General features: G+C 56.0%; 5 protein-coding genes and 1 long non-coding RNA gene across 30 annotated transcripts in view; 5 read left to right on the plus strand and 1 right to left on the minus strand.

The window, feature by feature from the left end:
- The first annotated feature begins 9,566 nt into the window (after window positions 1–9,566).
- Window positions 9,567–27,260, plus strand: MYCBPAP (MYCBP associated protein). 5 transcript variants are annotated; one of them, XM_057536831.1, is made up of 19 exons: window positions 9,567–9,629; window positions 15,031–15,158; window positions 15,746–15,905; window positions 16,047–16,150; window positions 16,940–17,126; window positions 17,374–17,489; window positions 17,683–17,833; window positions 18,725–18,840; window positions 18,925–19,040; window positions 19,512–19,623; window positions 20,192–20,381; window positions 20,841–21,028; window positions 21,831–21,977; window positions 22,474–22,890; window positions 23,305–23,426; window positions 24,185–24,300; window positions 24,796–24,920; window positions 25,101–25,271; window positions 27,130–27,260. In XM_057536831.1, the coding sequence occupies exons 1-19, from the start codon at window positions 9,587–9,589 to the stop codon at window positions 27,229–27,231; spliced, it is 2,811 nt and encodes a 936-aa protein (XP_057392814.1). In that variant the 5' UTR covers window positions 9,567–9,586; the 3' UTR covers window positions 27,232–27,260. The 5 variants fall into 5 exon arrangements, with proteins under 5 accessions (XP_057392814.1, XP_028020813.1, XP_057392817.1 ...); XM_028165012.2 differs by lacking the exon at window positions 9,567–9,629 and adding an exon at window positions 9,752–9,858; XM_057536834.1 differs by lacking the exon at window positions 9,567–9,629 and adding an exon at window positions 9,752–9,858 and having other exon boundaries at window positions 24,185–24,299; window positions 24,771–24,920.
- Window positions 27,172–29,284, minus strand: LOC103000526 (uncharacterized). 2 transcript variants are annotated; one of them, XR_009006426.1, is made up of 3 exons: window positions 29,224–29,284; window positions 28,477–28,568; window positions 27,172–27,260 (listed from the first exon to the last, which is right to left on the minus strand). It is a non-coding gene; the product is annotated as an uncharacterized LOC103000526 (long non-coding RNA). The 2 variants fall into 2 exon arrangements; XR_450493.2 differs by having other exon boundaries at window positions 27,181–27,263.
- Window positions 29,285–30,648: 1,364 nt separating this feature from the next.
- EPN3 (epsin 3) lies at window positions 30,649–39,628 on the plus strand. 2 transcript variants are annotated; one of them, XM_028165014.2, is made up of 10 exons: window positions 30,649–30,724; window positions 32,235–32,914; window positions 33,888–34,006; window positions 34,713–34,793; window positions 35,005–35,130; window positions 36,098–36,185; window positions 36,656–36,925; window positions 37,101–37,217; window positions 37,348–37,578; window positions 37,786–39,628. In XM_028165014.2, exons 2-10 carry the CDS (start codon window positions 32,377–32,379, stop codon window positions 38,112–38,114), a joined length of 1,899 nt encoding a protein of 632 aa, XP_028020815.2. In that variant the 5' UTR covers window positions 30,649–30,724; window positions 32,235–32,376; the 3' UTR covers window positions 38,115–39,628. The 2 variants fall into 2 exon arrangements, with proteins under 2 accessions (XP_028020815.2, XP_028020816.2); XM_028165015.2 differs by lacking the exon at window positions 34,713–34,793 and having other exon boundaries at window positions 36,056–36,185.
- Window positions 39,629–42,362: 2,734 nt separating this feature from the next.
- On the plus strand, window positions 42,363–53,096 carry SPATA20 (spermatogenesis associated 20). Of its 3 annotated transcripts, none has more exons than XM_057536844.1 (17): window positions 42,365–42,478; window positions 43,186–43,304; window positions 43,437–43,616; window positions 43,729–43,793; window positions 43,977–44,131; window positions 44,210–44,353; window positions 44,454–44,655; window positions 45,032–45,162; window positions 45,254–45,358; window positions 45,582–45,656; window positions 45,758–45,967; window positions 46,049–46,241; window positions 46,574–46,742; window positions 47,024–47,235; window positions 49,042–49,241; window positions 50,075–50,155; window positions 50,326–53,096. In XM_057536844.1, exons 2-17 carry the CDS (start codon window positions 43,228–43,230, stop codon window positions 50,494–50,496), a joined length of 2,370 nt encoding a protein of 789 aa, XP_057392827.1. In that variant the 5' UTR covers window positions 42,365–42,478; window positions 43,186–43,227; the 3' UTR covers window positions 50,497–53,096. The 3 variants fall into 3 exon arrangements, with proteins under 3 accessions (XP_007176514.2, XP_057392827.1, XP_057392828.1); XM_057536845.1 differs by having other exon boundaries at window positions 42,377–42,478; window positions 43,264–43,304; XM_007176452.2 differs by lacking the exon at window positions 43,186–43,304 and having other exon boundaries at window positions 42,363–42,478.
- Window positions 53,097–55,434: 2,338 nt separating this feature from the next.
- On the plus strand, window positions 55,435–118,767 carry CACNA1G (calcium voltage-gated channel subunit alpha1 G). Of its 17 annotated transcripts, XM_057535670.1 has the most exons (38): window positions 55,435–56,406; window positions 63,579–63,691; window positions 63,855–63,988; window positions 64,384–64,481; window positions 66,565–66,724; window positions 67,209–67,509; window positions 67,675–67,767; window positions 69,961–70,744; window positions 72,638–73,014; window positions 85,559–85,710; window positions 86,500–86,685; window positions 86,783–86,897; window positions 86,978–87,133; window positions 89,975–90,043; window positions 91,505–91,589; window positions 91,672–91,865; window positions 92,646–93,077; window positions 93,969–94,069; window positions 94,294–94,417; window positions 96,273–96,341; window positions 96,477–96,661; window positions 97,476–97,602; window positions 99,072–99,197; window positions 99,762–99,851; window positions 100,429–100,621; window positions 102,429–102,482; window positions 107,536–107,687; window positions 108,447–108,556; window positions 109,273–109,406; window positions 109,668–109,738; window positions 109,872–109,950; window positions 110,045–110,166; window positions 110,503–110,856; window positions 111,561–111,704; window positions 113,626–113,760; window positions 115,485–115,662; window positions 115,985–116,154; window positions 117,356–118,767. In XM_057535670.1, exons 1-38 carry the CDS (start codon window positions 56,166–56,168, stop codon window positions 118,094–118,096), a joined length of 7,149 nt encoding a protein of 2,382 aa, XP_057391653.1. In that variant the 5' UTR covers window positions 55,435–56,165; the 3' UTR covers window positions 118,097–118,767. The 17 variants fall into 17 exon arrangements, 16 of the variants coding, with proteins under 16 accessions (XP_057391653.1, XP_057391638.1, XP_057391649.1 ...); XM_057535655.1 differs by lacking the exons at window positions 111,561–111,704; window positions 113,626–113,760 and adding an exon at window positions 102,024–102,150 and having other exon boundaries at window positions 100,429–100,642; window positions 109,921–109,950; XM_057535666.1 differs by lacking the exons at window positions 111,561–111,704; window positions 113,626–113,760 and adding an exon at window positions 102,024–102,150 and having other exon boundaries at window positions 100,429–100,642; window positions 109,921–109,950; window positions 115,485–115,553; window positions 117,356–117,499.
- Window positions 118,768–125,632: 6,865 nt separating this feature from the next.
- Window positions 125,633–135,772, plus strand: part of ABCC3 (ATP binding cassette subfamily C member 3) — a 42,691-nt gene continuing 32,551 nt past the window's right edge. The window contains exon 1 of the mRNA XM_057535671.1: window positions 125,633–125,679. Coding sequence (XP_057391654.1) covers window positions 125,635–125,679 — 45 coding nt within the window. The 5' untranslated portion in view covers window positions 125,633–125,634. The remainder of the gene's footprint in view (window positions 125,680–135,772) is intronic.

Raw genomic sequence — 135,772 nt, forward strand, 5'->3', positions numbered from 1 at the left:
TCTTTCATAGATATTTACTTTTTTGGAAGTGAGTTTTCTATAAATTTCAAATATTTATATTTTGAGTCCATGTTTTGCCCTGTGACTTTTTCTGTCAGTTCCGGGCTCCAGAAATATGGTCAACTTTCAAGTTGGCTTTCTCCTCCCAGGAGAGGCAGTCTAATGTTGATGGCTGTGTCCACCTGGGACCAAATCTCTACTCTGCTGCTTCCCACCTGTAGGACTTCCCTGAACTGAGATTGGGTTTTCTCTACTGTTTAGTGAAGGGGTTGGACCAGCCCCAGGTTCTCAAACCTGGCTCTGCATCAGAAGTACCAGAGGTTCCATGAAATGTGCATTCCTGGGCCCCGCTAAGATCTATAGAATCCAAATCTCTGTATCCAGGGATCTGTATTTTTAAACGCTGTCCAGTGAGCCTGATGCTCAGACGTATTTCAGAAACTCTGGACCAGCCAGTGTCAGAGTTGCTTCCTGTGCTGGGCTCTCTGAGTAGTGAATGAGAGAAGGCAGCAGCCCTCGGCCACTGTGTCTGTCAAAACCACTTGGCCCTGCCTCTTCCTTTTGGGTCACAGCCCCCATTTCACAACCAGCCTGAGCAGTAGCCCCTTCTTCCTACTTCCTCGGGGGTGGGCGGTGAGGTTAGGTGGTGGTCAGGCTCCTGGGGTGTGGCCTGAGGGACTGCTACAGCAATGCCTCCGTGAGGGGCCAGTAGCATTACTAGCTGGTAGCCTTATTTAAGTCACTCACCCTGTGTGTCTGCATTTCCTCACCTCTGAAAGCAGGGACCATGCCTTCCTCAGGGTTTTTGTAGGGTTGGAGATGATGGATGGATGAATGGATGGAAAGAGCCTAGTGCAGTTCCTGGCACAAAGTGCACATTTGACAAAGTGGTAGTTATTACTATTAGTGTCTTCATCGTGATTTACAGTTTCCTGGGCATGCTAGCCCTAAGGAAGGAGGCTCCAAGCAAGAATTCCTGGTTCCTGACAAGACAGAAAGAGACCTGTCATTTCTTTGCGATGCTGAAACTTGTCAGTAGGTAGCCCTGGGCTTCTGGAAAATTCCCACCCTGGCCCAGTGTAGAACTTGCTGCCTTTCAGGTGGGTGTGGGCCACAGGACAGCCTCCAGGCAGTGGCGCCCATAGTAGGAGGAATGTCCCTCACTAGGTGACTCCTCAGACCAGTGCTCCTTGCCCTCCCCCAGCAGGTCAGACTGGAATGGCCCCATTCCTCAGGTGGCTGACCTATGCAGGTGGGGCTGCCCCTACCTGCCTCCAGGACCCTGACACCCGGGAGACACTCCCACCAGAGTGTGCCTTTCCTTTGCCCCTACCTCTGGATCAGGTCTCTCCTGGTGCCCATTGCTCCTCATCCTCTCCAAGACCTTGGGCCTCCTTACCTCCATTCCTGCTATCCCTGACTCAGCTTGGGGCTTCCCCTTGCCCTTGAACCTGACCCAGCTTACACAGGCCTCACTTTCTTGGCTGACCTTTCTTATTTTGATTAGGACCGAAGTGAGAAGCCAGATCCCCTGTCTGAGGCCTTGGCAGCCATGATGGGAGACAAGGTGGGCAGGGCCTTGGCTCACAGAGGCTGCTTTACATCACTGGGGAAGCTGCCATTGTTCCCCACTGCCCTCAGTATCCCACCCCCCCAACCCTGTACTGACCCTTCAGATTAATTCATGAACAATAAAAGGTGAGCTATGACAACTGTCAGGTAGGCTGTCCTAATCCTGAATAAGGTCTGAAGGTCCAGGGACAATTTAAGGATCCTACTCCTTAAATTGAGTTTGAGCGCAGGAGCGTGAATGATTCCCGCCCGGGTCCCAGAGTAGGAGTGCTTGTGTTCAGCCCTGCCGCTTGTTAGCTGCTTAATCTTGAACAAGGTGCTTCACCTTCTATATCCCAATTTCCTCAACTGTAAAATGGGAGTGCTCTACCTCACATGGTTGTTGTAAACTTTCAAGAACTTAGGACACATAGCTAAAACAACCAGAGAAAATATATGTTAGATTTCATCAAAATTAAAAATCTTATGTGTCAAAGGACACTATCAAGAAAGTGAAAAGAAAACCACAGAATGGGAGAAAATATTTGCAAATCGTATATCTCAAAAGGGTGTAATATCCAGAATATATAAAGAACTCCTACAACTCAACAACCAAAAGACAAACAACCCAATTAAAAAATGGGCAAAGGATTTGAATAGACATTTCTCCAAAGGAGATATACAAATGGACAAAAAGCACATGAAAAGCTGCTCAACATTATTAGCCATTAAGGAACTGCAAATCAAAACCGCAATGAGATACCACTTCACACCCACTAAGGTAGTTATAATTTTAAAAAAGGAAAATAAGTGTTGGCAAGTACATGGAAAAATTGGAACCCTCACACGCTGCTGGTGGGAATGCAAAATGATGCAGCTGCTGTGGAAAACAGTCTGGCAGTTCCTCAAAGAGTTAAATATAGAATTACTATGTGACCCGACAAGCCTACTCCTAGATATGTACCCAAGAGAGTTAAAAAACATATGTCCACACAAAAACTTATATACAAATAAAAGTTCATAGCAGCATTATTCACAATAGTCACAATGTGGAAAGAACTCAAATGCTCATCAACTGATAAATGGATAAATAAAGCATGGTATATTAATACAGTGAAATATTACAATACAGCAATAAAAAGAGACGAAGTACCAATATGTGCTATGTGGATTTAACCTTGAAAACATTATGCTACGTGAAAGAAAGCAGCCACGAAAGGCCACATATTGTATGATTTCCTGTTTGTGAAGTGTCCAGGACAGGCAAATCCATAGAGACAGAAAATAGAGTGGTATTTGCCAGGGGCTGAAGACAGAAGGGAGTGGGGAGTGACTGTTGAGAGATACAGTTCCTTTTTGGGGTGATGGAAATGTTCTGGAACTAGACAGTGGTGGTGGTGGCACAACCTTGTGAATATAGTAAAAACCACTGAATTGTACACTTTAAAGGGTAAATTTTATGTTATATAAAATTTTATGTTGTGTGAATTATATTTCAATTTTAAAAAACAGAAGTCAGTACACATAAAGTGCTTAGAAGGCTGCCCAGTCCATGATAAACCCCCAGTAAGGTTAGTTGCCATTTAAACTCCGCTGGTCTTATGGGTTGGTCCACATAGGCAAAAGGAAAAAAGTCCTGCAAGGCATGTTAGAGATACATTCACATTCTTAATATACATTAAAGCATTTTGGCATGCAGTTTCTTCTTTCATTTTTCATACTCAGTGTTGATTTTACACACTTTATACGTATGTACATATATAATAAATATAAGCATTTATTTGTTGTTTTAAATTTTTATTTCATAATCACTTTATATATTTTTAAGATATGAAATGAATTTTCAAAACTCAAACTTCATTTGTTTTTGAAGCCTTAATTGGGTTGTAAATCCAGGCTACTATGTGGCTAAGCTAATCTGCTCAAAGCCAGGCCTGTGATGGAGCAGGGTGCTTATTGACCTTGGGGTTGAAAGTTCTGAGACTGAGGCTTAGCTCTGTTGCTTACAAGCTATGTGACCTGGAACAAGACTAAGGTTGACAGATTTAGCAAATAAAAATATACCCAGTTATATTTGAATTTCAGATAAAACAATGAATAAGTTTTGAATGAATAAGTTCATAACAATGAAATATTTCATGGAACATAGTTATACTAAAAAACTATTTGTTTTATCTGAAATTCAAATTTAATCGGGCATTTTGTATTTTATCTGGCAACCCTAGATACAACCCTTAACTTCTGTGAAAGGAAAGAGTTTTTGAGTGGAATCATCTTTAATTCTCACAACTCCAGAAGTTAAGTGACCTGGCCCAAGGTCACCCAGCTGGAAAATTATTGAGCAGGGGTTCTAACTTGGGTGTGTCAAGTTTGGCATGCTCTGCTAAAATGGAACTCAGGATAAGCAGTGCTCTAGTTAATGATAACATGGGAGTCCTGAGCTAACTTGGTAACCACAGAAGCTTTCATTGACTGAGAAGGAATATTGAAAAAGAGTTGGAGTATCAGATTTGAAAGTGTTTGTATGACTCTATCTATATTAATTTCCTATTGTTGCCATAACAAATTACCACAAACTTAGTGACTTAAAACAACACAAATTTATTATCTTACAGTTCTGGAGGTCAGAAGTCTGAAATGGCTAAAATCAGGTGTGAGCAGAGCTGTGTTCCTCTGGGGGCTCTAGGACAGAATCTGTTCCTTGTCTTTTCCAGCTCCTAAAGGCTGCGGCCTTTCTTGGCTCCTGGCCGTGTCACTTCGACCTCTGCTTCCATCATCACATCTCCTTCTCTGACTCTGACCCTCCTGCCTCCCTCTTAGAAGGACCCTTGTGATTCCATTGGGACCATCTGGATAATTCACGATCATCTCCCCATCTCAAAATCCTTAATCACATCTGCAAAGTCCTTTTTGCCTTGCAAGGTAACAAATTCACAGCTTCTGGCGATAAGGATGTGGACATCTTTGGGGAGCCATTATTCTGCTTACTGCACTAAGAGAGAAATTATCTAGTGGGTTTGAGGGTTCTGGGCCTTAACTAGAATCCCTTTCATCTGTACAGTTTTCAGAGTACTTATACACTTTTTTTTCTTTTTTTCTCGCATTGATCCTGGGAAGTCAATGAAGACAGTGTTGAGCCCCTTCTGCAAGGGAGTAGATGAGACTCAGAGGGGGAGGCATAGGGCCTGGGTTGCACAGCTTGAAAGAAACTCAGGCCCAGGGCTTTTAATTCAGCCTCCTCCCACCTCATCCTCCAGCAGCCCCAGTTCTAGGCCATGGGCCACTAGAACAGTGTCCTCACTGGTGGAATGGGGCCATTCTGCAGGTACCCCCACAATCTAGAGGATGAAGGCCCCAAGGGGAGCCGTTCCCTGGGCCCGGACCCTGTCCCTAGCAAGCAGCCTTCTCCTGATCAGGACAAGGAGAAAGGATGGGGGCTCGGGCAGAGAACCTTCCTTTTGGCGGAGAGCCTCAGCCCAGAGCCCCAGAACTCGATGTCCATCTATCTCAGACACGTCCTTACCAGCAGCCCAAGCAGGTGGTCCCAGGGCCTGCGATGAGACTCCCGCACGAGGAGGGAGCTCTGATTCTTAGGCAAGTCGTGCTGCAAACCTCCCAGGGATGTGTCACTGTGGTTTACGGTTTTGCCTTTGAGCGCTGCTGCTCTGGAGGAGCTAGGCTCTCTTCCTGTCCCACAGGTACTGGAAGGCAGCTACCATGAACCCATTGACGTTTCTCTAGGTTTCCCCCATCCCTATCCTCTACTGATGGCCTGCATGTACCAGACACCACTCCAGGAACTGGGATACATCCCTGAATCTGCCAGGCAAGGCTGCTGCTTCTCCCTTGGACCTTACGCTTTAGTGGGGGCAGACAGACAGACCATACAGAAATTGGGATAAGGATTCTAAGGGTAGCAGAACAGGATGAGACATTAGAGGGTGACGGCAACCCTGTGAGACCAGCACTGTCCCACCCTAAAGAGGAGACGGACGGCCTAGGACGGGGCAACGTTGAGATGCAAACCCATGTTTTACTCTAAAGACCCCTTGCTCCTAACCCCTATTCTATGTGGCCTCCAAAACATTTCCCCTGCGTCCTTCCCCAGAAGGGAGGAAGAGCAATTTGAGCCTGGAGGTGGTGCCCGGAGTCTGAGCATCGTTCCTGAAGCTGAAGTCAGTTCATCCTGGGAAGTGTCCAGCTGTGGCCTGACTTCAGGGCCAAGAAGTATGTGAGACTCCTGCTGCATGTTAGCTGAGCAAGTTTCTAGTAAGAAGGGGAGTGGTGTGATGAGTCATTTAAGGGGGCAGCCAGATTTTAAGGGGAATGAGACAGATGTGGAGAGTGAGCCAGCTGTATGGGGGGAAGTCCAGATGTAAGGAGGGGGGCAATGCAGATGATAGGGGACAGGGACAGGCGTGTATGTGGAGGTAAGACAAGCTTTAGGATGGACTAGGAGGAGGGAGCCAGACCTGAAGGGGGTGAGCTAGATGCGAGGGTCTTCAGACAGACTGCTGCAGCCTCAGGCTTTGGGAGGGTGGCTGTCCCTGGAAAGGGGTGATGCAGCCTGTGGAAGAAACACACTTTCTATTTAGGGAGGCTGTTTAGCCTCAGCAAAGAGTAGCTGCCCACAGGCCTGGCACCTGGCTGCGTGGAAATAAACAGAGACATGAAGCAATAATTGATGTCATGTCTTCTATCAAACCAGCCACCTCATCCTCTCCGGGCTTGAGGAGATTGCTCAGAGCTGCCGTGCTAGGAGGAGACTGCAGTGGCTAAATGACACTGTCCCCTGAACTTGTGCTTTATCCCCTCTGGGATTGGCTCCTGCTGTGTCCTCATGGGGAGTGCCTGCCACCCGACCTGCCTGTTGAACTCTTGTCTTTAGCGGCCCACCTCAAATGCTACTCCCCTAAGAAGGTTCGCCTAGCATTTACATCCTGCCTTTCCCAAGTTGTGATTAATCCCTAGCCCATGAGCACATACATTAGAGTTGGAAACCCACTTTCAGATGGCCCAACACTTTTTCTAAGGCACCCTGAACTGAGCCCACCCCACGCCAGGGCCACGCAAGTGAACTTCAGGGAATCCCTGGAACTGAGTGCAAAATCATATGCAAAACCAAATGTGCAGATGAATGAATAAACAAAATATGGTATACCACCTATACAATGAAATATTGTCCAACCATAAAAGGGAATGAAGTACTGACATGTGCCACAACATTGATGAACCTTTACATTATACCTAGTAAAAGTAGTCAGACACAAAAGGCCAAATATTGTACCATTCCATTTATAGGAAATATCCAGAATAGGCAAATCAAAAAAGACAGAAAAGTAAATAAGTGGTTGCCAGGGGCTGAGGGGTGGGGAGGAATGGGGAGTGACTGGATACAGGGTTTCTTTTGGGATGAGGAAAAAGTTCTGGAACTAGAAAATGGTGATGGTTACACGACATCGTGAATGTACTAAGTGCCACTGAATTGTGTTCATTAAAATGGTGAATTTTATGTTACATGTATTTTACCACAATTAAAAATCAAATGTACATTTCTGGGGAGAAGTTTCCTAGCTTTCATCAGATTCTCAAAAGGTTAACCAGCTCAGATCTGGTCCAATAACTTCATGATGAGGATGGTGATATGGAGACACAGAAAGGCGAGGCACCTGCCCAAGGTCACTCAGGGGCTGGTGGCAGAGCCCTGCCAGGTTGTGTACCTGCCTGACCACGCCCCTCTCCCTCTCCCTTCTTCCCTTGTCCTTTAACCTACACTGTACCCTCCCTGAACAGCCCTCAGGCCTCTCTCCCACTCCCAGCCAGGCTACCCACCAGCTGTGTAACTTCCCAAAGTTCCAAGACCTTCTGGAAGCTGACTGCATGGATAACAGTTTCATGAGTGTTTGTCTTGTGCGCTAGAGTGGACCCTAAGCTCCTAAGAACAAGAGGAGATGTTTACTTTCCTCCATATCTCAGAGTTCCAGTGGCAGCCATGGATGTGAACTGGTCCTATCTCCCTTCAAGAAAGAGCTTGCTGTTCTCCTGCAAGGAGGGCAGTTAGCTGACAACCTCTGAATGAACATTCTTTTCCCGGAGGTCCACACTGGGTTGGCCAAGACTTTGTCAGATCTGCAACACAGTCTGAGGCTCTCCCAGCCTGGTCCTGCTTCCTCCCCCACCCTTCTCACAATAAACCTCTTGCACTCCTATCTCCATCTGTTGTCTGCTTCCTGGAGGGCCCAGATGACACAGTCCCCAGCCTGGAGTATCATAAACGTTCAGTAAACGTTCATGAAGTGAACTGAACTGGGGACTCCCTGGAGGGTGGAAGGAGGTTGGTGCCTAGGCCACTGAGAGCAGGAGAGGAGGGGCTGGTCATGGAGGATGTGTCAATCATAAGAGGAGGGAAGGTCTAGAGGGGCATGGAGAAGGGGCTATGCCCCTGGGAGAGGCCCAGTAGTGGAGAACACATAGGGAGCCCAGGGAGTGAACAGCCCTACTGGCATCCTCCCTAGCTCCTTCTCTGTCTGGGGTATACTGCAGCAAAGCTCAGAAATGTCCCAGGAGACAGGGTCCAAAGAGCCCTGGCCTTGGACTTGGGAGAACCAGGTTCAAATTGTGCTTCTGGTTAGTCAACTTATATCCTCTTCCTTGGTGGAGCTCAGTTTTTCCATCTGTAAAATGGGTACACAGTGCATCTCCCCAACCCTGGCATGATTTTGAGAATTGACTGAGACGTCCCTACAGTTTATGGAGGGTACTGTGTTGGGTAGTTTAAATGCATACTCTCAGTTAACCCTTACAGCGGCCCTGTGTGGGAAGCATTATGACCTCCATTTTACGTGAGAAAACTGTAGCTCAGAGAGGTCAAGGGACTGGCCCAAGAACACACAGCTAGGAAACAGGGAAAGCTGACATTGGAATCCAGTTCTGTCCCGCTCTAGAGCCCCTTCATTATTCCACACACAGTTTCTGAGCCACTGCTATGTGCTAAACTTTGAGTTGGGATGGGGACAAAGGACAAGCCAGCCCTGCTCTCACAGCGTTTATATTCTCTCAGAGAGCTTGACAGCAGCCAACCACTTAAACAAACATAATAATTCCAGAATGCGTTAGGACTCTGGAAAAAAATATACTGGGTGCATTTATAAAGTTGAGATAACAGAGAGGGCTACTTTATTTGTTTTAAGATTTTTTTATATTTATTTTATTTATTATGATTTATTTTTGGCTGCATTGGGTCTTTGTTGCCAGGCGTGGGCTTCCTCTAGTTGCAGCGAGCGAGCGGGGGCTAGCTACTCTTCGTTGCGGTGCGCGGGCTTCTCATTGCAGTGGCTTCTCTTACTGCAGAGCACAGACAGGCTCTAAGCGCGTGGGCTTCACTAGCTGTGGCACATGGGCTCAGTAGTTGTGGCTCACGGGCTTAGTTGCTCCGCAGCATGTGGGATCTTCCCGGACCAGGGCTCGAACCCGTGTGCCCTGCATTGGCAGGCGGATTCTTAACCACTGCACCACCAGGGAAGCCCAAGAAGGCTACTTTAAATTGGGGGTCAAGGGCGGCATCTCCAAGGACTGAAACAGTGTGAGAAGGCCCCAAGTCCCCAAGTCGGGGTAAAAGCTTGGCTCATCTGGGAACTGGTGGGCGGGGAGGTCACCCGGCCCGTGTAGGGGACAAGCAGGGGCCACCGGGCAACTGAAGTCCATGGGAAGAATTGGGTTTTCCGCACCGCGTGAAAGGCTCGATCCCGTGGTGGCTGTGCGGAGGGGCCGAGGGACAGCGGGAGCCGGGCTGCAGGCCGTGGTGGGAGTCGGGGGCACCGGGAAACGACCGAGAGGGTCACGGAGCCCCTACTTGCTTCCTCCGTTTCTCTCCCCCACCCCCCAGTCGCCTCTCCCCCGCCTGGCTCCGCCCCGCCAGCCTGTCTACTGACGTGTCGGCGCCCGCCGGCGCCTCCTGTGACGTCACCCGTGTCTGGGGCGTTCTCAGGGTCAGCGCCAGAAGAGCGGCTGGCGGCTGGCGGGTGGGCGCGGCAAGATGAAAAAGGTGGTTTCCAAGCAGTCTCCGCCCAAGTTGTTTGGTGGGTGCGCGCCCCCGCTCGGGGCGCTGGTTGCTATGGACGCCCGGGCGGCCTCTGGCGGGCGGGCGCGCGCAGGGTCGCGGGAGCTGCCGCACAGCCCGGTTTTTCCGGGTCCCGGCGGCGCAGGGCCACGCTCACAGCCGGGGCGGCACCATGAAATCTCTAAAGAAGGAGTCCCGCCTTAGAATACCTACAAACAGATTCTTGGAGGCCCCAGAGAGCGTGAAAGGTTGGCGCTGGCTGCCTTGGGAGCTCAGGAAAGCCAGACAGGGGCAGGGGTTCTTGGGATTCACGACACGGGGCCTGGAGGATGGGGGTGACACCAGGATGGAGGTAAAGATCACGCGGGAATGGGGTACGGGACAAGGCGTGCCCTATACCTGTGTGTGGGCACTGTGCTGGGCAACAACGCTATCGGTGGTAACTGTGGGACCCCAGACCTAAGGAAACGGAGGAGGAGAAACCGATCAAGTATAAAGGCTGTGATATAGGAGCCCATAGGTATTAAGGGGGATCAGAGCACCTGACCCAAGCCTTGGATGGTAGAGTTAGAGGGGATAGTTTTCTGAAGAAGATGACATTTATGGCTAGTCAAAAAAAAAAAAAAAAAAAAATAGCGATTTGCTTCTCCAGGCCTAGGGAGCAGCATCAGCTGAGGCATGGAACTGTGACATTGATGGCCAGGGCAGAGGTGGTGAGTGTGGAGAAGGGGGAAAGGAGCCAGAAGGGACTGCACAGGTGATCAGGGACCAGACCACAAACTGGCTTTACATGCTAGGTCAGAAAGTCGGCATGCCGTTGCAGGCCTTGGGGAGACCCAGCCTCAGATTGTGGTGCGAGCTCAGTGTGAGGAGGGGGCAGGCCTGGAGACAGTAGGGTTCCCTGGGAGGCCTGGAAAGAATGCCTTTATTTAATGCTTCTTCATAGTATAAAAGTCCAATGTAGGCAACATTGAGATGCTCTTTCATGATACAATTTTTAACAGTTAAGAAAGAAAGAGAGAAAAATAGCTGGTCTTCTTTCCCAAGGGCAGTCAAGGGCCTTCCTAGGTACTGCCTCCTGCTTACCTAGTTTCTGGGGATCTTATCAGATTTGAACTTTCTGCTGTAAACAAATAAAGGAAAGATTTTTTTCATTGCATATTTATTTTTAATAAGAGGAAATTTAGTTTGTTAAATAGCCCTTGAATGTACTGTATAGCACGGGGAACTATACTCAGTATTTTGTAATAAACTATAAGGAAAAAGAATCTGAAAAAGAATAAATTATATATATATGTGTGTATAACTGAATCACTGTGTTGTACACCTGAAACTAACACAACATTGTAAATCAACTATACTTCAGTAAAAATTTTTTAAAAATTAAAAAAAATAAAATCAGAAACATAATAATTTAAAAATAAATAAATAAATAGTCCTTCATTTAAGAACATGCATTAAGGTGAGGAAAGAAAGAAGCATGCAAGGTACATTTTTCCTCCTAAATATCTTGGGGGAAGCCTCTAATGTAGTAGGCAATACTTCCTCCCCCCCCAATATAATAAAGTTAATCAACAACTGTAATCTTTCGCTGTGTTTCTCCAAGAACTCTGAATTATAGCAAAAAGGCAAGCAAATATTGTGACTTTAAACCTGTTTAGGGACCTGAGCCCTTTGACTCCTAGGTTTCTCCCTGCTGTTGTTGCTAAGAAACTGGGAAGACTCCCAGCAGTACCAGATCCTTCTCCACCATCAATTAAAGCTCAGCCCTGGTAGGGACAGCCCCTCCCTTGGTTCCCCCAGTGCAACTGTGAGGTCAGAATTTCCTGAAGACCTTAATCAACACTAATAAAGAATAACATTTAGACGAAACGAGAAGCAGAAAAAATAGAGTCCAGGTTTCTTCTCCCTCCGTAGCTCACCCCTCCCTGTCTCCCAACTCTGTCCCTCGCACCCTACCTGAGCACCTTGCTTCCAGCTGCCTGGGCTAGCTCCAGCAGAGGTGTCATCTGACTGCCCCATGCAAGGGGGCTGGTCTCTGACCCCCTCACAGCTGTCAGGACAAGGGCGAAGTGCCAGCTGTGTGGCTCATCAGGAACCCCACTCAGCTTGGGTTTCCAGACCAAAGAACTGGAAATAGCTGGCCCTCTACAGGTTTAGTAGTGAGACATACTCTGACCTGTGGAAACCTACCACAGGCCCTGAAATGACCCCCACAGGATCATCCTTCCTGCCTGGCCTCCCCAACTTGTCCCTGCCCCTCCTGTCCACCTGGCTTACACTCATAGGATGAGTCACTCTGAAATGCTGCTTTCATCAACTCACTCTTCTGAACCAAACCTCCTTCTTGCCGACGGAGGAAGATCAGATGCTTCAGACTTAGTTTACAAAGCCATGATGCCCTGGTTTTCCTCTCATCCCCACTATCACCCCCACCTCCTCTACAGGCCTTCTGTGTCACCATGCCTCACATATGCCATGCTCAGCCCTGCCTCCACCTTTGCTCTGATTGTGATCTCACCTGGAACACCTCTGTTTGCTATTCTGCCTATGCGAGGCCTTCTGGTCCTTCAAGGTCTAACTTAACTGGTGAAGCTGCCTCTGACCCCTGCAGCTGCTCTTCTGAAACTTTCCTTAGAGCCCTAACTTTATAATCTGCATCCATCTGTTCCTTCTTTGATGTGTAACCAAAGCTATTGTCTGTGCCACTAATTTAGGCTCTTAGGTTATGATTGGTGTGTGTTAGTGTCTGCTGCATCTTTCAGTTCCTCAAGAGAAGGAGCCATATCTTAACCTTTTATACCATTTTCTCTGTAATTTATAGTACATAGAAGGTACTTGGTAAATATTCACATTCTCTAGGGTGAATTGAAGTTTAAAATGTATATATCCTTTCTATGAATATTAACTAGAACACACCATTCCGACTATACAGTAGCAGAGCATGTATTGCACTACATTGAAGGTAACCATCTTAGAAAAACCTCAGACCAGAGTTTCACTGACTATTTCAGAAGTCTTCAGCAATGTTGAAGGTTTATAAATTTACACATGGTAATTATGTGTATTACACCCATCAGTAAAAAGCATATATCTGGAGATGTTTAATCCCTTGAGAAGATGTAGAACCAGCCAGGGTGATGGACAGAGGAAGCAAATCTCCTGGAGAATATAAATAATACCAAAATATCTATAAAAGGGAACCTTCAACTAGTACCAATTCTCTCTTGGGCTACCACCAACTTTGGTGACTGTGTAGAAGGGAGAGGGGAAGTAGAGATCAAAACCTAAGTCTGCATCTCCACACATGGTGGGGATGGGACCAGAACTCGCCGTCAAGCCATTCGGCCCCATGTGTGTTTGTGTGCACAGAGCCATGTGGCTTGACTGGTAGATGCTCCTGAGTTTCCGCTGACCCCACTGCTGAGGAGGTAGACTCTGGCTGATAGCGAAATTTAGAGTTATGTTTATTTTATTTTATTTTTAAATTTTATTTATTTATTTATTTATGGCTGCGTTGGGTCTTTGTTGCTGCGCGCAGGCTTTTTCTAGTTGCGGCGAGCGGGGGCTACTCTTCGTTGTGGTGCGTGGGCTTCTCATTGAGGTGGCTTCTCTTGTTGCGGAGCACGGGCTCTAGGTGCGCGCGCTTCAGTAGTTGTGGCACACGGGCTCTAGCTGTGGCTCGCGGGCTCTAGGCGTGCAGGCTCAGTAGTTGTGGCTCACGGGCTTAGTTGCTCCGCCGCATGTAGGATCTTCCCAGACCAGGGCTCGAACCTGTGTCCCATGCATTGGCAGGCAGATTCTTAACCACTGCGCCACCAGGGAAGTCCCTAGAATTATGTTTAGAATGATTCTGGCTTGGGGTTTTTTTTTGCCACTGAGTATGTGGGCATTTTCTAAAAAATAGTTTGATTTTGGTAACTGAAACACCTGTGTTGATGTTTTAATGATATTGCTTCTTAAAAATTAGAATACTGTGAGAAACAGTGGACAAAACCAAGTTGTGTTTTAAAGTCATTAAAGACAGTGCTTAGGTTTTCTCTTGATTATTTTGTGTAGGGCCTTATATCTAAGCTTTCTGAACCAGAGGGCAGCAGACAGGAGGATACCAGCCAGAGAAACGAGATGCATTTGAAACTGTTAACCCACCTCTGTGGAAGGAAGGCAGGGAATGTGTCCTCGTTGGGGAGAAGCTTGCTTCCGCCCCATGCGTTCTCCGTACCGTGCTCTGGCATGGCGCATGGAAGATACAGGCTCAGATGGCTCCACTTTCCTCCAGGCCCATGAGCTGCTTCCGCCAGCCACCTCACCACCGCAGTAGACTCCTAAATAATCTTGTGCTCAGTCTTGCACCCCCTAATCCGTTCTTTGCCATGTCATGGTCCACAGGCTAAAAACAAGTCCTTTACACGGCTCACTAAGCTCTTAGTGATATGGCTCCTACTTTTCTCTCCAGACGCTGCTTCCTACCTCCCACCTCTCTGCCCTCCAGCTATTTAAAAACACATGCTTTGAGTTCCAGGCAGGTGCTCCATTCTCTCTTGCCTCTAGGCCTCTTCATGCTATGCCCTTTGGAATTCCTGTTCTCCATTCTCTTTCCGTTGTCTCTCTTCATCCTTCAGCTCTCAGTCTAATTACCTCCTTAGGAAGCCCTCCCTGACCACCCCACACACCAGACTGGCGTCCCCTGGATGCTCCCATAGTCACCCTACTTCAGTCTGTTTGACAGTCTTGTCTCCCATGGGCATGTGCTCTTTGAAGCCTAAGACTTTGCCTTGTATCCTCAAAACCTAGCACGGTGCCTGACATGTAGAAGATGCTTAAACAGTATTTGTTAAGTGAAGAATGTGAAGTAAATGGTCAGTGGTAAACGTTCTGCTTTCCCCAGAGCATCTGAATTTTCATCAGTGTCTTAGGAAACTCAATGCCTTCACCCAGAAGAATGGATCAGAGGCTAAGAAAGCATCTCATCCAGTTGTCCCAAAGCACTGTGCATCAGAGCCACCTAGGGAGTTTTAAAAGCACAGGAGCCAGGAAGCTGTATTTGTAAAACCCCCAGGAGATTCTGAGACAGACACCTGACTAATATTTGGGAACCAGTGGTTTAGTCCAGCTTCCTCGTTTTACAAAAGAGAGGACTGAGACCAAGAGAGGTTAAGTGATGTACCCAAGGTTGTCCAGCTTATAAATAGCACAGCCTGGAATGGAACGTCTTCTGTTCTCAGTTCCAGCTACAGAAGCCTCGGTCACTGTGGTGGCAGGGGGGACCTACAAGAGAGAACTCCTGTCACCCCAGCAAAGTACTGCCCAGGCCACCTTGGCAGCCTCTGCTGTCCATCCAGGTGGCTAGCTTTACACCCCCACCATGAAGTCTAATATATATCTATTTTTAAGCACTTGAACTTTCTGCTCCTCTTCAGAAAAGAAGCGGGCAAAGGTACCTGAACAGCCCACACCCCCCATTCAGGAAGAACCTGAACCTGTTAGCAATGTCCTACAAGGAGATGACATTCTTGCCTTAGCCATTAAGAAGGAAGACTTGAGGAAGGTAAGGATGAAGTCCAGGGATCCCTTCCTGCAGGAACTTCTCCTTGCCACCTGGGCTGTCTAGAACTTCAACCATGTCCACTGCCTCCCTACTCAGAGAGAGTGTCTAATTCCATGGAAAAATCCATCAAACATAAATCTGTTCACTTTTGCATCTAAAGGAATTTACCATGTTGTTTGTTTAATATTTCTAAGATTCATATAGAACCACAGGGAAGAGAGAATGAAGTAATTTGCTTCCCATAGAGGCAAGTGCTGCCATCCCCATTTCACATAAGGGAAAATGAGTTTAAGAAGCAAAGTTACAGATGTGGATAACCCCCTGCTTTCCCCGGGAGAGTCAGCCACTTCTCACCTGAACTATCTGGAGGCATGAGATGTTATTTTTTTTTTTTTCCAGGATGTTACTAAGCCTCATAGCTGTTACACAGGCATTTCCTCGACAGAACATATGGACAGATCTAGAGATCTAGAGAAACAGATTTGTCCGCCTTCAGGAATTCCACCAAGAATTAGGACAGAGGAGAAGGGTGGTGTTTTTCCTCCTTCTGATCTCATGTGGAATCTCCTCGTTTTATTTCTTTTTAGCAACATATTCCTCGCCTTATTGAAACAGAAGATAAACCTGTAATTACCCAGAAACTTATCATCCGTAAACTCAAACCCAAGGATCATAGGAAGAAGGTCTGCCACTTAGTAGCACATCCTGCTACTCCAGATGCAGCCACGAAGCCCCTGGACTACTCTGGTATGCCCAGCCTTGGCCCTGGCATCTGAATTCATGGGTCATCCTGGAGAGAATGCCGGGTCCTCATCAGAGAGTAGCCTCTTGAATCGTTTATACCAGCTGGCTATAGCTTACCTTCCCCCCTCTTCTTTTTACCCCCAGGGCCGGGTGACATCCTCCATGGCAGTGACCAGATCCTGCCCCACCACATCTTGGGGAGTCTCCAGGACTTTAAGAGAATTGCAGTTGCTCGAGGGAACACCCAGGTTCGTTTGTACAGAGCTGCCCGGGGGAGAGAAGTCACTGATGTCATTGCGGTCTTACCACCTGGCAGAGTCCAGCAGGACTGGAGTTACAGAGAGAGTCCAGGCTCTGGGCCCCAGAATCTGAGGTGATAAGTGACCCTTCCCCCCAAATAATGCAGCCAACATAGGCTAGCTTCAGCTGAAGTCAGGAATTCACTATAAGGAGACAGAAGTGCCTTGAGGAACCCAAAGGCGAGAGTACGTCTGGCTCCCGTCAGACTGAGCCCGCGCTCCCTCATTGCCCTCTGCTCCTCTGTGCCCCGGCCTTATTTCCCCTTCTCGAAAGGCTGGCCTGCTCTCCTCCTCAGTCCACATGGTGGAGGAAGGTGGCTCCCCACAGCTCCCAGGGCCACATGGAGAGTCTGTCTGTCTTTCAGTTTCTTTAATTCTCTGGTTCCAGGCAAAGAATCTCTGATTGGTCAGGTGCTAAGAGGCCTGGGGTCCAATAAAAATGGCTCAGTCGTGCAGCAGGTGAGGGTGTCAACACCAGCTGTAAGGAGGACAGACACATTAAAGGACGTTGACCACAATCTTAGAACAAGCGTTCCCATTCTAGGCGAGAGGGGACTGACAGCAGCTTCCAAGCCCCCCTTGTTCTGCGATTTGCTTTCTGTCACTTGCTACCTTGGGGTCCTGGAAAGGAGGGACTCAGCAGAGTGGGAGGACAGCAGGGATTTTGGCCTGGAGAAGTCTGCTCCGCCCCGGTTCAACGCCTTCCCCTGCCCTCCACACTCACGTTGCTCTTTTCAGCTGGCTGAGCTGATACACACCCCACCCTGTCTGATGACCCTCATCTCAGCTAAAGAAGAGCCGAAGCAGGAAGCCCCAAAAGAAGAGAAGGCACATCCTCCCTGGGCCCCACCTCTTCAGCACAACTTTCTGAAAAACTGGCAGCGCAACATAGCCCTTCGGAAGAAGCAGCAGGAAACCCTCAGTGGTGAGCAGAGCGGACAGGGCTCCTGCCTGGCCTCATATGGCATCAAGGCTCTGCTGCTGTGTTTTTTCTCTCCCTCCACCTCCAGAACCTGGATTCAGGCTGATCACATTTGTGCTGAATACTCCCAAGTGCTTCTTGCTCTTAGTGGGTCGTGAAATCAGCCCAGTGACTGGAGCTGATCAGTGCAGAGAGCTCGGGCCCCTGTTCTGATTTGGTGGCAGGACTGCATTCTTGGCTCTCTTGCTAGAACGGCTGAAGAAGCCAGTCGGTGAGCTGCTGATGCACACGGGGGAGACCTACAGAAAGATCCAGGAGGAACGGGAGCTCCTTGACCGAACACTGCCAACACGGCCTGATGGGAGGGTAAGGACAGCATTCCCAGGTACCCTGTGGGAGGGGTCTGGACAGCTGGGGACAAAAAAAAAAATCTATCCAGTGCAGAGCAGTGCTCCAGAGGGAGCATCTGTACTCTGTGGAGCTCTTGTCTCCCCAGGCTCCCCACCAGCCTCTCTCCAAGGTGCTCAGGTGGTCTGACTCATCTATCCTCCATCACCAGGGCTGTGGATTGACCACTGGGTTCTGGAGTCGACTGGAATACTTGGGAGATGAAATGATGGGTCTGGTAATGACAAAGACAAAAACTCAGCGTGGCCTCGTGGAACCCATCACTCACATCGGGAAGCCCCGCTCCATCCAGGTGGAGATGGGTAAGTAGCGGGCTGTAAATGTGACCGGCTAGGGGTGAAAGATCAGGGCTCTGGTGTGGAGGTTCAGTCCTCTCTTCAGTAAGACCGCGGTAGCCGTGGTGGGAGGAGCAGGCAGAAGCCTGGGCTCTAGGGCGGTGCTGTCCTTACTGCAGCTGAGCCACCGTGGCTGCTGAGCACCTGGAAAGTGGCCGGTCTGAACTGAGATGTGCTGTAAGTGTAAGCATTGCACTGGGTTTCGAAGATCAGTTCGAAAAAATAGATTTTATTAATAATTTTTGTATTGATTACGTGTTGAGATAAGATTTTTAATATATTGGGTTAAACTATATTATTAAAATTAATTCCATCTGGGTTTTTTTTACCATTTTAGACATGGCATCTGGAAAATTTTAAATTGCATACATGGCTTGCATTTGTGGTGTGCATCATATTTCTAATGGGCAGCACTGCTTTAAAGGCTGCCAGACTGTCTGGGTTCAGATCCCAGCTATGTTGAGTTTGTGAACACCAGCGAGTTATTTAACCTCTCTGGTCCTCAGTTTCCCTATCTGTAAAATACTCATGGGGTTGTGAGACGGTTAAATGAGACATGATGTGTATTAAGAGGTTCTGGCCCATTGTTAAACACTCAATAAAAGGTAGCTGCTATTGTTACTTTTATTATAATCCAAAGATTTGATGGTTTGGAAGCTAATTTTGCAAGAGTCCTGTGCAGGGCTGCTGAGGCAGTAGGTGTGGGACCAGGAGGAGGGGAGCCCAGCTCACAGGGAAGCTGTGTTTTCAGCTCTTTCAGAAACGGTGCTGGAATGGGCACTCTCAGAGCCCTTGAAAGTGGTTGGGGAAGGGGGCGTGGCAGCAGCCTGTGCTGAGGGTCCTTGGACCCTGCTCTAGGATTGCCAGCCCAGAAGGATGCTTGGTACCGCTACACCTGGGATCGGAGTCTGTTTCTGACCTACCGACGCAAGGAACTGCAGAGCATCATGGCAGAGCTGGATTTTAGCCAGCAGGTTGGTAGTCTGTGCCTAGTCTGAGGCCCCTCAGGGTGGTGCCTGTCTTCAGTCAGCTAACCTTTCCTTCTCTGTCTCTCTGAGGATATTGATGGCCTGGAGGTGGTGGGCAAAGGGCGGCCTTTCTCCACTGTTACGGTGGAAGACTATTCAGTGTTTGAAAGGAGCCAGGAAAGCTCCTCTGAAGACACAGTGCACTTGTGAGTTGGGCCTGGGCCCTAGGGAGAGCGGTTGGGGAGTGTGGCTTCCCCAGCACCTTCAAGTATTGTAGGGCAAGCTTCCCTCCCTGAAATCAGGGTGCCTGCATCCCAGCCTCTCGCTAGTGGCTGTCACCCCCTCCTCTAGCCCATTCGAAGGAACACCTGTGCTCGCTTTACTATTGCCATCTGTTCTCTCCCAGCAACCAACTCCTAGTGGAGATTTCCTAGACATTCCTTTGCTCATAAATGGGGCCCCTCCAGACTCTCCCAGGGCTGAGTGGCTCTGCGTGAAGAGCCTCTTTATGTCCAAGAACCTCCCACTACAGGACCGGAGCAGGATGGAGCCGATGATGCTCCACTGGAGGGCAGAGCCGGGCACATCTCCAGATTTTCTGGCAGCCATTTCCGTGGGCTCCATGTGGCAAGACTGTGGCAGACTCAGGGAAAATAAGTCATTGCTTTTTCTTACAGAGACGTATTGGCCAATTACCCTGATGTGGTCCCTATGCCTATTCTTGGCCCTTCTCTGCTGTTCTGTGGGAAGCCAGCCTGCTGGATCCGAGGCAGTAACCCAGAGGACAAGGTAACACTGCCTTCACCCTCACCCACCTGCTGGCAGGGCCTCCCTTGTGGGGCAGTCCCAGGGTGACTGTGGCAGTCACAAGGAGCCTGCACGGTCTCCTATTTGACTTTTTATCTGGTCATGCTTTCAGTATATGTCTGAAAATGGTAACAGCAATGCTAACTTGAGCCAGAATAAAGTCACAAGGCTGAAAAGAGCGTGTCACGAGGCTGAAAAGAGAGTGTCACAAGGCCGAAAAGAGAGTGTCACAAGCCACCCAGTTTGTACCTAGTCCCAAACATGTAAATAAGCAGACCTTCTCAGACAGGTATGGCTTTAAGAAGGTTCTAAAATATTCTTCAGATGCTAAGGAGCAGAAATGTTTTTAAAAATCTGTTTTATCTCCTCTCCTTACTGCTGACGGCAGGGACAGCCACTTTTGGGGTATGATACCTATCTGTTTGAGAGTGGCCAGGCCCAGGAGACTTCCAGTGCCAAACCCGGAAAAGTCCCGGCAAAGCAGGCTGAGTTGGTCACCCTAGGCCAGGACCTCCCACAGAGACATCTCTCATGCCTCTTCCCTCCCCAGAGGCATGTTGGAATTGCTGTCCGCTTGACCTTTGAAACTCTAGAAGGGGAGAAAGCATCTTCAGAACTGACCGTGGTCAATAATGGCACAGTGGCCGTTTGGTATGACTGGCGGCGGAGGTCCCAGCTGGACTCTTTCCAAGACCTGAAGAGGAATAGGATGCAGCGGTTTTACTTCAACAATCGGGAAGGTACCCAATCGGGAAAAGCTGCCCCACTCACCCCTCCTGCAGCCAAAGTCTAGCTAATGCCCAGCTCCTGCAAGTGTGAGCCCCTCTTCCCGCCTGTCCCGCCCATCCTGGGAAGTGTGTTGTCTCCTAACTGTTCCTGGCAGCTGGGGGAACGGTGGAACGCTTGAGAACACAGGGGAGTGAGCCACCTGGGGGAAGCAGAACACAGCGGGGAGCAGAAGCATTCTAGATGTTCAGTTACCCATACGCACAGGCCTGAGGCTGGGAGGACCACCTGCCCCTCTTGCCCGGGACATTCCCGGTTTTAGCACTGAAAGTCCCACATCCCAAGAAAGCCCTCAGTCCTGCGCAAGCTGGGACAGTTGGTCACCCTAACCAGGGCTTAGTTAGCTTTATACATGCAGGCTTGGGGCTCAGTGGCTTCTACTTGGTGAAAACCTCTTTCTCTGTCCCTCTCAGGTGTGATTCTGCCTGGAGAAACCAGAAACTTTACCTTCTTCTTTAAGTCTTTGAATGCTGGGATCTTCAGGGAGTGTTGGGAGTTTGGAACCCACCCCACCCTATTAGGAGGTGCTCTCCTACAGGTCAATCTCCATGCAGTCTCCCTGACCCAGGACATTTTTAGGGATGAGAGGAAGTTATTGGAGGTAAGGGACCCGGGATCTTGGCCCCTGTGCACACTAGGTAGGTTAACCTGGTGTTCTTCCTGGCACTGCCTGCAGGGATCTTGTCTCTCCCAGCCCGAGAGGTGAATTTTTCAAAAACACACTCTTGCTCAAAACACGCTGCTCGGGGCTTTGTGATATAAAAGATGGGCGGGCAGGCAAGAGAAGGGGCGGCTTTGAGGTCCACCATGCTCGGCCCCACTGCATTAGAAAGAAATGAGACTGGGCCTTAAGATGCAGACTGCATGGAAGTACTTATCTGAGTACAAACACAACGAATGACCCTCTGCACCGGTACTGTATCTGTTCGCTGTTGTCTGGTACTATCCAGTGGAATTGCATTTAGCTGGCATGACTTCAAAACCAGGCAAAACCAGAGAGAACAATTTAACTAGTGGGGCCGGCACCCAGGAGTGAGTATGAGGTGGGAACTGGGAATCTGCCGGCCCCAGTCCATCTCATAGCCTGGCCATCTGGTGCTGTGCTTTGTGGGATTCTGGAGAAAGCTGTGCTTTTTTATTCATCGTGGCCCCCAGACACAAGCCAGCTACTTCAGCTGGGGCTCAACCCTTGGTGAACAAAGGTGATTTTGACAAATGTAATGTCTGCTTTACTTGCTGACTATAGGACCAGCCTTTCTCACAAGATGCCCCTCTACTATTTCTGTGACACTGACCATGTGGCCAAGCCACATTCTCAGCAGGGCCCAAACCGTGCGGCCCCAAGGATGTAACACGGGTTTTGAAAGCCTGAGCTGCCGCTTATGCCACCTTCCCTTCCTCAGAACAAGCTGGCTTCCCACGAGGCAGTCACCGTCGTGGAGAGCATGCTACAGGAGCTGCTGAGGGGGATCCTGACCCCGGAGCGTGCACAGTCACCTGTGGACGCCTGTCTCACCGAGGAGGACTTGTTCCACCGTAGGAACCCTCGGGTACAGGCCCAGCGCTGGCCCCTGCCCCTCGCGCGTGCCCTGGGAGAAGGTAGTAGCAAACCCTTTGATGTGCCAGGACCTGTTCCTAGCATCTCCCGCGAGTCACTCAGTTTCTCCACAGCAGTCCTGTGAGATGGGTACTATTTCTATCCTCATTTTATATGGGAGAAACCGAGGTCCAGGGAGCTTAAGTCATTTGCCCAAGATACCTTAGCTAGTGTAAGTGGATGCTTGGTGATAACGGAGCTTCAAAAACGTCTTAATTCAAACTCAATCTTCCTCGGAAGCCCAAATGTATAAAAAGCTTTACGTTAGAGATGCTTAGGTGGAAAGGGAAGTGGGGAGCCCCTCTGGGCCCAGCAGCTCCTGCCAGCCTCCTCTTGCCGCCTCCATCGGCGCTCTCGAGGGAACGGGAAGCTGGAGCAGGCTGGCTTGGGCTCTGGGTCCCCCATGTTGCAGCCTCCCCATCACGTGTCTTCCCTTGCCTCTGCTGCAGCTGCATTACCAGCACCAAGTGGTGCAAAACCTGCACAGACTGTGGTGCCAGTACACCATCCTGCCCCCCAAGGCTGAGGAGGCCAGGCCGGGCGAGGAGGAGCACCTCAGTCCCAGGGCCCAGGCTGCTGCGGCCCCGTCAGCCTATTGGGAGGAGGCCTCGATGAAGGCCGAGTCTTCTGCGCACCTTAAGAGCCCAGCGTTGGACTCCCGACCGCCCCGGCAGGAGAGCGAGGCCCTCAGGGACTCCCGAGATCCTGTTGGGTCCCAGAAGAGTGGTCCGGGTTCTCAGCGGAAGAGCATCATGGAGGAGATCCTGGTGGAGGCGAGCCCAGACCTGGAGAGTGTCAGGAGCTCCAGGGAGCTGGACGGCCTTCCCCCACCAGAGTGGAACCTCTGCCTGGAGGACTTCAGAAAGGTGCCTCCCCAGCCCTGGGAGTGTTCGTGGAGAAGGGCCCAGGCATAGCCAGGTGCCGGTGCTTCTGGCCTGAGCTGCCCCAGCAGCCCCTCCCACCCCCAGGGGCAGAGAAACAACCTTCTGAGGGCCCGGAGAAAGCAATCTCTTGGTCATCTCTCTTTATCTTGGGTGCCTAGGCCACTGTGGTGCAGGAGGGGCTCCTTCTCTGACCCTGGCAAACCTTGGAAAGGGGTTCATGGGTACAGATTTCTGAGGGAGGGCCCAGGCTCCCACAGAAGGCACCCAGACAGACTCTCCATGGCTGCATCCCCTCCTGGCCACCTGCCCTTACCACACCACACCTGTTAGTAGAGGACACAGGAGCCCCTGGTGTCCTGGGCAGAACGGTTGCCCATGGTACCTCTGACCGGCCAGGTAGTGATGGCACTCCCTGAGGAGAACCAGAGAGAAGATGCCCTAATCAGGCTCAATATAGCGGCCCTGGAGCTGTGCCAGGAACCGCGGCCGTTGCAGTCCGACTTCCTGTACCAGATGTGGTAGGTACCGCCACCAGGAGAGCTGCTCCCATCCCTTCCCCTTTGCGGCGTGTGGCCAGGGGTTCTGGGCAAGCAGTCCCAGGACTCAAGGGGGCTGAGCTCTCTTTGAGATCAGGTTGCTGAAAGGTGCTGCACACATTCTATGGCCTGGCAGCTGCCGCAGCAGCCCCTACGGCTGCTCTCCCTATGCCAGCTGCCCTCTGGGGAGGATTCACAGCAGAGTAAGCGCCTAGACCTTTTCCCCCTTCTTTCCTTGTTCCTTCTCACTGAGCGGAGGAATGCTCATTGAGAGCAGAGGAGATAGCAGAGGGCAGTGGGAAGAGGACCTATTCCATGAAAAGCCTCACTTGGTTGCCAGTCTTCCCATCGCCTGTTTGCAACTCACTTGGATAGGCTTGGGGGGTCTTTTGCAAGGCCCTCAGAACACATCCCCAGGAGCCTTGTCCTGGAAATCTTTTGCAAGTCTAGCCCCTCCAACTGGGACTGGATCCAGTTCTAGCCATGGTTTCAAGATGGAGTTAGTTCAAGACTGATCTAACCTTATCCTTGGGCCACTTTTTCTTGGCTACCACCCGAGGGAAGCCAGATCCCCAATCCAGCACTTGCATGGGTGCCCGTGAGGGTGCTGGCTGGACAGAGGCATGGTGCTTCTGTGGCAGTTCCTGGCACCAGTGTCTTGAAAGGGAAGGACCAAGCCTCTACAGGTTCAAGGGCAAATGAGGGACGATGGCTTTTCTCCAATATATCTTGCTCTCTAGTTTGCAACTGTGGCGAGATGTGATTGACAGCCTGGTGAGCCATTCCCTGTGGCTGAGGGCTCTGCTGGGCCTGCCTGAGAAGGAGGCCGTCTACCTGCACACGCCAGAAGAACAAGGTCAGACACTGTGCAGCCATACCTCCGCGTAGTCCTTCCCGTCCCTCTGCCCGGGCGGCAGTGGCGCCTCAGACATTTGTACGCTTCTGGTGGAACCTCCGTTAGGTTGGTCCATGGGGTAGGCCTCTTGCTACCTTTTTATCTGCTGCCAGAATTTGGGACCTAGAAACAACCTTAACAATCACCTTAGTTCAGTCCCCACGTTTTACAGGTGGAGTCCCAGAGAGGTAAGATGACTTGCCATCCCGCACGTGGGGAAATGGTGGAGCTGGGACTAGAGCCTGGGCCTCTCACCCCTGCCCTACAGTCCTGTTCCACAGGTCATGCACCTGAACCAGGGCCTTGCTCCCAGTCTGTGGGGAGTCTCTCAAATAGCTAGAGCACTGCTGGCCCAGGGCCCATTGCTCTCCCAGTTCCTGCCTGTGGGGGCAGCTAGGCCACAGGCCATTTGTCTTCCGTTCACCTCCCCCGATCGAAAATCACCTCCTGTCACAGAAGTGAAGGTGACTTCCGGGAGAGTGGGGAAGGAGGACCGGAAAGGGCCATCTCAAGAAAAGAAGCAGTTGGGAATCAAAGACAAAGATGATAAAAAAGGAGCCAAGCTGCCACCTGGGAAAGAGGCAGGTAGCACGTCGTCTGGGCCTGGGGGCGTGGGCTGGGGAAGGGATAGGAGGGGCTGCGGAAGGTGGGCAGTCACTCCAGCGTGATGCCCCTGCTCCCCACTAAGCTGCTCTTGAGAAAGTCCTGGACCTCCCTCAGGAGCTACTGAAGGCTGGGCATGTCTCTGTCTCTCCAAGCAGGACCGTTTAAACAGCAAGAAGCACAAAGCAAAGGATGACAAGAAACCGATGAAATCTACAAGTCGGGACAGGCTTTCCTTGGAAGACCCTGCCCCTGACAGCATCATCCTGTCTCAGGAACCCATAGATCCCCTGGTCATGGAGAAATACACCCAGAGGCTGCATACTGAGGTGAGGGCAAGAGCCTGGCACTCAGCCCTCCCCTCACTCACACCTGCCCTGCATACCTTCCTCCACTCCCTGGCTCCCTCATTCATTCTGTTTATCCCACAAACCATAAGTGCCTACTGCATTGTGATGGAAGCAGAGCTGCCCTTGTGAAGGGCATCCTAGTGTTCAAGACAGACCTCATGAATAAGTAACACCTCTGGTATGTTAGGTGATGAGCACTATGGGAAAAAGAGAGAGACCAGGGCTGGGGGATGGGGAAGCCCTGGGTGGGGGTAGGTGGGCCTCATTGGAAGGTGACATCAAACAAAGAGTTGAAGGGAAGTGAAGTGTGGCCACGTTGACATCTAGGAAGAGTGCTATGGGCAGAAGAGGGAGTGGGCCAGGAGGACAGAAGGGCAGAGAGTCCACCAAGAGGGAGCGGGTCATATGGGGCTTTGTAGACCATTGTGAGGACACAGTGTTTTGAATTGAGGAGTGATATGGTCCGACTCATGCTTTAGAAGATCACTCTGGCTGCCATTTTGAAATAGATTCTAGGGGGGACAGAGCAGAAGCCTTTTCCTTTCTGCTGCTCCCACTTCTTCTCTGTGTTAGGTGCGTCTTGGCAGATGTGTTCCTTGGGTGAGCACCATGTAGAGTGAACTTCCAGCAAGTGTAAGGGTTTTGAAACGCTGGAGAGACTTTATAAAATGTGTTCTTAAGCAGTAGGTCCTTAGGGATTCACCTATGTGTTGTGTTCTGTTCTTTGTCATTGTTGTTGGTTTTGGAGGGGAGATCCACAAAGCCATGTTTGATGTGTCAAGGAGTCTAATGGCAATGCTTTGTCTTCCTCTGGTGTGGACAGCTGGGTAGCCGAGATTGTATTGTGCATTGCGCTAACACTCAGATCACATTTAATCAGAAGCTCCATTTGCTGTTGGTGACATCACTGAGATTTGTGGATTTCCATGGGGTCTAGAAAGTAATCATAGGGCTCTGAGGACCCGTGAGGTAGTCTCTTGCTTGGCTCTTTGAAATTAAGAATCAACTTGCTAAGGCTTGTGTGGTCCAGCTCCACCACAGGGTACAGTCTTGGAGACATCTCAGTACGTGGATCTGTGATCTTACTGGAAGGAAAGTTGGTCTCCAGGAGGCCAGGGTAGAATTGGGTCACCCCAAGGGACTAAATGGGCACTGCTCCCTGGGCCTCCCTGGAATTGCCCCTTTAACCGCTCTAGGCTCTAATGTCCCCATATGTCCAAGGGGCAGTGCAGGATTACTGCCCCAGACTGGTTCAAAAAATAAAACTGGGACTTCCCTGGTGGCACAGTGGTTAAGAATCCACCTGCTAATGCAGGGGACACAGGTTCAATCCCTGGTCTGGGAAGATCCCACATGCCACGAAGCAACTAAGCCCGTGTGCCACACTACTGAGCCTGCGAGCCACAACTACTGAGCCCACGTGCCGCAACTACTGAAGCCCGCACGCTCTAGGGCCCGCGTGCTGCAACTACTGAGCCCGTATGCTGCACCTACTGAAGCCTGTGCGCCTAGAGCCCGTGCTCTGCAACAAGAGAAGCCACCGCAATGAGAAGCCCATGCACTGCAACGAAGAGTAGCCCCTGCTTGCCACAACTAGGGAAAGCCCATGTGCAGCAACGAAGACCCAATGCAGCAAAAAAAAAAAAAAATCTATTTGCAAAAACAGAAGTCCTACAGAAAGTTTAGTTTCATCTACAGAACTTTAGTTGTCTCCCCGCTCCAGCTGTCCCTCTTGTGTAGATGTGTCCATCCATCTCGCAGCATGGGGGTTACTCCCTTGTGCAGGTGCTTTCCAGAGAGTGAACCTTTGCCTGTGATGTTCATCCCATCCTTCCAGGTCTATGGGCTGCTGGATGCCCTGGTGACCGACCTGCTGGTCCTGGCTGATGAGCTCAGCCCCAAAGAGAATGTCAAGGAGCCTTTGCGTCTCTGCACCTGACTTGCATGCCTGAGCTGCCTTCTGGGAAACTGCTTAACAAACAAATCAATAAAGAACCTTTAGGTTCCTACCACTTCCCTTATGCCTCCATGTCTTGAATGTCAGATCTTGATGAAGTCAGCTCCTGGTCCTCCCATGTCCCACCTGCCCTTGGATTCCCCTCCTCCCCATTCCTGGAGCCATCCAACAGGAGGAGAGAGAAACACAGCTGGGGAGGTGATGTGTGGGATGCGGAGTGGAAGAGCAAATTGGTAGCAGGACAAGGAATGAATCAGGTGACAGGACAGAGAGCATCACCCCTCGTAGGCCCTGCCTCTGGCCTTTGTTGACCCACACTTTTGGGGTCATCTTCCTGGAGCCAGGTCTTCCCAAAGTGTCATCACCAAGAATGACAAAGTATGTGACTAGGAGGAGAACTAGACACCATGGGACCTGGGTCCCTGAGGTCCTCACACTGCCACTGGGCCCAAGGGCCTCGTCCCAGTCCCTGAGGACCATGCTCCCACACCCTTAAACCCTAAAGGCCAGATCCCTTTGTCGTCAGCCAGAGATTATTCTGGATTCTAGCCTGCTTATCCCCCTCCCCATGCCAAGCCACCTGGCCTCTTTGAGCCATTTTTTCTACCTTAAAAACAGCCTCTGGACTTTCTGCTCCCTCCCTTGCTCAGAGAAATATGAAGTGGATGAGAAATGACTCTTGCAAAGAAACATGCTGTCAGCTCAGACTCAGCACCATAAATTCTTCTCTGTCAGTAATAATCATTCTGGGCCAGGCTTCCTGTGCAGAGTGGGCCCCAGGCTCCCAGAGTTTGAAGAACAACTTTGCTAACGGTGGGCTTATTGGCCTTAAATGCTGATGCAGCAGAAGGGAGAGGGGGAGACCTGAAGAGTGGCTACAGTCTCCTACCCACTTGGTTTTGCATTTGGTGCTTCTGATAAGGACCTCATGGGCCTCAAGCATCCTCCAGTTGAGACACGGGAGGAGGTTTGGAGAGAGCAGGGCACTCCGATCCGATCCCGTGTCAGAGACACAGAGAGGGCGCTGTGCCTGAAGTCCTAATGCCCCCTTCAGAGTTGCCAAGGGGACCAGATGGAAGCCCACACAAGGCAGTACTCCACCAAAGGGCCGACCCCAGGGAATGGTGGTCTTGGCCCAGAGGAGGAATATAGGGGTGGGGTGGGTGTTGGAGCCTCCCCTCCCCACCCTTCATTTCCCCTGAGGAGGCAGAGGAAGGGTTAACTCACCGCAGAGTGGGAGTGGGTCACCAGCACTGGCTCCAGATCTGCACCTCCTGGGGACAGCCAGCAGGCAGGCCTCCCACCTCCGAAGGTGCTGCCTGCCTGGCCAGCAGGAAGGGGTTAACATGCCCTGCACTTCCTCCTGTGTCCTGTTACTGCTGAGGCAGACCTGCCTGGCCAGCTGAGCAACTTTCCTCCTGAGTGCTGCCTGGCGTCCAGAAGACAAGCAGGCAGGAGGCAGAGCAGCCGCCCATTCTGGGGACCCTGAGCCGCCCTTCCGAGGGGTCTGTGCCTCCTGGGAGAGGGTGGGTCTCCAGGACGAGGGTCCGTGGTGGATGGCTCTGGGGGTACTCCCGAGGCTGTGCCATCCCCCTGCTGCGCAGGTTGGAGGGTCACTGCAGAGGCTGCTCGTGGTCCCGGGGCTGGGGCCAAGGGAGCCTGCACCAGAGGTAAGCTCCCATCATCAGCGGTGGTGCCTGGCATGAAAGGCTTGGGGCTTAGTCTCCCTTCCAGGTCCCCGGGAGAAGGACGAGGAGGGCAGGGTCACAGAGGAACCTGGAGGCATCTTGCCTGCCTCCCCTCCCTCCCTACAGCCCCCAAGAAGGGGGCCTCCTGGGGCTCGCTCCCCATCCTGGGACTAGCATCTTTGGTGGCATTCCGCACAGACTCCTGCCCACTCCTCCTCAGCCCCTGTTGCACCTCTAGCCTCAGGACAGCCCCCACCCAACTCCAGTGCCCCCAAGACACATCTACCTTTGGGCTGACTTAAGCTTAGAGCTAGGGCTCACTCCTCTTGTCCCTCCTGCAGCAAGAGTTAGGGCACTGCCACTCCTCCCACTGCCCGAGCTGGACCTGACTGGGGGGAAGGGCCTGGCACTAGAGCCGCCTTAGCAGAGGATGGGAGGGGTGCGGGCCCATGGGGCACACACAGTCTCTGGGTGAGAGGGGTGCGGGCCCGTGGGGGACACACAGTCTCTGGGTGAGAGGGGTGCGGGCCCGTAGGGGACACACAGTCTCTGGGTAAGAAGGGTGCGGGCCCGTGGGGGACACACAGTCTCTGGGTAAGAGGGGTGCGGGCCCGTGGGGCACACACAGTCTCTGGGTAAGAGGGGTGCGGGCCCGTGGGGGACACACAGTCTCTGGGTAAGAGGGGTGCGGGCCCGTGGGGCACACACAGTCTCTGGGTAAGAGGGGTGCGGGCCCGTGGGGCACACACAGTCTCTGGGTAACGCATGCACGTGACTCAGCATGTCTGGGCTCCTCCCATCTCCCTGAATCCCCACTCTGGGAACGCCATCTGCTTCCTTAGTCCTGACAGATCCGCCAGTGCTGTGGGCCCTGAGAAGAGCAGGCTCCTGTCCCTTGTGAAGTTCTTCTTGGTACCCCGTACACAGGAGAGAGCTGATGCTCTTGCCCCCGGGGCCTGCCCCGCCCCATCCCCCAGCCCGTATCCTCCTGCCTCCCGCCTCCCCCACCCTCTCCCCATCTCTGAATTGGCCTCTCGGCCTGGCCTTCTCAGTGTCCTTCCCTCCAGCTGACAGGGTCTGGCTCAAGGTCACTGCAGTAATTCCATACCCGGCTGCCCGGCTGCCGCTGCTGCCACTGCCACCTTATCGGCTGCTGGGTTTCTGTTTCACTCCCTTTTATTTCTGGGCATATTGTGTTCGATAAAACCCTTTGCTTGTAACACCGCTGGCAGCTCTCCCGGCCACCCCCTCCCGTGTTCCTTCCTCTCCTTCTCCCTCCCCTCGGTGCTCCCTTGGCCTCACCCTGCCCTCTCTTCCTCCCCACCTTGTCCCCTTACACTTCAGTGGGTGCGGGGGCTCCCGGTGTCTCTGACCCCTCCCTTCCCTCAGCTCAGTCAGAGGCGTGTGGAGAAACCTCCTCCATTTCCAGCTTCTAGGAGAAAGTTCAAGCAGAGCCTCAGGGCCCACACTGAGGGCCCCCTTCCACTACGCCAGGCCAGGCCCGTCAGGAGGGCCAGGGCGGCCCTGGTAGGGCTCCTGCTGGAGTCAGGATGCCTGACTGGTTCTGCTGGTTTCAGTGGCCAGTCCTGGGAGGGGCTTGCGCTCGGTGGGCTCTAGGGCACCATTATTTCTCACCTTGACTCTTGCCACCCGCCAGCCCACAGGCTGGGGAGGTAAAGACAGGTCTGAGTCACTAGTGATGGGGAGGGCAGGCGTTAAACAAGTGTTGGCTGTGGCATCCCACAGCAGGCCTGCCACTGCCGGGACAGAAAGGCAGCAGAGGGAAGGTAAGCCCGCTTTCAGCCAGCACTCTCCATCTCGTCTGTGCCCCGACAAGGTCCTACCCTCTGGGTCCACGCTCTCCCAGGCACACGGGCCCTGATGAAAACTGCCAAGGCTTTGAACTGAGCCCAGGTTAGCAGGGCTGGCTGGAGGGGGAGTTGAGATGGGGGGCAGGGGTCGACAGGCTCCTTCTGACTCCTGCTGAGTCCTAAGGCAGAGCTCCATCGTTGGTGTTGGGGGGGTGGTTTCGGTGGAGGCCAGGTCCAGCTAGTGAGTGAGTGAGTGTGTGTGTGTGTGTGTGTGTGTGTGTGTCTCCACACCAGAGGAATGGTGGTGGCAGGGGGATTTGGGTTTTGGTTTCTGGTAGGGCCCTGGGAGAACCTTTCTCTGTCTGGGGCCTGGGTTTGCTTTTAGCGGATGGCCTGGTCTTGAGGCTGTGGGGAGGGCAGTGGGCTGGCCCTAATCTTCCCTCAGCTGGGAGATCAGAGGTCTACCACGTGCCCAGGGCCTTGGGGGTTTGGGGAGCCCAGGCTGGCCCTGCCCTCAGGGAGTTTTCATTCTGGCTGAGAAGGTGGGACTGAGGCAATAAAGCAATCAGATGAATGAATTGGATTCGTATTCTGGACACCTAGGGGTTAGTCCCAGCTCTGCCACCTACATGCTGTGTGACTGTGGGCACGCCATACCCCTCTCTGGCCTCAGTGCTCTGGTGTGTACAATGGGTCCTCTTTGGGAGGCAGCCTCCCCCAGATGCTCCTTTCTTGCCTTGCTGCCTCACTCCTCCTCACTCTTGGCTTCAAATCTCAGATCAGCTCAGCCATCACCTCCTCTGGGAAGGCGCTCCTGATTTCCCTAGCTTGGGTACTCCTGTGCTCCTCTACACCCCCATGCTGGCCTGTGAGTGCCTGTACCCTCTCAAGGGAATGTGTGGCTTGTACAAGGGGGCCAAGGCTTGTACTCCATGCTTGCCACAGTGCCTGGCTCAGAGAAGTCCCCAGGAAATTGGTGTTGAATGAATCAAGCTACAAAAATTAACAGTATAAGAAGAGAGCAAAGTGAGGATGGAGAAGTTGGAAAGGATAGGTCTTAAGGCAGATCCCAGCAGGAACAGAGGTAGTGAAGTAGAAGCAAGACAAGTAGGCATTCCTGGGGGGTCACTTTCGTGTCCCTAACTAAGAGCAAAGACTGTGGAGCATGTCTGCCTGGGTTAATCCTGGTTCCGCATTCACCAGCTCTGTGATCTTGGACAAGTCGTTTAATCTTTCTCTCAAACTCTCCCCATCTTCGAACGGAGGTAATAATAATAATGTCTTTGTAGGTGTGATTGTAAAGATTAATGAGCATGCAAAGTTAGAAGTACCTGCTGAATAATAAGTAAAATAAGAAAAATAAAAATAAGTGCCTGCTGAAGGCTGTTCCTGGCAGCAGGGACACCCTGGCCAGGGCTTTAGTCGCTGGCTGAGTGGCCAGCAAGGTGGCCCATTGCCCCTAAGTTCCAGGCCCTCTCTTCCTCAGACCCATGTGGAAGCCAAGGACACAGCCGCCCTGCTGAGAGCACGGCGGCCCACCCTTGGAGACCGTGACCTCTCGACGGTGGCCCTCCTCGGCCCTCCACCTTCGGCTAGGGCGGGGGCCGCCCATCTCCAAGTCCCCAGCCATGACGACATCAGCGCTGCGGCGCCAGGTGAAGAACATCGTGCACAACTACTCGGAAGCGGAGATCAAGGTGCGCGAGGCCACTAGCAATGACCCGTGGGGTCCACCCAGCTCGCTCATGTCGGAGATTGCCGATCTGACCTTCAACACGGTGGCCTTTGCCGAGGTCATGGGCATGCTGTGGCGGCGGCTCAATGACAGTGGCAAGAACTGGCGGCACGTGTACAAGGCGCTGACGCTGCTGGACTACCTGCTCAAGACAGGCTCCGAGCGGGTGGCCCACCAGTGCCGGGAGAACCTCTACACCATCCAGACGCTCAAGGACTTCCAGTACATCGACCGCGATGGCAAGGACCAGGGTGTCAACGTGCGCGAGAAGGTCAAGCAGGTGATGGCCCTGCTCAAGGATGAGGAGCGCCTCCGGCAGGAGCGGACCCACGCCCTCAAGACCAAGGAGCGCATGGCATTGGAGGGCACGGGCATCGGCAGCGGGCAGCTGGGCTTCAGCCGTGCCCGCGGTTCCCCGTCCTCCTACAACTGTGAGTGAGCCCAGGGCGTGGCTGGGGACAGGGAGGCAGCCCGAGTTCTGACCCTGGCTCTGTGACCCCAGCTGTGGATAAGAATCCCCACCTTAGAGGGATGTCTGAGGATTCCGTGAGATAAAGAGGGCGACATGCGAGGCCCAAGGCCCGCACATAGTAGGTGCCCGACAAGTCGGTGCGAACAATGATGTTATTATAGGTTTGTTATTGTTGATTCGCTGTCTGGTAGGGGCGTGGTGGCGGAAGCATAGGCTCTGGAGTAGCAGTCCTTATTCTGCCCCTTCCAAGCCATGTGATCTAGACAACCAGCTCTCTGGACCTCAGTTTCCCCGTCTGTAAAGTAGGGATAATCTTATTTGCCTCAGTTGTCCAATTTGAGAATTAAATGAGACCTCGGGCCTGTGCACAGACACACAGCACGTGGTTCTGCTCAGCGGCATTCTCCTTGATCCCCCCACTCGAGGGCACTGCCCTTGAAAATGGGGGCGGCTGCAGAGCATTCTCAACTCTCCTACTCTCGAAGGGAGGCACTTTCCTGATCTGAGGGGCACTCAGGATGGCCCTCCTTGACAGTATGCTGAGAGCTTGGAGAGCTGTGACCTTGATTGACTGGAACCTCTCACCCTCCCACTGCACTTGACCCCAAGCTGGATGGGGCGCAGCTGTAAGAGTCCAGGAACTTGAGTCAGGGGACCTGGGTTCAAGTCTTGCTGCAGGACCCTAGCCAGGCACCCCTCAGAGCTGTTGCGAGTCTGTAAAGGAGGGATTGGACTCTTTTATCGGGGTGGAATGGAGACCTTACAGAAAGTGCCAAGCACACTGCCTGGTCCTCTGGGGCCCGCGACTGCCAGTTGTTCCTTCCCCCTCAGTTTCCCTCTCTGAGCCTTAGCTTCCTGGCAAGAGGGGGGCGGGGGAGCCTATGGGTACCTGTGCGGTTACGGAAGCCACGACGGATGGTTGGTCGTTGCAGCCTCCTCCTCATCCCCCCGCTACACCTCCGACCTAGAGCAGGCCCGGCCCCAGACGTCAGGAGAAGAGGAGCTGCAGCTGCAGCTGGCCCTGGCCATGAGCCGCGAGGAGGCTGAGAAGGTAAGGCCCCTCCTGGGGCAGCCGGGGGGCGGAGGGGATGGGAGGAGGGATGGGTGCCTGGATACCCCACACCTTTGATTCTCAGGCTCCCCTACTCTGGTCCCCAAAGCCCTAGTCCTGCTCCCAAGGACAGCACAGCGCCTGTGTGCCTTGGGTTGGGTTACTGGGATTGGGGTCTGACTCCCCACCCCCAGTCCTCTCTAGCTGGGCCTGGAAGGGGTAGTGTGTGTGTGGTAGGTGGGCAGTACTGTTTGTCTCACAGGGCTGCTATCGCCTCATGGAGGGGAAGGGGTGAGTGTGCTGACAGACACCTTCCTTGGAGACACAGAAATATGCTGCCCCCCCCCATCAGCTGTCCTTTTGGGGGGCAGGGACAGCCTCCCCGATAGCCTCCTCTCTGCCATCGCCTCTGTGGATCCAGGCAGACCTGGCAGGACACAGCTGGCCTCGCACAGCAGGGCTTGGAGAGCACTCAGGGGACCCAGAAGAGAAGGATGAATCTTCTTGATTTTTAAACTGCATCCCAGATCCAGATCTGGGCAGGGAGAAGACCACACCCATACTGCTGTCTGGGGGCAGGCTGCCCACACCCACTCAGGGCGGGCATTTCTCTCTCCACTGCCCTTACCGGCACAGGGCGATGCTGCCCCTCGGCCCAGGAGTGGGCGCACTGGGCCAAGGTCACCCCTCTCTTCCTCCCTCGCAGCCGGTCCCCCCAGCCTCCCACAGGGACGAGGACCTGCAGCTGCAGCTGGCCCTGCACCTGAGCCGGCAGGAGCAGGAGAAGGTAGTGGCCAAGCCTCCTGTGCTGGTGCTGGTGCTGGTGCTGGTGGAGGTGCTACGCGGGCACTAACCAGGCTCTTCCCCCTCCCCGTGGTGGTCCTGCTGCCCCTGACCTCTCGGCGCCTCCCACCCTACACTCTTCTTGACTCCAGCCAAGGTCCCCTCAAGTCCAGCCTGGGCTGCTCATGCTCTCCTCACTCCTCTGCCTTCTGCAGGAGGTGAGGTCCTGGCGGGGAGATGACTCCCCCGTGGCCAATGGTGCTGGGGCCGGACCCCACCGCCGTCGGGACAGAGAGCCCGAAAGAGAAGAGACAGAGGAGGAGAAGCTGAAAACCAGCCAGGTAGAGGGGACTGGGGGCTGTGGGCTGGCAGAGCCTGGGAAATGAGTCGCGTTAAATATCTGTAAACAGTGTAGAACAGTGCTTGGTATCTAGTAAGCACTAAGTAGTGTTAATTCAATGAAAATAGGAGTGGAGGGGGTTTAGCAGACCCAAGTCCCGTCATGCATGGGCTGATGACTGAACTGGTGGCAAAGTGGGATGCAAAGAATCCTGATCTGAGATTCCTAGATTGGGATTCTGGATTTGCTGCCACTTACTTTATGACTTGGCCTCATTGTCATTGTCTTGGCCTCAGTTTCCTCCTCTGTACAGTGGGCTTGTTGGACAGTTCTGGCTCTGACATTCTAGGATCATATGATACTATGGATCAAGACTGGGGGTGGCCTCAGGCATATGGTGCTGAAAACATCTTGGGATCATACACACACTTTCCAAGAGGCAGGAGTGGGTAGCTGTTGGTAGCAAGGCGACCTTCCAAAGCCGTCCATGCTATCCCTGGGTTGTCTCTGTACCCTTTCCGCCAATGTTCACTGTGGCCAATTTTTCTTGGACACTGGCTTATAGAAGTAGGCTCATCATAAAATGTGTCTTACCACTGATGGGCTGAGGGGCAGGACAGCTGAGGAAAGGGTCGGGCAGGCCTGCCTTCTATCCCAGCTCTGCCTCTCCCTGGCTATGTGGCTTTATGCAATTTGATTCCCCTCTGGGCTCCAGCTGGTACATCTGTAAAATGGGCACTCCACCATCTTCCCTACCCACAGCACAGGTTGTTATGAAGATCAGACACTAAACAGATGAGGAAACACTTTATAAACTGGAAAGCACTGTGCAGAGGCGAGGAACCATTAATAGATGTTTGTGGAATGAATAAGGGAGAGAATGAGCTGGAGCGAGGATGACAGGTCAGGGCCCGCCCTTCCTCCAGGTCCCACCCTCTCCTGAGCATGGTTGCCTCTGCCCCCAACAGTCCTCCATCCTGGACTTGGTGGACATCTTCGCACCAGCCCCGGCCCTGCCCTCCACACACTGTTCTGCGGACCCATGGGACATCCCAGGTGGGCATGCAGGGCTGCAAGGGGCTCCCAGGCTGGCCCCAGAGAGCCCCTTCCTTCCCAGCCACTTGCTGGCATCGCCTCCCCGCAGCTGAGGGCCACTGGGCAAGCACTGCACCTCTCTGAGCCTCAGTTTCCTCTGTCTTGGGGTTGTAGTGAGGGAGGGGGCATATCTGAGGAACTCAGCTCATGGGAAACTCAGAAACGTTCTCTTGTTGCTTCTGGTCACCCTGGGTTTCCTGGCCCAGCCTGTCCCTGACTGGGAATGTGGCCTGAGCTGCCTATGCCTGGGGGGTCCAGAATCCTGGAATAACTTGCTGAATATGGGCTCCAGCTTGCTGGGTAGTCCTGAGTCAGCATCTCATCTGTGAAATGGGTCCCTTGGCCTCCCAAATTGGTCTGGGTAACTGGGAAGGCCCTGGACTGGGGGTTTGAGTGGGCCTGGGGTCACATCTGTGCTGTCCCCATTTCAGGTCTCAGGCCCAACACAGAGCCCAGTGGCTCGTCCTGGGGGCCTTCGGCAGACCCCTGGTCTCCAGTCCGCTCAGGAAGCATCCTGTCCCAAAGCCAACCCTGGAACTTGCCCCCTATGTTCTCCTCCTCTGAGCCCTGGGGCCGGACCCCAGCGCCACCTGCTGGACCACCCCCCACAGACTCCTGGGCACAGACCTCCCCCCACCACAAGCTCCCCAACACTGGGGCCGACCCCTGGGGGGCCTCGGTGGAGACCTCCGACACACCTGGTAAGTGGAGGGCCAGGGGGTGTGGGTGAGGGGCTGGAGGACTGCTGGGTCCCCTTACCTCCAGTGCCAAGGGGCAAGAGATCCTGTGTTAAGAGGGCAGCTTGTCTGGAAAGGGATCAGCCCAGTGCCTGCCCTTTTGCCAACCCATCTCATCTCCCTTTTCCTCCTTGGCTAGTGCTAGATGGTACCTCGACCTTTGACCCATTCGCCAAGCCTCCAGTATCCACAGAGACCAAGGAGGGCCTAGAGTGTGCCCAGGCCCTGCCCTCTGGGAAGCCCAGCAGTCCTGTGGGTAAGCAGGAGTCAGGGAATGTGCAGCTCTGGGGAAAGAGGGGCCCACCCAGAGCTGGCCTCTGCCTTCTTCCTCTCACAGAGAGACCACTCACTCTCCCTATCAGTGAGCTCTATCATTTCTATTCCAGAGCTGGACCTGTTTGGAGACCTCGACCCCAGTTCCAAGCAAAATGGCACAAAGGAGCCAGATGCCTTTGACCTGGATGTGCTGGGGGAAGCACTAACACAGCCCAGCAAGGACACCCCAGCGCGCCGGACTCCTGAGTCCTTCCTGGGCCCCTCAGCCTCCTCCTTGGTCAACCTTGACTCATTAGTCAAGGCACCCCAGGCTGCAAAGACCCGGAACCCCTTCCTAACAGGTAGGACACCACCTCGTCCCTGCTGGGTCTCAACCCTGGAGTCCCCTGCTCTCTCTCCGTCTCTTCCTTCAGAGCCCAGACCCTGCCCTAAAATCTTAGCTCTTCCGTATTTCTAAGACCCCAGATCCTGCCACCTTGCCCCTTCCCCACTTAGGGCTCTGTGCCCCTGGCCCGCTCCAAGTCCCCCAACCCAATCTCGTTCCGCAGGTTTCAGCACTCCATCCCCCACCAACCCGTTCGGCGGGGGCGACCAGGGCAGGCCGACCCTGAACCAGATGCGCACCGGGTCGCCGGCGCTGGGCCTGGCGGCCGGTGGGCCAGTCGGCGGCTCCATGACCTACAGCGCCTCCCTGCCCCTCCCGCTTAGCAGCGTGCCGGCCGGCGTGACCCTCCCCGCCTCGGTCAGCGTCTTCCCCCAAGCCCGCCCCTTCACGCCGCCGTCCCCCGGGAGCCTGCCGCAGTCACTGCTGCCCACCTCAGGCTCCGCCGGGCTGCTCAACCAACCCCCGCAGGCCAGCACCAACCCTTTTCTCTGAGCAACACCCCCGCCTCGGGCGGGCCGGCGCGTGCGCGTGACGCCCCGCCCCGCGTTGACGGCGCTGGGCCTCGCCCCCTGACGTAAGCGGGGTGGGGCTGCCACGCCAGGACCCACCCCGGGAAGGAAGGAAGGTTGAGACTCCGCCCCGAGGCCCGCGCAGGTGCTGCTCGTCGGCTTCCGCAGACTGTTTGCAGCTACTGGAAATGGAGACTGACGACTTCAGTGGGGCCAAGACCACGCCTCGTAATAAAGAATGGAGCCCGCGTCCTCAGGTCTCACCAAGTGGACTTTTTGCCGGGCATGGCGGCCAGGCCCGGACCCCAGCACGAATCACCGGCTGCCGTGGGAACGACTGCTCCACAATGTGGGGCACAAAAATGCTCCCACTTCCTGTACAGCTCCCTCAGCCTGGCACCGTCGCTTCCACATGCTCCCCAGACTCTCATTCATTCAACCATTTATCACACATCGCGCGGGGGATGATCTAATAGCAAGGGACAATAGACAGTTGTTCCCTTGCGCACTCGTTATGTGCTAAGCACTTTAGACAGATTATTTCGTTTAATACTTGCATCAATGTTCTGAGGTAGATAATATTATTCCCACTGAGGAATGGCTACATAATTTGTGCAAAATGAAAACGTGGGGCCCCTTGTTCAAAATTGGGTTAAGATTATCAAAACGGGAGCAGCAGAGCATTAGATCAAGTGCAAATCCCTTGGCCCTGCTCCCTCTTTATAGGTGAGGCTCAGAGAGGTTAAGTGGCACGCTCAAAGTCACCAAGCTAGCAGAGTGAGGCTGCGATTCAGAGTCAGGGGATCTGGCTCCACAGCTCTGAGCTCCCACCCTGGGCCCCAGATTTAATTCACAGATACTGACTGGCTGCTGTGGACAGAGTGCTAGGCTCGTCTGGGAGGGATTCAAGAATTGCTAAGCCCGCAGCCTCCAGGAGCTCAGAACTCACTGGGGCAGGCAAGCCAGATCCAAGAGCCCCCACGATCCTTTGTTTTACTGAATCACTTACATCTGGCTCTTACTCCTCTCGTCTTTTCACCAGGACTGGCAAGAAACTCAGTTTCAGCCGTGATCCCTCCTGGGGGGGGTTGTGTGGGGTCTGAGAAACCAAGGGGAGGAGCAGGGCCTGGTACCTCATTCTGAGGGCCACCATGGTGACCCTCACTTCTCTTCTACTCAATGCTCTCCAACCACTGGGCACTGATGTGTCTTCTGTGCTCAGGGTCTGGCTCTGCAGGCAGCAGACCAAAGGCCTGGGGTAAAATGGCCTTCCATAGGCCAGAAACACGAAAGTTGGTGGGGCAGGACACAGTGCTGGTCTCCTTCCTAAGGTGGGGGTGGGGAAAGGAGCTGCTTTGTTTTTTTGGAGGGAGTCAGTCCTACTGTACCTGTTACAGGCAGAGTGGACAAGAGCATCTACTTAGGAGTCAGACTGACAGCATTCAAAACTGCTCTAAGGTTTGCACTTAATAATCACTTGGTAATAAGTGGTTATGCTCCCTGACCTTGAGTAAATTACTTAACCTCTCTATGACCGTGCCTCCATTTCCTTACTTGTCAAATGGGAACAAGAGTTCCTTCCTTATGAGGTTGCTGTGTGGCTCCTCCCAGGCCAGTGTCCATTCAGCCCAGGATCCACCCTGTTCAGAGACTAACCATGAGGGATGAACCTGCAATACCCCTCATTCCTGGTTTTGCCAGGCAGTACCCAGACCCATCCATCTTCTGCACAAACCCGGGAGATCTCCATCCTTCTTGGTCACTGACCTACCTTTCGCCCCTCCTCAGCCTGGGTCCTCCTCTTCTAAACTGGCTCTCCCTGTGGACACCGCTTCCCTAAGGACTCCCAAGGGGTGCTGTTTTGCTTCCCACCAAGAGGAGGTTGGTAGTCTGGCTCCCCATTTTGCTCTGGACCATCTTTCTCCTGGAAGACCCCTCCCTCCTTGGAGACTGGAGCCACCTGGTGTCCTGCCTCCTCCCGCCTGGGGCTGCGCTCTACCTCATTCTTCCCGTGCCGTGGCTCATGGTCTTCTCACCCAAATGTTGCTCAATCTTATGTGATTTCATTATCCAAGAAGATGACCTCGCCACCCCTTGACCTCTCAGCTGCTCTCACCCCTGGTCACACTCTGGGGCTCGTCATCATCCTAAATTCCTCCACATTAAAGCCAGGCTTCCTGTTCTCTGATCTTAACCTCATTCCGTCCAGGGAGCACACACACCAGCCTCACCCGTCTGCCAACCCTTCCATCACTCCACTATCCCAGCTTCTCAGAGGTCTCTCTCCTCCACATCATCAGATGCCTTCTCTCACTGAATCCTTCCCTGTGATATTTGCCATAATTAATCTCATCCAGCCTGAGAGTGTCTTTCCATCTTTCCCCTCGCATCAAGTGCCCCTCCTCTCCATGTCCCCTTTCTTCCCCACCGCCCCCCCCCAACCCACTCCAATCAGCTTCTACTGTCAGCATTACCTCCTGGAACTCATCTGCCAAGTCCACCAATGGCCTCCACGTTGATGAAGCTAGTGGACCTTTTTCTGTCCCATCCCAGTTGGCTTCTCCAGAGTCTGACCCTCCCTCCTTGCAACTCTCTGTCCCTTTGCCTCTGGGACAACACCCTCTCCTGGTTTTCCCATGACCCTCTGTGTCTTTCACGGGTGCACTTCTGAGTTCCTCAAGCCCGGGCCCGAGCCTGTGCCTCTCCTCTCGCTGCAGTCAGCCTGGGTGATCCCACACTGTCTGCACTGAGCAGCCACTCTGATTCCTCTCTCCCACCAACCCCTCCTCTGCATTCCAGAGCCTTGTCATCTCCACACGTACATCTCAAGGACATCTCAAACCAACCGTCCAAACGGACCTCATGAACCCATGATCCGAGTCTCTCCCTGTGCCCCCTCCTCAGCAAATGCCCCCCCCATTCAGCACCAGCCCCACTCTGAACTTCACTCTTGACACCCCCCTCTCCCTTATAGACAATCCTGAGGATGTTTCCTCTTCCGCTGACCTCAAGTCCACCCCCTCTCTCCATCTCCACCTCTGCCTGGTGCAGACCTCCCAGAGCTCTCCCCTGGGTCCTGCTATGGCCTCCGAACCCCTCTGCTTCACTCTTGTCTCTTTCCAGTCTATTCTCCACCAGGAAACTGGAGGGACCTTTCCAAAATGCAGGGTCACTCCCCTGACTAAAGCCCTTCCACAGCTTTCTTCTGCTTTCATCAGTAACCAAACTCCCGCTCACAGTTCAAGACCTGGCCCCTGCCTTCCTCCTCCACAGCCTCACAGCCTCACCTACCATCTCTCTTCCCTGTGCTCTCTGCCCTGCAGCCATGCTGGCTTCTGCAGTTCCTCAGCCCTGACTCACTGCTATGCCACAGGGCCTTTGCACATCTGTTCCTCTTGCTTCCCCAGCATTTTCCCCATGCTCTCTCCAGAATCCATCCTCTTGTTCTTCGAAGGCTGCTACACAAATGTGATTTCCTTAGGGAGGCCTTCCCCCCTCGTCTCTCCCACCAGACCAGTTTCCTTGTGATACCTAGTCATGGCACTTCTCACAGTGGGTGGTTGTACATTCATTTGTCTGGTTGTCTGATTGACTTCTGCCTCCCTCATCAGACTGCGAGCAACACAAGAGCAGGAGCCTGGTCCCCCTCTGCCCACCGTTGTACTTAACAGAGTGCCTGCTAGGCGACGGGCACTCAATAAATGTTGACTGAATGTAGCAAATGAGACGTGTGTAAAGTACCTGATAGGACATAAAGTTGGCTTATTATTATTATTCAGGGAAGGCTTCCTGGAGGGGGTGGGGTTTGAGCAGGACCTTGAGGCCCTGGAGAGTGGGGGGTGGGCAGAGCAAAGGCAAAGCTCCTAAGGCTTGGAGGGTCTGGACAAGCCACACCTTTGCCTCTCGCCTCATTTCTCATTTGTAAAACGGGCAAGGGTTGGATAAAATGACAGGAGGCTCAGAGCTTTCCACGGCCCTGGCATCCTCACAGCCCTCCATCTTCTTCTCAAGAGGGTTAACCCCCACAGCTGGTCTAGATCCAGCCTAATCGGCCCAGTTTTGTGCACAGACCCGTGTCCTCCCAAGTCCGGGCTATCCGGTCTGCAGTCCCTCGGTCGACCACCGGGCGGCGCTCGGAGACCAGCCGCGTGGCCTGCGGTCCCCGCGAAGATGCGCCGCGGCTTGTCGGGTGCCCGGGCCCGCCCCTCGCAGCCTCCCTCCCGCCCTCCCTTCCTGTCCGCGGCGTCCGGGCCATCGGCCGCCAGCAGCCATGCAGGGCGCGCGGGCCTGGCGGTGCCGCGGCCTCTTGCTGACCCGCGCTGCGCCGGGCCTCGCCGCGAGCCGCAGGTACGCGCGGGCAAGGGGGCCGCTCTGGCGCCCTGCGCCAGCGGGGCCCCGGGGCCAGTCTTCCCGGCGCTGGTCCCCTGTGCCTGCCCGGCCACCTCCCCACCCCCGACCCCGTGCCTACCTCCCCGAGTCCGCTCCCTAGACCTGGCCCAGACAGTAACCCCCTCCTCCCTTCCTCCCCTCCAGCTGCAGGGCTAGCTTGCCCCAGGGATTCTGTTCTGACACCACCTCCTGGAAGCCTTCCTTGAACCCCAATGCTGGGCCAAGGGTCCTTGTCCAGAAGCACCCTGGGCTGGCCTGTCACAGTCCTTAATGCTGCAGGGGCCTGTCATTACTTAGGCCTGCCTTACGGTGCCACTGTCCCAGACTGAGCCCCCTGAGATCAGGGCCAGTTTCTGATTCTTTGGGGGTCATGGGGTGTCTGGCACAGGACCTCGCCCCCCAGAAGTGCCCAGTGGGTGGATGTTGAGTGAGGGAGTCCCTGATGCCGAGTTTCTTCTCATTGCCCCTCACCTGGCGCAGTCCCAAACCCAGCAGCCGGCAGCCTCCCTGCCCAGATCACACCCAGGCAGGCATGCCAGAGGGATACCTCCAGCCCAGCCACCCTGGGGTGGGGCCCGGTGAGGGGAAGAGAATGGAGCCTGAAGGACCATTCCACCCACTGTGACTCGCCCTGACCTCACAGTCATCACCCTTCCCACCGCCAGGTCTGAGAGGTTGGGGGAGACTAACCTGGCAGGGGGCCCCCAATGAGCCACCTTTCTTCACCCCCCCAAAAACACAAGGGAGAGCGCAAAGGCCACGGTCTCCCCCGTGGTTCAGAAAGGTGGGTTGGGCTGGGAACGGGGGGGGGTTCCAGAAGGGGTGCCAGAGGGCAGGGTGGGGTCAGGTGGGCCTCTGGGGTCGGTGTAGGGGGAGGCGGTGGACACTCCTCACCTGACCCGCCTGCCCACGACAGGGGTAGCTCCTCCCGGGACAAGGACCGAAGCGTGACGGTCAGTAGTTCAGTGCCCATGCCGGCTGGAGGGAAGGGGAGCCGGACTAACTGCTCTCAGCCCACACCCCAGAAAGTCCCCAACCGCCTGATCAGTGAGAAGTCACCGTACCTCCTGCAACATGCCTACAACCCTGTGGACTGGTGAGTCCCTCTCCTGATGCCCTGCCAGGGCAGCTGGACCCTCACCCCTCCTACCCCCCACTGCCCACCCCCGCCCGGGCTAGTGAGTGATGCCCCACCCTGCCGGGCCTAGGTACCCCTGGGGGCAGGAAGCCTTCGACAAGGCCAGGAAAGAAGACAAGCCAATTTTCCTTTCAGGTACTGCACCCACCATCCCTGGGCTGGGCGAGGGGAGTGGTGGTGGATAAGGGAAGGGTTCCCTGGGCCTGGGGGCCTCCCAGGAAACTACAGGCCAGGGCCTCTCTGGCTCAGCTGTGACCCTTTGGCTGGCCCCCCTCTGACCAGTCACTGGTCCCCCCTGGCCCCGTGACCCCATTCCAGTGGGGTATTCCACCTGCCACTGGTGCCACATGATGGAGGAGGAGTCCTTCCAGAACGAGGAGATTGGCCGCCTGCTCAATGAGGACTTTGTCAGCGTGAAGGTTGACCGGGAAGAGCGGCCCGATGTGGACAAAGTGTATATGACCTTTGTGCAGGTGAGTGGTCTTCCCGTGGAGGAGTGGTTGCCCGTGCACATGGGGCCGCTCCCCTCACCTTGCCCCTCTCTCCGCCAGGCCACCAGCAATGGTGGGGGCTGGCCCATGAGTGTGTGGTTGACTCCCAACCTACAGCCCTTTGTGGGGGGCACCTATTTCCCCCCTGAGGATGGCTTGACCCGAGTTGGCTTCCGCACAGTGTTGATGAGGATACGGGAGCAGGTGGGTGTGCGCTGGGGAGTGGGGGGGCCGGGGGTCAAGGGTGAGGGAACAAGGGCCCCCACCCTGTGCTGACCTCCAGGTCTGCCCCTGCCTCCCATAGTGGAACCAGAACAAGAGTACCCTGCTGGAAAACAGCCAGCGTGTCACCGCAGCTCTGCTGGCCCGGTCGGAGATCAGCATGGGTGACCGCCAGCTGCCACCCTCTGCTGCCACCATGAACAGCCGCTGCTTCCAGCAACTGGACGAGGGCTATGATGAGGAGTATGGCGGCTTTGCCGAGGCCCCCAAGTTCCCCACGCCAGGTCAGTGCCCCCCGCCCCGTGACCGCTCCAGCCTCGGCCTGGCCTTCTGAAGCCTACCCTAGTAAGTGATCTCCTGACTCTCGTCTTGCTTATTAACTTCCCACTCTCCTGTCTGGCCAGTGACCTCCTGAGCCCCAGTCTGTCTGTCAGTAGCTATCTAGTGAAGCCCTGACTTCTGGTCTTAGCAGGGACCCTCCAACGCTGACCTGGGTAACGATCACCTGTCCTGTGGGTTGACCTCCTGACCCTCAGCCTGTCCAGAGAGACTGCCTGTTGAGTGAACCCCTAACCCCAGCCTGGCCAAAGTCCTGATCACCCAGATCTCGGCCCGTTTGTCCTCCCCGGTCTCTCACCCGCGTGCTCTCGGTGTCTGCAGTGATCCTGAGCTTCCTGTTCTCCTACTGGCTCAGCCATCGGCTAACTCAGGATGGCTCTCGGGCCCAGCAGATGGCCTTGCACACCCTGAAGATGATGGCCAACGGGGGCATCCGAGACCATGTGGGGCAGGTGAGGGGGGGATAGGCATTCCCTGGAGAGGGCAGCGGGGTGGGGGCAGCAGCTGGGATCGGCCTCCAGCCCCACGTTCCTCCTGGCACAGGGCTTCCACCGCTACTCCACGGACCGCCAGTGGCACGTCCCCCACTTTGAGAAGATGCTGTATGACCAGGCACAGCTCACGGTGGCCTATTCACAGGCCTTCCAGGTGACCCCTGATCCCAGCCCAGAGCAGAGACCCAGTCTGTCCACCTACGCCTGGCTGCCCCTTTGCAGGGCCTTCCTGGTGACTTGTGGCTCTCCCTTAACCTCACCCCTAAATCTCTCTCATATGTCCACTACCCAGCTTCCCTCCCTACCTTCCTGGGAGAACGCTGAGTGCCCCTTGTACCTAGCTCTCTCTGCTTACAGCCTCCTTCCTTCCCACTCAGATCTCTGGTGACGAGTTCTACTCCGAAGTTGCCAAAGGCATCCTGCAGTACGTGGCTCGGAACCTGAGTCACCGGGTGTGTGTCCGCTAAGGCAGGCGGGTCTGGCTGCGGGAGGGCTCGGGGCCTCCACTGGCTGCCCTGAAGGCTGGGGCCAGCCAACTCTCCCCTCCCCACAGTCTGGAGGCTTCTACAGTGCAGAGGACGCGGACTCACCCCCGGAGCGGGGCATGCGGCCCAAAGAGGGTGCCTTCTACGTGTGGACAGTCAAAGAGGTCCAGCAGCTCCTCCCCGAGCCCGTGCTGGGCGCCACCGAGCCTCTGACCTCAGGCCAGCTCCTCATGAAGCACTATGGGCTCACGGAGGCCGGCAGCATCAGCCCCAGTCAGGTGAGGACTGCTGGGTCCCAGGAGGGGTCCTGAAGCCGGACAGGCAAGTGGACTCCCTCGGACAAGGGCTGTTTTCTTCAGGACCCAAAGGGGGAGCTGCAGGGCCAGAACGTGCTGACCGTCCGGTATTCACTGGAGCTGACTGCTGCCCGCTTTGGCCTGGAAGTGGAGGCCGTACGGACCTTACTCAACTCAGGCCTCGAGAAGCTTTTCCAGGCCCGGAAACATCGGCCGAAGCCGCACCTGGACAGCAAGATGTTGGCGGCCTGGAACGGTGGGGTGGCTGTTTCTGAGGCCTGATCCGTTTATAGAATTACCCTTCATAAGGGCCCTTATGTATGATAGGCACCTGCTAAATAGTAATTCTTCCTTTATCAGGTTCATTGTCCTTAATTTACAAATGCGCAAACTGAGGCCTAGAGAGTTACGGTAATCCACCCGAGGTCACACACAGGGAAAGGAGCCCAGCTCTGCCTGGCGCTGGAGCTCAAACTCTTACCCGCTTACCCTATTGCTCCAGGGAGGTGTCAGAGCTTGGGGGGCTGGGATGGACATACCGGGAGGGCCCTGACTGGCGTCACAACCACTCGTGTCTCCTACCTCCAGGACTGATGGTGTCTGGCTTTGCTGTGACCGGGGCTGTCCTGGGCCAGGAGAGGCTGATCAGCTACGCCATCAGTGGTGCCAAGTTCCTGAAGCGGCACATGTTTGACGTGGCCAGTGGCCGCCTAATGCGGACCTGCTATGCAGGCTCTGGGGGGACCGTGGAGCACAGGTGGGGGGCCGGGCAGTCCGGGAAGGCTTGCCTCCTTGGGCATCCCATGCTTCTCTCTGCCCCTCTTCTCCTCTCTGGGTGGGCAACTAGTCCTGGCTCTGCTTTCTGCCCACTATGAGCTCTTAACTTCCCTGGGACCATTTGCTCATCTGGGAAATGGGCTAATGGGACCTACCCAAGAGCTAGATTTTGAGGGTTAAACAAAAGCATGTGAAAAGGGCCTCCTCTGTGAAAGCCCCTCTCTCCCTGTCCTGTCTCCTCCCCAATGCCTGTCCCCCCAGCAACCCGCCCTGCTGGGGCTTCCTGGAGGACTACGCCTTCGTGGTGCGGGGCCTGCTGGACTTGTACGAGGCTTCACAGGAGAGCGCGTGGCTCGAGTGGGCTCTGCGGCTGCAGGACACGCAGGACAGGCTCTTCTGGGACTCCCGGGGTGGCGGCTACTTCTGCAGTGAGGCTGAGCTGGGGGCTGGCCTGCCCCTGCGTCTGAAGGACGGTCAGTGAGGATGTGGAGCCGGCCTGGGGTCCAGCTTGGTTTTCCCTGGGGGAGGCGTAAGTGCAGTGTGGTGGTAAAGCGCCAGCATGGGCAGGGGCCAGGCCCTCCTGGGCTCACATCTTTACCACTCATTAACCGAGTGACGTTGGGCTGGTCTTGTTGCATTGCAGAGCCTCAGATTCTTTTTTTTTTTTTTTTTTAACGAATCAATTAAATTAATTAATTAATTTATTTATTTTTGGTTGCGTTGGGTCTTCGTTGCTGCGTGCGGGCTTTCTCTAGTTGGGGCGAGCAGGGGCTACTCGTTGTTGCGGCGCGCGGGCTTCTCATTGCCGTGGCTTCTCTTGCTGCGGAGCATGGGCTCTAGGCGTGAGAGCTTCAGTAGTTGTGGCACGCAGGCTCTAGAGCACAGGCTCAGTAGTTGTGGCACATGGGCTTAGTTGCTTCGCGGCATGTGGGATCTTCCCGGACCAGGGCTCAAACCTGTGTCTCCTGCATTGGCAGGTGGATTCTTAACCACTGCACCACCAGGGAAGTCCCCTCAGATTCTTAATATGCAAAATGGAGCTAATGTTGGCATTCCCTTACGTGGTTGACATGAAGATTAATGTAGCTCTTCTGTGAGCATGCTTAGTGGCAGTAAGTGGCATGCCTAGATAGATGGAACAAGGCCAGCTTCATCCCTACCCTCATAAAGCTTACTGTTCAGTAAGGGAGACAACTAACAGACAGTAATATTTAAAGCAAACACGCACACGCACAAATACATAGTTAAAATTGTGAGCGCCATGGGGAAGTAGGAGCTGCCCACCATGTACCCTGTTCCTGACTTTTCTCAGTGGCATTTAGCATCACTTGATGCCTCTGGTCTGTTAATGGTCTCTCCCCCCACTCAGATGTAAGCGTCTTGGAGGCAGGATGTTGTCACTGCTTTATCCCCAGGATCTAGCGCAGGCCTGGTACAGAATTAGGTGCTCAATAAACGTTAGCTGAATGACTGAAAGGGCTCTGAGAGAACAACAGTGGGGCCCAACTCAGCCGGGGAGTCATTCAACCAAGGACTGGAGGGCAAGATGGGGCCGTGTGACCCTGGAGGAGCAGGAGAGGGATTTCAGGTGGAGGGAACAGCCTGTGAGAGGCTCTGAGTGGGCAGCCTGTGCCCTGGAGGACAGGGCAGGCAGAGGTCAGCGTGTGAGGGGAGGATGCCCAGGTGGGGCTGGATCCCTGCAGGGTCTTGTAGGTGTGGCAAGGAGTGGAAGGCTCTGGTGAGTTTTGAGTGGGTTGTGATTTGCTGTGGTTTAGGTTTAAGAATGTTACTCCGACCGACGGTGGAGAAGGGAATGGGGGCAGGGGAAACAGGGTAGCCAGGTAGGAAGCCGTTAGTGGCGTTAGTCCAGGAAAGCGTCAGCAAAGGCCCAGACAAGGTAGAAGTACGAGATGGGACAAGTGGTCAGGTTGGATCTATTCTGGCCACAGACCCTGCAGATTCACGATGGATTAGAAGTGGGAGGTGAGGGAGACGGAGGGAGGGGTAGCTGGGTCGCTGGATGGAGGTATCAGCAGGGAGATCGGGGAGCCTGGGGACCAACAGCTCAGCCTGGGGCAGGTGGAGTTGAGGATGCGTGTGAGTGCGCAAAGGGTCAGTAACTGCTGGGGTCAGCATTACACTCTCAGACCTGGGGCAGGAGCCGGCGGGCAGGGACTCCTCCACCCCATCCCTCCAGCTGCCCTGGCCACAGTCCTGGAGCAGGGTCCTGGGACCCAATGACCCCCCGTCTCAGCCCTTGCCCCCCATGCACCCTGCAGACCAGGATGGTGCAGAGCCCAGCGCCAACTCCACGTCGGCCCATAACCTGCTTCGGCTGCACGGCTTCACAGGCCACAAGGACTGGATGGACAAGTGTGTGTGCCTGTTGACCGCCTTCTCTGAGCGCATGCGCCGTGTCCCCGTGGCGTTGCCTGAGATGGTCCGCGCCCTCTCAGCCCACCAGCAGACCCTCAAGCAGGTGGGGCACTTGGGCAGGGACCCTGGGTGGGAGGGGAGCCGGGGCTGCAATAGAGACATGGAGTGGAGTTCCTGGGGCTGTCCGCAGAGCTCAGGTCCATGAATGTGTGGCCTTGTGTGAGTGTGTGTAGAGGTATCTCGGAGGGAATGTCTGTAAGGCTGCTCTGTGCAGGTGGAGGGGGTCTGTGTTGAGTGTGTGTCTGAAGCAGGCCTCCGGCACGGGCAGGTGCCTGTGTGAGCGCCTGTGACTGGGGCTGTCAGAGGAAGGGGTTAAATATGGGTCCCTGTGGTTGCTGAAGTGTTTCTCTGAGGCTTCTGTGTGCTTCTGTGATTCTCTGTGTGCCTCTGTGTGTCGGTATAGTTGGGTCAGCGGTATAGTGTGTGCAGGTATATGCTTGTCTGTGTGTAAGTCTCTGTGTGTTATTGCTGTGCGTGTGCCTCTGGATGTGTATGACTCTGGAGTGGAGGTATGTGACTGTGCCTGCCTTTCTGCGTGTGTGCTGGTGTGAGTGTTCACTAGTACCTGATTACTGGTCTCTGTGTGTATGCCCCGTGTTCAGGTTTGCCTGCTTATATTTGCATGTTTGCCTATATATCTCTGCCTCTGTGTGTGTGTGTGTGTGTGTGTGTGTGTGTGTGTGTGTGTACGTGTTCTCACCTGCTGAGCAGTGAATCCGATGCGGCCTCCTGGCAGCTGGTCTGGGGGATGCTGAGCTGAGTCCCCATTTCTTCTTAGGCATATAGGGTGGCTGGCAGGAGGATGGGGAAGCCCTGGTAGGTCTGGGTCCAGCCCCTCTGCACCTGTCACTGGAGTTACCTTTCTGTTCTGGCCAGATCGTGATCTGTGGAGACCCCCAGGCCAAGGACACCAAGGCTCTGTTGCAGTGTGTCCACTCCATCTACATCCCTAACAAGGTTTGGTCTGTGAGCCTGGCCCCACCCTCTGCCTCCCCTGCCAGGGCCCCCTCCCCTCCTCAGCTCCCCAGTATCTCCGGCTCCTTTGAAAGCCTGGGGAGAAGACACCCACTAGTGGGCCCTGCCGGTGTCCCAGTGCCCCCAGGTGACCCTCTCTGCCACTCTCCCAGGTGCTGATTCTGGCTGATGGGGACCCCTCGAGCTTCCTATCCCGCCAGCTGCCTTTCCTGAGTACCCTGCGACGGCTAGAAGACCAGGCCACTGCCTACGTGTGTGAGAACCAGGCCTGCTCGATGCCCATCACCGAGCCCTGTGAACTACGGAAACTGCTACATCAGTGACTGCCTCCCCCACCTCGGGCTGGGGCAGAAGGTGGAGCTTCCCAGCCGGCCAGAGACTCAGGCCCTGCAGGGCCCTGCAGAACCTGCGGCCACCCTTGAGCACACTGTCACCAGGTGACCTCGGCCATCCTCGCTGACCCACCTTGGGCACTCACTTACCCTGGAATAAACCTAACAGCGTCCTGCGGGAACGTCAGGGCCTCAACCTTGCTTATAAGAGAGGGGCCTCGGGCTCCAGCATGGGAGCCAGCAGCCCAGAGCCCCTTTTCTGGGAGCCCCTAGCTGCCCCCTCTGCCTCCTTGGATTCCTCTTTCACCTTCAAAGGTCACCAGGCTGACTCTGCCCCGCTCTATGGACATGGCAACCTGAGTGAAGCTGAGGTCAGGGGACCAGTAATGACCACCAGTGGTGGGGGTGTGTACTTGCACGGGAGGGGAAAGGCCTATCCTTGCCCTCAGGAAGGGTTAAGAAAGGGGCCTGCCCTCCCTTCCTATGGTCTCCTCCAATTTTAAGCTGGGGAAGAGGCGGGGGATGCTTCATATAAGCTTTTATTTTTCATGAAATTTGCATATGTTCTGGTCCATTATGGGAGCCGCTCTTATCAGGACCAAGGACATTTCTTTTGGGGTATCTGTCCAGCTCCCAGCCTTCCTGCAGGAGGTCATATGGTCCATCCCCCTGCCCTCACTTAAGTCCAGGGAAAGAGTTTTCTTTCATTTGGAGCATCTGTTGGGTTGGAAGTCCTTCTCCAAACCTGAGTCCTTCCTGCTGTAGGGAAAGCCTCTGCCTTCCTGTGATCTCCTCCTGTTCCCTCAATGTTGGGAGATGCTCACAAGCCCCATCCTTGGCACCCAACATCTTCATAGGCCCTGGAAACCCCATCTAGTTTTCACCAGGGGGAGGGGACTGGGAAGCATGCTTTGGGAAGGGCAAGTGTAGGATAATGGGGCTGCCCCCCAACCCTGGGCCCTTTGGGGGTCTGATGAGCCTAGGCACCCTTGTAGCCCCAGAGCCAAGCAGTAGAGAGAGCCAGAAGAGGCCGCTAGAGATGAGATCTGAATGGGGCCACTGCTTGTGGGGACATCAGCAGTGGGGAGGAGCGGGGCTGGAAGGAGCTGGGAGACTGGACTGAATCACTCCAAGGTCTGCTCAGGACCACAGCCACCCCCTGCACACTGTCAATCATAGCCACATATGGTCAACGGGACCCAGGTCTGGGCAACTGGGCCCTTGGTGCAAGCCACCGGCCCATCTGGGGAGGATTAGGGCTCCAGCCAACAAGGTAAACTGTCCCCTTTCTGGCTGGACCCTGCTCAGCCTGGCCAGGAAGTCTGGGGGCTGGGCAAGCAGAGCCTGATCTGGGGGGCAGTAAGGAGGGAGGGTGGAGCATGGTGAAGCACAGGTAGCCTTTTTGGCAGCCCCAGCCCTGGCTTTGGAAAGGTCTAGGCAGTTTGCAGAGTCCTCTTGCCTCAGTCGTCCCATTGACCCTCATGAATGAGGTGGCAAGGCAGGTACCTTTGGCCTCATATGGATAGATGTTCAAGGCTCAGAGAGGGTAAGAGCCTGGCCTGAAACCGCTCAACATATCTCATTCTTTCTGGGGTCTTCAGCGTGCAGTAAAGACCACTAAGGCTTCCTCTTCCCCCAGGAGGTCCAGCTGTGAAGGAGGGTGCTTTTGGTGTTTTCTGCCCCTCCATCCCGTCTTCCTTCTGCTCTGTGTCTCCTCTTTTCCATCCCCTGGTATCAGGCATGTGCCTGACAATGGTATTTAGTAAACGGGTTCAGAGGAAGGAGTTAGGGCCTTAAAGGGTTATTTCTCTTGGGAGTGCTTGCATTTTCTAAAGAGGGCAGGGCTGAGCATTAGTCTTGCTCAGATGTGGGGTTTTAAGTCTTCAGCCTCTCCTCTCCTTTGCTGGTCCCTCTTGTTCTGCTGGTATGCTCCTTGTTCTGCTGGTAGGACTGTCCTGGAGGAGCTGTGGGCCAGGGCCGTTGGAGACAGGGCCTCATAGTTTGGGCAGTCACTTAAGTAATTTCATCACCTCCTGGAGCCTCAGTTTCCTTATCTAAAAAATACCACCCAACTCCCAGCTCCCACCCAGCCACCAACTCCCAGGGCTGTGAGTTGACTAAATAGGACAGTGTATCATTGCTGAGCAGAGAGCATCACCTATGGGAAGATTCTCTTAGTTCCTGAGGGAGCCATACTGGCTGTGAGGGACGTGTAAATGGGAGCGGGCTGGAGGGGCTGGTGGAGCAGGACCTATATGGGTGTTCTCCCCTAAAATCAGAGGAGATCTTAGACAACTCTTAGACCAGCTGCGACCCAAAGAAAGGAATTTCTTATCCCTCCCATTCCCCCTGTCTGCCTGAGGTTATTTATTCATCTAACAGAGATTTATTAAGCACCTACTATGTGCCAAACTGGTGAGCAAAATGGAAATAGCCCCTGCCCTCAGGGAACGTAGAGCCTAGAGGGGAAGAGAACCATTTCCTACAAATACAGACATAAGCCTGGGCTGGGCCAAGTGCTCTGTCTGAGGTTATGGACTCTGGTCTGATCCAGAACTGTGTCCTCAGAACCTTGGCGCTTAGTAGGCACTGTGATACTTGCTCAAAGAAGGCCGCCCTGAGGAGGTGATGTCAGAGCTGAGGCTTGGAGGGTGGGAGTTAAAGATGGTTTCATGGCTTCCTTTGCCTTCTTCCTGGGTCCTGTCTCCCTCCTAACCTCCTCCACTCAGGCCAACAGTGAGCATCTCTGACAGGGATATCAGAATCTCCTGGTGTCTTGCACAGGCCTTAGGTGGCCCCGAGCACTGGGATGATTTGCCCAGATGGTGCATGTATCTGCCCCCCTTTTTGCACATGTTCTAGAACTGAGTTCAGCCCAGAGATGGGGGTTAGGGAGTGGTCTGGATGGTGGATGAAGGTGTGGGGCCTGCTGACCATCAGGAAACCTGACCATTGGGCTGGGCAAGCCTCTCTGGCCTCGTTTTCCCCTCTGTTAAGAGGGAATGAATAGAGTCACTACCTGTGGTGCCAGCCGTGGGGCCTCTTGATCCTGTCTGGGAAGGGCAGGCCACTAGGCCGACTGCGGACCAGCGAGAGGGAAGGTGTCAGACACGAGGGCAAACCATAAATAGGCCCCTCTCCCAGAAGACCACTGAGAGTTCAAGACTGGCGCGGGCACACGCGGAATGAGGGCAGAGACTCCCGCCAGGAGAGAAAGGCACTTAAGGGAACTGCTCATTAGCATGAAATGCAAATGAGCCCGGCCTCATTTGCACAACTCGGCGCCGGATTCGGCGAAAGGGCAACCTGGGAGGCAGCAGCCGCTCTGCCCTCCCTACTGCACTCCCCGCAACCCGCCCGGGAGGGAGCTGAGACACGCACCCCACTCGGCGGGAGCCTTGGGTGGCGCAGCCCTAGGAGAGCGAAAAACGCCAGGGAGTCGGGGGTGGGGGTGGGGGGATGGCGGGTGTAGGAGGTCATCCGGTCCATCCCTCTGCCTCTCCTCAGTGGCGTAAGCGGCCGCGAAGTCTCAGGAGAGGGAACTAACTGACTTGCTTGGTTCCGCTGTGTCTACCTCCCGCAGAGGTGGAGAAGCGCTTCCCGACGTCTTAATCCTCGATGCCCTCCCCGCCCCACTTCACCCCAGCGCCCAGAACTCCGCTCCCGGGTACCAACAGCCTTTAGGGGTAGAGCTGGCGGCAAGAGGGAGCTGGGGCAGAGAGAGCCGGGGGACTCAGGAAAGAGAGGCGGGAGGAGGGCCGGGGTACACGTGCGCGCGCGCGCGTGGGTAGCAGCAGACCATCGAGGACCAGCTCCTGGTAGGGTGGAGATGTGCAAGGAGAGTAGCCCCGCCAATCTCCTGTCCTGCGGACAGCCTCCGCATAAGCCATTTTGGAACTCGGGAATGAGAAACTGAGGCACGGAGTGGGGGCTTGGTGAAACTTTGCAGGTTAAGAGTCGGTAAAGCCCAGATCTATGCTTCTACCTCCTCCCACACACTCGAGACCCTGGCAGGTCCCTTCGCAGGAACATCCCTCTGCTCCGCAGCTGCTCTTGGAGATCCGGGCTCTGGGTCCCGCGTGACCTGCCTGGGGCCATGTGTTCAAGCACGAAGCCCTCTCCTGAAGCTCAGGAGTGTCAACATGAGATCAGGGTCAGAGGGTTAGGGTTAGGAGATTAGGGTCAAAGTCGCAGAAATGGACCTGGGAGGAGGAACAACAAGCTCAAGAGGTTGGTGGAGGCCACGCCCAGACCTTGACTGCCTCAGCCTTCCCTGGGCTCCGCCCGTTTTCCTAAGACCAGCCTCCTCCAGCCTGAAGCCCTACCCCCGGGAGTTCCCGCTCCGCTCGCCCCTTCCTCAGTCCCGCTCCCAGGCTCAACTCCAGGGTGGGATATTAATCCGGTAGAGACCCAGGATTTCGCTCTGGGGCCCTGGTCACACCCCTCACACCGGGCTGTCTGCCTTCCTTCTGCACCAGGCCCGCCCAGAGCTGAGCCCCGCCCTCCGGCTGCGGTCCAATTCTGGGGTCTTGGACAAAGGATGCCCGGGGGCCGGCGGCGCTATCCCGGGACCCCGCGCCAAATACTCTGATTCCCTGGGGCTCCCTCCAGAGGAGTCCCAGAGCCCCCACTGGCCAATAAGAAAGTGGGTTCGGTCTGGGTAGCCGTCTAATTGGCTCCAGTCTTCGGGAGCGGACACCAGTGCCAAGGGGAGGGGAGAGGGGCGGTCCCGGGCTTTGGGGTGGGAACCGGATTCCAGCTGTGGCTCTCTCCCCGGCGCCCCCGCCCGCACTGCCACGGCAGCCGGCCAATGGGAGTGCGGCTCGGGGCCGGCGGCGCGCGGCGATTGGCTGCGAGGCTGGCTGGGGAGAGGCGGGGCCGAGGCTTGAAGTTGGAGTGAGGGATCCAGCTGTGGTGTGCGCCGGGCTCCTCGCCGCCGCTTTCGCTTGCTCGCTCCGCGTCTCGGCCGGAGGAGGAGGCAGTGGTGCCGGCGACAGCTACGGCAGCGGCACCCACCGCGGCGGCTGCGGCGGCGGCATCTCCGCCTCCACCCCCGCCCGGGACGGCCCCCTACCACCTCCCCGCCCCTCCTGGACCGTGAGCCCGCCGCCGGGTGGAGAAAGGAGCCTCCCCCAACCCCCTCCAAACCCACCCCCAAAGAGATTCCTCCTCCCCTCCCCCGCCGCCGCTGGCGCGGAGCCGGGACGATGCTGACCCCTTAGATCCTGCTCCAGCTGCGCCGCGGGAAGAGGGGGCGCCCCTCTCCGGCCCCCCCCACCCTCCACCCCCCTTCTCTCTCCCCCTTTTGGGGCCGCTTCGCCGAAGGTAGTGCCGAATCTGGCGACCGGAGCCTGGGCGCGAAGCGAAGAAGCCGGAACAAAGTGAGGGGGAGCCGGCCGGCTGGCCCGGGGGGGCCCAGAAGCCCTGGGGAAGCGGGACTCGCGCCGGGCGGGGCTTCCCTGCGACCCGGCGCCCCGCGGGCAGCATGCCCCTGCGGGCAGGGGGAGCTGGGCTGAACTGGCCCCCCCGGGGGCTCAGCCTGCGCCCTAGAGCTCCCCAGATGCGCCCCCGCCGGGGCCCCCCGGTTGCGTGAGGACACCTTCTCTGAGGGGCGCCCCTTGCCCCTCTCGAAACCACCCGGGGCCCCAGCTGGCCAGAGGATGGACGAGGAGGAGGATGGAGCGGGCGCCGAGGAGTCAGGACAGCCCCGGAGCTTCATGCGGCTCAACGACCTGTCGGGGGCCGGGGGCCGGCCGGGGCCGGGGTCGGCGGAAAAGGACCCGGGCAGCGCGGACTCCGAGGCGGAGGGGCTGCCATACCCTGCACTGGCCCCGGTGGTTTTCTTCTACTTGAGCCAGGACAGCCGCCCGCGGAGCTGGTGTCTCCGCACGGTCTGTAACCCATATCCTCCGGGGCACGACCGCCGGGCTGGGGGGCCGCAGGGGGGCGGGCCGCGCCGCCTGAGGGGACCAAAAGCCAGGTGAGTCGGAGAAGTGAGCCCGGAAGGTGGGCAGATGAGAGGGGGGCTGCAAAGGAGGGAAGGGGGCTTCAGAGTAGGAGCGGAGACGGGAGTAGGTTTGGCTGATACCCCAGGCGAGCCCCACCTCGGTACCCACACCTTAGTCCTCCTTGGGGGGTTGGGATCCAGGCCAGGAAAAGAGAGGAGACGTGCCCTACTGGTGTGCAGCTGGATGCTCTCCAGATGTGGGCAGGGGAGGGTCGTCATCCTCCAGATGTGGGGAGCTTCGGGAGCCTGGGAGCTCTATTCCGCCCGCCGCCAGTTAGCGAGCTGGGTTTGGTTTCCGAGTTTGGGGGGTGGGGTGGGGAGGAAGCTGCGGGGACGGGGGAGGGGGGGGACCGCAGTCTCCTGGGTTTCCCTCCTGCCCCAGCTCCAAAGTTTGCGGTGGATTCTAGGGTCTGATTCCCCCACCCCACCCCACCGGCACCCGCCCCGACCTGGTCCTTGAGGCTGACGTTTTTACTGCCCCTGAGGGAGATGTTGGGGGGCGGGGACCAGGTCCTAACCCCCCCACCCCCACCCCGCGGGTTGGAGGCACAATAAGGAGATTCCGGCGGCGGCTGATGTCAGGAGTGCAGAATGAGAAAAAGATGTGATGGAGGAAAGCCGTCTGCCCCCAGAGCCGGGGTAGAGACCCTTTCAGTAGGAGCCCAATGCTCAGAATGCCTCCCTTTTCCCCAGTTCTTTATTCAATGCGGGGTGCTTAAGGTTGGGTTGGGGAGTTTCGTGCCAGATTTTTTCTTGTGGAGGGAAAGACTGTGGTAAGAGCTTTGGCAAGCGGGGGATGGGATTAAACCGGTCCAAGTTATCCATCCCTTTTCTATGGGAGTGCTCCCGCCTGATTGCAGAGCAGGTATGGGAGACCGCAGCCTTCCAAGAAACTACTGGGGGGACAGTGAGACTCTGAGCTGGTTCACTGGGGAAGACTCGGGTCCACCACCCCATGTGTACTCCTTGGATAGGTTTGTGGAATGCAAGCCCCACATCCCAGGGGGATAGTTTTAGCACTGCCCTCTATCCTCTTCCCCGTCATGAATTGCATGGGAGACCCCAGCCCCCTAATCCCCACGGCCTCTCCCCCTTAGCCCCTAGCACAAAGCACTGCTTGACTAATGCCTAGCTCCAGGCTGCGTTAGGTCCCGCCACTGCCGGAAGGGAAGGGGGGGTACGCTGCCATCCCTGGTCTTGACAGCTTCTCCTGGCACTTTCCTCCCAGCTCAGAGGCTCTTTTGGACTCAGGGTGGGAGACGTCGGGTCTCCCTTGTAACCCCTAAGAGCCCAACCGGGACTCTGCTTTGGGGAAGGGGGGGAGCTTGGCACCGCCCTCACTCTCTGCAGCTCTGCTGCCTCTAGTGCGCAAAGCAGGGATGTGAGCTTGGGTCCCCCCCAACCCCCATCCTCTACACCCTGTGGGTCTTTAGGGAGCTCCCCTCGTCGCACGCTCTCTCCATCCCCCGCCCTTCCTTTCTCTCTGAGCTGCAGAAATAGAGGGCTGCCTCCAAGGTGTGTGGACCTGCTGAGTTGGCACACCTTGCCCACTCCGCCCCCCCTACCCACCCCCCCGGCAACCCCAGGCCACTTTCTCAGGGGTAGAGATGGGGAACAAATGTCTCTGAAAAGAACAGGCTCAGGGCATCCCTCCTCTCTGCAGCTAATCACCCACCTTCTCCATGAATGTAAAAAAGCACCAGACCTGTCCCCTCCTTCTCAGGAGCCCCCCGGGGGTGTGTGTGTGTGGTGGTGGGGGACTGTGTGTAGAGAAATCCTCTCTCCCTTTTCCCTCCAAAACAACACAGACCTCTTGGCTAGCATATCCCCACCTGCCCTATCTTCAGGTGCTAGTGGATGGTCTGGGGTCAGATTCCTTCCTTGAGGTGTTCTGGGAGGGGGCAGTTGGAGAGGGCTGGAATGACGGAAGAGAGGTGGAGGCCCAGTGCTCATCTTGGGAGGGGGGAGCAGGCTTCCCGCTAGGGTGGTGGGAGTCTGGGGTGAGGGGCATTAGCATCGCTCGGTCTGGACAGCCCGCTAAGCCTCGATTGGCTGAGGATGGGTGGAGAACAATTTCTTGGTAACGGGGCTGCCTGAGATGTGCGCTCACCACTCTCATCACACCCATGTATCAAGGGACACCTATGTTTTTCACTGCTGGAGGGGTTCTGGACGGACTCTTGGGCCTCAGTCTTTCCCTCTCTCTTTTTGGTATCTGCGAGGCTTCCCTTGGCTGCACCTCTGGGCCTGAGGGACATAAGGACACCTCCTCTCAACTAACTGAAGCTAGTTAGGCTCTTCTTGGCATGCTTCTCAGCCCCTTCCTCTCTTAGCCTCTTTAAGAAACCAGGTTTCCTAGAGAGGAGATCTAGACCCAGGTGGGAAGTGGTGTGTAAGTGAGTGTGTGAGTGTGTGTGTGTGTGTGTGTGTGTGTGTGTGTGTGTGTGTGTGTGTGTGTTGGGGAGGGAGGGATGGCAGCAAAAGGAAGGAGGGGCTCGGAAGTGGTACTGGGGAGACTGGGGGTTCACGGTCAGAGTCAGAAGGGCCCCCCTCCTCCCAGGCTATAGGGGAGAGAGTGTATTGGACTTTCCAGTATGTGTTTCTTCAAGTGTGAGGGAGTGCGTTTCCCCTCCCGGGAAGGAGATCCTGAGCATTCCCTCCCCGGCTGTTGTGTCACATCTGGAAGTTTGTGTAGGAGTTTCTCCAAGCTCAGAGCCCAGCACAGCTTTTTCTCATTTGGAAATCACAGGCTGGCATTTGGGATGCCGAGAGGGGGAGTGGGAAGGGGGCCAGAGGGGGAGAAGGGAGCCTGCCAGGAGTGGGGGGAGGAGAAGGGGGAGGCCTGAACAGCAGGAGCCCTAATGGTTTCCAGAAGTGAGTGTGAGTGTGTGATCACTGTGTGTGTCTGCGAGTGTGTGCGTCTGGAGGGGAGGGGGCACCAGGCATCTCTGGAGCTTTCCTTGCCACTGTCCCAGTGTCCCAAGTTCCCCTGTCTCTCTTACCTAGGGAGAAATCTCCATTTTGGTCCTCAGAGGAAATGGAAGGGGGGTGTTCTTCCTGTCTCCTCACCAATTCCCTCCTCTCATTTTCAAACCCAAGGCTCTCCAGAGGGAGTTCTGGGGAGAAGGGCTGGGGCTGCAGCACTGAACTGGGCTGAGGGGGCCAGAACACCTCCTGGCACTCTTTCTGTCCAGGCCCACCTTCCTTCTCGGCCACATACACACTCTGCTCCACGGAACTGTCAGGGGACTCCCCATCATGGAGAGTGCCAGTTGGAGCCATTCCTGGGATTACCCCCACCACACAGCCCCCCTTCACCCCTTGCCTGCTCCCGCCCCAGCTCTCACCCCGCCCTGCCTGCCTCAGCCAGGATGGCGACAGACACAACTGCTCACACACGCAGACATACACACACACACACTCACACACGCAGACATACACACACACATACACACAGAGAGTCACAGACGTTTGAATCAGCTTTCTGGCCTATTTCCCCTCCCAAAGATTCCAGCGGGCCAGCTCTCTTGTGTCTCTGTGTCTCTCGTCTCTGTCTCTGGGTGGGGCTGGCTGCCTTTCTTCGGGCTGCAGTTTTCAGTTCAGCTGGAAACCTCCCTCCCCACACACCCACAGTCTGGAGCGGTCGGCGGGCAGACCACCGGGAAACAGGCTTGTGGGAGTCAGGGGGGGCTCGGCTGGGGGAATCCCCTTTTCAGCCTCCCTAGCAGGAGCCCCCTCCTGAGTCCCTAGATCTCACGCCACTCTGGGGAATGCTGAATCCCATAGACACCAGCCTCTCCGGGGGTGAATGAGGCAAACACCCCACCTTCCCAACGAGTAGTAGGAGGCCAGGATTCCTGGGTCCAGGCCCTTTACCTCTTCAGTGCTTCTAGGTCTCAGCTTAGCAGGCTCCTAGCAGAGAATGGGACAGCTGGGGGGCCTGCTTCCCTTCTCAGTCATGCTCTGCCCTGAGCCCCCGTGCCCCTGGAGGTGGTCCAGCCCTCCTCCCTCCTCATTCTACCTTCCTCTCCCTTATAGCTGCCCAACTAGGCAAGGGCTCTAGATAAAGCCCCACAGAGAGGACTAAGTTGTCAGATAACATGCTCTAGTTCTCTCTCCTGGAGAGAGAAGAGGAGGAGGGATGGAAGTGGGGTTCCTCACCCTGCCATTTCCTTTTTTCTCTGCTTTTGATGGTGGGTTGTGGGGAGACGAAGGATCCTCACTTCTCCTACCCACCTCCCCCTTTGGGATCCACTCCAGCCCGGACAGTCACCATAGCAACAGTAGACATGTGACTGCACAGGTCTCATAGTCACTATGGCAACCAATGTCCCCCATTCCCTTGGTTGCCATGGGGACTTGTCACATGGTTCCCCCCAACCTGATAACCTGTGGGTCTCCCCACTTACCCTTCCCTGCGTGAGGACAAGACAGCAGCCTGGGTAAGGGGAGTTCATATGTGAGGGGGGGGGGTCCCTTTAATTACCATGGCAACAAATCCACACCACCTGGTGACACATCCTCCTGTTGTTATGGCAACAGAGGAACATGGCACAGTGACATACGGCCATATTCCCAAGGAAATGAGCCCTACCCTGAGAAGGGTAAAAGACCCCCCACCCTCATTAATTATTCCTTAATTCAGATTGTCCCAAATTTGCCTGTGCCTTGGTGTTTTCCCTGTCCATGTATGTTTACCTATAGGGAAAGGGGAGAGGTGAGAGTGGCAGGATGTACCCGGGAGTAAGGTGAATTGCCAAGAAGGCTCTTGAGAAGGGGCTTCTGTGGTTAAGAGCTGGAGGTGGGGTTATTTGGAGGCAGACTCTGGCTATAAGAAGCCTCAGTGTGAGCATGTGTAAGGTGGGGACAGAAAGAGGGACAGCTCCTTTATGGTGTCACTTCTCCCCCCACCCCCACTCATCATCAGTTCATCACTATTGAAGCAAACAAGGTAGGAAAACATGAATGGGGAGATACATCTGGCTTCTAGGCAGGGAGGTTGATTGACTGATTGACTCATTCATTCATTCATTCACTCTTCCCATGTTTTGAGCATCTGCTACATGCCAGGCACTACTCTAAGCTCTGTAGGGGCTTGGGTGTAACAGAGTGCCCGTGCCTCAGCGAGGGAGATGAGACAAGGGCACAGATGACATGGTGGACTCACTGCCATTAGAGGGGTCCAAACAGGTGTCCCGGGAGCCCCTCTTCCCAGGAGAACTACCCACCTGCCCCTATGTAGAGACATCTGCTCATATGGGTCCCTTCCAGAACCCTCTTCCCTACAGAGGAGAGGAGCGGGCTAGGTTGGGGAAAGCAGGCCAGTTCTTGAAGGTAATCGTGTCCTTCCCTTTTCAGATGATGGTCCCAAAGGAGCTCCCTCCCTGTCCCCTTTTTTCCAGGCTGACCCCTGGCTGACCCTTATTCTGGGGATAGATCCACTGGGCTCCGGCTCCACTCAGGAAAACAGCTCCATGGAAACAGAGCACTCTTTTTATTTCCCCCTTCCATCAACTTACCCCAAAAGCCTAGAATTTTTTTTTTAACTCTTATTCCTGTGAGGATGTAAGATTAGGGAAATTGTAGTGCCTTGGGAATTTAGGGTACCTGCTGGTGGGAAGGGATGTGAGTCTGAGGGAAAAGGGCCTGGGTGACAGGAGGGGGCAGGAGGGCTTTGAGGTGATTGAGTGTGGGCTCCCGGAGAGGGGGTGTGGTCTGAGGTTCAGGACAGAGATGGGGTATGGCTGGGATCAGCTTCAAGGTAAGTCCTTGGGTCCCTGGCCAAAGCCTTCTCACTCTAGAAGTGGAGTTATGACAGGAAGATTCCATCTGCTCTGGGCGCTCTCTGTCTCACTGAGTCTGGCTTGGTGGGTTGTGCTGTGGGCTGCCATGACACCCTCCCCACCTCCATCCTCAAGGCCTTCTCCTTCCCCTGGCCCCCCACTCTCTGCTTGTTTCTAACCTCTTTACTCTTCCCCACCCCTCTCATGTTTTCCTTGAGAAAACAGGATGCTTGGTCACTTATCTGTGAGTCTGGTGCCCAGAACTCTCTAAGGTCCGGAGGCCATTTTCTACATCCTCCTGTAGATGGGCTGGAAGTGAGCCCCTTAATGAAATCCACTCTGTGGAAAGACTCAGGTTTTAGAAAGACCCCTCTCTCCCCCTTGTTGCAAAACAGAGTCTGTTGGTCCAGGGTGGGGCTTTGCTGGAAGCCATAAGAAGGTGTGATGGTGGCATAGTCTGTATACAGGGTACTGTCTGCTCTGCACAGGCTGGGGGCTTATGTCCAGCGCAGGGCCTGGTGTGTAGTGGGTCCTCATTATTTAACTGTGTGAATGTGTCTGGAGGCCATCTGAGGGCTTTGAGAGGCCAGGGGCTGGCTGGGGAAGAGGCAGCCTGAGGCTCCAGTTCTGTGGTGCTTGTCTGCCTCGGCCTGTCTGTCTGGGGCCAGTGCGGTCGTGACAACCCCTTCCCTGCAGCCTAAGCAGCTATGGAAGCTGCTATCCCAGATCAGAAGCTTGGAAAGCTCAGTCTCATCTAGGTCTCTCCTGTGACCTTCAGCACATGACTTCTGGGCCTCAGTTTCCTTGGGTTCTGGGGAAGAAGGTGATCTAGCCCGGATATTTCTCGGGGCTGTTTTGAGCATCCAATGTGGCATGCTGTGAAAGTGCTTGGTAAACTGTAAGGCAAGCATAATCCGACTTTAGGTTTGTGTCACACATTCACATACATTATCTCATTTGCTTCTCACATTTTCCCTGTGAGGTAGGGAGAATAAGATTCAGATTCAGCAGCAAACTCTTGGTGCCTGGCATTTCCACAAGCACGATCGATTTTATCCCCCAAATGGCTTGTGCAAATAGTCAGGGTATTTGTGGCTTTTCCTACTTTACAGAAGAGGAAGCTGGGTCCAGAGAGGTGAGATGAGCCGAGGTGGGACCAGCTGGCTACACCTGGCTGCCTCTCAGATGGGGTTGGCAGGTCAGGCAGTGGGAGGTGCTTGGGCAGGGCGTAGGGGCCCGGGCTCAACTCCAGCCTGGCCAGCTGTTTCCTTGACTGCCTGGTACCTGGTTTGAGCGCATCAGCATGTTGGTCATCCTTCTCAACTGTGTGACCCTGGGCATGTTCCGGCCGTGTGAAGACATCGCCTGTGACTCCCAGCGCTGCCGGATTCTGCAGGTAAGCATGTGTGTGGTGGCGGGAGGGGGCAGCTCCTGATCTTTATAACCCTGACACCTTCTCTGCAAGAGGCCCTGAGCCCAGAGGAGGGGGTGGGGGTGGGGTAGGGGGGTGTTCCCCCCCTCCTTTTCTCAGTTTCAGCAGCCTCTTGTCCCCACATCAGGCCTTTGATGACTTCATCTTTGCCTTCTTCGCTGTGGAGATGGTGGTGAAGATGGTGGCCTTGGGCATCTTTGGGAAAAAGTGTTACCTGGGAGACACTTGGAACCGGCTTGACTTTTTCATCGTCATTGCAGGGTGAGGGCCTGGGCTTGGAGCAGGAGAGCGATGGATCAGATTGGTCCCTTCCCCAGGGCCAGTTCTAGGCCCGGCCCCCTCCCCCAGCCTAGCTACAGTGCTGCTTTCTCCTTGGCTGTCCACCAAGGGTCCGGGGCTGTCCTATAGTGCTTGAGCCAGTACTTCTCTGAATTCCAAGGCCCCTCCATCCACACCCTCCTCTGTTCATTCTCTGATAAGGAGTCTGTCCTTGGCTTAGGGGTGGCCTTGCCCCCAGGGAGAGAGCTGGCTTTTCAGGGTCCCTTGGTGGAGGGGGAGGACTCCTGCCCCACCACAGCAGGATTCCTCATTGACCTCTTTTGACCCCCACGGCGGCCTCAGACTCAAAGGGCCTCCCTTTGGGCCCCTCCCTGCAGGATGCTGGAGTATTCGCTGGACCTGCAGAACGTCAGCTTCTCAGCTGTCAGGACAGTCCGTGTGCTGCGACCGCTCAGGGCCATTAACCGGGTGCCCAGTGAGTGACCCCTCATTCCTCGGCCCCCGGGAGGAGAACCCCAAGAGGAGATATGAGAATCTCAGACCCCACCCCTACCTCCTGGCCACTCACAGGCCTCATGGGGGCCTGGAACACTGAGGCAAGCCCCCTGAGAGAAGGGCTCAGTGGGGAGCTGGGTTGCTGGAGCCCAAGGGAGCCCCCACCCGGGCTGCGGCCCCTTCCCCCTCATTTCAGCCTGATTTTAGGTCAGAGTCTCAGGAATGTCTCAGATGACCCATTCCCTTCAGCTAGACCACCCTCCCTCCAGTGGAATAGGGGCGGGTGGGAGCAGGGTGGAGAGGCTGGCAGGCCAGGAGGAGTGGGTGCAAAGTGGGATGGCCTTTTCTAGCCAGAACCGCCTCTCATGCGGTCTGGTTCTCGTTGGTGAGACAGCACTGGCCACACCGAGCATGACTTCTCTCAAGACGGCCGCTCCATGCCTCATCCTTCCGCTTGTGTCCCGTTCCTCTTCCCACCCCCTTCCAAGCCTCTGCAGCAACTGAATGCTGGGACAATTATCTAAATTAAACCGCATTAGTTTCTGAGCCAGCCAGGCTTTGGCAGCTCCAGCTCCCCTTGCATCCCGCCCCCCACCCTTTCTCAGGCCCCCTTTGCAACTCCCCAACCTACACAAGCTGCAGATGGTCTCTGCTGCCATCCCAGGAGTGGGGTGGGTGGGGGCATGCTTCTGGGGCTCAGTGTCTGATGTAGCAGTAGCCCCCTTTGCTGCGTGTGCATGCGTGCCTGTGTGTGTGCCTGTGGTGTGCGTGTGTGTGTGTCTGGGTGGGCAGAGCTGCTCAGTGTGTCCTCCAGGCATTGGTGTATGTTGGTGTTAACAGGAACCCCAGATGAGGGGCACGTCTTCCCTCCTCTCGCGCCCCAGGTGATCGCTGGCAGATTTATAGGCCTCTAACTACCGGTGTAATTCCCTTAATGCAAACCCTGAGGAATTGATCTCAGTTGGAGCACAGAGGAGCTGAAGGGGGCTGGGAGAGGGGAGAGGGGAGAGGGGAGAGGGGAGAGGGACTGAGTGGCAGGGGCGGGGCAGGGCCACTTCAGTCACCAGGAGGAGTAATTAGCAGCTGCTTAGAAGCTTTTTCCCTGGAGGGGTCAGGGGGCCACGAGTGTCACTTTGGGGGTCGAAACTAGCCACCAGAGGTCTGTGTGCTTGACAAGGGTTTGGTGGCCTGGGAGCTAGTTTAGATGTCCTAGATCTGGAGTGGGGAGGGAGGGCAGTATCCCTAACAGCATGTTAGGGGCAGGTTTGTGGTGGCTTTCCCCGTGGAAGGGGTTGTTAACTGATGGCCACCTGAGGAAACAGACTCGTGTCTCCTCAGGTCCTGATGTGAGGAGCTGGACCAAGCAGAGACTAGACTCAGGGAGGGGGCTCAGAACCATGGTGAAGTGCAGGGCATCTTGGCCCCTGCTGAGGGCTTGGCTCTCAAAGGGAAATTCCTGCCTGCTAACGTCCCTGCTGGGGTTCTCTGCCTTGGTTTCCCCAATGACTTCGGCGTCTATAACTTAGAAAGGTCAGGTGATTATATCTGGTGAGAGAAGGAAGTAGGGTGGGAGTGTGTGTGTGTGTGTGTGTGTGTGTGTGTGTGTGTGTGTGTGTTGGGGAGTGGGATGTGGAAGCAGAGAGCCTGGTTAAGTCCTGGCACCTACACTTAGCAGCTCTGTGGTACTGGACAAGTCATGTTAGTTCTCTGAGCCTCAACCCTCATCTGCAAATTGGGGTGATATCAGCTCTGTGATGATGTTGGGAGAGTTAAGTGGGATGCGGTGCTGGAGGATGCTTTGGAAACTGCGGCCACTCTGCTCATCCTTGGTGGTACTGTGCTCTGACTGGTGTGGGCGGGCCAAGAGGGATAGTGGGTAGGGGTTAGGGGCTGCGAGGGCTGCCTGCAGAGTTAGCAGTGTCTGTTGGTCTCCCTCCAGCTTGAGCCGGGCTGTCTCAGCCTCGGAGGCCCTGGTGGGCCCCCTCTGGGAGTGCCGCCAGGCCCGTGGCAGCCAGGCTAGCGTGGCTAGCCTGGCGCCCCCAGCGTGGCTTCTGCCCCCACAGGCATGCGCATCCTCGTCACGCTGCTGCTGGACACGCTGCCCATGCTGGGCAACGTCCTGCTGCTGTGCTTCTTCGTCTTCTTCATCTTTGGCATCGTTGGCGTCCAGCTGTGGGCAGGGCTGCTTCGTAACCGATGCTTCCTGCCCGAGAATTTCAGCCTGTGAGTGGCACATGGGCCGGGAGGTGACCTGGGAGTGGCTGTGGGGCTGGGACCTCCCTCAGTTCCTGTTGCTGGTGACATATCTGTTCTCTTATTAGTGACATGTCTGGTTGTCAATCTTGGCTACACACTGGAGTCACCTGGGGAGTTTAAACAACGGCAAGGCCTTCATTCTCCTGGCTGCCCATTCTAATTTCATGGGTGTGGGGTTCAGCCTGGGCGTGGGGATTTTTAAAAGCTCCTCAGTGAGCCTAAAGTGCAGCCACGTTGGGAACCTCTGCTCTAGGATGGAGACTTCCCACATCCCGACTCTGGAGTTTCACCCTCAATCTGCATGCTCCTGGCGCACCCCATCCGCACCCATGAATCCCCGCCCCTTCCCAGTGCTCGCCCTATGTGCCTCAGTGCCTCCACACAGCTCTCCCTTCCTGGGCCCTGTCCCCCAAGAACCCTGCTCTCAGCCTCATCCCTGTTTCCTCCGCAGCCCCCTGAGCGTGGACCTGGAGCGCTACTACCAGACCGAGAACGAGGATGAGAACCCCTTCATCTGCTCCCAGCCTCGCGAGAACGGCATGCGCTCCTGCAGGAGTGTGCCCACGCTGCGCGGGGACGGGGGTGGCGGCCCGCCCTGTGGCCTGGACTACGAGGCCTACAACAGCTCCAGCAACACTACCTGTGTCAACTGGAACCAGTACTACACCAACTGCTCCGCAGGGGAGCACAACCCCTTCAAGGGCGCCATCAACTTCGACAACATCGGCTATGCCTGGATTGCCATCTTCCAGGTGGGGCAGCCTGGGCCCTGGGAGAGTCCCCAGAACACGTGTCAGGACACAGTCCTGGCTTGGAGTGGCCATCCTCAGGGTTGGGATGGGGTCAGGGCCTCTAGAGGAGACTGCAGGAGGCTTTAGGGGGCCCAGAAACAGCCTGCCCCTCTGCAACCTCCCCAGGTCATCACGCTGGAGGGCTGGGTCGACATCATGTACTTTGTGATGGATGCTCATTCCTTCTACAACTTCATCTACTTCATCCTCCTCATCATCGTGAGTGATTCCTCAGGCCCCTGTGGGGATGGGGGATCCTGGGGAAACATGTGGGGGGAGGGGGCGTCCAGAGAGGGGACTTGCTTGGTCTGAAGCTCTAGCTCTCAGGAAAAGTCCCATAGAGACACAGGCAGAAGGCACCTGTCATGAGGAGTCAGGAGGAAATCCAAGGTCAAGGCCTATCACTTACTACTGCTTAAAATCTTGGGCAAGTCATTCCCTATGAGGCCCCCCAGCCCCACCCTGGGCATCTGTTTCTTCATCGTTAAAATGGGTGGTCCTCAACCCAGGGTGATGCCGCCTCTCCCAGGGGGCATTTGGCAATGGCAAAGGGTGGTCCTGTTTTTTACGAGAACTAGGGGAGCACTATCGGCATTTTGCTGGGGGGGTGGGGTGTAGATAATAGACACCCTGAAATGACAGTCCTGCAAACAAAGAATTGTTCCACCCAAATTCCCATCATTCGGTGTTGAGAAACACTGCGTGATCTCTTGTTCCAGCTCAGAAGTTCCAAGACTTTATGAGGACAGAAGACAGAGGCAAAAAGTAGCAATATTTAATCACTATCATTCATGATTAATCATTTAATTGCTACCACTTATAGCTAATATTTATTGAGCACTTACTATGTGCCAGTCCCTGCTCTGAGCACTTTTTTATGTGCTGGTGCATTTAATCCTCACCAAGATCCTGTTGTTGTCTCCATTTTACAGATGAGGAAGCTGACATTTCCTCATTTGTCTGACCCCGTCAGGTGCTTTGCATGTGCTGTGGATTAATCTTGCTGGGCTGAGCGTCGCTGCTGAAGTGCGCTGTCACATCTGCTGCCTGCTTAATCCTCAGAGCCCCCTGTGAGGTGGCAGGTGCAGGGACTGTGGCCTCATCTCCTAAATAAGAACTCTGAGCTTCAGAAGGCTCGGTCGCTGGAGCTGAGAATTCAACCCCAGGCTACCGACTCCAAATCCAGCCCTTTTTCCATGTCACCAAGAGGCCAATGACAGAGCCAGACAGAGGGACAGATATTGAGAGAAAGAGACTAAGATCTACTCAGGACTTAGGCAGGCTCCAGAGGGTCAGAATAAAGACCTCTCGGTGAGTGAGAGGTGTCCCTGAGAAAGAACAGCGCCCCACCCCCAACCATCCCTGGTATGGAGGGTAGGGGCCTGTTCCCTTCCCCCCACCATCACCTGGGTGGCAAGGCCAGCACCTCTGGGAAGTGGTCTCGTGAACTTTTCACGGGATCTTTTCACCATTCAGCTCTCCCTGGGCTTGGGGAGTGGGAAGGAAGCAGACAGAGAGGTAAGGGGCCTTGTTTCCACCCTCCCACACACCCCATGAAAAATCTTTCCAAACAGCTCTCTGGAATCACACTAGTGAAGCTAATTATCATAATTACTAGGACACAAGTTAGAAAAAAAAAATCTGCTTTGTCACCATAAATATTCATTACCTTCATTCTGGATTGTTATTCAAGCAATTGCCATTCCAGAACCCCGGGGGAAACTGAGGCATGGAGGTGGAGATGGGGGAGTGTGGCCAAGTCAGAGTGGCAACCTGGCTAGTCTGCAGGGTTCAGGGTTCAGCCCATTACCCAGCTGGGGGAGGGGAAAGGCCAAGGCCAATGGTCATGAGGATACTGAGGTCCCATGGTTAAGGGTCTCGCTCCAGCTTACGCGGCTAGACTTGGGACTAGAAGCAGGAGTTTTGTGAACAATGTTTTTGTCAAGATCTCAAAAGCTCAACCCAATGTGAAAACCCCATGTCCCCGAGATAGCATTCATTCCACAGCCTTCTCTAACTACTAATGGGAATTGGGGAGGGGGTGCTCAGAATCTCGGAGGATGGGCATGTTTAGGGGCAGGGAGTTTGGGAGATATCCTTGCCAGATAACCTCATGATCAATAGCAATGCCTTGGAATTCCATAGAGGTTGGTTCAAGTCTAAGCTTTGCTGTGCATTAGCTGAATGATCATGGGCAAATTCCTCAAGCTCTCTGAGCCCCAGTTTCCTCACTTGTCAGATGGAGACAGTAAAGGTGTCACCTCTTGAGATTGTTATGAGAACAAAACAGGATGATGCTTGGACAATTATTGAGCCCAGCGCCTGGCACACAGGGAGCACTCGGTACGCGGTGGCTGGCTCTGTGGTTCCCTATCCTTCAGGCTGTCCCCTCTTGTTGTCCCCACCCAATAGGTGGGCTCCTTCTTCATGATCAACCTGTGCCTGGTGGTGATTGCCACGCAGTTCTCAGAGACCAAGCAGCGGGAAAGCCAGCTGATGCGGGAGCAGCGCGTGCGGTTCCTCTCCAACGCCAGCACCCTGGCCAGCTTCTCCGAGCCGGGCAGCTGCTATGAGGAGCTGCTCAAGTACCTCGTGTACATCCTCCGGAAAGCAGCCCGAAGGCTGGCCCAGGTCTCCCGGGCAGCGGGCGTGCGGGCCGGGCTGCTGAGCAGCCCAGCTCCCCGCGGGAGCCAGGAACCCCAGCCCAGCGGCAGCTGCTCCCGCTCCCACCGCCGTCCGTCCGTCCACCACCTGGTGCACCATCACCACCACCATCACCACCACTACCACCTGGGCAACGGGACGCTACGGGTCCCCCGGGCCAGCCCACAGATCCAGGACAAGGATGCTAATGGATCTCGCCGGCTCATGCTGCCACCACCCTCGACACTCGCCCTCTCCGGGGGCCCTCCAGGGGGTGCAGAGTCTGTGCACAGCTTCTACCATGCTGACTGCCACTTGGAACCAGTCCGCTGCCAGGCACCCCCTCCCAGGTCGCCATCGGAAGCATCGGGCAGGACTGTGGGCAGTGGGAAGGTGTACCCCACCATGCACACCAGCCCTCCACCAGAGATGCTGAAAGAGAAGGCGCTAATGGAGGTGGCCCCCACCTCTGGACCCCCCACCCTCACCAGCCTCAACATCCCACCCAGGCCCTACAGCTCTATGCACAAGCTGCTGGAGACACAGAGTACAGGTGAGAACTCTGGGTGGGGGCATGTTGGTGCCCCTCACCCAGGGACCGGGTGATGTCCCATCCTAGCCAGGACTGGGGCGTCTGGAGTCAGAAGGACAGGGCTTGGATTCCCATTCTGCCACTCTTGGCGTTGGGACCTTCAGCTAGTCACATCGCTTCTTTGAGCCCTGATTTTCTCATCTGTTAAAATGGGAATCATAATTCCTACACCGTAATAATAACAACAGCTGTCACGTAAGGAGCACCGGCTATGTGCTCTGCTCTATGCTGTTTGCAGTTGTTGCCGGCTTGCTGTGTGCCTGTCACATGCTTCTCAGGCAAAACCCCACTGGAGCCTCTCATCAGTTTAAGTGATAAACTTTCTTATCATCCCCATTTTACTGATGAGACAAAGGAGGCTTGCAGAGGTTGTGTGACTTGCCCGAGGCAGTGCCATTGGTGAGGGGTGGAGCCCGGGCCCTCTGACTCTGAGGCCCACGCTCTGTAGTCCTTGCTGCAGGTTCAGAGGGGAAACGGTGTGTGACTGTGGTGGGCACCATGCCCCATGCTAAGGGCACTCTTGTAAACGCGAGTGTCACTCCGTCCCCATAGGGAGACCTGGGGCTTGGCGCAGCAAGTCCTCAGGGGCTGCTAGGCTGATGGGTGGAGCACCCAGTGTCGTGGGGAAGGGAGGTGCTTGCACCTGGGGGCATCCCCCAGTCAGGCAGGGGTGGCACACCCTCCTCCGCAGACAGACTCACTGTAGCCGAAGCCCAGGGCCTGTGTTTCAGGAAGGATGTGGCACGTGGGAGAAGCGGGATATTTGTGGGCTGTTATGTGGGAATGTGGGCTGGGACAGGAAGGTGCCGTCACAGAATGCAGTGGGAAGGGTTCTTGTGCCAGCTCTTCTACTACCCTGCCAAGGGGCGCCAGCCAGCCGCACACACGCATGGTTCTATTTCCTTCTGTGTAGAAGGCAGGCCTGGGACCATCATAGCCGTCAGTGGTGTTTACTGATGTCCTCCTGCATGCAGGCGGAAGGGCTGGGCCCCGAGCCAGGCGTCTTCACATCCATGCTTTCTCTGGGTGGTCTCTGAGGTTCCTTTCAGCTCTCACAGTCTATGGTCAAAGCTGGATTTAAATGGACATTGGCGTCTTGGGATAGGTCACTGTGTACGTGCACATGCGCAGTCTGGGGGGTGTGTGTGTGTGTGTGTGCATGAAGGTGTCTGGTGTGTGTATGTGCCCGTCTGCATGCACATGTCTGGTGTTCATGTGTGCATGTGTCCACACGTGTCTGATATGTATAGGTGCGTGTCCGTGCACACGGGGTGGTGCTCTTGCCTGGTGTGTATGCACGCCCGTGTATGCACATGCCTGGCACACGTGCACCTGTGATATGTATGGGTCTGTGCACACTTGTGTTTGGCTGTGCATGTATATATGACTCATAAATTGTATGCGTATGTACACAGTACATGTGTGTATGCGAGTATGTGTCTAGTGCACATGTGTGTGTGTGTCTGGTGTGAGAACATACATGAATACACATGTATGGGTGTGTGTCTTAAGGATCCCTTGGAAAATGCTACTTAAAGCAGTGTTAATGCAGGGCTGGCTTCCCTGGGAAGGAAAGATGGTCTAGGCTCCTTCCTGAAGGCTCCTAGGTCAACTGCACAAACCCTAGGACAACCAGCAGTGACTGTCAGTGGGATGCTATTGGCATTTGGGGGCATTCTATTACTCAGGATTGCCCACATTGCAAGTCATTCAGCACCCCTGCCCACCAAGTGCCTAGCACCCACATCATTGAAAGAATCCCAAACTCCCCCACTCATTTTATACACACTCTGAGGGAAGGGTGACCCCAAGTTGGAAACCCTGGAGTCTCTAACCTCTACTCTCCTGTCCCAGGCACCTGCCAAAGCTCTTGCAAGATCTCCAGCCCTTGCTTGAAGGCAGACAGCGGAGCCTGTGGCCCAGACAGCTGTCCCTACTGTGTCCGGACTGGGGCAGGGGAGGTGGAGCTCGCCGGCCACGAGATGCCTGACTCAGACAGCGAGGCAGTTTATGAGTTCACCCAGGACGCCCAGCACGGCGACCGCCGGAATCCCCACAGTTGGCGTCGACGGAGCCTGGGGCTGGACGTGGAGCCCAACTCTGTGCTGGCCTTCTGGAGGCTGATCTGTGACACCTTTCGCAAGATTGTGGACAGCAAGTACTTTGGTCGGGGAATCATGATCGCTATCCTGGTCAACACGCTCAGCATGGGCATCGAATACCACGAGCAGGTAGGGACACGGGCAAGGGCATGGTCCCTGGGGCTGGGGACCCTCTACCTTCCTCCCCTCCCACCCCATGTTCAGTTTCCTCTCCATGCTGCTAGCTTGCACGGCAGGGAGGAGGACAGGAGGGAGAGGCACCAACGCGTGGGGACTCTTTGGAGCGTGAAAGCCAGTGAATGTCATACAGTCTCTGAGTGTGGAGGTTGCCCAGGGCAGGGGCAGGGTCTGCGCTGTGTGTGTTTGATCTGGGAAGGCTTCTGAGAGGAGGTGGGCTTTAAAGGATTTAAATGAGTGATGAGCATCAGACGTGGGCAAGGCCTTTTTGGAGGGACAGGTCACATACAGGGGGTGGGCTGGGCCCCCGGGCATTCACCTGACTCAGTAATTAGGGGTGTGATTGACTGGAGGCAGCAGGAGGCTGTGCAGGTAGAGGTGAGGAATGGAGGGCTGGAGCCTGCCCCCGGGTGGGGTAGGGAGGGAGGCCATCTGCTCTTGGCCTCTGTTCTGGGAGCCGTGCTGTGAACGGGGAGGGCGGCTCTGGGTGGAAGAGAGCTCCCAGCATGGTGAGGGGACTTGAAACCATTGCGCTTGAGGAATCGTTCTAAGAACCTGGATGTTTAGTCAGGAGAAGAGGAGGCTCAGCAGGGACAGGCGAGCTGTCTTCAAATATTTGAAGGGCTGTCATGTGGAAGAGGAAGCAGGCTTGTTTTGCGGGGCTGACGGCTGCAGGCAGTGGGATCTGGGCTGAGGGGGAGGAGGCTGTCTTCTCTCGCAGAGCGGTGCAAGAACGGGAGGCGTGGCCTGGCGAACCCCACTGACCCCACTCCCACACTGGAGGTGGGAGCAGGTACCATGGGGCCTCACAACCGGCTATGGCTTCATCCCCCACAGGAATCCTTTCAGAAGGCAGCCCTTCCCCCCAGTTTGGCCTTCCAGGTCACCCCCTTGTCGGATTCTTGGAAAAGGAGGGAGGCCAGCAGGCTGGTGCTGCGGTTCACAGGCCCTTCTGTGCTCTTCTCCCCTGGGTGTTCTCACTGTCCTGGGGCTCAGGGAGGGTCGGGGCTGCCAGACCTTCCCTGGTGCCGACCGAAGCCAGGTACTGCCCCAACCCAACGGGTACAGGCACGTGGAGCCAGAGGTGTGGAGTGGGCGCGCACGCACGCACGCACGGGTGTGGCAGGGGTGGGGCAACCATGGGGCGGGGCCTGGGCTCCGCTGGGCGTGGCCACGGGGCAGTGCGGGGAGTGGGTCTGGGTCGAGGCTGGGTATCCTAGGTCCGAGCCCGGCTGGAGCAAACGTGAGATGTTCACTTTTCAGGGGGTTCTGAATTCCCTTACCGTCCACCCCACTCAGCTCCTACCCCAATTGCCCTGTCCAGCCGGGTGCACCCCAGCCCCTCCTCCATCGCCATCAACCATGTTGACGCCCCTTCCTTTTGCCTCAATGACCCCCACCCAGCCGGCTATACCCTGATCCTTTCCTACGGAGGTGAGGTGGAAGCGGGGCAGGACACCGGCTGCAGGGTCAGCAGGTGGGGAGTATGGCACTTTGGTGGGCGTGTTGTGTCTGGGCGCATGGGGCGTGGGTGTGTGTGGCTCACGCCTGCTCAGCCAGCCTCCTGGGGAGAGGTGCTCTGCTCTGTCAGGCTGGTTGTGGCGGCATTTTCTGCTGCCGCGATCCAGGTGGCGGCAGCTCCTAAGCTCCCATTACACCAGCTCCCGAGCCTGAATCTCAGCCTCCTCTCCCTTACCCCAGTTCTGGTCGTGATCAGATGCCCCTCCCCCCGGGGGCACCTCCTCGGCTGCTGGTGGAGGCTTTGACTGTGCTGGAAAGAAGCTGAGTCACAGAGACTGAGGGCAGATGAAGCTGCAGCAAGAAGGCTTTCAGTTAGACATCAAGAAGGACACCCCCTTGGGGAAGAAGTAATAGCAATCAGTCACGGTGCCTGCAACATCTCCTTATCCAAGTTCCTGAGGAAAGGGGGGGACACAGCCTCCCAAGTCCTCAGCAGCAGGGAGTCCCCACTCAGTGGTGGCACAATGTCTGCTCCAGGGAGGAGTTTGTCCCAATACCTGGTTGCCAAGGGCCCCATAGGGGTGAGTGAGAGTCACCAGCAGGCCAGGCAGAGGACTGACTGTGGCACTGGCAGGCAGGGGCTGCGAGCGGTAGAAAATCCCAGAAGCAACCGTGGCCCTGTGCTTGCAGGCACTGCGGCATGAATGTCCCGCCATCTGGGTCCCTGAGCCTGAGCAGGCTGAGGGGGGCAGGGAAGGGTGCAAGGAGACATGGAGGCTGAAAGACAGAGACACAGAGGGGGACATGGAGACACAGAGGGAGACCGAAAGAGAAAGGGAGAGAGAGACAGAGATAGGGAGATGATGGGGGCACAGAGAGCAAGATGGAGACCCAGGGGGAGAGAGATAAAAAGACAGGAAGGCAGAGACACAGGGACAAGAAGGTCAGAGATATAGAGAGGGAGATGGAGACTCAGGGGGAGGAGACAGAGACAGGTGGAGGCCAGAGATGTAGGGGTGACAGAGACAGATACAGAGAGGGAGCCAAAGACAGACCAAGACCCTGATGCAAACAAGGACAGACGGAGCAGGGACCAGGAGACAGAGGCTCCAATGGAGCCTCAGATGAAGGAGAGGAGGAGCCAGTTGAGCAAGAGAGCTGAGAGACACAGCAAGGAAGAGCGTCTGCAGATGCTCAGAGGCGAGGGCCAGAGGCTCATGGTTTCCCTGCAGTGCTCTTAGTGAGGCAGTTGTATCCATCAATCTTGGTGTTGATCAGACAGTTGGACACTGGAGAGGGTGTTGCTGGTGCTTCCCTGGGGGAGGAGCCCAGTCCGTTGCTAGTGCCCTTTCCAGACCTGTCCTCTCCCACCGTCACCTATCTTACCCATCATTCGGTTTTCCTGTCTAGAGCAGTGATCCTCCTGCTGCTCTCTGCCAACCTCTTGACCAAGGTGGCATCCGTTTTGTCATACCCCACCCTACCCGAGGTGGGCCCCATGCTGTCCACACTCTCCTGCTTTCCCCACCCCTTAACCCACCAGCTGGCAGGGAAGTGGCAGGGCTAGTTTGTGCAGAGAGGCTGGTGAGGAGGACAAAGGCACAGGACTCTGAGGAGGGAGCAAGAATATAACTTCAGATCGGAAATGTGATCTGATGGAGGGGGGGGATTGTGTGTGCCCCATCCACTAGGGGGCAGTGCCTGGAACAGGGAACTTGTGAACTATCCATCCGTCCATCTATCCATCCATACATACATTCCACACACATTTTCTGTGCATCAGAGTTGGGCCTAAGCAGTGGCATGCTGATAAATGTTTAATAACCAGCCCTTTAAAAAGAAAAAAATGTCCTGATTTGTGGTGTTTACAGTATTTGCCAATTTCCATGGTGTAAATGCTTCCACTGTGGCTGATTTCAAGCTACCAATGTGATGTCACTGCATGTGGAGTTGGGAAGAGAGGTGCACAGCCAGACGCTCCAGTACAACACTGGGCCGGGGCACTCTGTCCTTCCTCTCAAAGACCTCAGCGACAAGTAAACAGTCACACTAACTTGATGTAATACGTGCTTGGAAAGGATGCACAGAGGAGTAGCCCATGACCCAGACTGGGGAAAGGATTCAAGGAGGGCTTCAGTAGGACATGACCTAAGAGCTGAGTTTGAATGGAGAGTGGGAAGTAGCTAGTGAAGGGTAGAGGGTAGGGCACAGCCTGGAGGAGGGCCAGAGGCACCAGACACAAAAACGAAGAGATTTATTAGGAGTTCAGAATGAATAGGGCACTGGGTGGGGACTGGGATGGGCAAGTAACAAGAGATGAGTTTGGAAAAAACTCAGACCAAAAAAGGTTTTAAGCAGGTCGATGATATGTGTTTGTGTTTTATGAAAAGGCCTCCGGAAGCCACGTGGGGAGTAGAAGGGAGAGGGAGACAGGAGGCAGGGAGGCCCACCAGAGGGCTACTGCAGTGGTCTGGTCAGTTCATACATCTCTGTCCCGGGAGACAGAGAGAAGGGTGCTGGGGAGAGCTGGCAGGTGGCTGAATCTGTAGAACTCAATACCAGTTGGATATCTGTGGGGAGGAGGCGGCGAGGATGATACCCAGGTTTCTGCTTCAGGGGGGAGCACTGCGGCTTGTGCAGAGTTGGGCTGGAGGGCATTGCGTACAAGGTGCCTGTGGGACATCCAGCGTGATGTTGGAGCACAGAAGAGAGGTTGTCTCCTGGAACCTGTCTCTGGCTGAGTATGCGCGGGGGCAAGGCCCCTCCAGGAGAATGGGGTCTTAAGGACACAGGAGCTTCCTAATCACCCCCTTCCTGGTCTGGGGCTGCTGAGGGCAGGGGCCAACCTCATATTCTAGAAGAGGGACAACAGCATGTGGGGAGGTGGGTAGGGCACACAGCTCATTGGTCTCCTGGCCTGCAGAGAAGAGAGAGGGAGGGTCCAAAATACACAGCCTGTCAGGCTAGGAGAGGACAGGGCAGGTGATGATTCTGCTTGTTTCCCCATCCTGTCACTCTAGATACATGTCCAGGGAGGGTTTCTATTTATAAGTGAGTGAAGTCAGCTGTTCAAGGCAAGGGAAGCTGGGGGTGGGGTGGGGTGGGGGAGAGTCCAGATGTGGTAGGTCTTAACTTTGAGGGGATTCACAGGCTGCTTTTGGATTCTGCTGAAAGCTGGGACCCTTTTCCCAGAAGATAGACACAGACATGGATACCCCAGTGTGGCCTCCCAGGAGTCCTTGGCCTCCAGGCAGAGGAGCTGGGGCTGGGGGCCAAGCAAGACTTGGGGGGATGATCTTTTACAGTCGCCCTGGCCCCAGACTTTCAAAGGTTCTCCAGATGTGGGAGGGAGAAGGGTGCTGTTTTGGAGATGGCCAGCAAAAGGGGTGCTCCCATTCCTCCAGGTGTCATCTGGCTCTAAGACTCCCCCAATTCAACAAACATGGGGAGCACCTCCTGTGCACAGCATGTTAGAATAGAACAATAGAATGGGGGTGGGGGCAGTGTCAGGAGCACCCAAGAAACTTAGGTTCCAGCAGAAAAGTCATTCTGCTTCATGGATGATTACGCCAAATGCCATAAGGGAGACTTCTGGGGACAGAGGACAGATGCTTACACCCAGATGGGGGATTTCGGAGGGCTTCCTGAAGGAGGTGGCTTTTGAGGGTGGCCTTGAAAGATAAGTGGGATTGGTAGCTGAGGCCAGGAGCAGAGGGTTCCTGCGGAGGGACCGGGGGGGGGATTCTGGCAGCCTGGGCTGGGAATGCCCAGGGAGGCACAGGATGCTCTGAAGGACGGTCGTGTTGCCTCCCCCGCCCCACCCCGAGCTGTCTGAGCGGCAGTGAAGTGAGTCCAGCAGTGCTGTTGAAGCTGGAGCTTCCAGTTAGGTGTGGGCTGGTTTGGGGGAGGGACCCGGAGGCTATTTCTATCGTTCAGATCAGAGACAATGAGGGCCCCCAGTATGGCAGAGGGGGCATAGAATGAGTGGGTGGGGGCACAGCCATTCCATTGCCAAGGTCTGTGGGCCCGGGCACCTGCTACTAGAGGGATGAAGGGCAGGCATAAATCCTAGATAACTCCTAGGTTATTCAAAACTGAATCCTGGAGAGGGATGGAGCTGGGAAGTCGGGAAAGGAGCAGGTTTGGGAGAGGAGGTGAGAGGGTTTGTTTTGGACTTGCCGCCCTTGAGCTGGCCGTGGGCCATCCTGGGAAGGCTATCAGGCAGGTTGGCTCTCTGGGTGAGGAGCCAAGGCTAGGAAGGAGATTGTTTTGAGTCGTCCACACCCCAGTGACATCTGGAGAGGTGGGAGATGGAGGAGGGGGGCAGCCCAGGGAGGAAGTGGGTTCTGCTGAACTCAAGAATGTTGGCCTGAGGGGAGAAAGGCAGCGGGAGAGGGAGAAGAGCCCTAAGAGGGCAGGAGGTGGCCGGCACAGGGTTAGGCAAGTAGAGGGAGGTAGTCATCAGGCAGGAGGGGCCTGCCTCAGGCTCAGGTACTGCCCAGGCATCCAGAAGAGGAGGGCTGGGAAGAGGGTTCTTGGAGAGAGCTGGAGGGGTGGGGCCCGGGGTTCAGGCGTGAATAGGCCTGGATCCATGCGAAGGTTTCTGCTTTTAGGTAGGGGAAGGGATATTGGAGAAATGAGGGAAACAGGGACAACTGATGGAATGAAATGGAGTCCAGGGGAGCATGGCGGGCGGGTGTGGGGTGGAGGTGCGGGTGGAGGAGGGGCTGGCTCCCTCCCAGGAGGGAAGAGAGATGAGTAGGTTGCAGGACACAGAGCTGTCTGGGGGAGGGAAGTGGAGCCCCATGAAGCAGGAGGCCAGGTTGGGAGTGGGGATGGCGGCCGAGGAGAGGGAAAGGGTCTGAGGCAGCTCTTGGGGGTGAAAGATGGAGATCCAACAATAGAGGAAGATGAATACCGGCACAGAGCAGCCCTTGGTCCCCCAGCAGGTTATTCCCCTGTCCAGTCAGCACAGGTTCGTGACTAGCGAAGCTCAGCAATTCGACAGCTGCAGCAGAGAGGCAGAGGGGGTGGCGACTTACCTGGGCTGGAGCTGGCAAGACAGGAGCCCTCTGAGGTCTGTGGCCTGAGGGCAGCCTTTAGATGGTCCACCACAACTGGGCCGAGAGACTGTGCAGGCGAGTGAGGGGCAAGGGCCACAGATCCAAAATTTTAAGTCACAGAAGCTTTGGGTTGACTGTCTGCAAGCCGAGCGAGCACTGTGGGTGCCTTGCACTTACTTGGCTTGTGTGTTCCCTTGGGGTAGCTCTGGGGAGCTGGCAGGAGACCATGGTGAGGGGCTAAAGTACCGCTGGTTACGTACGAGGCACTGGAGCACAGTGACACCTGACAATGGGCCCAGCGGGCATGAGGGGCTAGAAGAACGTGCTGAGAGGCAACGTTCCAAGCTAGAGTGCTTCCAGGGGGACGGCGAAGAACAAGGCCACGATCTGTATGATGAGGCCTGTGAGGTCTCCTAGAAACCTCCTGCTGCCCAGGCGTCCCCTGATTTCCCACACCTCCTTGGAGGAGGAGGAGGAGGGGGGAGGTCCCACTGACCCAGTGACCCTCACCCCATCACTGTGGCCCACCTGGACCACCTCTTTTATTTATTTATTTATTTATTTATTTATTTATTCATGGCTGTGTTGGGTCTTCGTTTCTATGCGAGGGCTTTCTCCAGTTGTGGCAAGCGGGGGCCACTCCTCATCGCGGTGCGCAGGCCTCTCACCGTCGCGGCCTCTCCTGTTGCGGAGCACAGGCCCCAGATGCACAAGCTCAGTAGTTGTGGCTCACGGGCCCAGCTGCTCCGCGGCATGTGGGATCTTCCCAGACCAGGGCTCGAACCCGCGTCCCCTGCACTGGCAGGCAGACTCTCAACCGCTGCGCCACCAGGGAAGCCCTGGACCACCTCTTTTGGGCGTGGGATCAGCAGGCAGGACTGTCAAAGGCAGAGGTGAGGTGAGTTGAGGAGTCAGAATTGGGGAGCAGAGATTTCGGGGTCCGTGGAACAGGCGGCAGCTGAGGAGATGGGGGGCGAAGGTGGAGCTTGGCAGGGTCGGGGTGACCCGTATAGGCCTCCCCTCAGGTCTGGTCTGGCTTGTCCCCGCCTTGCACCTTCCCTGCAGAAGGCACATCCCCGTCTTCCAGAGCCGGCTCTCAGGCCTCGCGCCTGGACCGCTGCAGTATCCCCTGATTGGTCTCCATCTCTTTGTCTCCCCAAGCCATCTGCACACTGCCACTACTGCAGCAGATTCATCTTCTTAATATACCGCTTTGCACATCTCCTCGCTGCCCCCAGAAGCCTCAATGGCAGCATCATGGGCAGAGGCAAGTCCAGCCTGAGTCAAGTCGTGGAGCGGAGTCAAGGCCATTCTGGCTGGGCCCCGCCTACCTGGCAGCCTTGCTCCCCAGTGGTCCCTCCCACCCTCCGACCAGGGCAGACGCTTGATCCTTGGTCCTGCAGTATGCCCTGCACATGCCTTCCTCTGCTGCTTTGCTCAAGCCGCTCTGGCCGGGGATGCCTTCCACGGGAGTTCTCCTCCCACTGCCTCCTCCCCACTGGCCCACTGACCTCAGCTGGTTTGAGCTCCTGGGGCCCTTCTGGTGTCTGCCCACACGTGGTGCTTAGCTTCGGCCTTGCAGGCACTCTGTCCTGCCACATGTGAGGACTGCTGCCACCTGAGCAGGACTCTGGCCTGGGTGTTTTCACAGGCTTTAACGCCTATATCTGGCAGGCAGCCTCGTCACAAGGAGGTGTTACCCTGTTTAACAGAAGAGGCCACTGGGAACCAGCAAGGTTAAAGGACTTGTCTGAGGTCACCCAGGTGCAAAGTCTCCGAGTTGGCCGGCCTCCTGCGTTCAGGTTCGACCCCACCTCTTAGCAGTGTTGTGCACACCATGAGCACTTTAAGGGTTAGTGGATGGAGGTGCTCTGGGTTTCAGGGGGGTCCTGGGGCTGGGAAGTATTGAGCAGCTTACCTGGGGCCCAGTTACTCCAAGCTGACAGGCTAAGGGGAGGGAAAGCGTTGGGAGATGGGAGATGGGAGATTTACAGTTAGCGTCAGCACAGAGAAGAGCCTGGGGCCTCTGGGTGGGAGGAGCTCAGGCTGCCTGGCCTCCACTCGCAGAAGCCCCCACTGGGCCTTGACCTTCGTGAACAGGAGGGAGGATGCAGTCTAGACCAGAGAAGGGACTACCTGGCAGCCTGATGGGCTTGTGTGAGTCTGTGTGGGCTGTCTGGGTGTGTGGCGGGGGCAGCAGCATGGAGAGGTGTGGAGGGACGTGCAGATGCCCCTTGCTCAGCACCTTTCCAAGTGAGCGGTGTGACCTCCATCAAGTCACCACACCTCAGAGCCTCAGTTTCCCTGCCGTCAAGGAAGCCCACATCCCTCCCTTGTTTGGTGTGAGCAGGGAGGAAATGAAGTCCTGGGAGGAAGGTAGTAGCAGTGCAGGGCCCGTGGAGGGCACTAGCAGAAGTTGGCTCCCACCCCGTCCCTTTGCAGCTGCAGTGGCTGTGATCACGGCTCTGGTCCCTGGGGCAACGGTGTTGCTAAGATTGAGTCTCTGTGTCCTCGTCCTGCGTTTGCAGAACATTCCCAGCTTCCAATTTAGTAACTTGGACAGGCCTGGCTGTCTGGGGGAGGACTTTTTTCCCATGGATCATGGGGGATAACGGAGCCTTGGAAGGGAACAGGCATTGCCCCTAAGTGTGTGCAGTGAGGACAGAGAGGGAAGGCGGGGGTGGGGGAAGGCGGGAGAGTGCCAGGCCCTCCTTTCTACCTGCTTCTTGGGTCCCACCGCCTCCTGGAGGCTGGCTGGGCGCGCTGCAGCTCCAGGCTTTGCCGCCACCCCTTTACGAGGGCAGTGACGCAGGCCTGGGGGGAGCCCGCACCATCCTTCTGATGAGGCTCTTGGTTGGTGCGCTGGCGGGTGAGTGTGTGTGTCTGTGTGTATCTGTGAGCCCTCAGGTACGGACTGTCGTAAGCCCTGTAGACAACACCAGGAAACGGTGAGAACACCCCTCCTCCACACGCCTGGTAGTAGTTGTACTTTAAGCATTCACTAATTAAGTAAATACATGATAGCAAAAGCTATAGTGCTTTCACTATTTTATTAATTTTTGTTTCTGGCAGCTTTTTTTTGATGTATAATTTATATGCTGTAAAATTCACCCATTATACATGCACCTCAGTTATGCTTTCAAGCTCATTCTTTATTCATACATCTACGTTCATGTGAAATATAATTTTATATATGTAAGAAGACACATTACATATTCAGTCCATCCCCGTGTCTGGGTTCACAGGCCCCTCACTGCGCTCTTGGATCCTGACAGCCTAGTATTACTGGACTCAGAGTAAGGGGGGATTGGGTCCCGCTCCCTGGCTCTCCCTGCCCTATGACTTTGTGCTGGTCATTAATCATCTTTTGACCACTTTTGCTCATCTGCAAAACGAGGGTGGGGGGGCTGTTGTGTGGATGGTACAAGGTGGGACACACGTTGAGCCTGGGAACCCCCAGAGCATCGCACCAGTGTGGCCTGTGCTTACCATCTTTATCCAATCCAAGGATGGACAACTGGGCAGACTGCAGAGTGACAGGGAGGCAGGTTCACTGACCATGGCTTTCTGAAACAGACTGGACTTGGGAGCAGAAAGTGGGAGATCCACTTAGTCAGGAGGAGGGTCTGAGCCCTGGGCTTTTTTTTTTTTTTTTTTTTTTGGCTGTGTCGGGTCTTAGTTGCAGCACGTGGGGTCTTCTTTCTGGTGCACGGGCTTCTCTCTAGCTGTGACGTGTGGGTTTTCTCTCTCTAGTTGTGGCACGCGGGCTCCAGAGTGCGTGGGCTGTGTAGTTTGCGGCACGCAGGCTCTTGTTGAGGCGCATGAGCTCAGTAGTTGTGGCGGGCGGGCTTAGTTGCCCCGCGGCATGTGGGATCTTAGTTCCCCGACCAGGGATTGAACCTGCGTCCCCCGCATTGGAAGGCGGATTCTTTACCACTGGACCCCCAGGGAAGTCCCTGAGCTCCGCGATTTAATTGTCCTAACCATGGCCCCTTCCCCACCACCTGCACTGTGCTCCCGCTGGAGGGACCAAAGGTCCTGTCTCCCTGTGACCCCATTTGCTAGGTCAGGTGGCATGCCCCCACTCACAGTCTGAGAGCAAAATCTCACTCAAGATCTGCTGGAGCAACGGGCTCCATGCCACACTGGCCCCCACGACAGCCACTCGCTCTCTGGACAGCTGCCTGCTGACCCCGGCCCTGCTCCCCAGACCTGTCTTTGGAGAGAATCCATCCGTGGGCTGAGAGCTTCTCTCCTTCTAAGTAGCTGTTGAGCCCCCAAATGCCCCTCACCTGCCAGTCAATCAGAAGACCCTGCCTTCCAGCTCTACCCCCTCCCACCCAGGCTGGCCGCACATATTGGGGCCATTAGGATACATTTGGCGGTGCCCAGGGCCTGGATCCATGCTTGGGTGACCTACCTGGGCAGCCGGCCAGATGAGGCAGCTGGGTAAACAGGGGGAGGTGTCTGATGGACTAAGGGCTTCACTTGGTTATTTAATTCAAACTTCTTGAGTAGCTACTACGGATCTTGGGCTTTTGGGTGGTCAAGACACCTCATCAGGTGGGCAGTGGGCTCCACTGAGCCAATCATATCTCACTCTGCAGCTGCAGCCCACAGCCTGGCCAGGCCCCTCCCTTTCTCCCCAGACATGGCTCATTCCCTGGCTCGACCCTGTGATGCCTTCCCCTTCCCTCTGCCTGGAGAGACCCCACGCACCCTCAGAGTTCATTTCAAGCGCTGCCTCCCGACTAAGGCTTTCCCAGTGTGTTCCTCCCTCACCTTCTCTCCCCTGAACTCCTGGATTTACTGTCTGGATAATTTATTTTAGCACCAAAGCATCTAAGGTCTCTTGTGGTTATTCAGCTGTTTGGTGTGTGTGTACAACTTGTTTCCAGCTAGACTCTGAGCTCCTAGGAGGCAGGGAGCACAGCTGGCATGTTTTTGCATACCTGGTGGATTTTACAGTACCTGGTGGATTATACAGTAGGTACTTAATATTAAGAGGGAGGAGGTACTTAATATTCTGCACTGGAATAACAGATGAAGCAAAGTTTGTCATGAGTTCTGATGACCTCTCTAGGTTGTATCCTCAGTCCCAATCCCAGACCCTGGGTAGGAGCATAAAAGTGATTACCAGAGAGGTTAAGGATCTTGCTGAAGGTCAGTCACACAGTGAGTTCACAGGATAGGCGGAGGATTAACCTGGGTGTCCTAGACTCAGGTAGCAGCTCCAGGTGCCACGTCATCTGTGACAACCCTTCCTGGGGTCTCCCTTCCGCTCATCAGTGTGTTTGTGTGTACATGCTTCTGTGTGCATGCACACAGGTATTGCGTGTGTATACTTGTTCGTGTGTTTGTGTATATGTGTGTGTGCATGTACGCATTTGTGTGTGTTTGTGTGTACCTGTATGCAGTGTGTGCGTGTCTGGAAGAAAGCAACGTTGTCAACAGTTGTCCAAGAGAATGCTGCCAAGTCCACAGAGTCATCGTAGAGCACGTGTGATTTGCATGTGGCTTTGTGACTGGGTACGTGTGTGAGGTCTTGGTAATCACCCTCTGGTATCGGCCAGCATCAGTGCACTGCTGGCCTGGGCCTGCTGAGCTGACATGGTAGCACAGGACAGGATGGGTCTCGGAGCACCCAGTAGGAGGTGGGCAGAACCCACAGCATAGGCCTCCTGTGAACCTGTGGCCCCAGGGTCTGAGACTCAGAGCTGGAAATGGCCAGGGGCTGGGGGCTTTGTGCAGTGGCCACCCCTGAGTGCATTTTCTCATGGACCCTTTGGGAGAGGATCCTCCCCATTAGCCTGAGCATTCAGCACCACTACTCCCCTCTCCCAACATCCCCACTCCCACCCACTGGCTTGCTGTTCCCGCTCCCCCTCTCCATGTGGCCAGGTGTTTGGGAGGACTGGGATGAGGGGCTCAGGGACAAGCATTGGCTGCTTCATGCCCACCCTGTCCTCCAGCCTGAGGAGCTCACCAACGCCCTGGAAATCAGCAACATCGTCTTCACCAGCCTCTTTGCCCTGGAGATGCTACTGAAGCTGCTCGTGTATGGTCCCTTTGGCTACATCAAGAACCCCTACAACATCTTTGACGGTGTCATTGTTGTCATCAGGTATGACTGCCCCTCTGCTGCCTCTTGCCTGAGCAATGTCCTCGGGGTAGCTTGGGGCGAGGGGCCACACAGCCTGTTCCTCTGGGGTGGAGGGATCTGGAATCAGGCCCCACTGACCCACAGGCTCTACACTCCCCCAGCTGAGGATTCTCCATACCCCCAACGCTGCGCTCCACCCTCTCCCTAGGCCTTAGCTTGCTCACGCGGAACGTGGCCTCCTATCCGCTTTGGCTGGGCCCCTCTGAAGTCTTTGCTTTCGTTTCCACTCCTTGTCTTTGACCCCATGCAGACCTGGGGTGGGCTTGGCTTTGGAGGGGAGTTGGAGGACGTGTAAGGCCCAGCCAGCTGTCCCTGCTTACAAAGTGCTTGGAGACCGTCGCAGACGCTGGCAACTTGCTTTAGGGTTTCCAAGACCTTGGGAAAGTGCTCCACTGCCCCCCACACCCCCCAGGCCCTGGGCCAGAAGAACTGCTTTATTGCTTTTTTGGAATTGGCTTTAGATTTCATTAGAAGAGAACAAAGCAAACATTCCATAACTTGAGGCTTCTGCATTGGCCGATTGAGGGAGAGGACTGGCCTAGAGGGGAGGGTGGGGAGGGCTGGAGCTGTCACCCAGATCTTGGAGCTCCTGCCTGGAGGCCCAAGGGCCCCTTGCTGCCCACTTTCTCAGTGCTGGTCAGTCCAGACCCTCAGGTGCTGCTGGGCCCTCCTAAAGGACGGGGCAGGAGGAGGGTGAGTATGCAGCGGGCTCAGGCTCAGGCTCAGGCTCTGGCCACCCGCCCCTCGCAGCGTGTGGGAGATCGTGGGCCAGCAGGGGGGCGGCCTGTCGGTGCTGCGGACCTTCCGCCTGATGCGGGTGCTGAAGCTGGTGCGCTTCCTGCCGGCGCTGCAGCGGCAGCTCGTGGTGCTCATGAAGACCATGGACAACGTGGCCACCTTCTGCATGCTGCTCATGCTCTTCATCTTCATCTTCAGGTGAGGCAGGTGTGGCACCTGTGCCAGCGGGATGAGGGCCTGCGGGGCAGGGTTTGCCGGGGTCCTGATCCCCATCCTGTGGCTCCTGTGTCTTCAGCATCCTGGGTATGCACCTTTTTGGCTGCAAATTTGCATCTGAGAGGGATGGGGACACGCTGCCGGACCGGAAGAATTTTGACTCCCTGCTCTGGGCCATCGTCACTGTCTTTCAGGTGCCAGGGTAACAGGGCAGGGTGGGCAGGGTGGTGGGGTGCCCCCGGTGAAGGCCCTGACTCCCATCCTCGGCCGGCAGATCCTGACCCAGGAGGACTGGAACAAGGTGCTCTACAACGGAATGGCCTCCACGTCATCCTGGGCTGCCCTTTACTTCATTGCCCTCATGACCTTTGGCAACTACGTGCTCTTCAACCTGCTCGTTGCCATTCTGGTGGAGGGCTTCCAGGCGGAGGTAACCCCCTGCCCTCAGCGGTCCACTTCCGGGAGGAATCGGCGGCCCCGCTGGAGATGTGGTGCCCTGGGAGGTTCTGCAGGATGTGTCCTTCAGACTAGGCTGGGAAACTAGGAGTGGGAGTTCTGGGTTTCGGGCAGCCCCTCGGCGCTCGAGAGACCCGGTGGTTGTTGCGGCAGAGCGTCTCTGGATCCAAGGTTAGCTGCCGAGTGGGCTTCCCCCACAAAGCCGGCTAGGTGCTTCCCTAGAGAGCTGGACGGGATGAGTGTTGACACACGGTGCAGCTGGATCCCTGAGCACAGGTGCGCTCGGGGACATCTGGAGGGAACCCATCTGAGCCGAGGGGTGGGGGAAGCAAGCAAGTCATCTGAGCTTTGGCTGAGCTGGTGAAGATGCCACCAGCGCCCGGGCAGGGCTGAGCTGCCCAGGGTGAGAAATGAGCCCTATTAGCTGCCGGCATGGCAGAGATGAGCATCCTATTTCCAGCCCAGTCTCCATCACCTTCGTCACAGGCAGCGTCATCAATTAATATTGATTTACATTGACCCCGCCCTTGCCCTGCCAGGACACAGCCTCTGCCTGAAGGGCTGCACCCCGCTCCGCTCCCTTAGCTCAGCCCCTCTTCCCACCCAAGCCCCAGGCCCAGCCCAGCATCCCAGCGCCTAGCACAGGGCAGGTCGACTCAACCTAGAAATGCTCCAGGTTGGGTGAGGAGAAGCTCTCGGTCCAGTTCTCTCCGGGTGACCCGGATGGAAACTCCCGCTGCGGCCTGGTCTATAAATACCCAGCACACGGTGGAAAAACAAAAATCTATTTTCTGACTCTTTCCCAGCCTTGCGAGGGAAGGCTGTTCCCCCGTGGGCTGGGCTGGGCTGGTGGGTGCGGGTGTATCTCTCCCACACTGGCCTCCTCCCGTTGTAATTCCGTAGTTACCCATTATCGCATTTCCTCCCCTCTGGGTGGCAGGGAGGGCAGCAGGTCGGGAAGGCAGGCCCTCCCTGCCTTGGGTGATGGCTGGGCCTCTTGATGGGAGGGAGGGACATTTGTACTCTCCCTGGGATGGGACATTTATTTGGGGTTTCCCTGGGGCCTGAAGGGTTAAGGGTGCCAACGTGCTCCCACAAGAATCAAGGTCTGTATGGAGACCCACCACTTGGCCACTGCTCTTGGCCTGTGGGAAGAGGAGCTGAGTGGGGACAGGGGTCCTTCAGCCCCTTCCAAACCACAGCTCCTGACAGCTAACATTCTCGCAGAAAAATTCCTATGGAACTCTGTGGAAATGGAAAACACCCCAAGCCTATCTCCCGCCCTCAAGTGGCCGTTCAGCCAGCTCGGCAGTCTTGGAAATGCCCAGCACAGGCAGCAACCCCCCATCACTGGTCCTTCCAGCAGACACCTTGTTAAACCGAGAGCCGCTGAGCCGGCCTGGTTGCTAGGCAGCGGCAAAGGCTGCGTGTGGGAATGGAGAGCAGCCTGGCCTTTGGGCCTGGCCTGGTCACTCTGGCCCTGCTGGGGGCTTGTGGCTGCCCCAGCATGAGGGATTGGCCAGGGCCTGGGGCCATACCCTCCTCGACAAGTGCCTGGGAGAGATTCTTACTCGGGGCATGATGCTTTGGGTCTGGGGTGGGACGGAGAAAGGATTTCAGGATCATCCCCTCTTCAAGGGGGTGGGCAGCGGCGTGGCCCTGAAGGGCCCGTGTGAGGAGCTGGACCAGCTGCTCGCTGTCCTGCCAACCCCTGGGTCGGGGGGGAGGTTGGTCACTCAGTGCCAGTGGCCTGGACGCCTCCAGAGGCACCTGCCCTCAGCTGTACGGAGTTTCAGGGGGCACATATGTGGCTCTGAGCGAGCCCCACCATCTGGCAGAAGAGGCTGGCTTTTGCTGTTGTGATGACCTGCTTTTTTACAAACGAGGCAACCTACCTCAGTGGAAGCAGTGGCCGCCCCCATTTTGCTGGGCGTCACCAGCAGGAGGCCTCAAGGGTGGCCCCCTGCTGGCCTTGCCACCCTGCCAAGAGGTAGGAGGGGGTCGCCTAGCGGACCAGGCCAGCTGGGCTGTTTATACTCTGACTTGCAGGGGGCGGCGCCCTGAGTCCCTGTATATTTATCATCTGCACACTTAATTAAATGAACAGGCAGCAGGCCCTGTGTGAGGCCATTCACTGATATCAGACAACATCGCAGCCATCATCCCGGTGTTACTTGTCACATCCCGTCCTGGTAGGAGCATTCTGATTTGGAGTTAGGAGTGAAGAGGCCTGTTCTTGGTCCCGGCCTTTTGTCTCCTCCCCCACCTCTGACTTCCATCCAGCCCTCCTTCCCACCCTCCCGGCCGGCTGCTTCAGAGCCAGTGAGAGGTGAGCTGCAGACTCAGGTACGAGGCCCAGATGCATCTCTTAGTCTCTGTGTGACTTGGGGCAGTTTTCTTAACTTCTCCAAACCTCAGGTGCTTCCTCTAAGATGGTGCTAGCTGCACCTCCTTCCCACCTGGAGAGGAGGTAAGCTAGTGTTAATGAAGCAGCTGTGTGATGCCTGCCACGCCCCCAGTGAATGGTAGCTGGTATTATTAGGATTAATGGGGGGCTCGGTCTCCTTCCCTGCCCTTGTTCCCATCTCTGTGGCCTCTGCCCTCACCCTTCAGATTCATTCTGGCTCCAGGGCCTGTGGTTGAATTCTGGAAGGCCATACTGTTCCCTTTCTTCTCCTCCCCCACCCCATGTCTCATTTCCCCCACTGTTGGGTTTGCACCCCTCCTTTTCTTCCTCCTCTTTCGACATTGCTGCTGTTTGAAAGCCCGGCGCCTGTAACCAGCGCCCGTCCCCTGCCTCCCCCTCTCCCTGTAGGAAATCAGCAAACGGGAAGATGCGAGTGGACAGTTAAGCTGTATTCAGCTGCCTGTCGACTCCCAGGGGGTAGGTATGCGATCATGAGTCGGCATGCCCCCCGTGCCCCATGCCCCCATTCTGCCTCCGTGTCTGTGCTTGTGTTCACGCTCAGCTGCTGTGCAACCTGTGGTGGACATGGTGGTCCTTGGTGTCGTGAGGTTTGCTTTGATTTTAAGTCCCTTCCCCCTTGAGGACATTTGAGGGGAGGGCCTCCTTGCCTCTGCCCTGTTCACCCGCAAAGGGCGCCAATCCGTCCCACCAGACCAGTGGATGGGCCGGAGAAGGAAGGGACTTAGAATCCTCTGTGTGCACGTGTGTGGTACACCGCGTGTGTGTACCTCCACTGCGGTCCCCGAGGAGTCTGGGTCGTCGGGCCTCAGTGAAGTCGGGATCTGTGGCCGCAGACCATGCTCCCGCATCTCTCTCCTCTCCTCCTTGCCTTGAGCCCCTGTTGGAGACCCCACAAGCTGTCTCAGCTCAGGGCAAGGCTTTGGAGGATGTGGGGGTGGGTGTGCCTCTTGCCAGAATGTACCAGAATTTAAAATCTACTTCTGTGTCTTTGGCCCCTTGACCACCCAGGAGGTCCAGCAGGTACTCAGGGCCATGCTCCTCCCCTGGCCCCCACACTGAGCCTGTGCCCTGCTGTTTCCTGCACTGGCACCAGAACTCGGGCAAAGCCAGGGTTGCCATGGGACCCCATGGTGCTGCACATCCCAAGCAGCCCCCTGGAGATCCCACTTGATAATTAAAGGCCTCGTTAGGGATGTAAACTGAGTTAATGAAAATGATCCCCTGAGATGCCAATTACGCAATATTTATGGCCTTATCAAAAGCAGCAATCAAGTATTTCTTAATAACTTCTTAAGGAGAAGTGTGTAATTACTGGGGAACCTACTGACCTGCTAAGGAAGAAGAAAAAACTGTCCCAGAGACAGGGAGAGAGGTAAAAATGGGGCCAGGGGAGAAGGCGGGGGCTTGGGGAAGATGGAGGGAAGAAGTAGAGGGACTGAAGTGGCATCCTTGGGCTGAGCTGCTCTGTCTGGGGTCCTTCAATTTTTCTCTGGGGCCTTGCGTCTGAGGCTCAGGGGAGGGCAGCCATGGAGCGAAAGCAGAGGGCACAAGTGGCCTTTGGAAATGAGGCTCTAGTGACTACTTCACTCAGGTCCCCAGCTCCCTCTGGCCTGTGCCACCTGCCTGCCAGGCTATCCCCTCTCCCCTCAGCCATTCTTGAAGCCAGTCCCAGCCTTGATGGTTGTGCTGTGGGTTCTGGGGATAGCCGTGGCCTTCTCTGAGGTATCACAGGCCCTTGAGAGCCCTGGGCCCCAAGCCTGGGTGGTCTGGCCTGAGCCAGTGCATGTCTCGTGCCGTGGTTGCTGGTTCCTTGTGGCCTATATGTGGTGTGCGCGTGTGAAGACAGGGAGACTTCGATCCACCCTAGCAACCCCTGCCCGGCCAGGTTCCTAATGTCCCGCTGCTCTCCCACCCTAGGGAGATGCCACCAAGTCCGAGTCAGAGCCCGATTTCTTCTCGCCCAGCCTGGATGGCGACGGGGACAGGAGGAAGCGCTTGGCCTGTGAGTATCTCTCTGCGGGGGCAGCCCCTGGCTCTAGGCCAGCCTCCAGTGGACTCAGGGTCTCCCCCTCTCTCCCCCGCAGTGGTGTCTCTGGGAGACCACCCGGAGCTGCGGAGCAGCCTGTTGCCCCCTCTCATCATCCACACGGCCGCCACACCCATGTCGCTGCCCAAGAGCTCTAGCACTGGCCTGGCCGAGGCTCTGGGCCCTGCGTCCCGCCGCGCCAGCAGCAGTGGGTCGGCCGAACCGGGGGCACCCCACGAGACGAAGTCACCGGTAGGGGGTGCATGTGGGGGCCCGACGGTGGGAGGTGTACAGACATCAGGAGGGAAGGGAGGTGGAACGGGCAGGCCCAAGGAGACAGCCCCCGAGCCACGGTGGGGGACAAGGCCCGGGGGGCGTCAGCAGGGCTGGTAATGCAGGCAGGCGCAGGAGCCTCGGCCTTGGAGGCAAAAGAGCAGTGTTCTAATTCTATTTCTTCTGTTCCCCGAGTGTCCTTGGATGAGACTCATTTCCCTCTGTAAAATGGGAGGGAATACCTCATCTTAATAATAGCAAATCCCATCCAGTTACTGATTCTGTGCCAGACACTGCTCTAGACATTGCTTATAAGTGTTCTTAATGCATGTGATCCTCACAGCAACCATCTGGTAGGTACCAATATTATCCCCATTTTTCAGACGGGGACCTGAGTCTCAGATTGCCAAAGTGATCTGTGGGAAGCTCCACAGTGAGCAGGCGACAGAGCCAGCATTTTAATCCAGGAGGTTGGTGTCAGGGCCCATGCTCTCACTGTGATTTTACACTGCCACTCACCTCAGTGAGCAATAGGTGCTAGGGCCATGTCGCTTTTACAGATGAGGCACAGCGAGGGTTAGTGACTTGCCCAAGGTCGCACAGATGGTGTGGGTCCAGGCATCCAGGTCCAGGGCTCCTGCTCATACCTCTACACCTGATGTGAGGCCAGAGAGGCTCACAGGAGCCAGGATGCACGTGAAGGGGCGTGGGGCCATGAGGTCCTGGCTGAGACCACTCTCTCCTCTGTTCGCCCCCCAGCCGAGCGCCCGCAGCTCCCCACACAGTCCCTGGAGTGCAGCGAGCAGCTGGGCTAGCAGGCGCTCCAGCCGGAACAGCCTGGGCCGTGCCCCCAGCCTGAAGCGGAGGAGCCCGAGTGGGGAGCGGAGGTCCCTGTTGTCGGGCGAGGGCCAGGAGAGCCAGGACGAGGAGGAGAGCTCGGAAGAGGAGCACACCAGCCCAGCGGGCAGTGACCGCCGCCACAGGGGCTCCCTGGAGCGGGAAGCTAAGAGCTCCTTTGACCTGCCGGACACACTGCAGGTGCCCGGGCTGCACCGCACAGCCAGCGGCCGCAGCTCAGCCTCTGAGCACCAGGATTGCAACGGCAAGTCAGCTCCAGGACGCCTGACCCGGGCCCTGCGGCCCGACGATCCCCCACTGGATGGGGACGATGGCGATGACGAGGGCAACTTGGTGAGGCCCCTGTGGGCACAGTGACCTCTCACCCCTGACCTTGAGTGAGGGGAGCTGTGCCTGACCTGGTGCAGGACTGGACAACCCCCTCCCAGTTGTGTGGCATTCAGGGAGTTACCATCACGCCCAAAGGATCTCAAGGGATATCATCCCTGAAGCCAAGCTCCAAACAGCCCCTTTCTCCCTCTGCCCATCCCACCAAGCCCCAGATCCTTGTCATGCCTGGGTCTGCGGCTCTGCATCCTTGGTGGATAAGAATGGCTTCGGGCAGATGTGTATGAATCTTTCATGGCCCTCCCCCTGTGACTCAGAAAGACCCATCACTCATCTCTCCAAACTGATACCCTCCTCTGTCCCCCTCTCTCATCTCTACCTCATCACAAGCCTTGATTTCACACCCACTTTTACCCATTCATCCTTTTCCCAACCCCCTCACCACCACCTTTAACCCTGGGGATGGGGCTCAGGGACCTGGGACCCCAGGGTTAGCATAGGAGAAAGGTCCAGTGTCTCCTCATGCCAGGTGTGTCTTCGAACAGGCAGCTGTGATGGGGACAGTGTCTGATAACTGATGTGGCTTCCAAGCCCAGTGGGGAGGGAAGGAGGGAACACAGGCAGGGGGCTGGGCTGGAGGCAGAGATGGGAGGAGAGGAGAGCCTGGGGGAAGCGAAGGGTTGGGGAGATGAAGGAAGTGAGGCATGCTCAGGGACTGAGGGGGGTTTTGGGGAGATGCGGAGGTGGTTTTAAGAATACAGGAAGAGAAGCCAGGCATAGGGCTGGGCCAGAGTGGAGAGGGTAGACTAGGAGTGAGGGCCACGGGGCTGCTGAGGAACCAGGGATCAGGAACTTGGAGGCCTGACCCTGCTCACATCCCGGGCCATCCTTTTACAGAGCAAAGGGGAAAGGATGAGAGCGTGGGTCCGAGCCCGGCTCCCTGCCTGCTGCCTGGAGCGAGACTCCTGGTCTGCCTACATCTTCCCTCCTCAGTCAAGGTCAGCAAGAGTGTCCCTGACCTGCACCCCAACCTCTCCTTCTCATGGGAAATTCTCCTGCGACTCCATCCCAGGGATGCTAGAAGTGTCCCCTGACGTGGGGGAGGATGAGAGCGGGGCCTGGGGATGGGAGGGCCCAGGATGGGTGGGTAGGGGCGGTGCCCCTTACTGCTGTCCCCCCTCCCCCTCCCCCCCACTCGGGCTTTGCCTCTGTCCCGGAGCAGGTTCCGCCTCCTGTGTCACCGAATCATCACCCACAAGATGTTCGACCACGTGGTCCTCGTCATCATCTTCCTCAACTGCATCACCATCGCCATGGAGCGCCCCAAGATCGACCCCCACAGTGCTGTGAGTCACTGGGGCTGACACAGCGGCTGCTGAGTGCCTGCTTTGTGCCCAAGCCTCCCGGATTAGCGGGTTAGCACGCATGCAGCGAGCCAGGCGGGCAGGGAGGCCCAGAGAGACACGGAGGCAGGGAGCCAGGAATCTCTCTGACTCTGACCCGTGCAACTGATGCCCCAGGATGCCTCCTGTGTCCCTCGCCGGCCTCCGTTTCCCTTCTGTGACACAGCAGCCAGTTGGGGGAGTGGGCCTTGCTCCTCACCTGGGGAAAAGTGAGCTTCGTCGCACCCAGCTGTTTGCAGATGGCCTGTTCTCATGCGCCAGGGGCTTGTGAGGCCTGTATGTGAGTCAGTGAGTGTCATGGTGAGGCCAACAGTGAGACTGGCCCTGGCCGGGCTGAGTGGCAGAGGGTGTCCAGGACCTGGTGACTGACGGGGAGGCGTCCTGCCCAATCTGCCCCATTGGCGGTGCCGCGTCGGGGAGGGAAGCTGACCTTTGCTCCTCAGGGTACTGCCGGGTCACAAACACGTCGGTCTTCAGGGGCGTCTGGAGGAGCACTGGTCACTGCTGCTTGGCTGTGAACCCGCCAGTCCTCCTCGGAAGGAGAGGAGAGGCCACGGGCCGGCGTATCTGGACATACTCCCCCGGGCCTGACCTCTTCAGGATGGCCCAGCCGGTCCTGGGAGCTGTCTCTCCCCAGCCTGGCATCACAGCCTGTCGCCCCACAGTGATCCAGGTCCTAGAAGGGTGGGGGGCTCTGCTGCCCCTCCTGGCATCTTTCACCACTAGCTTGGAGGTGGTCTCCGCCCCTCCTTGCTGCCTCGCATACAATTGTTCAGTTTTCGACATTGCTGGGGCTTGTTTTCCATTAGGGTGGGCTCCAGCCAGGCCAGCGTTGGTGGGGGTGGTGGTGGTGATGGTGAAGGGAGTCTGGGGAGTGGAGGGCCAGCCTGGGAATAGGTGAGAGAGCACAGCACAGCTCCGGGGACCCCCACCCCTGGAGCAAGGGTGGCTGGTCACACTGGCCCCCTCGTCTGCCTCCTGCCCAGGGCCCTGCCTCAGAGCTCACTGTGGCCACGTCTCTCCCCCACCTTCCCACTCAGCCCCTCCATCTCCAGCTCTGTCACGTGTGTGCTTCTCCCTCTCCCCTCTCGCTGCTTCTCACTCCCTCTGACGCTCACACTTTGCCTGCTGCCTCTCCAGCTCTCTACACCCCTCTCTTGGCCACCCAACGATGGAATCAGCCCACAGATATCAGGGGATTGGGTCACCTTCTTTCCTGCCCTGCTTCACCCTATGCCTGGCATAAATATGGTGCCTGGGGACGCACAGCCTGTACTGAGGCCCCCAGCTTGCCCTGGGGCTCCATTTCTGGGGCACACAGCAGGAAAGCAAGTACGTGGAGCAGAGGAGAGTAGGATGGGGCGTCAAGAGATCAAGCTGAATCCTGCTCCAGTTTTAAGAAAGGAATTGGTGAATAGGGCCTGAGATATGGGGCTCAGATGACAGCACTGCGGTGGGAAGCACTTTCCCCTCAAGGCCACTCCGGGAGGTAGTGGGGGGGCAGTTCTGTTCAGGGGCAAGAGTGGGACTGTGGCCAGAGCTGTAAGTGAGTCAGGGGGCTTGACGCTGGCTCTGTGTGTGTGTGTGTGTGTGTGTGTGTGTGTGTGTGTGTGTGTGTGTGTGTGTCTGAGTGGGGGGTGGGTGGGAGAGCAGGAAGGAGATTGTCTGCTTTGCTGGGGAGAGTGGGGGGTTTTGTTCTGAGTCAGACATTGGAGGCAGTTCCTGGCTTCCGTGTGCAGAGCAGACATGGCCCGAGGAGGGGATCCCAGTGGCAACACCTGCCTGCTGTCTCTTACAGGAACGCATCTTCCTGACCCTCTCCAATTACATCTTCACCGCAGTCTTTCTGGCTGAGATGACAGTGAAGGTGATGCGGGGTCGGCGTTGGTTTGGAGCCATCTGGCGCTCGGTGGGGGTGGAGAGCCTGGGTCACAAATGGAGGGCAGGGCCGGGGACTGACTGCAGGGAGGTGGCAGTGCCGGTGACGCGCGGGCGTCCTCAGGTGGTGGCGCTGGGCTGGTGCTTCGGGGAGCAGGCCTACCTGCGCAGCAGCTGGAACGTGCTGGATGGGCTGCTGGTGCTCATCTCCATCATCGACATCCTGGTGTCCATGGTCTCCGACAGCGGCACCAAGATCCTGGGCATGCTGAGGGTGCTGCGGCTGCTGCGAACCCTGCGCCCGCTCAGGTGCCCTGGGCAGGTGCACCCCAACGGCCAGCACCCCACCTGCCCCTGCCTCCTGCCTGTGACCCCGCAGGGAGCCCTGTCCCCCACTCCAGACATCGCTTCTCACTGGGTTCAACTGCGGCCCCAGCAGTCTCCCTCCACGGGCACCCCCCTCAGTGACCACCCCCCCATGTGACATACTCCTGCAGGGCACAGTACAAGTGGCCACAGGCAGGACCCTCACATCCTTCAGCTGCAGCTCTCCCTTGGGTGGTACCCTCAGGGGTGACACTTGGCCCTCCCCGTGAAGTGACAGACTTTGTTTCCCGCTTTCCCCCTCTTTCCCCCCCCCATCCCAGGGACTACCCACCAGGTAACACTTGTAGCAGGGGATCTCACCAATAAGGCAGTCACCCCGACCCCCACCCAGAGTCGGGAATTTCCGTGGGTGGGGGCGTGGATGGGGTGGATACTGACTGACCAGCGAGGGCTTTCCTGGCTGTGATGATCCACCTCCCCACCCCTTCCGTCCCTGCCTGCCCTCTACGTGCTCCGCACAAGTTTTATCTCCCCATCCCCACAACACACTGCATCCCTGGGTTGAATCAGCACCCCAGCCCCATCAGGTAATACTTTGACATCCTGGCAGTGGAGGTGGAGGTCTGGGGGTGGGTGGGGGTGTCTGCACTGTGAGCCCAGAGTGTCAACCTCTTCCCTCCACTAGAGCCCAGGATGGGGATCAGTGAGCCAAGATGGGAGGGAGTGGCAAGCAGGGCAAGGGGCGAGGGAGTGTCTGAGCCGGGAACCCCTCTTACCCCCCTCCCTCCCTCCCCAGGGTAATCAGTCGGGCACAGGGGCTGAAGCTGGTGGTGGAAACGCTGATGTCCTCGCTGAAGCCCATTGGCAACATTGTGGTCATCTGTTGTGCCTTCTTCATCATTTTTGGCATCCTGGGGGTGCAGGTTTGTGGGGGTCCGGGGCCAGCTGTCAGCAGAAACCAGAGGAGTGGCCTTCCTCTTGGCCCCGGGAATGCCGCGGCTCCAGGTGCTGCCGCCGCCTTTATCCCAGAAAAGAATAAATAGGGATGCTTCCCTCGAAGCCCGAGGCCTCAGGCCCCTTTGCCTCCTGGGCATTTTGGAGAAAACTGGGAGCCTGGAAGAGGCCACCAAGGGGAGAGGGCCTCGGGCTCTGGCCAGTGCCCACGCAGGCTGCCGCTCTGCCCTCTCACGCGCCACTCCAAGCGCAGACGCTGGCCTTGGCCCACAGTCTGCTCAGGGATCCCCTCCCTTCCTTCCCTGCTGGAGCGGGTGGGCTGCAGGCCAGGCCTGGGGATCCAGGGCCCAGGCAGCTGGGCCAGGTTAGCAGCGAGCTGGCAGGCAGGCGGGTGCAGACCCCAGACGAGGCAGGAAGTGGGGGCTGCTGGGGAAACTTGGCCTCTGTCCCAGGGAGGGAACTTGGCTTTGGAGGAAAAAGAAAGGGAGCTGCCTGCAGGATTCAGCAGGCGCCTCCAGGAGCCGGGGGAGCCCCTCCGTCCTGCTCTTCCGGAGCACCCCGCCTCGCCCCAGGCTCCAGATGTTTCAGCTGCAGCGTAGATGGCTGCTGTTGGGCCAGAGGGAGCTCCTGGGTGGTTACCCCCATCCCTATCCCTTCCTTTGGCTTCTTGGGGTATCCACTCTGCCCTGGGGACGGGGTATTCTTGTGTTTCCTCGAATTCTCTGGCTCTAGAGACCACTCTGGTGTACGTTTGCCAGGGCTGCGTGGTGCCTCTCTGCACACCCGGTGCCCCTTCCCCTTCCCTTACTTTTGGCCTACTTAGGCCCCCTGGTCCTCCTGTCCCTCACATCCCGTCCCCACAGTCATAGCCTGGTCTGTTCTGGAGTGAGGGTGAGCTTTCCAGTCAGAAAGACCTGAGCTCGAGCCCCCTTTCCACCACCTACTGGTTGTATGACCTTAATGAGTGAATTTACTTCTCTGAGCCTCGGTTTTCCTGATCTGTTAAGTGGGGTCCATAATACCTAGCCCACCCCCACCGTTGATCCAGATCCCTCGGCCCTGCCCTAGAGTGTCTGACTCACCGGGTTTGGGGTGGTCCTGAGCACATCCCCAGATAATGCTGATGCTGCTGGCCCAGGGACCCCACCTGCAGAATCACGGGCCTCCCCCTTTGTAGAAAGTGAATGACTGTTCCCCTCCTTCCAGCCTTTCCCAGTGCCCTCCCCAAGGACCTTTCCTTCCTCTCCAGGGCCTCTGCTCCAAGGAGCCCCGAGAAAGGGGTGCCTGCAGGGGAGGCTTCTGTCAGTGTTTCTCTGACTTGCCCCGAGCACCTAGCCCTCACCCAGGGTGTGCCCAGCGCTCTTAAGCCCCAGGGCTGGTCTGGGCTTCCTGTGCTCACAGCTCACTTCTCTCTGTCTCCGGGCATGTGTGTGTTCAGCTCTTCAAGGGGAAGTTCTTCGTGTGCCAGGGCGAGGACACCAGGAACATCACTAACAAGTCTGACTGTGCTGAGGCCAGTTACCGGTGGGTCCGGCACAAGTACAACTTTGACAACCTTGGCCAGGTGAGCCCCAGGCTCCAAGGTGGAGGTGGGAGTGGTGGCAGGAGTCTGGGGAGGACACAAGTCCATGCTTAGTGATGCATGCAGGGCAACTGGCCCGCCTCTGTTTCATCAGCTAGTGAATGGGTCCTAATGGGATCTCCTTGGAGGGGAGAAGTGAGGATACAGTGAGATGATGTGTGTATTTGTTTCGCACGGTACGAGGTGCAGGCATATTGTCAAGATGATTCTTTTTCTCACTCCACATTCACAGAAACAGAAATGTAGAAAATGAAATAGCTCGCTCAGTTTTGCCGGTTTATTTCCCTGCCCCACCCTGGTTTTGGTTTCCGGATTTCCAGGACTCTGGGGTCCCTTGCTCTACCTGGCTGAGGTCATCTCCCACGGCTCTTCTGGCTTCATAGCAGCCAAGGAGCCTTGGGAAAGAGAGCTCTACCGGGGCCTGGAGTGTGACTCTGAAGGCCTAGGGTCCCCCCGACCTACTGCCAGGAGGTGCTGTGGGTGGAAGTGGTGGGTGGCTTGGCCATGCATCCTAGGTTTCAAGTGGTCCTTTCCTCCCCCCCGCAGGCCCTAATGTCCCTGTTCGTGCTGGCCTCTAAGGACGGCTGGGTGGATATCATGTATGATGGGCTGGATGCTGTCGGTGTGGACCAGCAGGTAGGGCTGAGGTGGGCAGGATCCATCTTTGCACTCAGGTCACTCACCATGGGCCAACTCCAGGTGCGATGGGCGCAGGCTTGGACAGAAAGACAGCAAGGCAGGTTGGCAAAACGCCATCCAAGAGGCATCACCTCTTACAGCAGAGGCTGTAACTGGTGGCCTGCAGGCAAATCCGGTCATGCTTTATTGGCTTGCAACATATTTAAATTTTTTTGAATTAGTGGTAAGCAGTTAAAAATTGACAAATTTTACATGAAAATCTGGATTTGGGCCTGCTCAGGAGAAGTCCAAAGATCTGGAAACACTGGGCTTGAATTCCTGAAGGGCAGGAGTCAGCTGAATCAAAGAAGCAGCTGCCCCTTTTGGATAGAACATCCACTCTCTATATTTTGCCACAGTCCCCACCTTTCCCTACTGCCTAACACCAAACCCACATCATTCATTTACATCACCTGCTGGGTCTGCGTAACTGAGTGTGCAGGCCCTGTCTTAAGGAACGCAGGCTGTAGGGCAGCACCTGTGACAGTTACCCTTGAGCTAATGTCTCCACTTTGTCCTTCCTGCTCCCCACCAGCCCATCATGAACCACAACCCCTGGATGCTGCTGTACTTCATCTCGTTCCTGCTCATCGTGGCCTTCTTTGTCCTGAACATGTTCGTGGGCGTGGTGGTGGAGAACTTCCACAAGTGTCGGCAGCACCAGGAGGAGGAGGAGGCCCGGCGGCGGGAGGAGAAGCGTCTACGGAGATTGGAGAAAAAGAGAAGGAGTAAGGAGAAGCAGATGGCTGGTCGGTAGTCTTTCCACATCTCTCTGAGTCGTACTTGACCTTGGCCTTGCGACTGTAGGGGGCTAGGGGCTAGGGGCTGGGGCTGGGGCAGGGAGAAGATGCTCCCACCCCCTCCCCTCCTCCTTCCCCTTGAGAGCATGTCAGCCTCTGGAGCCTGCATGAAGCAGACCAGTTCAGCCCTGTGAGGGCAGGGGAGCTACCCCCCTGCGGGGCTCCCGGTCTCAGCATTGTGCTCCCCAGATGATGCCAGGTGGGAGCTGATGCACGGTCCCTCCCAGCTCGACTCTGAGAGGAGCCTCATGGGATGAAAATCCTGCTGCATTGCCCCGTGCCAGTGCCCACTGACCCTGGGCTTAGCCCAAGTGCCAGCTTTGCCTGCCCCAGTGTTGGCGAGCAAGCATCTTCAGCCTGTGGCTACCCAGTGTCTGTAGCTGCTGGGCAAGGCCTCAGCAGAACCTACAGATGGACCGTGGCGTGAGCAAACCCCAGACCCCTCCTTCCTCCCTATCTCCAGCAAAACTCCCTGGCTTCCTGACTGTCCTTCTTTTTTTGCCAAGCGGTACAAAAATACTCCCTCGGCTCAGGGAAGGTCTGAGGTCACAGGAACTCTAAGGTCATGACGCTCTGGACTTAGACCCTTCAGCCCCTCACCTTCCATCTCCAACATCTCTTGCCATTGGCCGGGTGAGGCCCCCACCCCCTCCCTCCTCACACTCTCATGCCAATGGGCGGGCCGAGGCTAAGCGAAAGACACCCAGATTCCAGGGAGGACAGAGGGGTGACAGGCGTGCGGGTCCTGTTGTCTCCCCGTGTGTCTGCAGGTGTGTCTGCACTTGGCTCCCCTCCCCGTCTGCAGGGCTCCTGCCTGTCTGTCTGGTACTCGACAATCTGTGTGACTCTCTCTCAGTCACTGCCCACTCTCTCTCAGTGTCTTCATGTGTGGGTTTCTCTAAGCCTTTGTGTGTCTGCCTCTGTTTGGTCTGTGGGTTTCCCCTCCTCTCTCTACCCTTTCACAACTGTCTTTCTTATGCCGATAAGATGCATGAGGTACTCTGAGTTTTCCCTTTGGTTTGTTGAAATGTGAGTACTACCAAGAGGGTCGGGGGCTGCGGTGCCCCCTCAGCCCCTGACTCTACCTCCTGCTACCTGTGAGGGCACCTGGAGCGAGGGGAGGGCTGTAGGGGGGTGTGGGGGAGGTTGGGTGGGACAGAGCCCACGCTCCCTGTGAGAGGCGGGGCTGCTCCAGCGGACGGGGAGGGGACACTGGCCTCTGGGCAGCAGATCTGGGCTAGGGGTCCCGTCTTGGCTCCCTGTGGACGGCTGAGGCCGAGCGGGCGCACTGCCCCCAGCAGCCATGCTCCCACTCCGCCCCTCCTTGCAGTCTGCCTTCTCAGCAGGACATCTGCAGATGGAACTCTTGGCAGGAGGCAACCGTGGCCCTGCCTGACCAGCTGGCTCCCCTTCCGGGGTCTGCAGCCTTCTCAGGTGCTGCTGAGGCCGCGGCTCGGGTAGGAGTGGACATCTGTTCTGAGGACAGGCTTCCTCCCCTCCCCACACCTCCGACTCCCTGCCCCTGTGACCCTGATGAGCTGGCCGAATTGCTCAGCTTCCTCAAGTGCCCTGTGCCCGAGTTTGGGGCTGGCACTCAGGACAAGCCACCCTTGCTCAGCACGCCCTATTCATAGGAAGAGTGAGGGTCAGAGCCCACGGGGAGCAAGCTGCTGAGGGGGCCCTGCCCAGCCCACCTGGTCCGGCCAGTGACCGATGTCGTGTTTCGTTCTTTTAGATCTAATGCTGGACGATGTAATTGCTTCCGGCAGCTCAGCCAGCGCGGCGCCAGGTACTGCGTCTGGGGTTGTGGGTTCCAGGGTGTGGCCCGGGCAGTCAGGCCCGCCCCATGCGTGCCGGCATCCTCTTTGCTCCCTCTCTATGGCTCACTGATTCTGTCCTCTCAGGGTGAGGGGTAAGGGTCCCTGGGGTGTCAGGCTCCATGGCGCCCCGTAGGCCTGTGCTAGCTGGACAGGAGGTGAGGGCCTTAGCACACCCCTCCCTCCAGCTTCTCTTGGTGGACCCTCCTTGTCTGGCCAGGCTTCCGAGGCCCGAGCTCCCAGCCCCCTGCCACCTCCTCCCATTCCTGCTCCTCCTCCCAGGTCACACTGTTCGATTATTAGAGCGGCAATCTCTCCTGCCTCCTTCTGTCTGAAGGGGATACTTTGATCCAAGCGAGCAGGATAAGAGGAGCAGAGAAGGAGAGGATTTGTTTTAAAAATGTGACGATGAGTAATTGAACAGCCTCATTAATAGTCAAGTAATTGCGGTGGCCACGTCATCGCTACGAACAGCAGGAATTAGGAATCAGAGGCCTGAGTTAGCCACAAGCTTCTCCCCCAAAAGCCAAAGATTTGGGAGTGAGTTGGGTCATTCTCTTTGAGAGCCGTGTCCCTGGGAAGGCACTCCTGGTTCTGCCTGCCCTCCCCTGGTCCTTTGGCCCCTGCTCTCCCAACACAGCCCCCAGACAGAGGTTCAGGGGTTTTGAGAATCTGTGACAGAGTTGTGGGGCCTCGTTACACCCTCTGATGTCTCCACCCAGCGGTTCCCAACCTGTTCATCCCTATGGGCCCCCCTTGTCATCTCCTCCAACAGACCCCACATTTTAAAAGACTGTCTTTGAAGTTGAGAGCACTTCAATAATGACTTTGTTTCACCGTTCTAATTGCTAATCAGAGCTTCTGAGCTGCAGACGCTTTCACACTGAACGATAACAAAGAAAGACCATTTTGCCATTAAATTAGCTTGTGGGGTCTTAGCACAGGCATATGATTTCTTTTAAGCTTTTAGAAATATTGAGAAGAACCTAAGGACCCCCATGTGGCTGCCTCCTCAGGCTGCTGAGGGATTGGGACTCCAGGCTGGGAACCACGGGCTGTACCTTTGTCCACTTTTCTGCATTCTCCCAGGAGCCTGACTCCAGCAGACGCTGCCCTGTGGGTGCCGGGCTGCCTGATCAAAGGGGACCCCCTGAGCTGCCATTTGAGAGGTCACCCCTGAGGCCCTGGGTGGGTTGATATCTCCTGTCCCCATGGTGCTGAGCTGTGATGTTTGGCATTGAGAGACCATCTGTGGGCTCAGGAGGCTCCAGCTGCTTTGTGTCTGGATTGCCTGGGCCCCACATCTCAGAGTCAGGCTGTGAGTTCCTGATGTGTTAGGGAATGAGAGGAGGGTGAGGGGACGTGGCCTTCAGCTTTTCCCTTACGGGTTCACCTGGTCTGTAGGCTGACGTGTCTACACATACACACTCATGCCAAAATACCACAGGGCTGGCCCACAGAGGCTTCTCCCCCAAGAATCAACACATGCAGGTTCCCATGGCCCCCAAGACCGTCTCCTGACACACCCACTTAATGCTAAACACTCTCTTACTCTCACACTGCACCCCCCCTTCTGGGGATATTCTGCCATGCTCCTGTTGGCACAGGCATGTATGTAGACTGGTTACAACAGTGTCTTACCCTTCCAGCTGGTAATGAAGACTCAGAGACCCCAAACAAGGGCTCAAATCACCCCATATCCCTCTTTCCCAAACCTCGTGTTCTGTGTGGTCCACACTAGAGCTTTTCAAATGTCACCGTGCCTAAGAATCACCCAGAGGACATATTAAAACACAGATTCCCCACTGAGCCCCACCTTAGAGGTTCTCACAGAGTGGTCCAGGGTAGGACCTGAGCATCTGCATCTCCAATCAGCTCACAGGGGGTGGCGATGATAGTGCATCAGTCTACCCAACGGTGTGATGGGGATGAAGTCACACCCTCTAGTCTGGGGCTGCTGGAATCAAACACGTGCACCATACCTCCCTGCCAGCACCACTCCCACCCTGTGCTGCCCCCAGCAGAAGCGGAGCAGCCAGATCCCAGGGAAAAGCAGAAGGGAAGAGTCTTTGATTATCAGGAAAATGGTCCTGACCAGACACCTGGGTCCAGCCCAGCTTCCAGGTGGAGGGAGAGACCGGGGCTGCCGCGCAAGCAAGGCAGCCCCAAGTGATCACTCAGCCTCCAGCACCAGCTCTGCTCGCCTCGGCCTCCTGTGGCGCCTACCTCCACTCACCCTCTCTCCTTCCACCAGGACCCACTGATCAGGCCTGGCTATAGCAGCTGAAGGTGGCCTCTGCCATGGGGGCCTGTGTCCCTGGGAGTGACCCCTGCCTTCCTCCTAGTCCCACCACACTCCTTTGCAAACCCTCTGCCCTGGCTGTGCCGCGTGCTCCCGGGGACCCCTACTAACTCACTGTGCCTGTGGCTCACACTCACAGCCTTGCACCCCCTACTGCACCTCTCCTCTGCTCCCGCCCCTGACGACGCTGGGCAGTCCTAGGTGTGCCCTTCTCCCCACTGTCTGACTCTGGTATTTTCTCCATCTAAGGCAGCTCGTACTGGTAGGAGGCAGGGAGATGGGGCCAGGGCTGCCGACATGCCAGTGACCACTGGTCAAGGCCCCTCCTGGGCTACAGCTGGAGCTGTCCGAGCAGCACACCCACCCAAGGCTCCTCCCAGGGGTTCTCAGTTTCTTCTCTGAGCCCAGATGCTTGCCTGTAGAACCGAGGTCCGGGAGCAAAAGGGGAGTGGCATCATCCAGAGCCCAACAACAAGAGCCTTTGGGCAAACTCTTCGAGGGCACCCTCCGGGCCAAAGCCCCAAGGCTTTGTGTCTAAACCCACCTGGCAGCTGGTGAAGGACTGGGGCTGGGAGTTCAGGTCCTGGCTCTGTTGCTGCCTCACAATGTGTAGATAACTCACTTTTTGATGGGCCTCCTTCTCTCCCTCTGTAAAACAAAGGGGTTGGCGGAGGAGATGCTTATCAGGTCGGCCCTCGTACTCTTTGGACCTGTGCTCTAATGGGGGGATTCCTGGCAGCCTTGGTACCTGCCGGTCTGAGGTCCAGGCCGAGGGTAGAAGGGCTCTGTACAGACCTCAGGGGCCTGGGACCGGTCGCTGTGAACAGATGCCCTGCTTCAGTCGTCCTGCCCCCACCTTCCCTCTGGGCCTCCACCCGCTCCTCAGTCTCCTAGAGCAAGGCCAGGAGGTGGTGACAGCAGCTCCATCTGGCCTGGGGCTGCTAACACAGTCAGACTGGGGTGACAGGGGAGAGGGGGGGGGACTCTCCCAACCTCTCCTCTGCATTGTCTCAGCTAATAATGGGGCTAATAAGGAGCCACTTTTTCTAACCTAATTGTATTCAAACATTTTAGTTAATTCTCCATTCCTATTTTAGCATAATGGGATTGGGTGCTTTCGGCACTTATGGAGATTAATGCAGAGAAAGAGTTCCAGCTGCTAAGGCAACGCTGGGCGACTAGAGCCCTCTGGTTCTGTGGGTTCTGAAGGAAGGAAGGAAGAGGCTGGCTCGCCCACTCACCCTCCAGATAGCATCGCTGTGTGGATGACCTGTGCCCTCATGTTGTCCCCTGACCCCAGCCACTCCACCCCCATTCTCCTGGGGGCCGGGAGCGCTGCCTGAGCAAACAAAGCCACAGTTGGCTGGCCCATCTCTGGAAACAAAAATATGGCCCAACGCACCGTATGGTGCAGCAGAACACTTGGGGCTTTCTGCCTCTTGGTTATCCACACCTCAAGGCTGATGCTGGTGCGTGGCATCTGGTGAGGCTGAACGGGCAGCTAGCTCTTGGGTGCTCTTCTTCCTTTGGCCTTTGGTGGGGCCCCACCCAGGCCGCTCCCTGCCTCAGTTTACCTCTCTGTTAATAGTCCTGCATGGGAAAGGACAGTTATAACCAAGCTGGCCTGAGCCCAAAGCTTCCTGCCGCCCCTGGCACAGTCCTCAGAGGCTGCAGCCCTGGCTCGCTGGCTTCCGCCCTAGACCTCCTGAGGGGGAAGGGCTGTCTGGGACCTGAGGCTGCCCCAAGCCTCCCCACGGGGTGCCTCTTCTTTCTTTGTGGCTGCCTGGGGACCCAATCTTTCAGCTGCCTCTGATGACATGTATCCCCAACTTGGCATGGCCTTTCCTCACACGTGGAGGAAGGGCCCCCTGTAATCTCCTGCCCCCAGATTCATTCTGCCTGCTTAGTAGGTCAACCTTCTGGCACCATGATCTTTATAACTAAGTGGTTCACTAATTACAAGAGAAATATGATGCCTCTGACAGATCTCAGACAGTGCTTCCAGCCCAGCCTGCAGGGGAAGCCGCCCTGGCCCCCAGGAGCAGGCTGGACACAGCCTCATTAGAAACTGGGTGAGCCCTTCAGGTGCGACAGAGCAGAGCCCTGTGGCCGCCCCTCCTCCCTCCCCCACATGAGGGTTCAGGAGACCCAGACCCTGCCCCTGCCGCCAGCGGCCCTCTCAGTGGGTTGGTGCAGCCAGCCAACAAGATGTCCAATTTCCAATCTCCGGTTTTATCGCCAAATCCCAGCTCTGTGTAATCTCCTCTGCTCCCCTCGAGAGGCTGAGCTTGGCGAAGGAGCAAGAGCCTTCACCTCTCCATTGATGGAGCTTCCTCTGAGTCCAATAAGACCGGTTGTTTTTCATCTACTGATCTGGCCTTGCTGCAGAACATCGAGTCGAGGGTGTTACAAGGGGCTGCTGGATTTTGGAGGCTGCCTCGGGAAGGGGGCTCACCTGGTGTCTAATGTGGGTGGGGAGCTCTGCATGTCCTGACCCCTTCTTTGCCCAACTGCAGCCAGTAGAACAAATGCTTGGAGGGGTGACCCTGAGAGAGCTGCCCCCGCCCAAAAGGGCAGTGCGTGGAGGATGAGGATGCTGATGACGCTGGAATGTTTCTGGCATTAGAGGCTGGTGGCTGTGAGGGACTGTGGGTGGAGGGGACGCAGGGGGCAGGGCCCGATGGCTGCTCTGTTCCCCCCTCCCTGCCCCGCTGCCCCACCAGAGGCCCAGTGCAAACCCTACTACTCGGACTACTCCCGCTTCCGGCTCCTCGTCCACCACCTGTGTACCAGCCACTACCTGGATCTCTTCATCACGGGTGTCATTGGGCTGAACGTGGTCACTATGGCCATGGAGCACTACCAGCAGCCCCAGGTAGGAGCGAGCGACTGGCCATCTGGACCCCACCTCCAGCCATGAGCCTGCCAGGTGAATCTAACCCAGCCTGAGCCAGAGCACCTCCGGCGAGCGCTGGGTGCCCTAGAGGGGGTCCTCTTGTACCCCTTGCAGTGACCCTCTGAAGATCGGTCTCATCTTGGTTTTACAGATGAGGACACTGAGGCTCAGAGAGGTTAGTTGACTTGATCGAGGTCACACAGCTAGGAAGTAGAGGACCTGGTTTCTTCGCCCAGCAGATATTTATTGAGTATCTTAAATGTACTGGACCTTTGAGGGTAAAGAAGGCAGAGCAGTGCCTGCCCTTCTGGACTTTAAATTCTCGTGAACATCCAGCTCCAAACCTCACCTGTGATCTTGCCACCTCTCAAATAAGCCTCCGTCAGCTGCCTTCCACGTCTCAGTTTTCCCATCTGTAAAATAGGGACATTGAATTGATAATGCAAAAGGCCCCTTCCAGTTCTAGCATTCTGTGCCTTCCAGCACATTCTCATGTGATCTCCTCACTGACCCTCAAGGAGAGAGATCCTTCAACACCAAGTTTGGATCATGCATGTGAATGAGAACCCTACTCTATCCTAGAGTGGTGACCAATGGTCAGCCATCATGGTGGGAAGAGATGAAAGGCCCCCTTAGACTCACCCTGTCTCCCAGATCTGGGAGGAATGATAGAGGGGTCAGGGCAGGCATCGTCCCTGGGCCTTAAGAGACCCTGCATCTTGCCTCCATCCCTGCCAGATCCTGGACGAGGCTCTGAAGATCTGCAACTACGTCTTCACTGTCATCTTCGTCTTGGAGTCAGTTTTCAAACTGGTGGCCTTTGGCTTTCGACGGTTCTTCCAGGACAGGTAACAGGGAGGGGAGGGGAGTAGGGGAGTGGGCAAAAGGGTGTGTTCTCCTGGGGAGGTGCCCCGGAGGATCTAGTGCCTGAAGACCTTTCTTGACTCTGGAGGTTCAGACTCCACTCCAGGACCTACCCAGGGCTGATGGTGGGCTGGGGGCTGGGGTATATCCAGGGCCTGGGAGATGGGAGGGAAGGGAGGGAGCTTGGCAAGGCAGAGCCTGCAGACCCTGACAGCTGAAAACCAGTGTGGCTTAGACTGGAGCCAGACTGCCTGGACAGATCTGAATCCTGGCTCCATCACTTAGAAGCGGGTAACTTTGGGTAAGTTACTTAAGTTACTTAATCGCTCTCCGTTTCCTCATCCGTAGAATGGGATATAATAGCTGTATCTACATCATAGAGTTGTGAAGATTGTGAGTTCCTATTTGTAAAGACTTTCAAATAGTGCTTGGCACAGAGCAAATACCATATTAATGCTAGATAAAAAAGCAAATGAATAAAAACGAAAAGCAGAGGCCCTCGAGCTAAAGTCCTAGCCCTACCTGTGCCACCAACTGGCTGTGTGACTGTAGATAAACCACCGCTTCTCTGCAGGATGGAAAGGCTGGACAGGCTGACCTCCCCTCTCCTTTCTGTGGCTGAGAATGTGCCACTCGTGTTGCCACAACTGCCCCCTCCTCTGCAGTGCCCCCCTCAGGGAGCTGTGTCCTGGGCTTTCAGGTGGAACCAGCTGGACCTGGCCATTGTGCTGCTGTCTATCATGGGCATCACGCTGGAGGAGATCGAGGTCAACGCCTCACTGCCCATCAACCCCACCATCATCCGCATCATGAGGGTGTTGCGTATCGCCCGAGGTCAGTGCCCGGCTGCCTGCCCACCGTGGCCACCCTCCCAGGGTGACCTGCTCAGGGGGAGATGGCAGGGGTCAGCTCTGACTGGCTAGGGACGAGGTGGGTGTGGGTTCCGTGAGCCTTTCTTCCAGCCTCTGACAAAAGGGAAAGCTGGGGGCCGGGCCGAGGGAAGGGGGTGAAGCCATGGCAGCCTGGCCCTGGCTTCACCAGCTGTGTGACCTGGGACCCAGAGGGGCCAGCTCACGACATTGTCCTGTCCTGCAGTGCTAAAGCTGCTGAAGATGGCTGTGGGCATGCGGGCGCTGCTGGACACAGTGATGCAGGCCCTGCCCCAGGTAGCTGGGAGGCGGGGGTGGGGGGGAAGGGTCCTCTCGGGAAGGAGAGGGTGCTCTCCAAAGGGGCGGGGGCTCAGGGAAGCTGGCTGGGAGACCCAGTGGCACCTTTTCCATTTCTTTTCTTCTTTTCCAGGTGGGGAACCTGGGACTTCTCTTCATGTTGTTGTTTTTCATCTTTGCAGCTCTGGGCGTGGAGCTCTTTGGAGACTTGGGTGAGTTGGGGTAGGGAGGGCAGAGGAGCCAGGGCTGGAGACCCAGGGGCTCCTGGACTAACTCGGGCCTCTCTGCCCTTCCCTTCTCCTCCAGAGTGTGACGAGACACACCCCTGTGAGGGCTTGGGCCGCCATGCCACCTTTCGGAACTTTGGCATGGCCTTCTTGACCCTCTTCCGAGTCTCCACAGGTGACAACTGGAATGGCATTATGAAGGTGAGAGCCCACCGCAGCGAGGTCCCTCCCAGGGCTGGCTCGGGCCCCAAGGAGACAGCCCCACTTCTTGGCTCAAGATGAACTGGATGTGAATAAAAGCATGTAACCTTCTGTCCCCCATGCCGGAACACTCTGGAACTCCCTCTCCCCAGGACATGCTCTGACTCACACTTCCCAGGACAGTGTCTAGTGCTCTTCTGCCCCCAGGACACCGTCACTCCCTCCTCCTGCCCTTCCTTCTCCCCCTGCAAAGCTCCGTGACACCAGAGACCTGATTTCCCAGGATGGCTCTGTCCGCTGCACTCACAACCTCACCTCTCTAACCCGCCTCCCCAGGACACCCTCCGGGACTGCGACCAGGAGTCCACCTGCTACAACACCGTCATCTCTCCCATCTACTTCGTGTCCTTCGTGCTGACAGCCCAGTTTGTGCTGGTCAACGTGGTGATTGCCGTGCTGATGAAGCACCTGGAGGAGAGCAACAAGGAGGCCAAGGAGGAGGCCGAGCTGGAGGCTGAGCTGGAGCTGGAGATGAAGACACTCAGCCCACAGGCCCCCTCGCCACTGGGGAGCCCCTTCCTCTGGCCTGGGGTCGAGGGCCCCGACAGCCCTGGCAGCCCCAAGTCCAGGGCCCCACACGCCGCAGCCCATGCTGAAACAGTCTCCCACTTCTCCCTGGAGCACCCCATGGTGAGCAAACACCCCCTTCGCCTCCAGGGGGTGCGGGACGGAGACCGGTGGCACGGGTGCTCGGCGGCTCGGTGGTTGGGTGGTGTACAGGGAACGGGTGGCAAGCAGACCCTGGGGCTCCTCCTGAACCGTCTGACCCTCCTGCCTGGACGTGGAGGGGTGAGCAGGCCCCTGCCATCCCCAGAGATGGCTGTCTGCACTCACGGCGTGGGGCCACCCCCGCAAGTCGCTGGCGCACGTGCTGGCTCATCCGTCCCGGTGCCTCCCGTTTGGCCTGGACTCCCTTTCCTGGCTCTTAGGTTCAAGGCTGTTTTTCTGTTTCCTTCCTGTTTCTTTCTTACCCTCGCCCTGATTTTGCCAAACCTCTTTCCTTCCCCACCCTTCAACCTGCCTGATTCCATATCTCAATCTTTTTCCCTGGTCTTCTCTTTCCTTCTCCTTCTCCCCCTGTGGGCTCTTCTCATGTTCCATTTCCCATCTCTTCTTCCTCCTCCCACACCTCTCTCTTCCCCACCTTCCACATCCCCTCCTCTTTCTCTGTCTCTTTGTTGTTATTGTTGTGTGTGTGTGTGTGTGTGCACGCGTGTGACCTCCTCTTTCTCTCTGTCTCTTCTCAATCCCCTGCCATGACACTACCCGTTACTGCTCCTCTGACCCCCACGCCCCTGACTCTCTGGTTCCCCTTATGGGCTGGTCCTCCCCAGGACAGACAGCTGTTTGACACCATATCCCTGCTGATCCAGAGCTCCCTGGAAGGGGAGCTGAAGCTGATGGACGAGCTGGCAGGCCCAGGAGGCCCGCCCTCTGCCTTCCCTCCCGCCCGCAGCCCGGGCGGCTCCGACCCACAGGTTACTGTGTCCCTGCGCTGTGCCCCTTCTCCTGACTGTGCTGGGCTGTGCCGGGCTGAGCCACGCTTCTGGGGAGGGGGGGTGTTTCCTGCCCACTGGGTGTCTGGGGAAAGAACAGCCTCAGGGCCTCAGTTGAGCTTTGGGCCTGGCAGGAGGCAGCCAGGGGTTCTTCAGGCTGAGATCAACGTCTGGAACACATGGTTGGAAGGTAGGAATGCTGAGATTGCACTTCTGAGGGAGAAGGATACTTGGAGGAGGGGTCTGGAGAGGGCAGTTGTAAGAAAGAACCTGGAAGAAAAGAGATGGATGGAGCAGAAGACAAGTTGGCAGTGGGACCTTAGCGGGTAGGGGGAGTGAGGTACCAGATCCAGGGGAGAGGTGCTTCGGGGGAGAGTGCAGGTGGCCAGGGGACCCATTGAGGGACATGTCTTAGAACACAGTCTCCTTCTTCTCCGTATCCAGTGCCCACCCCACCCCCGCCAGTCCTCTGTTTGGTGGCTTTTTAAGCTAAGGAAACCGCTGGGCATGATGGGTGCTATCCGTAGCCAGTGGCTTCTGACCTGGTCCTGAGAATGGGTGGAAGACTCCAGCTGGGAGTGGGTTCCGGGGACCTCGTGTGAAATAGGACTTGGCTTCCTCCCCAAGCCCTGGCCCTTCCCACAGCACCACATGCTTTTCTCCCCTAATCCCATTTCACTGTGATCTGCTTTCTGGGGTCCTCTTCCTTCTCCTCTTGGGACCTGTCTGGCCGCCTTTGACCCCCCTCCACTTGGAGGTGCACCCCACCAACCCTCCTCCTAAGTCAAGGACTGCAGGAAAGCCCCCAGTAGACCCAGGGTGGAAGCAAGGAGACAGGTATCAGCTGGAGGTAGAAAGCCTAGTGTTCCGCGGGCCATGATGGATGATGGCGCGGACAAGCAGGTTCCCAGCACCTGGGACGCCTGTAGCCTGATCAAAGAAATGGACGGTGATCCTCAAATAGGAAGGGACCTTGCGTCTAGGGCTCCTGACCTCTTGTTGGGATTCAGCCTCAGATAGACTATAGGGACCTGAACCTGGCAATGACCTAGAATGATCAGTGGGAAAGCGAGTCCCTTCCCAACGTCTCCCATCCTGAAGGACGCTCATGGGGAAGGGCGCTGGGGGAGAGCAGGATGTTGAGGAGGTGACCGGGCAGTCAGCTCGTCTGGGAGGCATGGCCCCACTCTCCCCCAGGGTCCTGTAGGCACTGAAGCCCGGCTGCAGATCCCAGGTGAGCCAGCCAGATGGTGTGGTGGCCCAACCCAGTGTGCCCAGTTCAGGCCAGCGGGAGGAGAGCATCTCCCAGAACCTAAGCTGGAGAGGGCAGGCGGAGGAGGGCCCAGGAGGGGAGACGCCAGAATCTTGGGGCAGGCCAGGTTCTGCCAGGCTTTTGGAAGCAGAGAGAATAGGCAGAAAGCAGTCATCAGATTGGCAGCAGATTTGTCCCCAGCACCCCCACCCCATGCTGCTCTGTCTGTGCTGGGAGCAGAGAGGCGCTTTGCGGACCTTTCTTCATTTTTTTTCTGGTATCTTCCCGCTCCCTGCTCCCTCCCTGGGTGGTGGTAGTGTGGGAGGGGCTGTCAAGCTTCCTGGGGCATCTTTAGAACGTGTTTCTGTGTCTCCTCGCTTTGTCAGTGTTTGCTCTGGCTCTCTGCTGCCTGCGCAGCTTCTCTGATCAGAGCAGGGGTTTGAAGGGGGGGAGGGGAGGCGCTCTCAGTTTACTTGGGAAAGCGGTGGGGAGAGAGAAAGGAGGCCTTTTCTCCGTACGCTTCGTGAACGGGGGGAAGAGGGGCTCTGTGTGCGCACGCGCACGTGTGTGTGTGTGCGTGTGTGTGCGTGCACACACGAGAATGTGCACTGTCTTGGTTTCTTATGCCTGATCATCTCTCTCCCTGTCTAGATCCCTCTAGCTGAGATGGAGGCTCTGTCTCTGACGTCAGAGATTGTGTCTGAACTGTCCTGCTCTGTAGCTCTGACGGATGACTCTTTGCCTGATGACACTCACACACTCTTACTTAGTGCCCTGGAGAGCAATGTACATACACACAGCCCCCCACTGCTCCCCCAGCCTCCCCAGGGGCCGGGCTGGCTGCAGGGCTCCAGGTCCCTGCCCCCCTCTCACTCTGCCACCGGGCCCCACCCAGAGGCAGCACTTAGTGCTCCAGGCTTTGCTAGGTCTTTCAGGTCCCCCACGGTGGACAAAGAAATTAGATAAGATTAAATTGGGGCCTTGCCCAGAAGGGCCCAGGGGCAGCAGTTGTGAAAGGGTTAATCCAGACACCCAGGAGTGACAAAACTCAAAACAGAGGTGTTACCAGGCAGCTGACCAAAGGGCCTGTCTGGACACAGAGTTGGCCTCTGTATTTGGAGCCCCGTGCAAGCCAGCCCTCCCCCTCCCTGCACCCCTCCTTCCCGCCTCCGCTTCCCCCCTCGCCCCAACATGAGCCATTCACCACCATGTAGTGGGTGAGACCCACATCTCTGCTGCCACCACCGTGCCCTTCTCCACCTGGGGGGCCGTTCCTATCTCCCCTGTCACTGTCCCTGTATGTCCCCGTGTCCTGGGGCGATTCTTTGTGTTCTGACAGCTTCTCCACCCTTGCCCGGCTCCCCCGGCCACATCTGACTGTGAGCAGCCCCCTCCTCCCTGTCTTCCCCCTCCTCTTGGGACTTAAGGAGGGACAGGGGGCCCTTCCTCACAGCAGGGCTCTGTTGGGGCAGGGCCTTGACCTTAGGGGTTCCTGGGGGTCTTGGAGTGGTTGGCAGAAGTGGAGCCTGGGGCTGAGAGAGGAAGTAAAGGATCCAGACTGTTTTCTGACACAGCCATTCTCAGGCTTTCTGGGGCTACTTGACTGGCTGGGTCCACATCGGGACAGGAACCTACAGCCTCTCTGAGAGCCAGGAACAGACAGGGTGATGGAGAAATCTCTTGGGAACGAGACTTGTCTCCCTCCAGCTGGGGTCAAAGGCTGATTATTGCCTTTCTTTGAAATAGATTTAAAAAAATCCACTCCCATCCCCAGTCTGTCCACTAAGGGAGGACCTGAGTCCATGGTACCCAGGCCTTGCTCCTCACCCACCACCTGCCAGAGTCACTGTGTAATTAAAGGGAGGTGGGGAGGGGGGTGAACCAGCTGTGACACCCTCTTAGTGTTCATCCGTCATTCAGCTCACGTTAACCCAGCCCTTGTCCAGTGCTGGGTGTTGGGGCTGCCTTAGGAATGGGATGGTGAAATGGCCTCTGTTCTGCAGGCAGTCCCGGGCTTCCTCGTCTCCTGCTCATTAGGAAGGCCCTCCCCTACTCCCCAAGCCCCAGCACAGCAATTGGGATGGGGGGCTGTTGTTAGCTTTTAACTCTCCACTGTGTAGCTTCAGAGACTCTCAATAGGACCTTGAGAATGAGCTCTTGGGCTGCTTGAAGGGCTGGGGGCCGGGGGCTGCTCTCCCTCCTTTGGACACCTCACCCCTCTGCCATGCCCTGTGGAAAGCTCCAAGATGATGCAGTATGAATAGTTTGCTGGGGGCAGGGCGTCCTCCTACCCCCTTCCTCCCTGTGTATGGAGGGCTCATCCATGTGTCTGTCCCTTCTCCCCGACCACACTCATCCCATCACCACCTTGTCCAGGGAGGGGATGGGGGCCAGGGCCTTGGCCGGGGTGGGTGGGGGTGGGCTTCTGGTTTCTGTTGCCAAGCTCTGCCTCAGTTACCCAATCTGGATGCCCCTCTTCCTCCCATCTCCCTCCCCTGTTCCTTTTGCAGATGGAGTCCCGCACTGAGGAGGTGCCCGTCATGCTGAGACCAGATCTGCTGACTGTGAGGAAGTCTGGGGTCAGCCGAACGCACTCTCTGCCCAATGACAGCTACATGTGCCGGGATGGGAGCACTGCCGAGGGGTCCCTGGGACACAGGGGCTGGGGGCTCCCCAAAGCTCAGTCAGGTACCAAGGCTGGGGGCAGGCCAGCTCGGCTCACACCAGGAGATCCGTCCTTGCCTAAGCCCAGTCCTGTCCTTGGGAAGTAGGGGTACTGAGGCAGACAAAGAGGTCTCTCCTACCTCTGAGGAGCCCCCAGCCTGGAGGGGTCAGCCAGCCCCTGCCTGAGGGAGCCCCCAGCCTGAGGGGAGTGGCTTTCAATCCAGGGGTGGGGTTGGGTGGTGAGGGTAGAGGCCCCGGTGGGGAGAGTGGACGGGAGGGACTCAGGTGGGAGCCAGCGCATTGACTCTCCAGTTCTTCTCTCTCCCCCTCCCCCCTCCCCTCACAGGCTCTGTCTTGTCCGTTCACTCCCAGCCAGCAGACACCAGCTACATCCTGCAGCTTCCCAAAGATGCACCCCAGCTGCTCCAGCCCCACGGTGCTCCCACCTTGGGCACCATCCCCAAATTGCCTCCACCAGGCCGCTCCCCTTTGGCTCAGAGGCCACTCAGGCGCCAGGTGAGCAGGTGTAGAGGGTGGACACGGACCGGGGCTGGTCTCTCTGCTAGGAATCCTAGGCTGTTGGCGGTGACCAGGGTTGCCACTTTCATTCTCCCAGCAAACATTTATTGTGCGCCAATGATATGCCAGACTGAGTTCTGGATACCAGGGACACAATTCTAGGCAAAGCAGAAGTGGTCTGTGTCCTCTTGGAGTTTGCACCCCCTCCTTTGTTTCGCCGAGGAGGCCCGGAGACCAGAGAGGGGGCCGTGGTTGTCCAGGGACACACGTCAGTTTGGAGGTAGAACCTGGTCTCTGGACTCCCTTTCCATGGCGCAGAGCTGCCTCCCTATTCTCTGTACTTCTAGACCTAGCTAAGGGGCACAAGGCACGTTTTAGATGTCTCCACTTTTGGCCAAGCCTGGCGCCTACCTTCCAGAGCCCACACTCCAGGGGCACAGAGCAGAAGCTCGTGTAGCCAGGTGAGGCTTGTCTGCCCCGACTGTGACAAGGCCACTGCCCACGCCATGTGTGCCTCATGTGTGAGGATAGCCACAGGAGGATCTGCTCAATCCAGCACATTTGGGGAGCAGGCACCGTCTTCATCCCTTCTGCAAATATTCGCTGAGCAGCCTCCGTGGCCGGGCACCGGGGGCATGGACAAATGAGACAGCCCCTGCCCTCTGGAGCTCACGGTATAATAGCAGAGACATATACCCCATCAGGTCATTGCAGCAACAGGTCACCGGGTGTCCACATGTGTGGTGCAGCAGGGAGCAGAGGAGGAAGGGGTCAGTTTTACCTTGGGGTGAAGATAGTCAGGTATTACATCACAGGGTACCTGAGCCCATAAAGTCAAGGGATGCTTGCCACTTGGGAAGGGTATTTAAGGCCAAAGAAGTAGCCTGTGCAGAGGCTGGGAGGTGTGAGGAGCCAGCTGGGGAGCAGAGCTGGCCCAGTGCTTTCTCGGATCGCATGGGTTGGGAGCTGTACAGAGCGATTCCTGCAGGCTGGGGGGTGGGGGGTGGGGGCACAGTGGACAACAGAGGTCAGACTGCATATGACCCGCATCTCCCAACAAGAGCAGATACTGGTACCCCTGCCTAGGGTGGTCCTGCAACTCCATGGAGGGGGAGGAGGGGCTCTCTGACCTGCCAGGTGGGACAGTTCACAGGGGAGAGGAAGCCCCTGGGCTGAGCCCTCGCCCCACCCCATACAGGCAGCAATAAGGACGGATTCCCTGGACATTCAGGGCCTGGGCAGCAGGGAAGACCTGCTGTCAGAGGTGAGCGGGCCCTCCCCGCCACTGGCCGTGGCCTCCTCCTTCTGGGGCCGCTCCAGCACCCAGGCGCAGCAGCATTCCCACAGCCAGAGCAAGATCTCGAAGCACATGCCCCCGTCAGCCCCCTGCCCGGGCCCAGAACCCACGTGGAGCAAGGGCCCATCAGAGATCAGAAGCAGCTTAGAGCTGGACACGGAGCTGAGCTGGATTTCAGGGGACCTCCTGCCTGTGGGCAGCCAGGCGGAAGCCCCGTCCCCACGGGACCTGAAGAAGTGCTACAGCGTGGAGGCCCGGAGCTGCCCGCGCCGGCCTGCGTCCTGGCTGGATGAACAGAGGAGGCACTCCATCGCCGTCAGCTGCCTGGACAGAGGCTCCCAGCCCCGCCTGGGCCCTGGCCCCTCTAGCCTCCGGGGTCAGCCTCTTGGGGGACCTGGGAGCCGGCCCAAGAAGAAACTCAGCCCGCCCAGTATCTCCATAGACCCCCCAGAGAGCCAGAGCCAGGGCCCTCGGCCCCCACCCAGCCCTGGTGTCTGCCTCCGCCGGAGGGCTCCATCCAGCGACTCCAAGGATCCCTCGGCCTCCGGCCCTCCCGACAGCATGGCTGCCTCACTCCCCCCAAAGAAAGACGTGCTGAGTCTCTCTGGTTTATCCTCTGACCCAGCAGACCTGGAGCCCTGAGTCCTGCCCTACTCTCCCACTCACCTTTCTCCACTGGGTGCCAAATCCTAGCTCCTCCTCCTGGGCTATATTCCAGAAAAGTTCCGTATGGACACCGGGGAGGCGCTCCTCCTCGCCTCGGTGGCACTGGGCACCGGCAAGCGGAATTCCCAGAGTTAAAAGCAGCAGCCGTGGCCACCCTGCTCCAGGCTGAGAGAGAGAGGCCCAGTGGAGCTGAGGTTCCCGACACCAGGAGCTGTTGGGAGAAAGCAATACGTTTGTGCAGAATCTCTATGTATATTCTATTTTATTAAATTAATTGAATCTAGTATTTGCGGGATGTACGACATTTTGTGACTGAAGAGACTTGTTTCCTCCTGCTTTTATGTGTCTCAGAATATTTTTGAGGCGAAGGCGTCTGTTTCTTGGCTATTTTAACCTAAAATAACTAATCTAGTTATAGTCCCTCTTCTTGCAAAGCACAAGCTGGGACCGAGAGTGCATTACAGCCCCGATGGGGGCCCATCTTCAGTGGAGAGCGAGAACCATTTTGGAAACTGTAATGTAACTTATTTTTTTCCTTTAACCTCGTCATCATTTTCTCTAGGAGAAAAAAAGAAAAAAATAAGATTTTACAAATGAAATGGAACCTTTTTATATATACATACATACATATCTATATCTATATCTATAATAAAGTAATTTTCCAAAATAAAAAGTTAATCACGGTCCAGAGTAAAAGCAAAAGGGACAGAGTTAGGCATTTCCAGATGGCACTGGAGAGAGATTCCTGGAGATGGGGAGTGGGTGGTGGGGAGGGGAGGGTCAGAGCTGCCTCTGTGTGCGTGTGTGTTTGTGTGTGTGTGTGTGTGTGTGTGTGTGCGCGCCAGAGAGAGAGAGAGAGATGCTACATGCCTCTCCCCAGAGGGCTGCAACCGTGCAGCCTGGCCTCCCAGGGCTGAGGGAGGAGAGAAGCCCCTCTGCTGGTGGCAGGCTGGATGAGCAGGGTGTACTCCTGCTTCTATCAAAGGTTTATCTCTTCCTCTTAGCCAGGCAGCTCTGTGAATGTGAGTGATTCCAGATTAACTCTTATTTCTGCTGACAGCTATCAGCCCCATGGTGAAAGCTGGAAATTGGCATAATGAAGCTGTTTTGGTTAATGGGGCCGACTGAGGCTGGGGGAGGTACCTCAGCTGCTGCAATGGGGTTTTGTGAGGTGGCAGGGGAGGAGGCAAATGCTTCTGGGTTTCCCTTTCTCAGGCTTCAGCCCGGGTGACCTGCGGAGGGCGGGGTGGGGGGGGGCACTGACCGGTACCGGCACTGCGGGCACTGCCCCATCAAGGCTGGCAATGGGGTTAAGCTATATAAACAGCGAGCTGCTCCCTCCTGAGATGGAGGGGGCCGGGGCCAGGACCTCCCAGTGGAGTTGATGGGGGGGGCGGCCAGGCTGCTGGAGTGGGGAGCTGGCCCCCTGGGGGGTGATGAATGAGCACCATCAAGGAGTTTACAGGTCTGCTGCTGCCTGCCCAGTGGGAGCTCGCAGAGGAGGGAGGGGGTGAAGGCAGCCAGGCGGGCAGAGGGGAAGAGGGGGAGAGGAGGAGGGGCCAGCGGCACAGCCCAGAACCTCCTTTCTGGGGCTACCTTGGGCAATATTCTTTTGTCTGAAACCCTGGTGCCAAGGGCACCAACCACAGGCTCAGCCAGTCTGTCCCTGCCAGCTACCCCCAAACGTCCGCCCCAACCCCACCCCCTTGAACACCCTTACCCCCTTACATCCAGCACCTTCAAACCCCAGGACTCTTGAAACCTCAAAGGCAGCTTGGGCTTGGAAGCCCTCACCCACAGCCCCCATCTGAACCTGGGATCCCGGGGAAGTTGGGGGAGGCTGCTGGATGGTTGGACCTGGAAATTTTGTCCAACCCAGTATTTTCTAAGCTGGTGAAAGTTTTTCTAATTGCTCTTTTGGACGGAAATGATACAGCTCCTTGAAGCAAGCACCTGGATTTATCCTCTTAGGGTGTGAAATAGCGTGAAAGTTTTTCCTCTGGCCTCCTTGGGTGGGGAGAGGGGGGTGCATGTAGGAACTGACTTCTTTAAAAAAAAAAAAGAAAAGAAAAGCAAATCTAGACAAAATTTCTAGAGTTTTGTCACCTGGGTCTGCAGATTAAGCTTTTATATTTTGGTAGCATTCTGTAGCTGTCTGTTCCTTAATGAGGGTAGGAAATTTGCGGAGGGTGCTCTGGGGTCTTTTTTTCTTCTACTGGTTAGAGGATTCTGGGTCAAGGTGAGGCCAGAGAACTGGGCTGCTACCCCCTCCCCTCAATCCCAGACTTGCCAACCACCCTCTGCCCTGAGGACTCCTCAGAGTCAGAGTGGATATTTGCATATTTCAGGGGAGAGAATTGCGGCCTCTCCACCAAAAATGTAAAATCTTTATCAATGATGGAAGCTGTTGTGTCTCATTAAAAGGGTTTTGAAGTGGAAATAATAATCTTATTAACAGTAGTAATAATAACAAGGATGTTGCTTGTCTGGATGGTTATTTGATTCTGCTCTAGGATACATCAGAGGTGGGGAGTGGAGGAATCCGAAGGAGGCTGGGGTGGAGGCAGCAGGTCTTGGATTAGGGCCTCCAGCACAGGGTTGGGACTGGTCAGGAGCTTCAGGGATGTGGGGGCTTTTGGAGGTAAGAACATCTACGCTGGCACTTCTGCTCTCAGCCTCCTCCTTGTGGGTTCAGAGGGAACTGTGTTAACAGCTGCAGGCCCCCACCTCGGGCTTGGCTGTTTCTGCTTCCTCCACCTCAAGGCTCCAGGAAAAGGTCTATCTGGGGGCGGGGGGACTAGGAAGCGGAGCAAGCAGAGCTGGTGCTAAAAACAAATCTGAGGCTCATCTGCAGTATCTCACTTATTTCTCACAATACCCTAGCAAGGGAAGTACCATTGCTATCATTTTCCCATGACGCAATGGGTTCAGAAAGCTTAAGTGACTTTGCCCAAGATCACACAGCCAGAAAATGGTGGAGCTGAGATTTGAATCTTGAGCTGGCCAACTTCCAGACAATTGGCTTCACACTACCCCAGCCTCTTTTCCACTGTGGAAGGAATGGGACATGGTGTTAGGAGTCCTGATCACAAAATGACCTGCCAGGGAGGACTTTTCCAAAGCAGTCACATTTGTGTTCATGGAAATGTACTCCTGAGCTCCCAGTTTGGTGTCCTCAGAGGCTTAGAGGAGCCCATATTGTGTGGAGAGAGGCTTGACCACAAGAGAAGGTGTCCCTCAGCTCCAGGTGCTTGACCAAGAGCTGGCCAAGTCTGACTCTGCAGTTACCAAGTTTCCCAGGCACCATCTTTCCCTGGCAAAATGCTGCCCTTGAACCTCAAAGCACCTGCTCTCCTCCTCCTCCTCCCACCCCCTCCCTTGTTTCTTTCTGTCCTCTCCCCTGCCCCACCCAGACCTCTCTCACTTTTCAAACATTTTCGCCTCCATCGTCACCCCTAATCCCCACCCATCGCAGCCCAGTGCCCCATGGCCTCCTCTCACCTTTCCTGTGTGTGGGGGTGGGGGGTGGGCTGGCAACAGCAGTGCAGTGAGGGCGGTGGGGGGTGGGCTGGCAACAGCAGTGCAGTGAGGGCATCAAACACCAGGTGGCAGCAACAAGGCACCTTCACCTGGTGCCACCCTGGTGCCCCTTCTGTAGAGGGACCTAGCCAGGGAGAGGACACCAACACTGATGGACACCTTCTGCAGACAGGTGCTGTGTGCAGCCCCCACAGAAGGAAACAGGCTTGCAGAGCCCAGTGAAGGACTCGTCTGTGTGTAGGGAATCCCAGCCATTGGCGTGCTGAGCCCATGGTGCCCAGTGATCCCAGCCCACGGCCAGTGGACCCAGGACTAATCCAGGACAGCGGTTGCCAGGAGAGGAATTAACTCGCAAAAGCGAATTTAGTTGTGGGCTGGCACCCTGCTCTGAGGACACAGCAAGACAGGCCAAGGAGGTGATTGCTCCAGCGAACATCGATGAGGGAATTCTGCTAAGAACTTCAGAATTCTGTGTGTCTTAGTACTGCTCCAGGTGTGGGAGATGCTGACCGTGGCCCACGGAGCTAATTAATTCTTCTTGCTTTGAAAACTCCTGAAGCAGGCACAGCAGCCAGTGCTCACACACCTGCCAAATCAGATCAAAGCGCAGATTGGGGGCAGGGGGCAGCCTTGCAGAGGCCGCAGGTGGGGCCAATGTAGGCCCCACCGGGCTGGGGTCTGGAGGAAAGAGGCCCCGCCCCACAGCATAAGAGGAGAGAGCTGGAGTTTGAGAGCTGGAGGCTGCTTTGGGGGTGCTCCAGACCTTCCAGGAGCCATGGGGTAAAAGGAACCAGGAGGTGAGTGGAGGGGAGAACTAGCAGCCTTCACTGTCCCACACCCTTCCCCCTGTCCTGTCAGTTCCCACCTGACTCTCCCCATTTGCAGCATTTCCTGTCCCTGGGTCTCCCTGACCCCCACTTGCTCTGCTTTCTTCTCTCTGCTGTCATTCCTGCTCGAAACTGTACCTTGCAATTATCTTTCCATCTTTCTGCCAGGAAACTCCCGATGCTGAGTTCCCCTGGGATGCTCACTGGCAGGGCAGATGCAGCACAGTCTGTGTGCATCCTGCCTGGAGCTGCAGTCATTCGAGGAGAGAGAATGGGGCTGGGGCCATTAAAGCTGGGGGATGTCAGCTGCCGGCTAACCCACAGGTCTTTATGGCTCCTCTCAGGAGCCTCAAGCTGGAAACATCTTTGTTCTGAAAACTCAAAAGCAGAGTGGACGGTGCCCACTGCTGGGACTGTACCTAATGCTACAGTGGCCTTGCTACTTATGACCTCTTCTAAGGACACAGGATGCTTGTTTAGTCAGTCAACAAACATTTCCTAAAGACCAACTTTGCCAGGCATTGTCCTGGGTGCTGAGGATACAGTGATAAACAAGATTATCCTTAAGATGGTCCCTATCCTTAAGATGTTTGCAGTTTTGGGGGGAGATAAGCAAGACAATCAGTGACAGAGTACAGGGAGGAAGGGAGGGCTGTGCAGAGGAAGGGCCCCTAGCCCAGGATTGGGGTGGGGGAGGTTCAAGTAAGGCTTGGGGGAGGGGGGTTTGAGTAAAATCTTCAAGAATGAGTAGAGTTTGTCAGGTGCAGAAAGGGAGGTGAGGCACAGGGAGGAGAGTAGCCAAGCAGTCTTGAGAAGGGCGGGGCGTGAGTGCAACAGCTAAGGATACAGGAAATGCATCCTGTCCAGAGGATGCATGGAAATAGCCCAGCCTTCAGAAGACATGGAGCTCATCCTGCCTCTGCCAGGATAAGACAACTAAGGGCCTCACTTCTCTTGCTCTGGTGAGAACGACCCAAACCATAATGTCCTAGGAATATCGTAGTTGTTATTCAACGGCTGTGTGAAAAGGGCCACATTCCGCGAGGGGCCAGGAAGGGCAAACTCCCAATGAATGCTTCAAGAGAGATGAGACGGGAGGAGGCAAGGATTGCCAGGTCTCCCACCACGATCTCGGAGGTTCCCACCCAATGTCGCAGGCTTGGGAATGGCTCTCCAGTAGCAAGATGAGAAGGCTGGGGCCAAAGAGGATGGTGCTGCAGCCACAATGCTGAAGACAGGACCCAAGCGTCCTAGCCCCAGACTGGAGGAAGGGTTAGTGGAGGATTCCCAGCTGCTCCCCATAGAAGCCTAGATCAGCAGGGCGGGAAGAGACCTTAGATGGCATCTTGTCCAAGTTGCTCAAGAAAATGAGTCCCAGGGACATCAAGGGGCTTGTCACACAGTATACTAAAGGTTCTGCCCAAAGTGTGGAGGGGTGTTGGAGGTGACTCAGTCAATCCCTGCCCTCAGGAACTTCACAGACTGGCAGAGAAGACAGATTCTTCACAACTAAATATAACCCAAGATACACTGCTACAAGAGTGTGAAAGCTCTATAGAGTCTGGCTCAGAGACGGAGGGGGCTGGGAGACTGGGTGAGTGGAGGGCGGGGGGAGACAAAGGGCTGAGAGGACTTGCCAGAGGTGGGGGAGAAGCCCCCAGTCCGCTGCCTGGGGAAGGGAGAGGCTTGTCCACCCTGCTCCCACCCCCACCTCATGCCGGGCTCAGATCTCTGTTCTGATAGCCCATGGCTGAAGAGACTTCCTTCTGGTGACTTCCTGCCTGCCCAGAGGGATAGGAGATGGCTGCTGCTTCTGTGCTGTCTTACTGGCACCCAACCACACCTGCTGCTGAGCAGGCAAGCAGGAAAACGCATTGTTTTAAGAACAAGGGCAGGGAAGGGATCACCTGGGCAGACCCTACAGGCAAGAACAAGGTTGGGAGGCAAGGGCAGAGGAGAGATGGGCCAGGGGAAGAGGTGCTGGAGGAACGGCGGATTCCTTCTCAACCCCAACAGGGGTGGTGAATTGGCTTCTGGGATCCCGTTAGGGAAGAGAGGATGACTGGGGGAGTGGAAAATGGAGGGAGGGAGGGAGGGAGCGGTCCCAGCATGGCCAAGCTGTGGCAAGCAGGAGAAGGAGGCCATTGACCCCAAAGCCATATTACTGATGCGGAATGTGGAGACTCGGTCTCAGGAGGAATGTGCTAATGTGGCGCCTTTCCCGGGGCCTCACCTGCCCATCCCCCACCCTTACCAGGCTGAAGTGGAGGAAACTAACATAAGGTGGTTGCCTACTAAATGTGCCAGGAGATGTGCTTGATGCTTTACGTACCTTTCCCATTTAATCCTCAGAGTAACCCTGTGACATAGGTACTATGATCATCCTTGTTTTCCAGATATGACAGTGGAGGCAGAGAGTGGTGCTGAAGCAGCAGGTGCAAAATCAGGGAGGGACAGAACCACAGGCAGGCAGCAACTTAAGAGAATCATGGGAAGCCACCATCTGGATGACGTTGGGACCCCCTCCCATCCCTCTCTCCTTAGGTGTACACACACACACACACACACACACACACACACACGTGCACTTTCTGTGTTGGTGTCTGCCAGTTCCCGGACAACTTGTGGGGCAGAGGTAGCCTCTGGATTGTCTGGGCACACAGATCTTCCCATTTCACAGATGAGGAGACTGACATTCAGAGATGAACGTGACAAGGATTTATTGACGGAGGGAGTCTTGCTAAGTCCCTTTTCATGTCCCTTGACTCCTGGGGGCCCACCTCTCCCCACCCCCCAACCTCTCCGCAGAGTCGTGCGTTGTGGGAGGGGGTGTGTGTCCCTTGGAAACAGACCCTGCTCCAGCCCTATCAGCCTCATCTTTCTGGGGCATCTCTCCGGTGCGGCCCAGTGGCCACCCGAAGGGCTTGTCACTGTGTCAATGGCCCGCCGCCACTGTCCCAAAATCCCTCCGGGAGCCGCAGTTTCTTAGAGGCGCTGTCTCAATTCGACCCAAAGGGCCTGGGGGAAGGGCTTGGAGGGGCGGGCGGGGGCGGAGCGCGGGGCTGGAGGCGGCTCTGGGCGGGCGCTAGGTCTGTCCCGGGCTGGTAGAGACCGTGCTCGCCGTCCTCGCAGCCGAGCTCCGGCCCCATGGACGCTCTGTGCGGCTCCGGGGAGCTCGGCTCCAAGTTCTGGGTAAGGAGGTGTCCCGGGACCGAGGGCGCGCACCGGCGAGCCCTTAGGCAGCCCCGGGGAGGGGGCGATGTGATGCCAGGAGGGGGCCTGGTGGCGCCGCCCAGAGCCAGGTCCCTAGTGGCCTTCAGGACCTGCCCTGTCCTCCCCAGACACATGGGAGAGCCTGGGAAAGCCAAGTACTAGGCTCCTCGAGGGCTCGGTGGGTAGCATCCTGAATTCAGAAAGTGCCCGCACTTGCCACCTCACCCCAGTCCCTCTCTGGGGCTGACCGCAGGGTGCAGAAGTGGCATTTCCCCATTACTAGATCCTGATGACACTTCAGCGCCTGCCCCATAGACTAGGGCTTGGATACCCACTCCCACAGCCGGTCAACCAGGTGCTTTGGGAGCTTGGCTCCACTGGGCTTCCCTCTTCTTAAACGGTTCCTGCCTTCTTGGGAAAGCTTCCTTCTTTGCTCTGGGCAAGAGCCACCAGAGAGGAGGTGATCCTCACTGCACCGGCCTCAGGAGGGAGAGGCCGACCTCACCTGGAGGCAGGCCCTTACAGGTATAGGATAGCAGGATTTCCTGGTCCCACCCTCTCCTTTTACAGATGGGGAAGGGGAGGCCTAGAGACTTGCTCAATGTCAGCCAGTTAGAGGAACGCAGAGCTGGGATAGAAAAGCAGGCCTTTTCACTCAGGCACCAAATCCCTTTCTAAGACATCAGGCTGCTTTTCAGGCTGCTGACTCCAGACCCGCAGCATAGTTAAGTGCAGTCCATGTAGACAGCCCAAGAGCTTTCTTACAGCTTTCCAAATCTACTCACAGCAGCTCCCTTGATCATCACTGCAGCTCTGGGAGGCGAGTGGTGGTGTATCTCCATTTTACAGATGAGCTCAGATTCAAGGGGCTTGTCGGCGATCATCAGGGGGCTGCCCAGCATAGGCTGGTCTCAAATCCAGGGCCTCAGAATCCCAATCTCTAAATCTTTTTGCCATTTCAAGTATCTGTACATATGTGCTTGGTGTTGTGTGTGCCCAGTGTGTGTTACCCATGGGTGGGTGCTTTGTGTGTGTGTGCATGTGTGTGCCCATGTGTGTGCCCATGTGTGCCAAGTGTGTGTATACAGTCAGGAACTCCACTCTTGGGCTGCGTTTGGGCTGGACTGAGGGGGGTTACATGGATTTTTGAAATGTGGGGCAATGGAACACCTGTAAAAAATATCTTTGGGGATCTGTGTTATTCTCTGGGTCACTAAATGGTTAATCAGAGATGGTGCAGCTTCTCTGCGGCTGCCCTTCTTGCCACAGGAACCCTGTCTGTCATCCAGCCTGGCGTGGTCGCGTGTTGCCAGCATCCAGAGTTTGCCCCTTTGGCTCAAGGGTAGACTTCCTCTCACTGCCACTTGAGCCTGGCTGATGTGGCTATAGCATGGTCACGGTGTCTGAGGTGGCCAGGCGCAGGACTTGTAAATTAAGGGGGCAGATGTGCCCAAGCCTCAAGTGCAAGGGCCCCCTGTTCCTGGGTGGACAGTTAACCCTGAGAGCTTAGGACTGTCCAGGGACAGGCTTCAAGGGACCAGGAGTTGGGGAACTCAGGACTCCCTCCCTATTCTCAGCTTAGAGATCCTTTGGCTCTTCCCTTCCATGATACTGTGGAATCAAGTGTCAGAGCCTGGGGGCTTGGAGCAGCTGGCCCTGCCCCTCATTACAGAGCTGGGGAAACTGAAGGAATGGACTTGTCAAGGTCACATGACAATCAGCTATGGAGTGCTGGACTGGGAAACAGGACCCTGAGGTATGGCTCCAACTTTGCCAGTGCCTGACTGCGAACATTTGGGCTTCTGGACTCCCGGTCCCTGAACTTCCTGTTGCTCATGAGCTGTGTGTACCTCCTCTGAGAACCTCAGGGTCCATGGGAAGCTCAGCTATGTTAGGTCCAAGGGATGACTCCCTGGAGGTCTCTACGAGGATACCTCAAATGACAAGGGAACTGACCACTCCTCTTCCCGACCTCAACGTCTAAACACCTTCCATCTTCCACGTTATCTTCTTGGCTCCTGAAAGCTGTTCCAGGCTGTACCCAGTGTGGCTGGTGACTGGAGGTGGAGTGGGAAGAAACCAGGAAAGTTCCCAGCTCATCCTCTGAGGGTTTGCAGAGCTGAGACAAGGGAGGCAGGGTCTGAAGCCCAGAGGCTGGAGCTATAACTTTAGCTCTAGCTCAGTTACCCCAAAGACCTGGAGTTCAGGGCTATTCATTGGTGCTGTGCTAGTTTGCATCTCATTTTCATTGTATATTATTCAGGTATACTTGTCCCTGAACCTTTTATCTTAGGGGCCTGTGGGTGACCCACCTTGTTGGAAGTAGTTCAGGGAAGCCAGGAGATACCTGAGCCAAGGGTGAAAAGGTGGGGGAGGGGGACATGATTCAGGCCCCTCTGGGCCACTCGTTTACTCTACCAAGCCTTTTTTGCTAGCTTATCTGTACAGCCTCAGTTTTTCCACCTGTGAAATGGGGAAGTAACCCATCTCTTAACTGCCTCACAAGACTGTTGTGGAGATCAAATAAGATAGGGAATGTGAAATGATTTGAGAACTTAAAACTCTCTGTTGGTGACAGGTCATGATATTCCTGGGAAGAGGAAGAAAGAGAAAGAGATATGAGGTTAGAAGGAGGTGTTAGATTTGGGAAGACCTACAAGAAAGGGGCTGGCATGGCTGTTGGGCCATGGGCTCCCATTTCAGCTGTTTGCTGGAGAATTTGTGGCTAAATCCATCCACCTCAGCCCCAGCTAAATGTGAGGGTAGGAGACCCAGGGGACCCCCGGACATGCGCACACACATCACGCACTCACACATACTGTGTACTGAGTGAGTGACTCATCCTTCCTTTGACTCTCTCTCTTACGTCTACCCACTTTGGGGTGGATTACCAACATCTCTGATCATGCTTGGGAGTTTCATGGGAAATAAATTCCAAGAGAATGAACTGTGATCAAACAGCCCAGCCATCTTGGAGCCAGAGATGCCTCTGGAACAAAGAAGGTGGAAGTGTCCCTTTGCTGCACCTCATTGCCCCCTGCCTGGAGGATTACTCCGTTCTGCGCAGTGGAGTTGGGCAGCACCAGTGGTGAAGAGAGTTCACAGAGGAAGGGCCTGGGGCTGTTTGCCCTCAGGAGGTCTTGACCTGTTTGCAGAATTAGCTTTCATCTGATGGCTCCAGGAAGTTCCTGGGAGGCTGATGCCGCTTAGAAATCCAAAGGTCCTAACCAAAAAACTGGCAGAGGCAGGGCCCCTGAGGTTAGGCCGGTGGAGAGGAGGCAGACACCCCTCCGCCTACTGGACACCAACCCCCACCCCCACCAGGAACGCAGTCCTCCCTGCCAGGCCAGGACCACTAGAATCCCTTCTCTCCATCCCATCTGGGGCAACAAAGCTGGTGCTAGACCACTTTGAGCCTCTGAGCTTCTGGCTTCTGGAAGAAAGATTTTGTCCCTTGTGGCCCCAGGCTGGCTTCTCCCAAGTCCTGCTGCTCCCCGACTGCCCTGGACCTGGTCTGGAGGGCTGGAGACTTAGGAAAGGAAGTGAGTCAAGGAAGTGGCATTTGGGAGGGCACTTTGCCAAGCCCTCCTGCTGGTCCCCTGACCAGGAAATGGTCTTGGAGCGTGGGGCCAGCCAGGGAGGGAGATCCCAGCGGGGCCTGCCCGCTGACCCGCCCAGGAGGCAGGATCAGAGCACCTGAGTTGTGTCCACCCCTCCCTGGTGTGGCTGTCCCAGGGGCAACAGGTGCAGCAGGATCCCGAGAGAGGCGGGGTGAGACTTGGACGTGCCACTGCTGTGTGACGGGGCCCCTCCCCTCCCCCGCCTGGAGCTGCTCCTGTTTCCAGGGCTGGGGCCAGGTGGTGGTGCTGGGCTGGGGGGGGTGGGTGCTAACAGGGGCCTAACCCTGGCTTGGATTTCTCCTTCTAACTGGATACTCAGGCTTCTAGTCCAGTGGCTCCCAGAACGACAGCTAGTCTGTTATCCCGTGATGGCAACCCTTCCCCTGAGCTCTATGAAAAGAACTGCAGCAAAGAGGTGATTTGAGGGCAGGCTGTATGGCCGAAAGGTTTTTAATGTTTCAGGTGATCTGGACACATGTGTTCTCTCCCCAAGGTGGGCTGTCATGTTGGAGCCCTAACGGGGACTGGGGCTCTGGAGCTACAGGGCCTGGGTTCAAGTCCTGGCGTCAGCCCATGGGAACTGGGGCCGGTCACTTTCCAGCCACGAGTCTCAGCTGGTGTGAACATTAAATAATAATCTTGGAACGCAGTGGTGTTCAAATAAGCAAAGCTGTTGCTGGCTGGCAAGGCCCCTTTCAGAAGCAGACGCGCAGGCCAGGCTGTGAGCCAGGCCCCCACCCCCACCCCCACCCCCCAGGCCCTTCCAAAAGCCGCAGTTTCAGCCACAGCACATGTGAACAGCCCCTTGCCCTTTCTGCACCTCCATTTCTGCTGAGATAAATGAACTTGTCAGTTGATCCCTTCTCCCCACCCCACAGGATTAAGGAAGTCATTACTCTTCTCGTGACAGAGGCTATCAACAAGCCTGGGGCCCCAGGGGCTGGGAAGTCCCTGAAGGCGCCGTGGCCCAGCTGGGGCAGAGAGCTCTGGGGTCCTTACTGCCCCCTGCCCCCTGCTGGGGTCTGCAGGGATTTCAGTCTTGGTGCCTATGAAGGGGCCCCTGCTGTGTGGTCCATTCTGGGTGCCAGACCTTATCAGCCCCATCCAGCTGTTTAATCACATTATTAAGGTAGCTGTTGTTGCCATGGAAACTGTGTGAGTGGCAGTGGGGGAGGGGCTGTGGGCTCAGCTCCCAGCCCAACTGGTGTTCTTCGGAATGGGAATTGGGGGCCAGTGGTTTGAGAAGGGGTCACCCATTGGGTTCTGTGGGATTGCAGGAAGTATCATGGGGTCCAGGAAATGACCTCCACCAACCATGTCGTTTACACTTAGCCTTGTTTGGGTCAGAGAGCCCCTGACGTGCATTGGTGTCAAAGAGAGAGCATCCTGAGTTCCTAGGCATACGGCTGCAGAAGTGGGCTTTGGAGGATGACTTTCATTTATTTGTTCACTCATTCTTTCTTTCGTTCGTTCAACAAATGCATAGGAGTGCTGTGTCTGTGCTAGGAACTGTTCTAGGCAATGGGGAATACGCTGGTCAGCAGAACTAACAAACCCGCCCTCACGGAACACATATTCCAGTGAGAGAGGACAGAAAAATGATAAACATAAGAAATAACTCAATTATATACTATCCTAGAAAGTGATAAGGGCTATGGGGAAAATAGGACAGGCCAGCAGGGATGGGGATGCAGGAGCACGATGGGGGTTACAGTTCCAGGTTTAATTAGGAAGGTCAGGGTGGACCTCCACGAGAAGGTGAGGTCCGAGCACAAGCTTGCAGGTGACCAGGGCACGAGGCACAGCACCGCTGCCTTGAGGCAGGCACAGGCCTGACATTTGGGGACCACACTGAGGCCAGGAGGCAGGTGGGATGAGAGAGGGGAGTGGGGAAGCTGAGGTCAGAGAGACAGGGGAGCAGATAATGAGGGTGTCGAGGGCCCCCTGGAGACTTTGGCTTTCACTATGAGTGAAATGGGGAGCCCTTGGCAGGTTTTAACCAGAGAAGTGACATGGTGCATCACTAAGACGTCTGGCTTAGGTTTCATGAAGACTTGCCTCCAGCTGCTGTGCTGGAGGAGACTGCTAGGCCAGCGGCAGGCCTGGAAGCAGGGAGGCCAGAGAAGGCACGACGCCACAATCCATGTGAGAGTGTGGGGTGAAGAGAAGCAGTCGGATCCTGGATATATCAGGGAGATCCAAATGAAGATGCCTTTTTATAGATTAAAAAGAGTCGAATATAGCCCTTTTATATCATTCAGCCTAATAATTTGAAGGTAGAGTGGACAGGATTTGCTAAAAGGTTGGGTGTGGGCTGTGAGAGAAAGAGAAAGAATCAAGGATGACTCAGAGGATTCCGGCCTGGAGAAGGAAAGCATTGCCCTGCATCAAGGTGGGCAGGTTGGAGAAGGGGGGACGGGCAGGATTTCCGTTCTGAACATGTTGTGCGTGACGTGTCCTGTCGTCGTCCTAGCAAGCAGTCAGAGGTAAATAGCCTAAGGACACAGGCAAGGACAGGTACCCACTGTCTCCTGGAGAGGGCTCTGCCCAGCTGGGACATGCGTATCTGAAGGAAAGGAGCCCAGGCCGGATCTCCCTGTGGGTCAAAGCAATCATCTGGTCCTCCCAAGATCTCTTGATTGTTGCCACAGTGGAACTTGTTTATGAAACCAAAACAAGGTCCCGGCAGCCTCTGCTCAGTCACCTGCTTCCTCCAGTGTTGCCCTATTTGAGTCAAGGAGCTTTGCTGTTCATTCTCCCCCACTGCGGGGAGCCGGCTGGGATGCTGTCATTACTCCCATTAGTGTGGAGACTGAGGTTCAGGGAGATGAAGTCTCCAAAGAGGCAGCCCACACTGGGTCCTCTGCATCAGGGTTTCGTTCTCCTCGGGACCACTCCCTGCCTGCCTCAGAGAGCCCTGACCCTGACCCTGACCCAGTGCAAGTGGTGATTCCTGGTTGTGTCTTTGAACTCAGGCTCCCGTCTACCTATACACACTCTCCCTTGTCTGTCAACACACAGACCTTGACTCACAAGGTCAATCTGGGCTGCTCCTCATACCTGGTCCTGTGCTGGGAGCTGGAAGGTGTGGGGCAGGAGAGGAGAGGAATAAGAGTAGGGCCCAGTGTCTATCCTGAAGGGTTCACGTTGCTGTAGGGAGAGGATGTATTCACAGGTGCAGGTCCAAGCAGCACAGGGTGGGAGAGACCCCAGCTCGGTGCCATGAGGCCTGGGTGTCTGTCCCAGCTCCCAACTGCCAGGTGTCCTTGGACCTGTGGCCAGAGCAGGTGGAGCCTGCTTTTCCTTCTGCCTAATATTGTTCGTCGTCTTTTCTTTTGGAATAATGACCACGTAAGTGCTATAATAAAATGCTACTGAAACATAAGGGGTCTTGATCACTCTCAGCTGATAGTCACCTATCTGGCTGCTGAGAGCATACAAAATAAAGCAAGGAAAAGCCCGCTGGAGGCTGGGGCACCCCAGAAATGCTTTCTGTAGGAGTTGAAGCTCAGCTTGGGCCCAGAGAGGTTGGCAGTTCACTCCAGGCCCGAAGACCAGATGGTCAGAGTTGGGGGTGGCCTTGGGCCAGCTATCTGGATGGCAACTAAGTGGATGGGATTAACGGGCTTGCCAAGCGTTAAAGCAGGGTGCAGCTGCCCCTTGACAGTGGAATGGATAAGTGCGTGGGTCCATTCATACAATGGACCATGTGCAGAAATGGGGAGGGAGAATCCCCACTCACACTCAACGCCAAGGATGCCACCCCCAAACACAGTGCGGAGAGAAGAAGCCAGACATGAAAGATCCAGGAAATGTGTGATTTCCTTTGTAGGAAGGTCCCACATGGGCCAGATCACATGTTGTTGGAACTCAGAACAGTGTTCTCCTGGGATGAGGAGTGGCTTGGAGGGGGCACAACAGGGGCTTCTGGGGGCTGACAATGTCCTGTTTCTTGATTCTAGTTCTAGTTACACAGGCGTGTTCAGTGTGTGAAAATTCACTGAGGTGTATACTTAAGCTGTGTGTACTTTTTCTGTAAGTATACTATACTTGGCTAAGAAATGTTTTAAAGAGGAAAACAATATGGGCCAGGGCGTCTGTCTCCCCTCTCCTGGCACAGCCTGATCAGGCCTACAGAATAACCCCTCTCTGTGACCCAGTGCCCAGTGCTTAGCAAGAGTCTTCTGGTCCTTAGCTCGCATTGCTTGAGCGATTACTGAGTACAGAGCTCTAGAATTCAAGATGTACGCAGTACAACCTCTGCCCTCCGGGATTTGAGTGAAACGCCCCAAAGAAGCATGTCCCTGGACCTCACGCTCCCCAGGGGCAGAGACAGGTCTGTTCCGAGTGTGTCTCCCCCTCCGCCTGGCTCATAGCAGGCCTTTATCAGAGCGTCATCAAGTGGAAGACATACTCCAGAAGGCGGCTCCGTGGTTAGATGCTGACTTCAGAGCAGGAAGGGTGCTCGAGATGGGAGAGGTGGGTCCTCATCCGGGCCCACCACCCTTCCCTGTAGTTGTTGGGGTCTTGACAAGTGGAAGAAATGGGGACCAGGCTGAGCGAAGGTGTAGGAGTGAGACTCTCAGAGCAGATTTAGAGTGACGTGAGTTTGGCAGTGGGGGACGGGAGCAGTGGGAAGGCAAGGAGGGGTGCTTGGACTTGGCTCCAGGAGGAGCAGGAGCCCCTGCAGGTCTGGGGCCATGAGGCAAGGGGCACAACGCTGCCTTTCCGGAATCTTGCAGCCATGGGCAGGTGCTTTGGAGGCAGGGGGCTGACTCAGATGGGATTAAAGAGTGAGGGTAGGCTGAGGAAAGGGAAGCAGGGTGTGCAGACCACTCCATGAAATATTTTCTTAAGATGGGATAACTCAGGCACATAGATAGTTTAATAGTTCACATAGATAGATAGATAGGTAGGTAGATAGATAGATAGTTCAAGGCCAGTTGTGGGACTTGAATGCCATGCTTAGACGTTGTCTTCTAGTCAGTAGGAAGCCACTGAAGGTTTAGAGGCAGGGTATAAGATTATCCTTTTGTTTATTCATTTATTCAACAAATGTTTAATTTGAGTTATTTAAGCAAATTTTTGCTGAGCACCTACTATGTGCCAGGCACTGCTCTAGGTACTTAGGATACATCAATAAATGAAATAAAGATTCTTTCCTTCAAGAAACACACATGCCAGCAGAAAGAGATGAGAGAAAACATAATAAATTTCTAAATTTCGTAGCATGTTAGAAGGTGGTAGGTATAGGGAAAAGAAAAAGCAGAGAAAGGTTAAGGGAGTGGATTGGGAATGCTGGGGGTAGGGTGCAAGTGAAATATTAAACAGGGTGGTCAGCCTAGGCCTCAATGAGAAAGAGAGACTTAAGGATGTCTAAGGGAGGAACGTTCCAGACAGAGCAGCCAGTGCAAAGACCCTGAGGCAGGAACATGCCTGTTATGTTCAGGAATAGCAATGAGGCCACTGGCTGGAGTGACGTAGGAGAGGCGGTGAGAGAGGTCACAGGTTGGCGGGAAGGGACGCTGTGGGGGACCTTGTAGGCTCTTGTACGATGTGTAAAGTGGAGACGTCCAGTCGGCAGTTGGATTTAGAGTTGGGGATTTGGAGAGTGGTGGGGTAGAGAGGTAAACTTGGGAGTCATTGGCATGTAGTTGAGACTGGAAGAGATTGCCCTGGGGGTGAGTGCAAATGTAAAAGGAAATGGAGAAGAGGAAAGGACTGAGTTCCGGGGCACTCTGGTGCCAAGCAGGGGAACCAGCAAGGAGACATAGAAGGAAAGACCAGGGAGGAAGGGGAAGACCAGGAGAGTGTGGGCAGGGATCTGGGCCCATAGGGCATGGAAGGGAAGAGACTAGAACCCCGTGGAAATTGCTCGGGAAGAGGTGGGGGCCTGGGCTAGGCTGATGGCTGAGGGGCCAGGTGGGTGGGGCCTGGTGGGAGATGTTATCATCTCAGTGTTACCCTTGAAGAAACTAAGACCCAGAGAGGTGAAGGTCAAGCGTCTTGCCTAAGGTCACACAGGTATTGAAAGGGGTAGAGCCAGTCGTAGTGAACAATATTTATATAGTCAAAAAAGTGTGAACTGTGAATATTTATTTAACAAAAGCCTGTGATGTTTCTACACTGGAAGGTTGAGGACGTTCAAGTGGAGAGAATGTAAGAGAGGTACAGCTTTAACTTCCAGAACAAAAGAAAATAGTGATTATCAAATAGTGGTAGATCATGTAACAATATTAAAAGCAAATTGCTTAAAAACATAGAAGTAGCTACCAGAACAAGTTAGCATATTTGAACATACTTACCCCTGGAAAGTGGAACTAGGGGTGGGGAGTGATGAGGCAGGGTACCATTTTCTTTTCATTTACCTTTAGAATTATGTGCATGTTATAACTTTGACAAAAATAAAAATGACAATTATTTAAACTGGCAGTTAGAAGGTAGAGGGTTCT

Source organism: Balaenoptera acutorostrata, chromosome 20 (assembly GCF_949987535.1).
Source record: "Balaenoptera acutorostrata chromosome 20, mBalAcu1.1, whole genome shotgun sequence".
Lineage (NCBI taxonomy): Eukaryota > Metazoa > Chordata > Mammalia > Artiodactyla > Balaenopteridae > Balaenoptera > Balaenoptera acutorostrata.

Bases quoted from the DNA above. Each gene is read 5' to 3' on its own strand.
- MYCBPAP (XM_057536834.1), top strand. From the start codon at position 9,783: ATGAAATCTCTAAAGAAGGAGTCCCGCCTTAGAATACCTACAAACAGA. The intron at 9,859-15,030 runs GTTGGCGCTGGC...GCTCCTCTTCAG, and splicing joins GGCCCCAGAGAGCGTGAAAG to AAAAGAAGCGGGCAAAGGTA. The intron at 23,427-24,184 runs GTAGGTACCGCC...CTTGCTCTCTAG, and splicing joins GACTTCCTGTACCAGATGTG to TTTGCAACTGTGGCGAGATG.
- EPN3 (XM_028165014.2), top strand. From the start codon at position 32,377: ATGACGACATCAGCGCTGCGGCGCCAGGTGAAGAACATCGTGCACAAC. The intron at 36,186-36,655 runs GTGGGCATGCAG...TCCCCATTTCAG, and splicing joins GGACCCATGGGACATCCCAG to GTCTCAGGCCCAACACAGAG. The intron at 37,579-37,785 runs GTAGGACACCAC...CTCGTTCCGCAG, and splicing joins CCGGAACCCCTTCCTAACAG to GTTTCAGCACTCCATCCCCC.
- SPATA20 (XM_007176452.2), top strand. From the start codon at position 42,402: ATGCAGGGCGCGCGGGCCTGGCGGTGCCGCGGCCTCTTGCTGACCCGC. The intron at 45,657-45,757 runs GTGTGTGTCCGC...CCCTCCCCACAG, and splicing joins CTCGGAACCTGAGTCACCGG to TCTGGAGGCTTCTACAGTGC. The intron at 45,968-46,048 runs GTGAGGACTGCT...TGTTTTCTTCAG, and splicing joins GCAGCATCAGCCCCAGTCAG to GACCCAAAGGGGGAGCTGCA.
- CACNA1G (XM_057535670.1), top strand. From the start codon at position 56,166: ATGGACGAGGAGGAGGATGGAGCGGGCGCCGAGGAGTCAGGACAGCCC. The intron at 93,078-93,968 runs GTGAGGCCCCTG...ATCCTTTTACAG, and splicing joins GCGATGACGAGGGCAACTTG to AGCAAAGGGGAAAGGATGAG. The intron at 102,483-107,535 runs GTACTGCGTCTG...CTGCCCCACCAG, and splicing joins CTCAGCCAGCGCGGCGCCAG to AGGCCCAGTGCAAACCCTAC.